At 40.2% G+C, this 144,179-nt stretch overlaps 4 protein-coding genes across 4 annotated transcripts; 3 read left to right on the top strand and 1 right to left on the bottom strand.

Moving 5' to 3' along the window:
- The first annotated feature begins 2,494 nt into the window (after positions 1–2,494).
- PPP3R1 (protein phosphatase 3 regulatory subunit B, alpha) lies at positions 2,495–42,212 on the top strand. The gene is made up of 6 exons (XM_082048510.1): positions 2,495–2,747; positions 25,657–25,696; positions 34,310–34,486; positions 36,657–36,716; positions 37,624–37,808; positions 40,025–42,212. Exons 1-6 carry the CDS (start codon positions 2,745–2,747, stop codon positions 40,070–40,072), a joined length of 513 nt encoding a protein of 170 aa, XP_081904636.1. The 5' UTR covers positions 2,495–2,744; the 3' UTR covers positions 40,073–42,212.
- Positions 42,213–43,711: 1,499 nt separating this feature from the next.
- Positions 43,712–48,971, bottom strand: PNO1 (partner of NOB1 homolog; the record flags this gene model as incomplete). The annotated part of the gene is made up of 7 exons (XM_082049850.1): positions 43,712–43,984; positions 44,241–44,311; positions 44,845–44,962; positions 45,481–45,541; positions 46,209–46,292; positions 48,079–48,228; positions 48,807–48,971. The coding sequence occupies 7 exons, from the start codon at positions 48,969–48,971 to the stop codon at positions 43,917–43,919; spliced, it is 717 nt and encodes a 238-aa protein (XP_081905976.1). The 3' UTR covers positions 43,712–43,916.
- A 169-nt stretch (positions 48,972–49,140) lies between these two features.
- Positions 49,141–58,574, top strand: DNAAF10 (dynein axonemal assembly factor 10). The gene is made up of 8 exons (XM_082049849.1): positions 49,141–49,337; positions 50,353–50,453; positions 51,487–51,617; positions 52,077–52,178; positions 53,733–53,848; positions 54,217–54,351; positions 55,550–55,647; positions 56,351–58,574. Exons 1-8 carry the CDS (start codon positions 49,149–49,151, stop codon positions 56,556–56,558), a joined length of 1,080 nt encoding a protein of 359 aa, XP_081905975.1. The 5' UTR covers positions 49,141–49,148; the 3' UTR covers positions 56,559–58,574.
- Positions 58,575–67,777: 9,203 nt separating this feature from the next.
- C1D (C1D nuclear receptor corepressor) lies at positions 67,778–82,152 on the top strand. The gene is made up of 5 exons (XM_082047926.1): positions 67,778–67,956; positions 76,764–76,910; positions 78,244–78,310; positions 78,774–78,829; positions 81,600–82,152. Exons 2-5 carry the CDS (start codon positions 76,764–76,766, stop codon positions 81,774–81,776), a joined length of 447 nt encoding a protein of 148 aa, XP_081904052.1. The 5' UTR covers positions 67,778–67,956; the 3' UTR covers positions 81,777–82,152.
- The last annotated feature ends 62,027 nt before the right edge of the window (positions 82,153–144,179 follow it).

Here is a 144,179-nt window from a genome sequence, read left to right on the forward strand (position 1 = left end):
TTTTAACTTCTAAAAAAGTCAGATATAAAAGAAAAGTAACGTGGACACATTCACACAACAGAAAAATGAATTAAAAATTAATTAGCATGTCTTTGTACCACATCCAGATCTTCAAAACTTATGGCAGTGACATAATTGCATTACAAGCTAAAAGTTATATTTTTGTAAGTTCTTGGCTGTCCCTTCTTGGAAGCTAAAAGGTAACAATTAAGGCATTGTATTCCTCATTTCTGTTTATTTTATTCCTACTATATTATGCAATAGAAATTCTAGCCACATTCAGCTTCACGTAGCTGATTTTACTCCAGATTTGCATCTGCTAGATGAAGCTCCAGTGACAGAGATGTACCCAGCAAGACTGTTTTATATCAGAGATCTGAAGGGGGTTTTTTGTGTTTGTTTGTTTTATTTTTTGGCTAGAGTCTAGTGAGTTTTAATACTAACTTCCAGTGAAATCTAGGAGTGTTTTATTCCTAAGATATCTTTGCAACTCTAATTTTTCTTCCCCCACCAAAAAAGAGTTGTTCTACTCACCTGTACCTGTTAATAAGAAAAGGTATGAAATTCTTCCCCTGGCCCCTGGATCAGACCATTTTACAATGTATAACCTCTCACTGTGGCCAAGCCCAGGTTCTCACCAGCAGCAAGGCCTTTTTTGCTGATTTACTATTCTCTCAAAGCTTACAGTTATGCATTACTGTTTGTTTTGCTTTCTTCCAGTGCAAATTACCTTTTGTACACCACCACTCAGTTCCACTCATCAATGCATCCTTCGTTTACTTTTTTTTGCTAGATTTTTCCACACAACCTCCCTAATCCACTCCCCCTTTTCCCAGTCAAGCTCACCCCTTTCTGCAGATGTGAAGACAAGCTGAGTAACAGTTTCCAAACAGAACCTTTGTCAGCCATGAACAGTTTCTAAGAGCTGCACATTTATTGCCAGGCTTTGCTTCAGTTTCCTAATCTGCTCTTGAACTTCATGGTCACCCTTTATTATCTCGTTTCCTGAGCAGGCTTCTATACAGAAGATTCCTCATTCCTCTCAGCATTTACACATCAGCATTTGAGTTCAAGACTCCAGATTTCTCCAGAAACTCTTCAGGTAACCTTTGCTTGCCTTAGACCAGCTCAGACACCCCAAAAATGGCAACAGTGACAAGGCAGCTCCTTTTCCAGAAGAAGCTGAAGGGAGAGCAAATTACAATTTTAAACTGGAAAGCTCATGCTCAGCTATGGCCCTAAAAAATTAACCTAATTTTAAAGTAATAATCCAGTCTTCCCTTCCCCCACAAATTAGGTTGCTATTCACCTTGAACTTGGCAGGACACATTTGCATTTCTGTGGCAAAGTGTTCCAGTTATTACAAGCCAAATCACAAATGCCTGAAAAACATCAATGTGGTATGGAATCTTCTCTTTGGCAGTATTAACACAACAACATTTTATATGTAATTATTATTTGCACATCACCACTTAATTTGTCACAGCGCTCTGTCATAGTGCTCCAAAATAAACACATTCAGAAGAGTAAGCACAGAAAGAAGGGCAAAAACAGCAAAAGGAACATCAAATCAACCCATCGCTACTTGCTCTTTTACTTTACCCTTCACGGCTTTTTAAAGGTGTCATCTGTCCTACTTAAAACTTTGTAATGTAGAGAGATCATCCCCAGGGTCAGCCTTACTTATGCAAGCAGTTGCAATGCCCTAAATCTTGCCTCAAAGGGGTTACTAAGACTACATCTTTCATCTTAGTTTGCATTGGACTGTATCAATCACGTTATTTTGTAAACTACCCCGGTTACAAAGCATTAACTACCCACATGAAACTAGAAGCATACACGCAAACACTTCAAAGAATTATCTCATCACAATTTCTTTAGTTTGTATAATTGTTAACACTACTGAAACACAATACCCTGAAATCTGTTAAGTACTGAGAGCCTTCCAGCCTAGGTAGTAACATAAAAAAAAGCTCTAAGGAAAATTACAACCATAAGGAAAGGAGGCATCCCTCAGAGCCATGTTTCCAAAGGCCTACCGGTGCTGAGCCCTCTGCCTGCCTGGAGATTTTTGTTTTGTGAAGAACAGAAGTAACACACAGGGATGAAAGTTAAAGCAGCAAGGACCCCACTAGCATAAGTTATGAGGTGGCTGAGAGGGACAAGCCTAAGAAGAAGGTGTGTGGGACAACACGAACAACCAGCAGCCCTAGAGCACCTGAGGGAACCCTTCCCTGGGCAGAGGCCTCAGGGAGAAGCCACAGGCCTGTCTTGAGGTAACAGTAAACACCCAAGGTCTTCTAAAAGCGACCTCCTAGCGGCATAGAAAACCCTCAGCCGAGATCCCCACGTCCCAACCTTGAGGAAACCTTTCCCTGCCCCAGAGAAGCCCATCGAAAGGCAGCCACCCCTCACCCGCCGCCATTTTGTTCTCTCCCTCCCCCGCCGCGCCGGTGACGTCATAGCCCCGCCCCTCGCGCAGGCGGTGCTCGGCGCGGCGGGTGCCCGGATGTGGGAGGCTCCGTCCCCCCCGCCCGCAGCCGAGCGTTAGCGCCGCTCGCGCCCCCTCGCTCGCTCCGTGCGCGCCGTTGCGGGCCAGCGCGAGGCAGTGCCGCAGTGAGGGGCGCGCAGCGCAGCCGGACGCAGCGGCGGGACCGGGCGCGGCGGCGCCGAGCACGCACAGCGCTAGGCCGGGGCTCGGTGGATTCAGCTGCGGGGGAGACGCCTGACGCCCACCCGCCGCCATGGTGAGGATTCCCCTCCCTCCTTTGCTTCCCCTCCCCACCGAGCCCCCCGCGCTCCCGCCCCGCCGGAATATTCCAGACCGGGCTGGGCCGCGGGGGTGGGGGGCGAGGGAATGGCCCCGCGGCCCGGCCCGACCGCTGCTCCGCTCCGCCTCGCCGCCGCTGCCCTGCCTCTGACCCGGCTCCCCCGCCTCCCACCCCCGAGCCGTCCACGTCCTCCCGCGGGCCAGCGCCTCGCAGGGCTTTTCCAACCCCCCCCGCGCCCGCCTCCCTTGGGGCCGCCGCTGCGGCCGCCCCGCGCCTCTCCCCGGGGGCAGGGCCGGCCCCCCGCTTCCCCTCCGCCGCCCACGGCCGCCGCCTCGCTCCGTGCGCCCCGCTGCCTCCCCGCCTACTCCCTCCGCCGCCTCCCCCCACCCCGGCAGCGCTCCTCGGGCCCGGCCCTCCCTTCTCTGCCCCCCGGCACCCCCTCACCTCACCTCCACACGCTCTCTTCCCCCCGACCCCCTGCCGTTCCCCTCGCTCCAGGGGTTCGCGTCCCCCGGCCCGCGCTTTATCTGTTTACCAGATGTATCCGCAGCGCCCTGAGCAAACCCGGCATTTCGGTAGCGGTGTCTTGCGGGGGTTGTTTTGCAATCTCAGTAGGGTTCTTCCCCCCCCCGCCCCCGCCCTTGGTGCAGCAGCGTTTTTCTGTTCATGTGCAGACCGGAAAGCTCTAATGCACGTAGCCCATGGCAGGGAGACGGGCTAGATAATGTATACTTTAATTGGTCCGGGTTTGGAAAGCTGACACTTCAAATATGATAGGCATGGGGGTTTTGAGACTGCAGGAAGAAGGTATGTCCAGGTGTGTATATTTGAGTTGCTCTGCTTTTTAGATCACGATGATTTAAATTACCTTTTTACTGCCTTAAAATTAACCCAGAGGTACAGTATGGAGTCCTGTAGTATATTACGTCGACACTAGGGGTGTCTCCTGCTTTTCAACACTGCCAAGAAATCAACGCCCTTTTTTAATAAACATTTATTTTAGCCTAAATTATCCAGTACCCTGGCTGCAGAAAGACTCTGGTGATATTTTGGGTTTACAGCTGGAGAAATAAAAGTGGTTTAAACTTTTCATTCTTAACCCTTTAAGAGCAAGGCCAGCTGTTCATCAGGTTTCACATTAGACCTCAGAACCTGGGAGCCAAAAATGAGTTTCCTTTTGGTTTTAGGTGTGGGGTTGCAGTCTTTGTTTTAAAAAATAAAGCTGTAGAAGAAACCAGTGTGCTATGCTCAGGCTGTCTTCTGTGTACACTTAAATGTCTGTTAGATGTGCATTTGGAGAAGTATTTTGAAATGTATGTAGGTTTGGTTTCTGTTGGGGACTAAAACAATGTGTTTACTGAATGCTTTCACACAGTCTTGGAGTACATTAAGACTGTGAGAAAATAAGGCTCATATTTTGAGAACAAGGTATTAATGAAGTCAAGACTTAATAAAGTTATGATGAGAAATTACACCATGGTTGCAACTCTGCTAATAGCTGTGAATATATAGATGAACAGAGATCATCTTCCGCAACACTTGTGCTCATATTGCCATTAGTTGAGTCTTCTGTGAAAATTTTGTTCTTAAAGACTGAGATGTTATCGTGCATAAAAGGAAATAAAATGTTGTTTAACCATGATGCCCATGTGTGTTAGTGACCTGTAATGAACCAAACTTTCACATATGATTAACTTTGATTATTTTTTCCTTCATTCTGTTGCAAGTAAAGCTGTCCTAGCATCTTGTGATGGTATAATCATGTTGATTATGGCTTTTTGACTTCTTGAACAGTATGTGTATATGATCAATTGCAATGTGTAAATGTAGATGCTGGGACAAAAGGTGTGCTGGATATTATCTCTACCAGTAAAGGTGTTTGTTTGCTCATATAAGCAGTAACAGCAGCAGGAGAGTTTTCCCCAGAGCTGTATCAGTACACTGGTTCTGATAAAACCTGATCTTAGATACCTTGTAGTCTGAAAAATGAGCTAAAACTAAACAGCTGATAAACATTAAAAACCCCTCATGTTTCATTTAAGTTGCCATTTTTTTTTTACTGTCGTTACCCTGTGGATGTTTTCACTGAGAGAGTTCACTTTTTATGAAGAAGGAGAGTAGACCTTGTTTCAGTCTTTACTAGAGCAATTATTTTTCACTGTTTGGAGTAACGTTTCTTTCGTGTTCCTACAGGACCAGAGAGCAAACAGTTATAGATAGTGAAGAAAGAGGCTAATGTATTGTTGTGTTCATAGTAGGTAGCTTCAGAGAAAACATAAACATCTAGTGAGTCAAAGAATGTAGTTCTGGATATTTGGTATAGACAGTTCTAAAATAATCTATCAGGCAGAGAGCATAAGATGAGTCCATTGCATAATGCTAGAAGTAATGTTGATATGCTATTTCTGTCAGAGCTGACTTAGAAAATACTACTCATAGGAAAAACTTGGTAGGAAAAGGTAAATAGCACAGATAGATGCTATTAAACAGTCTTGGTTTTGGATGGATAAACTCTGTTTTCCGTATTCTGGTTTATATCCAGCTCTTGAGCTTCATAGTTACAGAAGACGCAGAATTCCACAGGAGTCACCCAAACCACGTTATGTAGTGCACCCATCTTGGCTAGGTTCTATTCAGTTGTTTTGGCTGACTTGAGTAGTGGTGCTTCTGCTGTATTTTCTCCAGCTGAAGCTGATCTAACAGTGCTTCTAAATTACTGAAGCCAAGAACCACTAATTTTTTTATTTTCAATAAAACAAGCCTCAGAAGACCATTTCGAACCATTATTTACTATTTAGCAGGGAGGGTATTAAATAAGTTAGTTCTTAGCTGAAGAAAAAACTAGTTGTTCCATTACCAAATCATAATTTTACTGCTGTCATTACAAACATCTGAATAGTCAGTTCAGTTTTGTAACAGGTGGCAGGAACTGAGAACCACTCACATGGTCCATCTTATACCGTCTTACTGGTGTTTTGCTGCCACAGATGGAATAACTGGTCTAGGATTCAAACTGTGAAGCTTATATGTAGGTCTTACAAAGTATTTGGTAGGCTTATTTAAGCCAGTTTGTTTAATGAAAGAAATTACTTTGGGAGTAATTTTCAGAGGCATAGTTTAGAGGCCGATTTGAATATGTAAGTTTACTTAGCTCTGTGATCTACAAAGACAGATCCTGTTGATGAAGGAGCAAAGAGACTTTTAAAAAAGTAGTTATTTTTTCACTTTCTGTGGCAGAAGTAGCATTCTGGCTTCTTATGGTTAAACTATTAATTTAGTGATAGGGAGAAATGAAGGTTGACTAAGGGAAAATGGTTTGTGGTGAGCATGTGTCAGGAACTTCAGAATATTCACCTTCTAAGACATCTGACTTGACACTAAAAGGGAAGCTTTAAGGGAGTGAGATAAGACATCTATATTGGGGTTTTTATTTGTATCTTAAAGGAGATGGGATTATTTTCTGTTGATCAGTGCAAGAAAAGGAGAGTTCACTAATTCTGGTATTTCCAGGGCAACAAATGAGGCAGAAATACAAATTTTTAAAGCCAAACTATTTCTTGGTTTGCTTCTGCCCCCTCATTTTTGTATGTCAGAAAGACATACAAAAAATTCTGAAGATGTAGCTGGGCTTTTATAAGAAAATTATTTTTCAGTTTTGATTGACATAATACATACTTTGTAGAAGAAATTAATCTAGCGATTAAGACCTTATGGCTTTCCTGTAGCTGGGTGTTGAATCAGTGTTTAGCTGGCAGGGTTGCAGAAGGAATAGCTTTTTTTAATTGTAGGTATGCTTAATAGCGTTCTACTTTAATTAGTAAATTGTACTTGCATAAGCTTTTTCAACATTGCTTTGATTTCCCTGCTAGTAAAAGAATTCTTTTCCTCTCCCTCCTCTTTTTTTAGTGCCTGTATTTATCTGAGTTTTGTTAAAGAAGATTGTATCCTCTCCTAAAAATGTTGTAAGTCAGAATAGTAGTTGAGCATGAAACTGTTAAGACTTTGGTTTAGTTATATGAAATGGTGACCAAAAATTGCGTTCATAGGAAAAACCTTTTTGTAATTTGAGCTAATGTATGATTTCTTGAAAGCAATTTGCTCTTGATTTCTTTGCCCCTCCTCTTTCCTCACAAGCCTGTTCTCTCAGCTCCAGGCAGTATCATTTGTGAACTTCTAATGCAGAGAAAAATTACAATGCACTGTTCTGCGTTGATTGGCAGCCAGTTAATTTAGTGACAGTTTTCCCTGTTTTCCATCCTTTCCTTCTTCTGGCCTGTATGTTTTTTGCTTTTCCTAAGCTTGTTTATTGCTGTGTGTTCCCTACAGAAAGAGCACAGGGGCAAAGGGGCTGGCTGTTCCCATGCTTCCTACCTGCTACCCTGTTTCCCCCAAAATAAGACAGGGTCTTATATTAATTTTTGCTCCAAAAGATGCTTAGTTTTTTTACATGTATAGTTGCTTGGGCACTATTTAAACTGACTTTTTTATGAACTGCAACTAGGGTTTATTTTTGGAGTAGGGCTTACATTTTGAGCATCCTCGACAATCCTGAAAAACCATGCTAGGTCTTATTTTAAAGGTAGGTCTTATTTTGGGGGAAACAGGGTAGTTCTTCACCAGAATCATCAGCAGAAATAGGGAAGGTGCTACTGTACAGTGTCCTTGTCAAGATCAAACTCTTCTGCTTCTGGAGGAGCGAGCGCTGCAAGGATGGGGGAGTAGAGTTTGAAGTGATGGGGAAGGAATTATGAGAGGCATGGATCTATGTGAAAGAGAGATGTAAAAAGGGCCAGTCCTTAAAGTTTACATAGTTGAAACTTTCTGAGCAGGATATTGTAAGAAAATAAGTATCTTGTTTTACTTGAATGTCCCTGTCAATTAAAGCAGGAAAAAAAGTTGGAACTCCAGGAAACGGTAAGAATTTTATTAGCTGACTTGGTCACCTAAATGACTTAAATATGTTCTTTCTTTCCTGAAGACCACAAGAGTTTATCTTGTTGTGCTCTTGTGAACCTGGTAAATATTGTCCTTGTTCTACAAATGAAAAAGGTTGAGGTCATGGTGGGGTAGTAACTTATCCAAGGCCCTTTTTATTGTTTAGAAGTGAACATCAGTATGCAGTGTTGGAAGTGGATAATGTGTTTGTAGCTCTGGAAGTATTTAAATAAGAAGACTAAATCAACTTAACTGCTATGAATTTTAAAGTGTTTGGCTTGATGAATTAGTGGAATTGGACTGCTAGAAAACTTGCTGTACTCTGTTTGGCTTACAGCATGTGATGGTGTGTAGTGGTTGAAAGCTTGGTCATACACTGCTTTCAACATCTTTGTAGTGCTGTGTTAGACACTTGAAGTGACTTCTTTTAGAGAGTAGACTTGGAAAAGGGCCTTATATCCGATAAAAGCTGTGCAGTTTTGTAGATGTCAGTGGTTTAAAGTCACCTTGACACCAGCAGTTTGAGGAAGATCCTGCTACAAAGATTGCCTTGCTGTGCTGAATGAAGGGGGACAGGCTTGGATACGGACCAGCATCTTTTTATCTGGAATAGATAGAGCTTTCAGTATACCAATTCAAGTGTTTTGGGAATTTTTCACTGCTGTTTCCCTGGATCAGTGATTGGGGAGCTTAAATAACTCAAAACTCATGATTTTGTAGTGATTTAAGCACATGACTAGAAGCAACGTATTCTGCTTGATGTATGATGTAGCTAAATTATTTCGGTCACCATTTGAAATACTATATTTCCTTAGTAATATTGAATATCAGGATAAGTTTAACCAGGGTTAAACTTAAACTATGGCTTGTCTTCTTATTCTGGTCTGTTCTATATCATTTGAATGGCAAATGTCTATGGAGAGGTGTTGTGTGGTTATGTTTTTGTTTTGTTTTTTAAGTTGCAGGTGTTTAGTAACAAAGCCCACACCTTGCAAGTGAAGTCATTTTTGAAGTGACAGTTCTTTTAAATAGGAAAATTTAATCTTGACATTTTACATAGCTTTCTAAATGTTTAACTTGAAACTTTTAATTTGATAATTCAACTTTATTAGGCCTTTTCCACATACAGAAAGACCATTAAAATGTTTTATATGTTGCTTTTAGAATGTACCTAGCACAGTCACAAGCACATTGTTACTTTAACTGCTTGGGAAAACTATCTAGATGGGGCAAAACAAGCTGGAGACTAAATCTGACTTGCTTGTAACTTGACAGCGAGTTGGACCTGCTATTGATACTCTCTTCCACAAATAAGGAAGAATCCCTAGCGATATAAATAATTTTAACTGTCTTAAGGAAGTCTCAGAAACTCTTTAAGTGCTTTGGATTAAAGGACAGCATTGCTCCTGAACTGCCAATAAAAATCTTGGCTTCCAAGCTGTAGACTGGTTGTGCCAGTTGATACGCTCAGGTGAATATTTGCGAAGTCTGATGGACATTTTTAGGCAAACTGTTAAGCCAAAGAACCGGAACTCCCCCAGTAAGCTGATACGGTGCCTATTTTAAAAAGCTTATGCAGTAAGCTTGAAGTTCACAAACACCTGATCTCATTGTCTAAGTTAGGTAAGGTAGGAATTAAAAAATGTAGGAAGACAGAATTTGGGAGGGGCAGGAGAAGGAGGGGCCAGAGTAACAGCAAGGAAGCCCAGAAATGAAGGCCAGGGTTAATATGCTTCTGGGAAGAAACCCAGCTACTGGAAAAGTGGATTCAGCTGTGATTCTCACATGAATATAATCTTAGGATCATCTGTACATGCTGTGGAACTTCTTTTCTTCCTCTGGTATATTTGTGACAAGTGTGAAGGCTTTTTAACCTTTATTTTAAGCCACTGGAAACTTTGGGAAGGAAGACCTCTGCTACAGTACTCCTCTCTTTTTCTACCCCTTCTCTGTTGTCACCCTGTGAATAGCTCCTCTGTGTACATTTTTCAGGTGTAGTAGAGACAACAACTGTTGTTTCCCTGCTATTATAACTGTGTAGGTTCTGAATAGCATCACTGAAGTTGAAAGAAGTCACTTGGATTCCCTCTGCTCAATGATGCTATGACCAGCAGAGAGGAATTTAAAAGGAGTTGGGTTTTTTTTTGTAACAAACTCCATGGCTATGAGTTTAGGCCCAAGCTTGTGAAGGAGAACTTCTGTACTTTGTAGGTGTGATGGCTGAACAGCTTCTTCAGTTTTGTGTATGTAACGATGTTCCCTCGGGGAAGCCTAATTTAGTATTGCACCACTGTTTAACAGGCTTAGCACCTTGGTATCTGAGCAGTCATGGGTCAGTTTTGTTGTTTACGGTGAAGGAACACTTAACAGAATTCTCAGAGAAGAGCTTGATTCCAGGTAGATCTGCTAACAAGACTACAAAAAAAAATCCACAATAAATAGAGGAACTCCTAAACGGCAATAACAAAAACTGCTGTATGAATAAATAAACTTGATTTTTATACTTGACTTAAGTAGACTATTTTAGCGCTCTAATTACTGTTCTTTATAGAGGTATCTAGTAAAATATCTATCTACTACTTATTAAACTTTTTTGGGGATTCTTTATTAAAATGGTTTTAGTTTTCCTGAACTATTTTATTCTAAATGTGTTTGTTTTAGTAATAAGACTAAAGCCTTTGCATGGGGTACCACTGGTGCTAGTTTTTTATTTACAACAGTGCTTTGAAAAATCAGATTAGTGATTTATAAATGTGATTTATAAAAGTATGAAAGGTTAGTAAGTTTGAATCTTCTGTAGTCTTGAATGTTAGAATTCAACTCTAATGATGGTGTAGTAGGGTTTACCAGAGCTCAGTTCTGAAAAATTGTCTTTTGAGAGGCCTTAGAAAAAATGAACAGCGAGCTCAAAGGTGGCCAAATTCCTTTTCTTGGTGAGAAAATGAAATATTATGTGAATAAATGGGAGTAAACTTGAGGAGAAGCAGAAGATGGTGGTTTAACACTTAGGTGTGTAATGATACAGTAGTACTGTAATGCCCTATAGTAGCGGGCAGAACAGCTAAAGATTCTAGAATAATTGGCTAGAGGTGGTTTGAGAGTGATTTTTAGCAATGGTTTTATTTGGGATGCTTTCTCAGAGGTCTTGTTTAGCATCTGTGCAGTGTCACTAATGTTTTGTCCCTTGGTTTGCAGTTCATGTTGCAGACCAGTGTACAAAGTTATACATTTTATATGCTGCCTTTAAGGTTTGCAAGCAGTGAATTTTTGGAAGAGCTAAGACGGGAAGTAGCAGCAAGGTGGTAGCCTGTGGTTCTGTGGGCAGATTGTGCATAAATGCAGAGATGTGTCAGTCTGTGGGGGATGGACGCGAGTATTTGTGCAGTGCCTTGCACTGGGATGACTGGATTCTTGGTTGCGAGCCCCAGAGCAACTGGTAATTCTGACTGGAAGTCAATGGGGCTCTGCAGGGGTGCACCTACTGAACTTTTTGGGGGACCTGTGGAACCAATAAATAGCAGTAAATTTCTAGTGCTGCTTTGTGTTTATTTTTATACTTTCATGGATATTTGCAACTTAGGGAAATTTACAGCTCGTCAGGACAGCTGCTTTTAATTGTATTGCTAGTTACAGCAATTAATAAGCTTTGATTTCTGACAGGATCAAGGAATCTTATCTTTGGCAACTGCTAAAAATAACGCTAACATCTATCAGTAAATGGGATTTTTTTATATAATTTTTTAAATATTTGACATATGATTTTTTTTTAAGCTACTGAAACTGGGTTGGGATTCTAATTTAATCTTTGGAGAACACCATTGTTAGCTTGTAGCAAAAATGCTAGATGTTTCCATTCCATACTGAATGGTAACTATTTGCATTCCTGTACATAAATGTAAGAAGTCAGTTCCTGCCATGAAGAACTTACCCTGAAATATTCTATCTTTTTAATTGCATTTGAATGTTACTTCATATAACCAGCTCCTGAATGGGCATCACCTCAGCATTGTGATTTTTAAAAGTCAGTATCTTCTCCATGGCACACATCATATCAAGAAAACTGTTTTGAGATTTCAGAATATTCTGTATCAGTGAAAACCTTAATTGAAAGCAGAGTGGTATTTTTCTGTGTTTTCCTAGGTTTTATTTTGCTTTCATTTGATCAGGAAGTCTACAATAATAATAACTGGAAGACTTTGGAAATTTGCAGTGCATCTTTTCAGAAAATAAATTCCTAATTTGCTGGAAATTCTAGAGTGCTGGAAATCTTAAGTACTCACTTAGAATGGAAACTGGTAATGCCTGGAAGACCTGTTTAGTGTTTTGTAAAATTCTTGATGTTTTAATTACAATGGTTTTGATCCCTCTGTATTGGATCACAGTGTTCACAGGGCCTGTTTTCAAACCTTATGACTCATCTTTATTCTTTGCTGAATTCTTCATGAATCCTTGAGTGGCATAAGCTAAACCAGAGCTTGTTAAAATGTCTCATTTTAATAGCTGACAGCTCCAAGTTCTGATGAAGTTATTTTCCTTTTGGAAAAAAAACCCCTAAGTATTAAGATTAGCGTTAACTATTAGAGCCAGTTAAGGATACTGGAATACAATCTCTTACTTTGCAGATTCTGTATCTATGCAACAATTCTCCTTGAACATAATCTGCTTCCTCCTTTGAATTGCACATCTTGTCCAGTTCTGCATCCTTGCTGCCTTGATTGTTTTCTGGTCCTGTCAGTTTGTGAAATCAAATCCCATTTTTGAACTTTTTTCAGTTGCATGTTCTTTACATAATTCTTTGCAATGTTCTTCAGCCTCTTTTGTGATAGATCAACAATGACATTTTATTATCGACTTTTCTTTTGTGAATTTTTTTGATGTACTGTTTCCATTTTCTCTTGTTGGCCAGCCATAAGACACTTATCTCCCTTTCTTAAGACTCAGATTTCCCTTTTTGGCACAAAGTGATATTAAACTGTTTATAAATTTCTTAAATGGGAAGGAGGGCTGGTGACAGCATCTACTTATGCAACCTGTTTCTGTGCTCTTACACCATTTGCTCAAGTACTTTACATTGACCTGTGTGACACTCCTGAAACTTCAAGGCCTTGTGGCATAGCCTGTGTGAATTGGCAATATTCTCTGAACTGGTAATTTAACTTTCCACCTCAAGGATGTTCAAGTCTTCTAAACTCTTAGCAGACTGTCATATGCAGCATTTTTCTTTTTCCTCCCCATCTTCTTACATCTATTAAAAAATGTGTTGCCAAAGCTTCAACCTTTGCAGTTGGCTCTACTGAATATACTGTTAACATCTAAAGATTTAAGGTGTAATCAGTTGGTAGAGGAGTATGGTCACGTTGCTCTTGAGTATTTACCACCTTTCTGTGAATAGGGAATTACATCTAACTGTAGTATAGTCTTTTATAGTAAGTAGTATATGACTATTATATGATGCAGTGTAATATGTAATCTTAATTTCTAGAATGTATCTTTGCTACTTTCTTTTCCCTCTACAAATACCGTTTGCAGCACTACAATGAATCCACTGTGTCTAAACTCCCTGAAGAAAAGAAGCCTTCTGAACTTTCTAACTGATCCTGATCTCCCATTCTTTGCTTGCACAAGTCAGCGAACAGTTTGTGGCAAGGGATCTTTACCAGATATGTTGGGAACAAATACATTAATCTGTGTGTTTGTTAGCTGCTGTCAGAGGATAACATGCTCTGTTTCATTTCCAGCTATGTTCTCATATTTCATATTTGCTCCAGCCTGATACACATGTGAGATCTATCTGATCAGTAACAAGCAGCCTGTAGCTGTTTGTTGCAGAAGTTATGGAGGAGGTTTGTTTTCTCTAATGGGGTTCCATGACTCCTGTAGCTACTTCTCTGCTTTTGGAAAAAACCTCTGCAAAGAGAAACGTGATAGTATTGCTCCTTTGTTAGAGCTTTCAGTGTTAATATCTGATCTTCTTGGTACAAGCAAGATCAGGAATTTCAGAAACTTCAGAAGACTGGGCCACCCTTAGTTTTACTCCCTTTTTTTGTATCTGAAGTGTCACAAATTATTTTTAAGAGGTAGGAGTGTTTGATCTGCAGATGTTAACACTTACCTTTAGCTTTTTGAAAATTACTCCAAAAATAAGTTTAAATTTGCAAACATAGTAACGAAGTACTATACCTTAAAGTGGCAGTAATTTCCACAACATACTAAAGCATGTTTAAAAAAACAATGCAGAGAAAAGCAAGCCTACCTTTCGCACCCTTCATCAATCCAGTGGCAAGAATCCTTGACTAGAAGTCTTATGGTTAACATAGCTATTTTTACCGTTTCTGTTAATTTTGGAGGAAGGTATTGAACTACCAGTTCACTTGGCAGAGATTTTAGTGGGATTGTTCTAGAGAGCTGTTTGAAGCTCCCTAGTTCTTTTTGGTTTTATAGTACCTGGGAGTGCGGAGAATTAAATTGCCGTAATTGAAAGCAGCCTCATGAGAGCATATCTATATATAGCAAATTATATTTCACTATGGCTTTAGGTCAAGTTAATATCTTCTTGTAAAGTAACTGTCTGTTCCTATTTCTGTGTAGGTCAGCCAGTGATGAGTTCTCAGGCTTGCTGGCCTGCTGTTTTATTGCTTTGTGTTGAAGTTTTGAACATTGTCTGTTTTCTGGGAAGGTACTTTGAACAAAACCTGTTTTATCTCCAAATTGTTGCGGAGAAAGGGAGAAGCTGAAACAGCTTTAATTGCCTACTAAAAAATTTACCTGTAAAATGGGGTTTTTGACTCTTGGGTAGTTTTGTCTTTCTTCATTTGACAAACTCTTAAGATGATAAATAATAGCTTAATCTGGTTTAATTACTGCTGAAAACTGTGTGACTTTGTTTATAGTCCCTCCAAGTTCTCAGGGATGCTTGCATACTTCAGCTTAATGTTTTGAATGAAGTTTTTGTTTCTTTTGTTCTATATGTTACTTCAGTTTTTCCAATCTGAAGTTGTTCTTCCACACAAGCATAACACAATTTACTGTTTGCAATTGCTTGGATTTTTTGATGTTCATACTCACCAGTGAAGGGAAAAGATTCCTTCTTATTAGGGAAGTAATTAAATCAGAGAAGATAATAAATGGCTGTTATCTAATTTATATATGTCAGTGTCCTGAAGAACAAGATATTATATGCTCTGGTTTTTGTTTTGCTTTAGTGTCCCATTAAGTGTAAGTTGATGTCATTTCTTTATCATTTAGATGTTGACCCATAACTCTGATAATCCCATGACACCTGAGTCACTTGTTATGATCTTAAATCACATTTTATGCTTTCTTCTGTGCTGTTTATTACAAGCTTTTGCACTGTATACTTATAAATAAAATTGCCTCCTTTGAAGTGCTCTCTAAAACTCTTCAACTCCACTTTTGTTATGCATAAAGATTTATGTAAATTTTTTTTTTGTCATTGATATATCTGTTGTCTTGTAGTCTTACCTGTAGCTTCTGCTTTGTTTTGTATGTGGATTACAAATTTTCTGGTTGGACAGCCTGGTCTTGTTTTCATTTTCACTAGTGTGATCTTTGCCAGTATAACAGCACAATCATAGGGGAGATCAATTGGGAAACTTTATTGCAATTATCTTTGAAGCTGAGAAAGAAAAAAGCTGCTGTGGTCTCTAACTATGGGAACTGAATAAACTTCACTGAAGAGGCTTGTGCAGGAAACCTGGTGAGAGGATTTGTAGGTGAAACCAAATGGTAATGTGAGTGGAACAAATAAGTTAGTATCTTGCATATTTTTTTTGTGACTCATCCAGAAGCAATGGAGGCCCAACCTGTCTTACCCCTAAGGCTTCCTAATGTGAACCCTTAATTGCATCAGAACTTACTTTGATTTAGTGGTGGCAGAACTGTAGTGTTCCCCTACTAAAGGCTGAGTTGCTTCAGAATCTTTCTGGGAGACTCCTTTCCTTGGCTTTGGAGAGTTCATTATTCATTTATGCACTGAAAATTACAGAGGTCTGAGGATTTTCAAGATCGATGCAAGCTTTAGAAGTGCCATCTCTGTAGCGATTGCATAAGTAGACTGGATTGTTGCCTCTAAAGAGTAGTAGCTGGGAAATGCCAAAAGTAAAATTGTTGAATACCACACAGGGAATTGTACATTAGCTCATGAAGTTCACACTTCTGTTTCTGTGACTGTTTTTCTCTCAAGTTTTATTTACAAATTGCAGTGTTTAAGTTTTTGCAGCGAGAGCTCTTACTATTTTGTGTGAGAGCTTAAGGTTTCTCATACATACGAGGTTTCGCTTTTTTCCTTCAAATAGCAAGATTTGCTAATTTTCTAAATATGGCACAATCTTTTCTCTGCCTCACTTTGTTTTAAAAACTGCACTATGTTTATCTCTACCGCTGTTAATTATCTATCTACCTGACATATTGCAAATTCCATCAGGGAGGTTATAAAATGGAACAGAAAACTTTAATAGTCACACATACTACAGATGCAACAATAGTTAAGTTTAAAGTAATCCAGTTATTCTTTTTATTATATCCACATCAAACTTGTGTGAGATGATTTGTGGGGGATAGACACATTTAGTGAATGGTATTATCAGTGTATGCTGTGACTTGATAGCTCCTTTTCTCCTCCAAATTCAGGAAAAGGACTTTGCAGTAAAACTTTTCCATCTTTGATCGTGTTTTCTTCTAAAGCCGTTTTCTTTGGTGTTTCAACTGGGTCCTTATGTCTTGTTCTATCTTGGGTACCAATTTTTTTTTCTTAGAGACACCTTTCATTTATTTACAGATGAGTAAGTAGTGTTGTGTGTCTGTGTGTACAGATATGTGATTATCCCAAGTATTCTATCATACCTTCAAGGTCATGCAAGTTTAGATTTTTATTGCAAGCTCTGCAATTGTAACTGTGTTCAGACAGGAGAGGCTATGGCACTTATGTATATGAATATAGATCACATCCCTGCTATAACTGGACAGATTTCACTGATTGCTTTTCAGTCCTGAACACTTCAAATTCAAAACATTTAAATTGAAAATGAGTGGTTTAATGCTATTTGAATAGATGCACTTTTTATTTACGTTGCTTTTAATATTAATAAAGGCAAAGGGTGTATAAAAAATAAAGGCTGAAGCCTCTTAAAATTAACACTCTTGATTCCTTTGGTTTTCCTGTCTGGTAGAGAATTTGGCAACAGTAGCTATCTCTAATTTCAGGTTTGCTTCTTGCTTCATTGGTTTAGGGCTTCCCTGTGATATCCTAGAATAACTACTTAACTGTGATGGCCTTAAGCCATTAGTATCTCATTTTGGAGGAGACCCGTGGACAGTGGAGGATTTAAATAAAGCATAGCAGAAGTGACTGGCCAGCTGCCAGCCAGAGGACAAGTGGCTTCCCTTAAAATGACTGACAGAGCCTGAGCAGAGCCAGGGCTGGATTAGATGGTGACTAAGGAGTAAACTGCAGGCTTTTCCGAAGACTTGGACGGTCTGTCTCTTGCATCCCGAGAGGGATGTGGTGGAACTGGATGTACATCTGAATGGGAAGAAGCTTTTAAAGAATGATCACTTCTTTTGTTATGAATAATTGAATAAATGTATCCAAAACAAGGTTTTTGTATTAAGGCTTTTTCTTTCTTAAATGTGGCAAAGGGAATTGTAACACTTCTTTTGTGTATTTGCAAAGAACAACAATGCCAGAATGCTGTAACAGCTTTAACCTGACTTGATCTCTACTGTAATCCCAAATCCGGCAATCCCCTTTGCCTTGTTTCATTATCTCTGATGTCTGCAATTTAAACGCCATGTTCAAGAATTAGGTATTAATCTTTTTTTGAGTTCTTTAGTTCTTTCAGTGCTGAAGGTCACCGGGTGTTTTCTTTAGAGGCAAGTTTAACAAATGTAGGCTACTTTGGGGAAAACACACTTAAAACTTGAAGTCTTCTCCTTACAAAGTTAAAACCAGCTGGTGTTTGGTGCGTCTTTTTTTTTAAAGCACTGTCCTTTTAGACTACAAAGTGCCTGTAGCTTTCCTTGATGTTTGCTGTTGATTAACCATTAAGATGAGATACTGAGTCAGAATATTAATAGCAGCTGTAAGACCTGTCCCATGTACCTTTGTAGTTTCACCTTTGAGTTAAGATCATACATGAAAACTGAGCTCTGATACAAGTTCAGTGGTTTGTTCTGATAAATCTTCCAGGAAGTGTAACTGAAAGTGTTGGGGGAGAACTTACCATGGCTTCAACTACAGAGATGCTGAGGAATTATTGATGTATCATGCTGGGTAGTTGCATCATCTTGAAAATTATGGTTGCTGGAAAATGTCTCTACCTCCTCTAAAGAAACCACAAATTGATGGGACAACAATGTGTTAATATAACTTTGATTTCTTTTTTTAAACTTGTCCATTTTCTTTAGCTCTTTTAATTTATTTTTTTTTTTTATTCAAGAGAACATATTATTAGACCTTGTGAAGCATTTGACACTTCAGTTACATTATCTGCGCCATTCAAAACATGATGCTAATTTTTTTGAACTCTCGCAGAATCAACAGTTGGATAATATTTGTGTATGTGAATAAAAAGTGGTGAACATGTTAGCAATCCCTTTGCAAATTTATAGTGGAAAATGCATACATTTTTTGCATTAAGGTGCAAGAATTCGATGACAGCAGTTTTCAGTTTCTCTCTTTTTTTTGTGGGACACGTTTGGTTCGGTGTCTTTGACATGAGAAGCTTCGAGTATTGGATTGTAGCTGAGTCAGACAAGTTAAAAGTCATTGGAGAAATTCCTAAATTAAATAAACTCTTGTACTAGAATAAATAGCCTCCCTGTAACTTTTTTTCCCTCGTGCTTCATGAGTTTTCCCAATGACCAGCAGTCATAGTTGGGAAAGCAAATATGTCTCAAAAGCGCTTGGAATAACTGAAAAGCAAGTTCAAGAGTGGATTGGGTTTTGTTTTGGTCTTTTGTGTGTGTGTGTGTTTTGTTTTTTTAATATTTAGGGTGCATCTTAGAACCTGGATGTTGAATCTCTGTATACCTAGGGAACTCTTAGGAGCTCATAGGAAGTACTAACTAAAGAAGAAGATTTAAGGTTGATACTTAAATTTCATTGTTTGCATGTGTAGATGTATCATGTTCAAAGGAGAAAATACTATAATACATTGCTGTAATATGAACCTTATTTCTGTTTGACTGAAGAATTAAAGGTACAAATAGTAGATAATCTTCTATAACAATACTGCTGATTCTTTTGGCAACATTGCAAGATTTAAAGAAGACTATGTTCTGTGTTTTTCATGACCCATGTCATTCTGTGAATTCAATATATGCTGGCAGTTCCAGCTGTTAGAGTATTGTTAATAATAAAAATTATCCATTTTAATGGGACGTTTTACTCACAGGAGAGCATAACTCTGAAGTACCAACTGAATGCCTGAGTCCTTTACTGTTGCTTATAGTCTGTGCTATTGACCTGGTACCATTACTGCTGCCTCTGTTTTGTTCCTTGCCTTTGCTTTTCTTGATGCCCTGTAAGAATTCCTTGCTGATTTTGTAACCTGTTTAATTTATTCAGTTGGACATGTGGACAGCTGAATGTTCAAAGGGTAACAAGATTTGACAGTCCAAATACCAGAAGGGAAATGATTTCCAACTTTCAAGTACTTTTGGACAAGATGATGGTTATGAAATACATGGTGGGACTCTTCCAAAGCTTTTGTAATAAAAATGAGTGGCACATAAGCAAAACTGAGGTTGTGAAAATTGTGTAATTGTGAAGGTTCAATAAATTGTCATCTTGGCTAGATCCAGTTGGGAAGTGTTGTGTCTTAAACTGCTGTCATGCAATCTTACCTTCAGGATTAGAGAGGCAAGGAATTAAGCTGCCCCTCAGATGAGTGAATGGGTTTGGAGACAAAACAAAAAAACCACAACCAAAACAAACAAACAACAAAAAGACCTTAAGATCAGGGTGTGTAGTACAGCACACCACTAGAAGATACTTTATTTTGGAATTTACTGAATGTGAGGTGGGTGTCAGGCGATTTTATGCATTTCTTTAATTCCTGCTGTGGGTTATGATCTCAAACTAGGTTGAGAATTTGGGGTCAGCAGTGAAACTGTCACTGCTCTTAAGTTATGTGAACTTCTACAAGCCTCCGAATTTAGTGCCTTCTAATGGCTTGGCTTTGCATAGTTCTTCTGCATCACAGTATATGACTCAACATTAGTACAATCATAAGAACCTCAGAAGTAGATTTATGTTCTTAGTATTTGAGTAGAAAGTTGTGCTGGAGAGCTGCTGATTCCAAGGAGCTGGTATTTGGGCGAGTTACACTCTCTGTGCCTGAAATACTTTTATGCAAAGCAATTACCTAGGAGTTGCTTTGCATAAAACAATTTAAAAGTCACCAAGTTGTTTTAAATGTTAATTTCTAAATTTTGGCAGTTAGTCTGCACTATTACCAGCTCTCAGAATAAGTCCAGTCTTGTTTTCAGGTAACTGTGTTGTGATATCTCAGTTTTAAGTAGATTTGTTTTTAGTGGCTGCACTGAAAAGCCTAAAAGGTGATGTAATTACTTTGAGTCAAACACAAATGCCAGATTTGCTAGGAATCTTAACTATGACATCTCCCTTATTAATTTCCTTTTGTAGTGTACAGATAGATATTCCTGTGAAATATACTGGAAGATAATCAGCAACATGTTTTTCTTGAGAAACAGGATCCTCTTAGGCCAAGACACAATTTCTCTATTTGGAGTGTTTTGTTTTTTCTAATCAGATTTAACAAAAAAAGGCAAAGTATATTCACACTGTTTCTGAGTGGGGTAGATGAAGGTGTTTTGCTTGCTGTTTTTTTCCCCTGATCAAATATTATTCCTGTTTGTCTTGTTTAAAGCCATATTTGTTGTGGTGTCTACAGAAATATTAGGCATGTCTTTCATCTGTGCTCTAATAAAATTCTTTCAGGCTTTAATTTCTCTGGTAAGTCATATGAAATGTACAAATTGCAGTAGGTGAGATCTTGCATATTCTTCTGACCATCAGTTAATTCAGAAATTCAAATATTAAAGTGGCTTAAAGCCTCTGGGCTTTGTCTGAAATTCATTTTAACAAATACTTAAACGACTATGGATGTGTCTGTGTGGCATGTTCTATTAATGCTGAAGTTTTTGAAGCCTCGTTAACCAACGCCATCCGTTTTAGTTTGCCAACTTGCCTGATGGTTGTTAATGAAGAATACAGTACGAGGAATAAAGTACCGACCTATGACAGCCAGAGCTTTAGTAATTGGAACAAGGGCCATAAAAAAAACCTGCCAACCAACCAAAACGGACAACCAACTGCAAAACACAACGAACTAAACCTCTCTTCACCAAGCTGGCAGTTCTTCATTGTTAAAGCTTTGTGAAAATGGCAATGCGTGGAAAATGAGCTCAAAGGAAGATCAAGAAGAATGTGCTGCAACAGGTAATTTTAATTAATCATTAATTTTGGTGGTACGGAGAAGAATGAGAAAAGGTAGAGAAGCATTTTGTGTGTTTGTGGAAGAGAAAGAAGGATCTTTTGTAGGCTCTTTTTTAAATGCTGACTGCTAGCCTCTGCCATCTTTCTTCTTAACACTCCCATTCTTTGTTAGCTGTAGTACTGGATGATGGATAACATCTTTTTGTGTAACCTGAGAATTGATTATCTTGATAATCCCTAGTTCTGACCCCTAGCTGACATGGCTGGTTGACTGCTTCACTTGCACACTGTAGTTTCTTCCTTGTGATAACAAGTAATGTAGAAGGTGCAGGAGCAAATCTTGAAGAATGACTGTACAGACCTCAGGGACCACTCTTGCCACTTGTTGAATTAATTCATTGTCTGGCTATGGAAACAAACCAAAAGCCTTGAAACAATCTAACTTTTAAACCGTTTCCACAGCTCATTTGTGTTTGCAGTCCCTCACACGCTGCCTTTTGAGGACTAAATTTGAGATGAGTCCTAAGCTGAGATTGTGGCTTGCTGCCATTTAAACACATTTTCTGCTTTTACAAAAGCAGAAAACTAATAGAAGGCTGACACTGTAATTTAAGTCTCTGAACTATTTACAAAAAGATGTACATCATGTGGAAAAATAACATCGAGTTAAACAGATCTAGAAAGTGTATTCTCCTAATGCATGCTGAAGAGCTGGTTTGCAGTCTGATGTTTTACTGTGTACCAGCTGTTCTGGATAAATAATTTCAGCTAAGAATTTAGATTCTGTGGTTAATATTGCTAATTGCAAATTTCTCTTTATTTTCTATCCACAGCTCTTCATGTCTTTTGCCAAGAGGAAACTTGTCAAGATAATTGCCCTTAAGTGCCCTACCTTGGAGGAACATATACAAAACTGATCTGAAGAAGAGAGAGCAATTAATATTGGAAGTAACTGCCAAAGAAAGAGAAATCAAGAAATGCATTTTTATGGATAATCTACAGAAGAAATAAAGACTAAAGTCTGTTAATAGATTATCCTTAACCAGTAAAAAGGCACAACTTCTGAAGGGAGAAAAGGGGAATCATTACTAGAGGATAAATTGCAAAGAACATTTTTGTTCTTAAAGGAACAATATAATATAATGATCTTCTGAAATACTTTAGTGACGTGTTTTGTCTTCTCCCCAGTAAACTGATAATTCTGCAGGCTTCAGAATTTGGTGAGCCTTCCGTTAATAGGTTTTGGACTGTTCCTTGATCTGTAATTATTTCTGTCTCTAAGTCATGATTTTGCTGCTGCTTAACCAGGAATTAACTTGTAGGGATCTAACAGAATTCAAAAAAAATTGCCAGACTAGGAATATTATTAGAGCTTTTCAAGTTGGCAATCTTAAGAGTTGTATCAGAACCTTGTTACTCTACACATTTATTTGTATAAATCAACTTCCCAGCATCAGACATGAAATGACATGTTTGGAGACTTTACATTGACTTTTGTCTTTAAATGAGTATCATCTTAAAACTATAAAATAAAAATATTTATGTCAATGCAGTGTTATTTTGCTAAATAAGGTTTATATTTATGATAACCTTTAGCAGAAACTGTCAAATTTTCTGTTAGTGCCTCCAGTCCCAAAGTAATATTTTCCACCGTTCTTTAGAATGCTGCTTAGTCCTGCTGTTAAACTTTGGTAATTCTTTGCATTAAAACCATACAGATGAAAACATGTACCACATTTTTCTTCCTTAAAGGGCTCATTTGTGTGCTCCCCTCCCTGCTTTTTTTCATAACACGTTAATCCTACTCACTACCTACCTGTTCTTAAACACCAAGAAAATATTCAGCCTATTTAGCACTTGTGTTTAAGGGCCTATATTGTATCTTGCACAGTGGCTACACGTACTGATTGTATTTGGGGACAAATAAGTGACCTTTTTGTACTGCTGTTCAGAATATACTGAAGAATGCCTGCCTCCAGGACCAAATAATTAATCTTCATTTCTGAGGATCAAGTCTTTGGTGTAGAGGAGCACCTTTGTGTTTGTCCAGCTCGCAGCTGTGCAAACAGGAATCTTGGCATGTACAGCTCAAATACTTATTTGTACCAAAAAAAAAAAGCATTAAAATTAGTAGACTTCTGGATTCTCCTGTGAAGATGGACATTGAGCACATCAAAAGCAGGTAACTACTTTTAAAAATACATTAGTTAAATACTGTGTAGTAAATATTGAATAATAATGGAATTTATACATGGTCACTTACTAGATTTTTCTCCTTTTTTGTAGATATCCAAGTTCCAGTCCTGGATAGGTAAGTATTCTTAACATTTCTTTGTAGCAGTAACTGTTTCCCAGAAAAAACTGAGCTTAAATTTATTCAATTTTTTCTCTCCAAATATTTTTAGGCTACTTCATGTAGATAACTCGATTATGCTTAGCATGTGCATCTAGATGCATAATGATTCCTTATAAGCACTACACTTGTTCATAAACTGAAAAAAATATTCCATTTTTTCTTAATTTTCCCTGCGCAATTTTCGCTAGCATTTTATGCTGCTTTAGGCAGGTTGATTTCAGTAGCCTGTACTAGACATTAACTTTCTCCCCATTACCTGAACAAGGATGTAAGTGCCCAGAACAGACTTCTGATGTAGTTAGGATTGTATATTTGTATGTGTATGTGCAAAAGTGCACTGGTTTTAATTCAACTTTCTCCTTTAATTTGCAGCCTTCCAGTCTGGTGTTTTTCTTGCCTCTTCATGACCTCGTGTCTTGAGCAGCCTAGCTGGATCCCCTGGTTCCTGTTTCTTCTTGTTTCAAAATTCTGCTTTTCCCCATTTGAAATCCCCTACCCTTTTATATTCATATACATACACTGGGCTTTTTCTGCCTGTTTTGGTCTTCACTGTTTTTTCTAAGACTTAGATTTGGTTTGGTCCAGGATTTTTTATATGACAACTGTTCTGGATTCCCTGCTACAGTGGAATAAGTTTCTTTTGTAGAATATGTCAGTCATGCTTTGGAGGTTTTAGGGACCTGATGGTCCTCATATGCTACTCGTCTTGTTATAAGTAGACATTGGGGAAGAAGTTAAGGTGGTATCTCTTGCCACTCTACTTAGAAAGCATGTGTATTAATTTTTTTGAAGAAGCAAGAGAGCTTGTGGATGGTAAAGTTAATGTGTTTTGAAGGTTAAAAAAAAAAAAAGCAAACACCCCCCCAACACATCTCTTTTTGGACATGTTTAGATTCATGAGATGTTTGTTCTGCCCCTTTCTGTCCTTTTTAGGGAACGCAGTCGCATGCTTTCAGGCTCAGTGTAGTTCTTCCTTTTTTTTTTTCCTTCTATCAAGTAATCTCTGTATTTCTATTCAATTGTGTATAATTTTGAGGAGTCTTTCTGTGCAAGTGCTCAGCTATGGAGTCCCATACACTCCATGCTATAAGAGAATGACTGCTGAATACAATGTGTCTGAGACTCATCTTAAATATGTTTTGTTTTCTTGTATAAAACACTCCCTTAAAAATAACTTTTCAAAAATGTTCGTTTATTGATCTCTTCAGTTACCTGGTCACTCCTTTGCTGACTGATTAAAAAAGAAATACTAAGCTTGTGTTTGTCATCTTCTCTGGCTCCAAGTGAGGCTTATGGGAAAAAATGCTAACTTGTAATTTTAATGTCTTTTGATGTTCATGTTGCAGTAGTTGCAGATTTTGGTATGTGCAAGTTCACAGTGACTCTACCCTTGAAGTTTTAATTGCTATGACTCTGTTGTAATGCAGCAAGGATTGAAAATCTTAGTTTAACTTTCCGTTCAGCTACAAAACAGGAACTTATTAACATAGGACGTGAAAAAAATATTTAAATGTAAAGCTGTTACGTCTGAATTTCTAGTAATGTAAACTATTTGTTTTGCATCATTTTTCCTGTGTGAATTGTTTTTGGGGGTAATGGGCAGGTGGCTCTGGGGAGGAAATATGCTGTGATTTTCTTATGTGAATTGAGTAAGATTTGTCATGGTTATTCATAAGACGTATCTGTTCCTATGTATAAAATAAAATGGTCAAGCAGATTATGTGAAGTCTTGAAATTCAATATTTTAACTTGAAAAACAGTGTTTGTATGATATATAAACTGTGAGTTTGATTGTTGGAGTTTAGAATACGTGATTGAAGTTCTTATCGTGTGGACTGCTGATATTTTCATGGGAATTCTCATCAGAGGAGACCTCTCAATGGTTTTATATTTCTTTGTATATTTTGGTGACATAGACCTATCCAAATAAAACACTGTCCATAGCTGTTTGGTTTAAAAAAAAAAATATATATATATATATGCATATATATATATTTAAGCAGCCACGTAACTTGTATTGGCTGAGAGATTTACAGTGCTGAAACTTAAAATAGTTCCTCTAAGCTAACTTTGGAATAATTGCAACTTTGTTCTTTTTTTTGTGTGTGTTTCAGGGAAATGAGGCAAGCTACCCTTTGGAAATGTGCTCGCACTGTAAGTTTATTTTTAATTGCTATATTATATTGTTAGAGAGGTTAAGCTTATTTGGAGATGGATATGTACAACTTTCATGTCTGAATTTACTGAATTGCCTGCTTGAAAAGTTACGCAGTTTATATACTAACCAAAAAAGTAAAATCAAAAGGTGAAAATTTGAAATAATAAAGCTTGTGCTGTTACATTGTAAAATAAATAAGTTCATCTTTTAAAAAAAATCACTTATAAAAATTACTTCAATTTTTCCATTAGAATATGAAATGAATTTATAGTTCTGACATCTGTATGGTGAAGCTTTATAACTGGTAGTTCAGCTGGTGGGGGTTTTCCACCAGTGCCAGTTCGTCGGAGGTGTGGATGAGCCTGTGGTGCAGCATGTGCTGTGTTAGGAGCAAAGGATATTGCTGAAGTTGTCTTTGCACCCTCAGAGGAAAGAAAGAGAGGTTGAGGCTACAAGAGTGTTTTTTCGGGTGTATGCTTCCAGACAGGCATTTGGGTGAGAAGCCACTTGGTGTTATTTGCTTTTGGTCCCATGAGCATCAAATGCATTGCTCTGTATCAGGGAGTTAGGCTACCCTGTAAAAATAACAGTATTTCTTGCCTAAAGTTGACCAAAGAAGTGTCTCATGAAGTGTCCCTGTGGTGCTCTGCTAAGTGTACTTATTTTTAGCTGTTTTTTCTTGAATGTTTTTCAGCACTAAATAATGTGTGGACCTGTGTATGTATATATGGACTACTTGATGAAATTCCCATTCTTTGGTTAATCAGATCTTGTTCTTAAACAGGAGAATAAATTCTTCCAGATAGGGGACTCTTCTAAGCTGCTTTCACAGTGCTAGTCATAACTGAACTCCGTCTCTCGTGAGTCAAACAGTAATACAAACCAAATAATCACGGAGGAATCTCTTTCTGAAGAAATTATTGAGATAAATGTTCCTTTTGCTAGTAATTTGCAAACCCTCTATGCTTAATATACATGTCCACATGAATTATAACTTGAGTCATCAGTTTGTAAACACTCAAATCTTATCCACAGCGCTGCATTGCTGCGTTATGCTCTCAGTGTGTATTTTGTTAAATATGGATCTGTGGGTGGAAGTTTCATGATTTGATGAAGACTTCAATTGTCTTTTTTGGGATCATATATATCAATCTTAGGTTATTGCTCCATTGGTCAGTTTTTCCTTAAGGAATTTTTTTGTCCCCACCTAGATAAATCTCTGGAATTGTAAGCAGTGTGTTGCCATCTGTAGCTTTTGATTCCAGGACAGGCTATATTGATTGGCAGCTACTGCCAACTGTTTATTACTGAGCTTGTTTGTTGCCTTTTATTGCAGAGAAAGAGAAGATTTCCACATTATGTTCTGTGGTTAAACCGTATTTTGAGGATATGGATGTGTAAATCTGAGGTTTTGCATGATCAAGGATTTTTCTGCTTTGATGGCCCTTCTCACAGCAGAGAGAATGGCAGTGTTGTAGTTATCCCAGATGGCACTTTGCTTGATTGCGCCTAATCGCTGGAATGATTGTGCTGTGCTTAAAGATTGTGTGTGCCCCAATATCCTGAAGGAGCAGGGGGTGTGGGGGCACAGATGAGTACAGTAGCACATCTGTGAATAAGTCCACTAAGTAGGTATTCACTTTGTTCTTCAAATGTTAAATGATCATTCTCCTTCCAAGTAGTTGTCATTGACGGGACAAAAGCTTTTCAGGGCAAGACCAGACAATGTTTTTGAAAATGATCTCATAAGGATTTTGAATGGTTAGACTTTTGAGAGGCCATCGGTTAGCAATGATGCGTTTATGCTGTCGGCACAGTGGCGTTGGGTCGTAACCTCTGCCTGTTGCTGCAGTCACTATTTTGGTGTCTTGTTTTATAAGAATAATTTTGTTTTAAAGTTGGCAGCTGCAGGAAGCAAACTCAGGGTACTATGCAGAGGATGCACACCATTAGTCAAGAATATTCTTCTTACCTTTCATTTTAGAATATTAGTTCTTTTCAGTGGGTGAATTAATGTTGTTGGATTCCTTAAAACAGTATGGTTTTGTTTCCCAGCTGTACCATGTCTGAGAAATTATTGAAAATCTAGTGCTGGTTTACATGGTGAGAAATTGGTATCAGCCAAACTATGTGAAATTCTCCATAAGAAAATATTATCATAGCAAAAAGTTGCGAAGAAAACTTTCATAGTAAACAATATTTTTACAGTATAGTATTTTATAGTTGAAAGTAGTTGCTAGTATAGTATTTTATAGTATAAACAATATTTCATAGTATGTTTTGGTTTTAGGATAAGGAGACGAGGATCTCTTTTCTAACTTAGGAAATTGTAATTGACACATCTGAAGTCATGAAAAGGATTAGGCCAGCTGTGTGTAAGCGTATACAAGACAAGTGGTTGAATGTGTTCTCAAGGGCGTCATCTTTTTGAAATCTGATCTCCAAGACTGAAATGGCTGTCTTAGATGCTGCTCTGAAACATTATATTCATGAATCAGACAAGACTGTAGATAGAGGTGAGAGCTTTTGCTGAAGGTCTGTTTTATTTTGAGATATCTGCAATCTATTCTTACAGGGAAAGACTTTTCTTTTTAACCTGGAAATATTTAAAATACATTTTAGAACATGGCTTATTTACAAAAATATTTTTTTCTAATACCTTAGCAATATTCGTGTTTATAGTGATCTCATATTTGAAAAATACGTGGGGAAATAGGCTCTCTGTGACCACTGTCTGATCTGTTTTTTGTTAGTTAGAACTTTGAGCCAGTATTGTAAGAGTATCTGAAAATACAGGTTTAACCGTTTGGGTAAACCCTTTAGATTTCAGAAATGCCCAGCACCTCTTTGCTGATAGATGCGCAGCTTTTCTAAGGTTTGTACACTGCGTAGATGCCTGTGTAAGTGTTGTGTACTCTGCAGCAAAGGATGTCAAGTGCTTCTGAATACATAAGCCATCCTCTCACAATATCACTGAATGCAGTGGATTTCAGAGAGATCTGTATTTTTAAAGCTTTATTTGATTTTGACTATCAGTAAGATATCCATGTACCTTTACATTGACTAGAAAAAATACTATTATTTTTTTTCCATATGTAGCTCACTGCACTCCAGAAATTTGCTTTTAATGAAGCTTTTTGAGTTGCCATGTGAATGCTTTTTTACAATACTGTCTAGGCATGAATTATGTCAATAACACCTTGAAACAAACAATCGTTTTAAAACAGAATGGATCATCCCTTGCTGTTGTGGGGGGGGCAGAGGAGTGGGGTACTCAGTGGCATATTTCAACATATTACTGTCAAACTGGAAGATAAAGCTCCTGTTCTAAAATGGGAGTTACACAAAGCATTTGTGTGCGGTTTCTTGGAAGTATGGACTCTTTGCTTTTTAACCTGATTCATCACATTTTTAGATGTATGCAAATGAATTCAAGCTATAAAGCAGGTATTGTTGTCTTGAATTTTAATACTTGGATGAAAGAGCAATCTATTGAAAATAGTTTTTTAACAAAAAATCCTTAATACTGGAACTGCTTAAAAAAAGCCCCACCTTGTTGTGTTAGTTACAAGGTGAATGAAATCCAAAATGGATAATGAAATAAACATAAATAATTTTGTGTGCTTTAAAACAGTGGGTAGTTTGATGTTTCTACAGGGCCACCAGAAAAACCTTGTAAAGAAAAACATTAAACAGGTATTATTTCCAGCCGGTTAGTAAGTGTGTAAGCTCAGCCATCAGTGTCAGGCTGAGGGGACACATCCTGATGCTGCTGAAAAGCAGAGAAGCCCAGGGCCTGGTGTCAGCTGGTGAGCACAGAAAAGGCCAGCGGGAGTTGGACGTGAGAGGACGAGAGGAATGCTCCCTGGCTGCGGCCAGAGCTGGAGGAAGCTCAGACCGCTGCCATGAGTCACAGGCAAACCCTGCCTCAAAAGATATAAACAAAGCTCAGTCCTCCTTATTTTGGTGTTATCACCCTGTTTACACTCTTGTGGACTAGATTTCCTAGTGTGTTCATCTCTGTCCTGGTCTCCTGAGCTTGTCTTGTAAAATTCTGTCTGCTGCTGCCACCCTCAGTCCTGCCGGCTCAGAAACCTTCACCCCATCTGTGCCTTGCATTTCCAGTATAATTTTAGGATGTTTACGTGGGCACTAGGTTGTCTGTAAGGAGCTTTCAGAGAAGGAAAGCAGTGTTTTATTCAGGCTCTGATAAATTAATTTTGTGCTGTGTTCTTCAGTGGTAGTGAGGTGATGTTTTAAGCAAGCTAGTCTGCTAAATACAAAGGAAAAAGCAGTCTTGTAAAAAGGGACACATCTGTCGGAGATGAGGACTTGCATATGTGTATTTGGGGAGAAAATCTCAACAAAAAATAAATAGGATATTATTGAAATCTGCTGTTATACATAGACATATGCTGTTTTAACTTAAAAAAATCCAAATTGAACACACCGACCCCAAAACTCAGAAAACCTCAGGTGATTTTTAGATAAGTTCAGACCAGGCAGAGAGAATCAGCAGAAATGATGACTGTGTGTGGAAGGAAGAAAGAATAGATAAAAAACTATTAAAATTTCAGGCAAATACTGTAATACATTCATCCCTTGTTTTATATTATTTTAAAGCTGCTTTATATTATTTTAATGCTATTTTATGATGAGAAAAATGTTACTGAAATATGACTTTTTTTAAAGTGTATACATTTTAAAAATTTCAGCTTGTAGAAAGGATTTTAAAAGTAGGTGAGAAAGTAGGAAGAAATCATGAACTTGTTCAGATATGAAATTCTTACACAGTTATGAAACACTGATCTGCAGATTTTTTTTAATCCATATATGTTCATTAAGAACAGAGGCTTTTATGCTCATTAACTGCTAAAGGAAATGTTCCTATTCCTGTAATTACTGTGATGTTTCATTTTATCTTCCTCCAAATACTCTCATCTGTGGTGTGTCTATTGCCAGCGTTGGATGAGATTGATACTGGGTCAGCTTTTGGCAGCAACACTGATTTCTTCAGTACTGTTCTTTGACTTGTTTTTTTCCCCCTAAAGTAGAACCTCTCTCACATCTCCAGTGCAGGCAAACCCTTTGCCTGAACGTTTCACAGCTTGGCATGAGAAATCTGTAATCGCATTTCTAGTAGAAACTGCTGCTAAACATCTGTGTCTGGACTGGAATTGACTGTGTGAGCTGTGCAATTGTATATGTGTATATGTGGAGAAAGAGTACCTAACATTTTCTAAGTATGAAATCTCTAATTGCATAATTTAGACAGTTGTTGCTTTGCTATAGTACAGAAAAACACAAAAAAACGCCATTCTTGAGGAATATTCTTAAATTTGCCTATAAAACCTCTTCTCCTTTTCACCATCTGATTCTTGGCTTTAAAATGGATAATCTTGTCCTCCCTGACTACGATATTTGGTTGGTTGGTTGGTTGGTTGGTTGGTTGGTTGGTTGGTTGTTGGTGCTGTATTTTTTCTTAAGCATTGCTGGTGTGTATGTTGAAGTATCTGGCTAGTTGCCAATGCAAGGCTTAACTGAACAGCGGAGGATGGCAGAACATGTATTTCCAGTGCAGCATTGCTTGTCAACGTTGTGTCCTGTGGATCGGTCCCTGAATGTCCCAATAAAATGTCATTTTTGAGGTCATATTGGTAGGTCCTGCGAACAGATCAGAGATAAAATACCTTTCTGGCAAAAGTTTGCCTTCTTAGCACATCTTGTGTGGGAGATCTTAGTGCTCTGCTGGAGCAGCCAGTGTGATGGCAGAGTTGATCTTGTCTGTCTTTTGTGTCAGCCGTAATAATTTAAAAACCTGAACCTGTGGCAGTGTTTGAGTGACTTGTAGATGTGATAATTAACTCTGCTTTATAGCAGAACATTGACAGAACTCCCATTCTGACTTTGTCTTTGCTTTTATATATGCGTGAGGAAAAACACTCTGGACCTCAGGCTCCCCAACCAGGAATGGACTGGAGTTGTGAAATAAGACGTTGCTCAATGCTGCTTCAGGGTTCTGAGCAAATGATGCCATCTAATGACTGCTGGTCTTCAGGCCTGGCTTAAGCATCTCTTTGGTTACATCGTCATCTGTAAACATCTCATTGCTGTGTTCTGGTGCTTAAGGTTTTCTTGAGTGTAAATTAGAAATGTTTCAAAGCTTGCAGTTCATTAACTCAAGTGATCCTTCTGAAGTGAGGAGAGACCCAGCTATGTTAATGCTCTTTTCATTTTTCTCCTGCGTCTTTTTGTGAAATCACAGAATTATGAACTATTTCACATTGCTTAGGAGGCTTTAATCTTTCAATTTTACTCAGTGCTAGTGTTTCTATTAATATTGGAAGTGAGATGTCACTGATCTGGTAACAGGATGAAGCTGCATTATGAAAGATGTTGTGACTTCTGAGCTCAGGTAAGGAAGCAGGAGAGTTGTGGTTGGACCGGGACACCAGTTTAAACATGGCTAATGAAAGTAGAGACTGATGTCATGGCTGGACAAGTCCTTATATATGTTATTGTAATATAGGTATAAATTATGACTAGTCCTCATATTACATTGGAAAATGTGTTTACATCTGTAGTGTGACAAGCCACGTTTTAGTGCTTTTTCAAATGCTTATGCTGTGAGGATTTTTTTGGGGTATTAACTCTTTCTTATGCGAGTTGCGAGTCCAGAGCATAGCTTGCAATAAAAATGAGATTCCCATGTTAACAGCTTGTCAAGGCGTTGCCTTTGCATGAAACTCTCGTGGGTCTGATAACTTTAGGGTGGCAGGGCAGGGAGTGAGTATATTGGCGAGATGAAGCATTTTGTGCTGGCAGAACTCATCAGCAACTATTAGGGCTTTGCCGTTGTCTTTTAATACTGTCTATATATTCTACATATAGCTTACCGTGCAGTGATGTGGCTCCAGAGGGGTTTCCGTGTCACTGTGCCCGTGTAGCGTGCTCCTGGCGCTGTGGTGCGTTGTTGTGCTGTGAAGGTCACACCTTCAATTGGGTTCTAGGCTTCTATGTAAACTGGTGGAAAAAGAAATGCAGCTTTATTGCAGTCAAGAGCCTAATTAATTGAAATACCAAATTGCATACTGGAAACTGAGGAAACTAAGCCTCTGTAAGGGCTGTTTACTGTTATTTTTATAGCCCTAGAGACAGACTCAGATCTGTCACTTGCTGGCACAGCAAAGGGAAGATTGTTCTGGGACTATCAACCCTTTTTTGCCCTCTGCGGTTGCAAGCAGTTACCAAGACTGACTAAATGCAGAATGTCACAATCTACTATTAAGGCAAAATTAGTCTTGACAGAACATTATCTTGTGCTTCTGGACTTCTGGCGTGCTCACTCACTTTCATTCTGAAATAACTGCAGTTGTGTGGATCTCTGGATTAGTGTCTGGTTGGTTTTTTAGACAAGGATGTCAAGAAATTTAAATGGAAATTTGTTACTGGTTTGCTAGAGGATCAGGTCGCTGAATGGGCTCTGATTTCCAAACATGAAGTTCTGTATGTTGGCTGACCTTACATATTGGAAAGACTAAGTGCTGTTTGCTTTTATGCTGCATTTTTACAGAAGTCTAAGAAGGTATTAATGTAATAAAAGGTAGATCAGGTGGTAGTAGAAGTTAAAAAAACAATTTGTTTTACTATTGGAGTAAATGCACTAAATGGAGTGAAGAAATGTTGAGGAGACTGTTCATGTTAGGAAACAAGTTATTATGGGGAGCTTGAAAGCTTCAGGTTCTGCAAGAGATGTTTGCTGTGGTTTGCTGCCTGCGGCCGCTTTCTAGGACTTCCTAAGAACCTCAGTTCCTCTTTCATACCCAAACATGGTGAGCAATTTGTGCACTAACTTGGGTATCATAAATCAAGGTGCTGATAAGGAATCTTCAGGTTGTTACAGGGAAACATTTTCAAGCTTTTCAGCAGTAGCGCAGTACAAGATTTTCTTTTTTTAGTGGTGTTTATGGATTCACAGATTTAGTCTATTCCTATCAGAGGTGTAAAGCAGGGCATGTGCTTTGAGATTCTTTTGTTAAGAGGCTCCAGAACCTGAATCTGCTTTATTTCTGGGACCAAAAAGAAAAAAAATAAATATACAGGTCATGGCTACAGGTATGTTTAATTGCTGTCTGAAATGGAGAAGAAAAAAATTACTGTAGGTCTGCCTGGGTATGTTTTGAGTAGCTGAATAAGTGGTCACCAGTATGTTTGGTGTGCTAAAGAAAACTAGTTTTGCTAATATGTTTACTAATTGCTAACTTACTACATTAGTATTTTCGAGAGCTGTCTGACTAAGAACCAGCTAAGCACCCTCAATCCTTAAAAATGTTGTGTCAGCACGTGGTATTCAGTGAGTCACAAGGCTAACTGTATTATGGCTGGTGCAGGGAGAAAAAAAGGTAAGGTTTATTTAAAATAAAACACAAAGGCTTGTGTTCATCTTCAGAATTTGATGTTATCTTTATAATCTTCCATGAGGATGTTTAATAGTTGTAATAAAGGAGAAATTCTGGTAGGAAAGCAATGAACTGTGCATTGTGTTTAACTGGTAAAGGTCTTACTGAAGCATTTCTGAGAATAGGTGTTGTGTGGTTTTTTCTTTCCAGTTGATGCTGATGAAATAAAACGACTAGGAAAGAGATTTAAGAAGCTTGATTTGGACAACTCTGGTTCTTTGAGCGTGGAAGAGTTCATGTCTTTACCTGAATTGCAACAGAACCCATTAGTACAGCGAGTAATAGATATATTTGACACAGATGGAAATGGAGAAGTGGACTTCAAAGGTAAGACACGGTGCTTTCTGACAGGTGCTGTTACTCATTGAAGTTCAAATTTTGCTTCTGCTGAGAAAGGAGGGGTGAGGAAAACTTGTTCATCAAAAGAAGGCGCTAATTCTTAGTGAAATTGAATACCAGTAAAACTCGTTTCTCTGGCACATTAGGGCGACTCCTGAATGAAATGCTTAAAGAGCAGATTGTTCACTAATGCCTTTCCAGGTCATAGTGATGTTGGACTACTCATTAAGTATCTCTTAAAATACATTAATTCAGATGTAGTAGTGCTGCTATCTGAAGGACATTCTTAGGCTGAAGAGACAGTGAAAAAAGGGGGTAAACCATGTAAGTGGTATGTCTGTGCATATGTTGTGTTTATCCAAAAGGTGTTATGAGATCTTTTTCTGAGTATTTTGAAAATAGTTTTCTAAATTGTGAAAGCAGTTCAGATTTTTCTGTTAACTCCTTTACACGATTTTTAGCTAGACAATTCAAGCAAAACCCTGAAAGTTTTGATTTAGTACTTCCTCCATTTTTTTACTTATTTTAAATATTCATGATTAAAAGGGCCAGCAGATTAAAAATATCCATTACTAGTTTATGTTAAAACAGTTACTGCCCCTTAGAAGTGATAATGTCTAACTTCTGTTCAAGATAATACTCATTATCTCTTATTGCTCATGGCTAGAAAAGGCTAATCAGTTTTTCTTGAGGAGAAAGTTCTTAAATCTCATTTGTATTGACAGGATGACATTTTAAATAAAATATTAACATAAAAAAAGCTGCTAAACTTTACAGATGTCCTTCAGTTTCTATATGGGGAACTACAATGTAACTGGAATGTTGAGGTTTTGAGACTTTCTTGGTATCAGTTTCCAAAGCACTAAATGTTGTATGTAACTGTCCAAAATTCTGTTGTGAAAAATAGGCAGCAATGAAAAATACATTGTATGTGACATTGAGCTGTGATTAATGTAATTACCAAGAGCTGTTCCTCTTGGGTGGGAACAGGAAGTTGTCAAAATCCATTTTTGTGTGGTAAGATGATGTTGCTGCAGTAAATGGCAAGGAATTCCATTGTTGTCATCTGGCCAAGATTGATTCATTTAATTTCATTATTTCTGTCTCAGGGGGAAGCTCAAAGGAAAGGTTTTAAATTGAAAAGGGTAGATTTAGATTGGATATAAGGGAGAAATTCTGCCCTGGGAGGGTGCTGAGGCACTGAACAGGCTGCCTGAGAAGCTGTGGATGCCACATCCCTGGGATTGTTCAAGATCAGGTTGGATGGGGCTCTGAGGGACCTGGTCTAGTGGAAGGTGTCCCTGCCCATGGCAAGGGGGTTGGACTAATGAGCTTTAAGGTCCCTTCCAACCCAAACCATTCTGTGATTCTATATGAAAATTACTAGTGTGAGAAAACTTGCTGCCTTTTGTTGAAAGACCTAAATAATTAAGCATAATGGCAAAAAAGTCAAGCATTTTATTGGTAAGTAATCTAGGAATAGTTGACTTAATTTCATAAAACTTGTTGAAACTCTTAGTAGGCCTTTTAACTTAATGCTATATTGCCATACCTCTGTATTCTTTCTATACCATAGTTGAACTTGCAGTTTTGTACCGTTGTCATTTTTACCACCCAGAGCTCTTAAGTCTAGTTCCAGGATCTCATCTAGAAACATCACATCCCAGGGTTTTATTTTTTTGGCCACTTTAATGATGTGCTCCTGGATAATGACTTAATAGCTAAACAGTGTAAATTATCTTTTTACCCTATTTCTTACAGAAAAAATATATTTTCTTAATTTGTTTTAGAGTTTTAATGTAATGACTTAAGCTGACAAACCAGTCCTGAGAAGAGCTGTACAATTAGAATCCTCACTGGAGTAGCTTTAGTAAAGATCTCCATGGGAGTTTCAGAACAGATTCTTGCAACGATCTACTTAAATACTGGTGTAACAAGTCTGTTCAGTGAGTGCAGTATTGGATTTGAAGTACTTCCTACTAAAGAACATAAGTGTCTACATACTTTGATACCTTCAGGTGTCACAAGATAGGCAATATTTTAAAGACTTGAGGGTAATTTAGATGATTTTTACAATTTTAAAAAAATTCTGAATGTTGATTTTCTTGGTTTATTTAAAAATACACTTTTTGGTGAATATTTTTCTTGTACTTTTTAGAATTTATAGAAGGAGTCTCCCAGTTCAGTGTCAAAGGAGATAAGGAACAGAAGTTGAGGTGTAAGTATTTTGATTTTCCTTAACAGAAGTTTTTTGACACCCTGAAATACACTTTGGCTCGTTAACACTGAGAGATCATCAAATCCAGATTCTTTGAAAAAGTGGGAAATCATGACAGTAAACTGTGAGCTTTTTGCACATGTTGTTTGTGTGAACAATTTGCCAACACTCTTTCTGCAGGGAATGTTTGAGGAGGAGGTTGCCTTCTGAATATCTTCAATTGCTTCCCATTTAAAACAAAAAATCAATCATTTAAGGATATTTTGGTCACAAAGCTGCGTAGCAATGTGCTTTGCTTTATGAGGGCATAAGAATAACATGAACTTTTTTGCTACTACAGGTAGAACAGCACTAAATTCTTGTTTGAGAACTGCATCTTGGAAACACAGCATGACCCACAAGCTTTTGGAGTTGGGAAGGGATAGGTTCAGTCATGGATGTAGCTTTCAGTAAATAAGACTGAAATGTTTAAAACTAAACTCAAGTCTTAATGCTGAATTGTTTGCAGCAAAGTAACCAGGTGGGATTTTGATTAATCTTTTCCTTAGGAGGTTGTAATTTTTTCTGCTTGCAAATGAGTTGCTACCTGGGTGCTTCACTTGTGGTGGTAAAGAAGTTCCAGTTCAGTGTCCTGGTGCTGAAACAATCTTGACTGACATTTCTAAAGTGAGGTTTTTCTTTTATATTTGACAGTAGCACCATTCATTGTATTGTCTCTGTTTTATGTTTTTTCAGGATGAAACAGGAAGGCTGTTAGAAATCTCACTTAAAATGCAGTATTTTTCTCAGTTTGTGCAGAATTGTGTCATTACTTACGGTTAATGCAAAGCACATGAATGTATATCACTCTTTGTTGACCACATTTATTACTTGAAAGGTTTATGTATATATGTATTTACTTCTGCAGTTGCTTTTCGCATTTATGATATGGACAAAGATGGTTATATCTCAAATGGAGAGCTCTTCCAAGTGCTGAAGATGATGGTTGGGAACAATCTCAAAGACACTCAGTTACAGCAAATTGTAGATAAAACCATAATTAATGCAGATAAGGATGGTGATGGAAGAATATCCTTTGAAGAATTCTGTGCTGTAAGTAACCTCTAAAGAAAATTTCAATAATTTGGAATTTTTAAAAAAAAAAAAAAGAGGAAAAATGGTTAATAGTATGAAGAGTAATATTGTAAGAGTAGAGTGTTTCTTCTGACTTGGCAACAGTTGCCCCTTGACACAGCTTTATTATAGATGGTGGGTTTGTCTTATGGCTTCCAATAGAGCAATGTGTTCTATCGCATATGAGCAGGTCACGAACCGGTTCCTTCAGGACACAGATGTCCCTGTTGGATTGAGCGTGAAGAAGGTTGCATTGTTCAGAGCACAGCAGCTTTTACAAACTAATTTCTGTGTCATTTTATGACAAAATAAACACAAAACCAGCCCTAATTATTTTTGTATGTAGACAGAAATGCTAGCTTGGCATAGAGATGCATGTTGGATTCCAGTCTCTATGCTGGTAGAAAATAGCAGCTTTAAAGATGAGTTGCGATTGACTGGCTGCTTGTGGGAGGATGGTTTGTTTTCAACAGTTACATTTGGTTAAAAAAGAAACAGCACTTTCAGTTGTTTTCAGTGTCTCTAGCTGCTTTATAGAATACACTGAGTAAAAAAATACCGAAGCATGATGGGCTGGCATGTCCGATCTGCTGATGGGGGAAAAATTGCTTCAAACAACCTGAAAGCTGTAAAACCAGAGTATGTCCCGGCAGATCTCTGTGGATGGAGGGGAGAGGTGTGTTCTGCAGAGGTTACCTTTAGGTTAATCTTCCAATCTCTAAACTGGGTGTCTGCTCCAAATCACCCTTTAGAAAGGTTTCTATTTGCAGCGTGGAGAGAGCCCGAGGAGATTATCACCATCTGCGCAACAGGGGATTTTCCAAAGGCTGGGCAGCGGGATTTGTGTCGGTTACAGGGAGAGGAACCCTTCAGGTGCTACTCTTGAAAAAGGACAAACAGTTGCAAGGCGCATTTTAAACACTTTTTGGGTAGTACTGAGCAGAATGCTTGAATGTACTGCTTGAGATCTGAAATGGCTGATTTCTACCCATGTTGTGTATTTGTTTAATTAGCTGACAGCAAGTTTTAAATTTTCTCTTCCAAAAAAAAAAAAAAGCAAATGGCACATTGAAACTTGAGCATTTGAAAATCACAATAATGAGTGTTTTTACATGAATTTTAAATGGTGTATTAATGAACATACACCTGGGTTGCACAGCTTGAGTCAGTAGGTAGCCAGGCATTGATTTTGTTTCCTAGTCTTTGAATTTAGAACTCCAGTTCAAACGGATCTTGCTCATACTCACGATCAATGCAAGTACTAAAAAAAACCTGCTCTCCCCCAAAGTATTAGAGCAAAATAGTTCTATTGTCTGCATAGTTTTTTTCAGAGTTTAGTTATTTTTGTGGCATGTGAAAACACATGGTCATCTGCAGAAGATCCAGAATGAGTTCCTCCTTGTCCACAGCAGCCTGCAAACACCTAGATTAGTGAAACACCTGATTATTTCTTGCAGGGGGGTGCCTTGGAGCCATCCATCAAATAAAATGTTGCCTTTTGTTTTATCGTTTAGCTTCTGCCCAGACTTCCTGTCTTGTACTCCTATTTTCCTTCTATGTTCTTTTAATTTCTCCAGTTTAGGAATGAAAGTTGTCTTTTAGGAAGTTAAGAGTTTCTTATCACCTTCCCTCTTGCATATTAACTGCTTTTGAATTTTGTGCTATCTAGAAAAATATTTTGTGGCATTTGGCCTTTGAATTTTGTTTCTGTGTTGTAAAAGGTTCCTCTGATGCTGTACCTCCTTCTCTGTGCATGAATCGTACACCTTTGAATGCTGTTAATCCTTTTTTGGGTGCATGCAGTTCTGTCAGAAATCCTGCTACTTTTCCTAAGCCTTGTGGCTTCTCATGCCAAGGTGCACAATTTTACAGGGTGTTTTAGAAGTGGAGTTAGAATTTAATGTAATGTGCAGAAACATAGTGCAAGGTCAGAATATGAGATGGGCAGGAAAGACAAAATGGTGTAAGTCACATTATTTTACTCAGGCCCTGAGTGTGTAAATTGTAATAATTACTGTGGAGAATACGTAATTCATTCATATATTTCACAGCACTTGTGAAATGTAAATTAGTTTGGAGAGGCCAGGGAAGTACTGTAGTTATGATTTACCTGAATGCATCTTCTGAATAAAGTGTGTTCTTTGTATCTTGCTAACTTTTGATTCTCATCTCTTTGCGAACACTTGTTTTCCCAGGTTGTAGGAGGCCTAGATATCCACAAAAAGATGGTTGTAGATGTGTGACTCTGCAGGGCACCACCCAACACTTTTGCTTTCTTCTCCATCTCTGAAGATCTGCTCAAGACGTCCAGCAATGCTCTCTGTGTATTTCAATGGAAGTATTTTTCTCTGTGAAGCCACATTTTCCAACATGAGCCTCATGAAGCCAACTAAGTGTTATTGAACTTTTATTCTCTCAATAACTCAGTGTAGCACTTTAAAGTCTGAAGGACAGCAAAGATGGAAAGAGCATATCAGTGTGGTGGAGAAAGGGAAGGGGTTGGCTTTTTAATTTATTTTTCTTCATCTTTTATAACAAGGAAATATCTATCTATATATATGTGTGTGTGTATTTATATATAGATATATATGTAGCTTTCTATATGTAGTAGCTAGGTGGGCTTTAATTTAATATACTTGATTCAGAAACAAAACTAGAGTACAAAGTGCCAAGCAGAATATTAACAGTTCAATATATGGATATACATCCTTACTTTTATTTCACACAGTTTTATATATATAGTAGAAGAATGTAAAATTTCAACTGGGTGTTAGGTCAACTCTCTTCCTGTGACTGTTCAGATGTTTCTATATATTGACTGGCTGACAAAGCATTGCTTCTTATTAATTCACCTTAATTACATTTTTTTGTAACACAGGAGACTAAGTTTATTTATACCTGTTAATATATTACCAGGGACTGTGTCTCTTTGCTAAATAACTTAGTACAGTTCTACTTAATATGAGAATATAGTTTAATGCTACTGCCAAGAACTAGCCTTCGTGTGCATATATAATAGTAACTGCAGAATGCTTGTATGGCCACTAGATTTTGTCACCTAGGAAGTGGGAGCAGTTACACTGTCCTGAAGTGAAGGCAAATCTGCTGTTTTGGATTCATTTTGGATACAGCTGCTCACGTTGTTAGATGCATTCGTGATTTTCTCTTGTGCTTAGCTTTACGAAACTAGATCAACATAACTGTGCAGGACTCCCATCTACTTATTTTATACAGTAATTAGATTATCAAATGTTCTTGCCATTTAAATTCTGTTGTTTCAACCATGATAGTTTCCCCTCTGCATTTAAAGAATACTACAGGTAGCATAAATAACTGGTAATATTTTATATATATATATGTATATAGGATTCATACGGGGGAAAAATCTTGTTAAGCTATGCCATAGAGGAGGAAAACTTCACACTATCTAAATTTATACCTCTTGTGGTTCTCCAGTCCTTTGCCTGGAGAATTTTTTTCTTTTCTAGATTTGTCCATATCATAATTTGTAACAGATGGTAACTTGATATATTTGTGTGATATAAAAGTAGCGAGCCATGTTTTACAACTTTATATCATCCCTTCCCTTTTCTGCAATGGTACTATTGGCTGGAAGAAAAAAACATTTGCTAGATTATTTTTTTTTTTTTTTTAGGACAGTACATCTTTCCTGTATAGTAGTTTTTCTATTTAAAAAAAAAAAAAGTTTTATAATCAGCAGTGGAAAGTGCAGGTTGTCTGAACCTACTTCAGGTGAGCACCTGTCTGCCATAGCTGTTCCTTCAACTGAGTGCTGCACATCATGGGCTCTGTCTGTGAGAGAGAAATCCAGGTGCTTGGTGTCCTTGCATGACATGAAGTTTTGCATGTAGATCAATTTGAAATGTTCCTCTTGTTTACATAATTTGCATAATTTAAAAGATAATGTTGCCAAACTTTGGTAAATGTTAATGTTCAAAACAAAAATCTCCACTACATGTAACTTTTCTTCCTCTGGATCAGTACGTGGCTTATAATCCCAGCCAGTGGTTGTATCTGTTCCAGTGTCAACTGCCATGTGCTCTGCTTCAAGGGGGAACTAGTCTTTTGTGAATTTTTTGTACATAAGTATTTGTTACAAACATTTTAGCAAATGCTTTCCATTTCTCTTACTTGCTTGTGCATATCTTGGCTGGCATTATAGAAATTAGTGCTAACGTTATTTCCTTGGGGGGATTGGAAGGGGAGGGATGAGGTGTTTGGTTTTTTTTTTTTTTTAGTTTGTGTGGGGAAAAATGATTTATGTTGAATGTTTAGTTTTTCCTCTGCATGCTACATCATATGTTGTGGGAACTATAAGAACCTTCATACTATATGAATACAAAATAAAATATTTGAACCTTGGCTGGGGTGTGTCAGTACTTACCTCAACCCTTCCTGTTCAGTGTGAAGCAGCTCTGGCCCCTGCTCTGAAGAAAACTTGCTGTTCATAGTTCTTTATGTCCTCTTGGATTATAAAGATTGGTTTAAAAACCATACAGGGTGTGTATAGGTCCCTCTTGAACACTTCCAGGCTTCATTTCAGTGTTTCAAGAATATTTATCTATTTTTTTTTTTCTTAAAAGCATATCTGGTTCTCACTGTTACATGTCCAAAATTGATAAAATACCTTGTTTAAATCCTAATTTCAGGATGATTGTGCTAAGTGGAAGGTAGTTTAAAAAACAAAACAAACAACAAACCAACTCTAACCTTAATGTAGCTGGAGAACAAAAAGCAGCTTCTTGCTCAAGGAAAGATGGGAGAGCTGTGCAGGTGGAAGCAATCCTACCTGGAGCAGGTGCACCAGCTGCTGCTGCTCTTTGTGGTGCAGTTTGGGCCCTCTCATGTGCTGCCCTCTCCCTTTCTACTGCTTTTGGTTGGTATTGCTGTGTACCTGCTTTAAGATGAAGAGGAGATTACTGTTGTGTGTCCTTGCCTTGCTCTCCCCTTACCTTTCAAGCTAATTGAGATAAATGGCATAAACAATGAACAGGAAGTAGGCAGGTGCACTGTTGTATCTCCTAGTGCTCTAACTGGACACTCTACATTGCTCAGACTGCTGGGAGCTGTACATCAAGGTCACTTGGCAAGTTGTAAATCTCTTAACAATTCAAGGCTTGCTTGAATTAATTTGGTTACAATTATGATCCCCTACTACAAAGGGCTGCATTGGAAGCTCAGACATTGAGAGAAACGCTTATCCAATTTGCTAGTGTTTTGAGCGTCTCATTTTGGTTTTTGTTTTCAATCGCAAACCTAAACTGAATTACTTTCAAGAGACCTGGTCACAAGAAAAGGGCCACGTTTAAGTCAAACTGGGTCTGTGCCTGGGCTCTGCCATCTCTCTCCCTGCTCTGTTCCAGGCATGTCACATATGTTACATTAAGGAAGAGACACAGTGCCTGAGTTGTGTGTGCTCTGGTACACTGACTGGTATTTAACCTTTAGGCTCTTAGCTTCATTGGGCTGCCCTTACAGATCATTTGCAAGAAAATTAAAATCTATATAGGTGCAGATTCTAGCAAGAAGTTCAAATATACTGTTTACCTCTTTGCCATCTTACCATTTTTGTGTCATCTGTGCCATCAGCAGCAGAGGCATGCTGGGCAGCCTCTGCCATTGAACTTTCCTTCCAGTTGATTCCTCCTTTTCCAGGAAGATACTGGTCCACAAAGTGTGGCTATGAACACTTCACTGTGCTGATTCCTTTAGCCTCAAAACTTTAAACTGAAACGGTTTCTGAAGTCCTGACAGCAGTCTCTCAGTGCCTTGACGTTCTGGAAGTCAGTAATGAAGCATGTTTTTGTTTGATGATAAGTTTAGGTAAAACTCAGTACCTGTTTTTTTTGATATACACACAATTCATTTAAAATAACTTTTAATGACTGTACACAAGTACTAAATGTGTTCAAATGAGCACATCTGAAGAATAATAGACTCCACAGACAGTCCTGGTATTCTGGGTTTCTGAATCAAACAGAAGACAGAGTGCTTGTGTAGCTCCAGGCCCCTCAGATGTACAGAAACCATGACTCCCAGCATGTGGTAGTGCAGGCACATGGCAGCTCAGAATCTTTCAGCAGCTCTGCTGGCCACTGCCCGAATATTGCCATAAACCTTGGATGGAGGGCTTCCTGCGGAATAAAACACAAAGTCAGTCGGCAAACAACATATGTCCCAGAAACAGATGTTTGGCTCTGATGCTTATGTCTGTGTTGGAGTGGAGAATAAGCCTGGAGTGAGGAACATGGTCAAGGTTACTGCTGCCTGCTCCAAAGGTGGGTGTGGACACACCAGGAAAAAGTAAGACACCCCCCTCCCCCGTCCCCCAGCAGTTTCTCAAGACTGCAACATTATATGTCATGGAAAAGATTAGATAACAGGACTTACCTAAAATTAGATTGCAAATGGCTGTTCGTGCCATTTTAATGTTCTGAAAAGATCCCAATATATGAATTTTCCTGTTAAAAAGTTAAAGTAGCATTAGTTAATGGAAAAAACCCTTTCTGATTATATAGGTAGTAGAGCATCTAAGTTGGAGGTGAGAGATGAACATGGAATTTCAGCTGAGTGTTCTAATTCCTCTTCAACAGTTGTCATTCAAAAAACCCCCAAACACTCAGAAAAGCTACAACACAAAACCTGTGCTCCTCTAACTCCTTTATAAAACAGATTTACAATATGTAAGTTTAACAGTGTAGCAGCTTCAGGAAGAAAACATTGTTCCAGGGTTGGTGGATTCAACATTGATTATTTATAGGAAAGAATTCTTATGCTGTGTAGAATTGCTCCATTCTAGGGGTCCTGGTGACTTATAATTCTCAAAAGGTCAAATAAGTACTCAGAGTTAGTGTTCATGAAAAATAACAAATCATTTGTCTTACTACTGCTCTACAGCAATTTCAAAATATTCAAGTTGTCCTTATTCCCAAAACTGGACATGGATTAGTTTGGGGCCTGCACTCTGCCTAGAAGGAAGGAAGTCAATACTCACGTGTCAGCGAGAACGATTCGTGTCCTGGTTACGTTTTCTATAGTGAATTTTGTTTTTCCGCCTTTCCCTGCTATTCTACCTATTGCTCTTGACAGATGATCTCCTTTCAGCGGTTTGACTGTTATAAAAAGAGAAGAACATGCTAAGTTAACAGCAATGGCATGCATTTGCACAGCTTCCGTTGTTCAAGCTACTGGAAACAAACACATTTTAAGTAATATGAAAGCAACTGTACTATAGATGAACTATATATATTTACTTATGTGAGTAGAAGTGAAAATCTAGGGAGGAACAAAGCCCAATTCAGTTTATGAATCTAATGGATGTACTCCCCAAAACACTCCATGTCACCTTTAAGTTTAAAGCAACTTTTACACTGTGACAAGAAAAATAAAATAACTCTAACAAAGTGACATGCTTTTAAGGAGTTTGGGAGGTTTTTTGGGACATCTTAAAAAAAAGACAACCCTTTCAAAACACCTGTGCCTGAACAATAATTCTGTGTAACAGTATTAAAGTTTCCCTGATCACTGAAGATAAGTGACATAAGTGGACCAGGGGAAAACAAAACAAGCCCAAAACGTATGTGCAGATGGTACACAGAGCTACTCAAATAGTGCAGCACAAATGACTTACCATCTGTAACTTCAAATGATTCTAGAAAAAGATCATCTAATCTGATGAGAGCAAGAGCATCCTAAAACATTAAGACATTTGTTATCAGCATGAGTGTTATAGACCACAAGAGTTGAAAGCTGATATGTTTACTTTATACATATAGACAGATGACATCAACAGTATTTCCCCACTTAACATATCAAACAGCAGTCAGCTACTTAGATTGACTATTTTTCAATAGCAATATACGTTTTTACTTCTGTAGAGAGAACCCTACACATGCTTAGACCCCTCCACGTTCACTCCAGACCCACCGATACTCGTGAAGTCAGCCCAGCTTTCCACCAACCATCAGCCTGTACAATGCTGCAAAAAGTGGGTTTGTTTTCTCCAAGTTGGAGTTCTGAACAGACTAATGGTTATTGATTAGGACTAAAGCAAACCAGACAGCCTTTAATGTGCAGAGCATCTCAGAGCCGGATGACAGCTTCATGCTTGCCTCTCACATACAGCTAAATATGTCCTCTTTTTCATAATTTTAATTATGCGCCGCTCAAAGATTACTTTTTTGTCCTGCATTAGCTTAAGAAACTAGACTTATACTCCAGTCACAATTTCAAACAAATTCCTTTCTAGAAACCCACCTAAGGATTTTTATTTCTTTCTTACTGTAATTTGCAGAGAGGCCAAAGACATCATGCAAGCAACTTCAAGCAGTCTCACGATCGAGCTGTTGGGAGACTCACCTCTACTTGAAACCCAAGGATAAATGCTTTCACAAAATCAGCTGCTTTCGTTAGAGCACTGAGATCCTTTGTCTCTTGACAAGTCTGCAAGAGAAGATGTTTGCAAATTAAGACCATGCAAGTAGGATCACAATTTGAAAAATCGAAGAGAAAAAGGCTAACCATAAAAAAAATATAATAGAAAAATCTACATTTAGGTAATGACCCTATATTGTGTTTTACTGAAAGGCCCAAATGATAAACTTTGTGTTTTCTTATAAAGTTAACCCTCAACCACAAGAACACACCAACAGTCTGGGTTTGGAGGGGAGGGAAAAGAGAAACTGCTGACAATCCCCATCACCAGTGACTGAGGAGAACCCTTTGTATGAAACAAACACATACCAGAAACACCAAATCCCTAAACTAAACTGCAACACAACAGTAGAATAAAAGAACAGGATAACAGCAGGAGACAGCTTGAGGAGGGAAAGTTATTCTAATGACAATATCCCAAAGATATTATAGCAGATCATTAGAAACCTGGACAGGTTCAATAAAACACATGGAACAAGAGAAAGATTAACAAGGTATTTTTGAACAGGAACAAATTGACCTGTTGAAGTGTTGAAGATTTATACTTTTTCTTATCCCCTGCCAGCAGAGGCCCAGGATCTGCTGTTGGGATGTTCTTTCACCTCATATTCTAGAACTGGGCCAAATCATTTCCCTGCCACCAGTGGAAAAGCTTGTGCACATCTGCATTTACAGACCTGAACAGGGACAAGTTAGAAAAGAGCAGTCTTGAAAAGAAAAAAGGAAAAAGAAAGCAATAATTAAGGATGATAATTATGTTAAGGACTGGAATACAAATGTATTCTACAATGTCATTTACGGCTTCCATACCATGTCAAAGAAATGACAGAAACTCACTTCAAAGTTTTCCATTGTTTTATGCCAATGATAGATATGGGCAAAATTAAATCAGCTTGATCATTAACAAAACTACCAACTTTTCAATGAGACACCATTCTGTATCAAAAAGTGCTGTTAAAATCCCAAGGGTTTTGCCTGCAGTTATTCAGTAGAACTGCAAGACTTCCTGCTCTTCTCTACCTTTTCCTTCAAGTTATTTCTAGGAAGTGTAAATAAGGGATAGTTCTGTCACCTTTCTGCTGGTTGCTACCATCGGATTTGTGGCAAGATTTTAAGGTTAGAAAAAAATTATGGTATTAACAATGTTGATGTATGAGATCTTGTAATAGTGAAAATACAGACACCAGCAGTAACTTGTATGACAAGCTTTGGATATCCACTTAAAAACAGCTAGTCTGAATATTCCCAAGAAGGAGTAAGAATGAGAAATGAGCATCTTCAAGATTTAAAATTATACAGAGTGTTTCAATCAGATGAACCCAATTTCAAAGCAGTAGTGCTGTATATCCACACCCTGTGCTATTCCAGTGTAATCCATTAAAGAAAAATCACAAGCTATTACATTCCAGACTCTCATCTTCTGCCACAAACAAAATATATCAGTTGGCACAGTGGCCATCTCAAAAGCCACTGTTAGCTCAAAGCTGTCACAGAAGCAGGAGCCTTACACAGCTGGAAAATGCTGCATTCCAAGAGCAGATCTAGCACACAGATTCTTCCTTAATTCACAAGCACATAATTTTCTCCTAAAAAGAAATGAAACACCCCCGCCAGCTCATTCTGGCCTCTTCTAGAAGAAATTAAATTTTACTTGCATTAACTACTTGTTTCTAAGCAATAACTGACAGATTTTATTTTTATTCTCAGTGAGAGTTTTCTGATTAAGTGAAACTATGCACTTTCTGGCACGCAGCGCAGGTACCACTAGGAAAACAAGAAAAAGAGCTCTCTTTACCTTGATTTCAACGTTCCTCGTTTTCAAATTAAACCTGATCTGAAGCTGCAAGTGCTCCACGATAGGCGTGAATATTTTCATCCAGTTCTCCTTCAGCGGGGTGTATCTGTTGGCCGGCACGGGCACCTTCCTCAGCTCGGCTTTCCCAGCCTAGGGGTGAGGAGAGGGCGGTGAGGAGGAGAAGGGGCCGGGGGTGAGGAGGAGATGAAGGGGCCGGGGGTGAGGAGGAGAAGAAGGGGCCGGGGGTGAGGAGGGGAAGAAGGGGCCGGGGGTGAGGAGGGGAAGAAGGGGCCGGGGGTGAGGAGGAGAAGAAGGGGCCGGGGGTGAGGAGGGGAAGAAGGGGCCGGGGGTGAGGAGGGGAAGAAGGGGCCGGGGGTGAGGAGGGGAAGAAGGGGCCGGGGGTGAGGAGGGGATGAAGGGGCCGGGGGTGAGGAGGAGAAGAAGGGGCCGGGGGTGACGAGGGGAAGAAGGGGCCGGGGGTGACGAGGGGAAGAAGGGGCCGGGGGTGACGAGGGGAAGAAGGGGCCGGGGGTGAGGAGGGGAAGAAGGGGCCGGGGGTGACGAGGGGAAGAAGGGGCCGGGGGTGACGAGGGGAAGAAGGGGCCGGGGGTGAGGAGGGGAAGAAGGGGCCGGGGGTGAGGAGGAGATGAAGGGGCCGGGGGTGAGGAGAAGGGGGGTGAGGCCCAGAGTCGCTTCCCCGCCAGCCCCGTGTTCCTCCCCGCCCGTACCACAAGCGCCTCAGCGGCCACGGGCGGGAAGGCCGGCCTCTTGCTGGGCCGCGGCTCCGCCGTGTCCATGGCGGCCGCCCCTCCCTCGCCGCCCGCCCGCCGCTTCCGCCGGCTCCGCTTGGACACGACGCTGGTGAAGCCGCCGCCCTCCGGCTGGGTCTCCATGGCGGCCGTTGCGAGGAGGGGGAACAACCGTTAGAGTGGCTCGCGCTGCGCGGCGGCTGCGGCGCCTACCCACGTGCGTCCCCTCAACGCCCGCCGGAAGGGACCCAACGGCCGCTTCCGCTCCGCCCCGCTTCACGCCGGCCCGTCCCGGTTCCGCCGGTGCCTGTGGGAGCGGGGATGTCGTCGGCGGGGCTGGAGCGGCCGCAGGTGGTGGCGCACGTCCAGCAGCCGCTGCACTACACGCTGTTCGACTGCAAGTGGGTGCCCCGCAGCGCGCGCCTGCTGTGCCTGGGCAGCGCCGCGCGCGGCACCGGCGTCCTGCAGCTGCACGAGCTGCGCGGCGGGAGGCTCGTGCTGCTCAGTGAGGTGAGCGGGGGGGGACCCGGGGGCTTCTCTGCAGCCAGCGCGGGAAAAATAGAACAGAAATGGAAGGAAACGAGGAAATCGTGACTGGTTTGCGTGTTGAATTTGCTGATCTCGTAATATGCGTCGCTCTGTTTACTCACGGTTGTTGGGTTTGTCGCCATGGTTGGTGTTACAGGGGAACCCGGAGGTGCTGGGCTATGCTTGTGTTAGGTTTTGTGTGGATTTTTGTTGTTGTTTTGTTTTGTTTGTTTGTTTTTGTAACTCAAAACTAGCAGAATTGCAGAATGGTTGGGGTTGGAAGGGACCTCTGGAGATGATCCAGTGCAACCCACCTGCTAAAGCAGGTTCACCAGAGCAGATCACACAGGAATGTGTCCAGCTGGGTTTGAATGTCCCCAGAGAAGGAGACTCCACAGCCTCTCTGGGCAGCCTGTTCCAGGGCTCTGGCACCTCAAAGTAAAGAAGTTTCTCCTCATATTCAGATGGAACCTCCTGTGTTTCAGTCTGTGCCCATTGCCCCTCATCCTGTCATTGGGCACCACTGGAAAGAGTCTGGTCCATCCTCTTGACACCCACCCTTGAGATATTTACAAGCAGAGCAGCTCGCACAGGAATGTGTCCCAACGGTGTCTCCTTTGAGGGTTTGCTGGTTTTCAGAGGCATAAAGACCCCCAGGGCCACAAGCAAACAGCTTTCCTCAGTTCAGACAGCTCAGGCTTCCTAGTGCAGCATGTCTGGGGAGAGCGGGGGTTCCTTCTGCCTCAGATCTGCACAGACAGCAGCCTCTGAGCATCATTAATGAGCTGAAGTGCAAGTTTTTGGTGTTTGTTTAAGACCATTAAGCTGGAGTCTCTGCTTTTCTGTGCACAGGGAAATAAACACGAAACACTGTTTGCCTTTGATAACATTTTGATTGTACTTTATGCCAAATATCCTATGCACATCTCATTGAAATCTGCCACAGTGTTGCTCTTTTCCGTGTGCTGACACAGAACGTATCCTGTTTTTTTAAAAGATTGAAAAGGCTAAACCTATAAAATGTGGAACTTTTGGTGCTACATCTCTGCAGCAAAGATACTTGGCTACAGGAGACTTTGGTGGAAACCTCAACATATGGTAAGCACAGATTCTTTCGCAGCTTTTTCATTTGATGTTGTGTGTTGTTTGAATTGACGTATCTGTATGTGGCTGGATTTTGTATAAGTTACTCTCTGTGCTTCATGTGGTTGGGCCCAGTCGTAAACTTTGCTTGGCTACTGGATTGGAACACGCCTGTTTTGTAAAAACAACATGAATTCTGCACAGTGGTTTAATTTAGTGCTGTTCCACTTGTATTTTCTGTGTGCAGCCACAAAAACCTGTTAAAGTTCTCCTACGTCCTCTTCTGAAAAGAGGCTTTTGAATAGATGCATGAATACATATACGAGGTTGTGTTCAACCTAAATTTGATGTCTAGATTAAATATGTATTTTTAATCTTGAGGTTTCAAACGTTTTTTTCAGGTCCCTGAATGATTTGTATAATTAATTTGTGTAGGTAAATTGATTCTCAAATAAAGTTACAGGGCAAAAAAGTTGTTTTTAATTTTTATTAGTGTCATTATTTTTATAATATTTCCCTTGCCAAGGAACTATTGGTTCTGTTTTGTTGGAGTAGCAAGAATAAAATGGATTGAAATTTAAAATGAAATTCTGAAGGATTCTTGAAGGATGTGAATCAGTTGGGAAGAACTGTGAAACCCACAGTTGGATGCAACTTTTCATTTGAAGAGCAGTAGTAGGAGCGAGGTGGGGATCAGTGAATAAGGTCATTTTATATACTTGCTGTAAGTAAAGTTAATAGGAGTATTTTGATCTGTAGTGTGATTCATTTGGAGCCCAACATAAAAACTGGTTCTTAAGGGCTTCTGTGGTGAATCCCACAACTGCCTTTGCAAACAGGGAAGTCCAGAACTAAACAAAACCTCAGTCTAAAGCAGTAGCCAAAGAATTTGAACAAAGACTCATGGTTCTTAATGGTAATATCCATATTTTGTTCCCACTGTTAATCCAAGTTTATATAATTTGTGCTCGAGTTTCCTCTCATTTTTACACAAATCCTGAGGGTCAAGGAAAATGCCATGTTATCTGTTCTTTTCTTTCTTGCCTAGGAATTTAGAAGCTCCTGAAATACCCGTGTATTCTGTGAAAGGTCATAAGGAAATCATAAACAGTATAGATGGTGTAGGTGGCTTAGGAATTGGGGAAGGTGCACCAGAAATTGTGACTGGCAGTCGCGATGGTGAGTTAGTGAACTCTAAAAGTCTTTTCAGTTATTCTGAGAATGTAGTCTGGAAGCTTTGAGGGCAGGGTGCAGTCTGCCACCTGAACTAGCTGCAAATCTGTTGCAACTAGTTCTTCATGTGCTGTCTTTTTAATCTTGCTTGGGACAAATTTTCTCTAGTTCTTTTAGAAGCTGTAGATAACCAAATATACTGTTGTCACTGAGCATGGGACAAAAGGAATATAAAGTGGAATAAATGCAAAATATAAGCTCAAGAAAATATATCCTTAACAAACACTTTCGCTTGGTTTCTGTTTTATTTTTTTCCATCTGCTAAACGCAGTCAGGCTTTCTGGAATTGAAAGAGATGCTCCTGTGTTTTGAATGATGAGACTGAAAAGCAAAGGCTTTCCCTGGGAAGGTGAATGCAATGTGGCAGTGAATCCATAACACTAAATGTTTGTTGTTCTTTCACAGGAACAGTGAAGGTGTGGGACCCCAGACAGAAAGATACTCCTGTTGCTAATATGGAACCTGTACAGGGGGAGAGCAAAAGAGACTGCTGGACAGTAGCATTTGGTAATCTATCCCATTATACCCCTCCCCTCCTCTAATATGACTGTGCTGTGACAATTATAAAAGTATTTCAGGATGTTAGCAAATAGTTTATTTTGTATGGACCAATCAGTAGCAGGTTTTGCTTTTCAACATTATCAAATGGTGTAGCTGGGTTTTGGACTCATTCTCTTATGACCTTTGGTTAGTCATTTCACAGATACGCTGTGTAAGCTTTATTTCTGTGCCTAGGAATGTAAAAACAGTTGTCCTGAAGGAGTGTAAATGCTCATAGAATCACAGAATCAATTTGGTTAGAAGAGACCCTCAAGGTCATCGACTCCAACCATAACCTCACTGTGGCACTAAACCATGTCCCTAAGAACCTCATCTACACATCTTTTAAACGCCTCTGGGGATGGTGACTCCACCAGTTCCCTGGGCAGCCTGTTCCAATGCCTGACAACCCTTCCCATGGAGAAATTTTTCCTGATATCCAATCTGAACCTCTCCTGGCACGACTTGGGGCCATTTCCTCTTGTCCTATCACTTGCTACTTGGCAGAAGAGACCAACACTTGTGTTGCTGTGCACAGGGAACAACTTGCTGTTGTATCGTAGTTCCAGCTATGAAGTATTAAGGAATTAATTTAAGAGAAGATCCTTGAAACTAAGAGCAGATAAAAGACATAAAGATGCTTGATGTGTGCTTTGATTTTTTTCCTTTGGTGAGAACAAGCTGCTTGTGTTTTACACAGGCTGGTATTTCTGAATTAGCTCTATTTTTGCCTTAAGAGTCAGGGAGTGAGTGTTACAAACTGCTAATTAGTGCAGCATTTATCATAACAAAATTAATAGTAAGGAGATGTCATTTCCTAGCAAGAAGGTGCAACTATAATGCTTATTGCTATTGATATCTTTGTCTTTTGCTTTGACAAAGGGATTAAAAAGCAGCCTCATATTATCTTCAATTTTCTTTTGAGTTACTGAAGCTTGAGCCAAGGCCAGGTTCATCTTCAACTACATGCTCTGGGGTAACTTCTTTCCGACACTGATGTGCTTCCCTGATCCTGTCAGCGGAGAGATTTCGGAGGCAGGCTTCTGCGCCTGTCTAGTTATGGTCATGGCAACACGCCGGGCCTCCCTCTGGGTCTCTGTCTGCAGAAGAGTCTTGTCTCACGGATATTTCATGCTGGAGAGCCTGAACTGCTGAACTGGTTTCTGCCGTGGTGCAGTCTGGGGAGTGTGGTTTACAGCAGATGACGATTTAAGAGAAGGAATGTATTTGTATAGATTTACAAGAACAGTGCGCAGTACTCACTCTGTGTGGTTTAGGCTGTTCTTGGCAGGGGGAATAAGAATTTTGTTCATATTTTTAAAAGAAACACACTGCCAATTTTAAAGCTGTATTTTCTATACTTTTCAGGTTTGAAAACCAGACTGTTCCTTAAATCTTAATATCCCAACAGTAATATTTTTCTGGAATAAATGCAAGTTCAAATCACAGGCTTAGGAGGTCTGAAACTTAACGACCTACAGAGGGTTTCTGTATTCTGATTAATTCTTTCTCCCTGTGCAGGCAATGCTTACAATCAAGAGGAACGTGTTGTATGTGCTGGATACGACAATGGGGACATTAAATTGTTTGATTTAAAAACCATGTCACTACGATGGGAGACCAACATTAAGAATGGGGTAAGGGAACCATAAAAGTATTTTTCATTCCAGTTTCTAGGCAGGATGGAAAAATTAAAAGGACTCTGTCTACCTGAAATTTACCCAGAAGACACTTCTGCTGAGATTGTACCAAGGACTCATTTTATTTTAGTTCAGCAAATAGTACCCCTCAAGTTCTGAGTCCTGTATAGCATGGGATACTTTATCATTGAAACCGTTTCAGTGGATTCATGTTTTCAGATAATGTTGTTGTTTCCAAATTGGTAATGTTGCCATTGTAAAAATAACTCATGATTGATATATATTTACAAATCACAAAACCCGATTTTTTTTTTTTTAGCAGTGGCTAAATTTCAAGGCTGAATGTATTTTTTCTATATTTCCAGGTTTGCAGTGTGGAGTTTGACAGAAAAGATGTAAATATGAACAAGCTAGTGGCCACATCGCTTGAGGGAAAATTTCATGTTTTCGATATGAGAACTCAGCATCCAACCAAAGGTTTTGCTTCTGTTTCAGAAAAGGTATGGGGAGATGGAGAGTTTCTTAGAGATGAACTATTTGAATATATGCTGCATAGTTAAAAGCACTTCAGGTCCCAAGCTGTTGTCTTTGGTAGGTAACAGCTGCCCAGGTTACTGGGGCACAAGCTGTGTGGTGTGGCTGGTGTGGCCCCAGGTGCAAGCAGTGAAAGGGCCCCTGTGCATCCCGCTGCCAGCACCCAAACGGGTTTCCTCCCTTTTATAACCTGATATTTGGGCTTCTCTGATATTTGCGTCCTCTTGCACCTCTGTGCACTCAGCTGTGCCCTGAGTCTGGGAGTCGTGTTTATTGGAGCCCATATTAAATTGTGATGAGCATGCAGATTCAAATCTTAAATATATCCCAAACCTAAGTGAGCCCTCTGCAAACACTTTTCATCCTGCAGCCACCAGACCTCATGTGAGTCAGAGAAGTCATTATTTTTCTTCAGAACCAAGCATTTGTGGATTGTGTTACTGGCAATGAAAGGATACATAGGAAAGACTTAGTGGCCTGGAGGCTGTTAAATATGGAGAACTCTTACAACCTTATTTTCTTCCATCTGTGACCACTGCATTGGTTAATATAAGTTCTTTATAAATAAGTTTGGTTTTTTTTAAGTGAACAAAATCTGATAATAATTTAAGAAAAGGAACTTTTGTGAAGTTCTCCAGGACTGCTTAAATCATAAAAAGCTTAGTTACCACTTAATATCTGTAAATTACTATTCTCCCTACCACCATTCAAAGCAGATAAGATGTTGGAAGTACTTGGATTAGATCACACAAAAGTATTACTGAATTAGTGTTTGTAATGATCAACATGTGAACATGGAATTTCCTGTCTTTCAATCACTGCATTTAAGCTTTTCCTTTTGGACATTGGCAGAGAGATACGCGTTCAGTCAGAGTATGCATGTTGGGGTTTTTACCCTAAGTTATTTCTGTTGCTCTGTGATCTTGCTGTTCCCTGGCTGAGATCTAAATCTGAATTTTCGATTGTTTGTTGTGTTTGCACAGTGTTTGCAGGGTATTCCCTTCCAGTAATGATTTTAAGAGATGTCAGACAGTGAAATTAACCTTGTGGTGACTGTGACAAAGAGCCTGAGAATCCTGTAGTTTTAAGATTCTGAGTCCTTTCTTGTGAAGCTCATCCATAACTGAGCCCTATATGATGCTGATTTTTTTTTTTTTTAATTAGGCACAAAAATCTACCATATGGCAGGTTCGGCACCTACCACAAAACAGAGATATATTTATGACAAGTGGAGGAGCTGGAAGCCTTCATCTCTGGAAATAGTAAGTGATCACTTTCCAGCCTGCAACAGGGGCAATGAGAAGCCCACCATTTATTGTTTTAAGAAAGAATCTTACTGAAAATAATATTTAGTTAAAATTAGTGCTTACAAATGCAGTAGAAAGGGTGTCAGTACTTGATCTGGAATCCAGTATTAATCCCTAAGAGAATGGGACAACGGCACAGGTAAATTTTGCCCTTGTCACTTTTCTTAACATAATAAAGATTTAATTATATCCCCAGTTAACAAGGTGATAAATGGAAGAAAATGGATTTTTTTAAAGTTCTCGCATGGTAGCAGTTGTGTCTGAGAAGAATAATGATTCTTAAATGTACATCTTCTTACATTACGTGGCAAAATAACCATCCAAAATGCAGTGAAGTAGGCATTAAGTTTCGGAAGGATAGCTGAGGTGAAATTTTCTTGCATGTGGCAAAAGCCAGACAGTTAAAAAATGAAGGGCTGCAGGAGAGTGGCCTCAGGATTCTAAACTTCCTGCCTCACTTTTTCTTTTGTGAAATATTTACTCAGTATGCTGTATGGATGTAACTGGATATGATTATTCATTATTTTTAAGACATTTACTTGGCTTATCTTGAGAACAGAGGAAACCCTTCTCTATGTTCTTTTAAAAATGAAAACAATAATGTGTTTTTATCAGTAAGTTCTAAGTGCATGTTTTACTTTTCTTCACTTCTTGCCAGTGAGTACCCAGCTCAGCGCTCGAAGAAGGATTCTGAAGGAGCTGAGATGGGGGTGGCAGGTTCTGTCAGCCTCTTGCAGAACGTGACTCTCTCAACGCAGCCGATTTCCAGCCTGGACTGGAGCCCTGACAAAAAGGGACTGTGTGTGTGTGGTGCCTTTGACCAAACCGTGAGGGTGCTGATAGTTACCAAGCTCAACAAAGTTTGAGAGGAAAAGTAGAATTTCTGATGAGAAAGCAGTGTGTAGTTTGCAGTCTGTAAATATGGGAAGGAGAGCCCTCCTGGTTCGAATTTAATTTTGCCCTCATTAAAACTGGATTAAAGAAATTTAAACCAGATCTTTCTATTGAAAGTTCAGATACATGCAGTTAGAGTTGTTTGACTGTGTTGCAATGACTTGAAGTTGTCTGGACATAAAACTTATACCTTCTAGAAATGTGAATTTACATTTGAAATAACTTGTGCCTTTGTGTTAACACAACATTTAATTTCATAAGTCACTTTAAATTGTTTGTGTTCAGTTTAATCATAGTACAAGTCTGCTCACACTCGTTAAATAGTTTGGCTTTTTTATATATAGTATTGCCCATATACATTCATGCAATGGAAACTACTATATGCTCCCTCACAGAAACTTCTTGTGTTATTGTATATATTAATTAGAATGTTTGTTAAAGTGACTTAGGATTCTTCTATACACTCTAGAAACTGAGTGCTGAAATATTCAGGCTTAATGGAGTAAGCCTTTTATCGAAGATCATACTGAAATTCAACTATTGAGCAAAATGCACTGTATTATTTTAGTTTGGTTTCATAACAAGTTTTTATGTTCTGTTGTTTTTATATCTGTTTGCAACTTGATATTCTAAAAATAAAATTATATGGAGCGTTGTCTTAGTACAAGCAAAGTACATTATTCAAACATCCAGACTTAGAGAAGGTATGTACTTGTATAGGTTTACAAGAACAGTATTTAGATAAAACTTAACTCATTTTGTAGCAAAAGTCACTAAAATTTACCTCCATTGTGAAAAACTTTATAAGGTAGCCAAAGTACTGTCTTTTTTTTTTTCAACACATTCAGTATCACTTCAAAGCCTGATGTGACAGGGTAGCTTTGTTACTGTAGTTTCACCTGAACTTCTCTTTGTATTAATAATTTCCTTTGTCTCCAATGTGTTTCTTTGCTGATTTTAGCAGTGTGTGCTGCTGCCAGGTTTTTTAGCAGGCACATCCAGTTACTGTCCTCTCAGTGCATGTATGGTGGGGGGCTTTCTTAATTTCAGTAAGCCCCTGTGTGGACCTTTGTACGGAAGCTCTGTTTTCTCAGACTTCAGAATGAGGATTTGGTACCTGAGAGATTCAGGTGAGTCACCTGTATCACATCAAGCCTGACCTCCCAGGGGCTACTCCTGAAAAGTAGAGGCTGCTCTGGGGAGAGCGGTGCTGGGGCCTTATGTCTGTACTGGTCCTGCCACCAACTGGTGTCCCAGCAAGATGCAGGAGAAAGAGGAAACGGGCAGATGTTGAAGGGTGAGGTAGGGAGAGCGGTAAATGGGGGAAGCAGTGTGGAAGCCAAAGGCTACTGAGGGTAGAAAGGGAAACTGGGCTGAGAGGAGAGGTGAGGAGCTGTAGCAGAAAGGCAACACTGAGGCTGCAGACCTGACACTATGTGATGTCCTCAGGCTCTGTCTTTTTCTCTACGATTCCAGCTAAATACAAGTAAGACAGAATTGTCCTTATTAACTCCTGGGTATCTTAATTGATTAAACCAGCTAAGGAAAAAGAGAACAGGCACCAGTGGGTAGAAAAGGCTCACAGGCTGTTAAACCTTCTGTAATGGAGAAATCATTAATGCTTTTGTAGCAGAGAGGGGCAGCAGGAAAATTGCAATAAATACAAACCAAATGTGTATGTGGAAGTCCATGGTTTTAGTAGGCCACTCATACTCGGCTCTAGGCTGCCTTCAAATTTAGTCTCCTATATCTCAGGTTTAGCAAGGGCCAGCAGGGCCAAAAGCACAGTAACTGATGGTAACAACCTGATGCTGTAACAAAATCTTACTTCCAGAGAAGCAGCCTTGGGTTTGACCAGTGGGAATCCATCCCTTTTAATCCCATCTGCTTGTATGCATAGCACAATGCTGAGAGCATATTCTGAAATTATTTTAAATGTTGACCCTCTTAGGGTGCATCCCAGCAGGAGAGAATAGGGGGAACTATTGCTCTGCAATCTTGGCTGCAGATGCTTTGAAAAGCTGGGGGTGTGGAGTTCAAAGAATCTAAGTGCACTGAGTCTCAAATGCACTGTTCAGAGATGGCCTCTGTTAGCTTTGTGATGTAAATAAATTATACTCTGAAAAGAATGCTAGGCAGTGGAAATGTGTGGAATTATGTTCTGTCTCTTTAATAGTAATTCTGAGTCAAGCACAGAATAAGGGAAGAAAAAGCTCTCGGTAAAGGTACCTGTGAGGGAAAACAAAGAGCTCTGAGTGCAGGACTGGCCTCTTGGTGGTGTTTTTATTATGAACTTGGCCTGCAGCAAAAATGTCCCTTCTTTATACAACCAGCTCCAGGGAGAGCTCGCAGTGAGCCTACATGATGGGGATACAAAATAGAGCAAGAATAAACTTTTGGGCTTCCAAAAGACAAAAATGTTTGTTACCTCTGGGTACTTAATTTTGAGATTCATTGTATTTGTTGTTTTGAAAATGAAGCAATGCATTTCCCTCACAAGTAGCTGGTTTCATGAAAATAACATGATGGTTTGTGTGGCAAGAGTTTGCAAAAAGCTCAGAGAGCTGGAGGGAAGTCTAGATGAACGGTAGTACTGTCCTCGTTCAGAAAAGGTATTATAAATGCCTGTATCTGTGTACCTAGAAAATGAAAGATAGTTCCTTGTTGGAGAGAAGAGCTGTTGCTGCTGCCTGTACTATGCTGTGTCTCCTCAGCAGATTGGATTTCTGCTTCTCCCAGGCTAAACAAGAAACTTAAGGGGACCAAAAGCTGCCTGTGGCAGCCTAGCCTGCTCTATTTATAGTCCTTCCCCCTCTCGCTGAAGACTGGCACCTTGCCTCTGGAGGCTGAAGAACTAAAGTGTGTTCTAAATAAAATCATCACATATCAAAGATGAAATGCACTGGGCCAAATCCTCTGACGCAGCACGGAGGAGCACTCTGGAAAACCCCTGCGTCGCCCACGGCCAGGGAATGGAATGTGCTACTGAGTTTGGCTGTACGGTGAGGGACCACACTTAGCAAGTCTATCTGCTTGGCAGCTCTCTCTTGTTTCCTGTGTAAACCATCCCTGAACGCTCATGGGAGAGAAGCAGCTGTTTATGGGCATGATTGTAGCCAGAATACAGGTTTGGTATTGGTTTTTTGTTTGGTTTTTTACCAGGTGCTGTCCAAATCCCCAACTATTACAAATTGGGTTTTCCTTTCACATCAGGTTTTCCTTTCACATCAATCTCCTTGGAAATTACAGTCTTCCAAGGTTTCTGCGCAGCTAGTCTATATTTGACCTATAGCATGTAGTTTTCTTCCCCCCCAAAATTATTTACAGCTTAGCCATGACTTGGATTAAATTTTAAGCAAAGTAAGGCAAGTTATAACTCTGCATGGGAAGCCACAACACAGTGCATTGTCGTGGTGGGTGAAGCATCACCTCTTGTCTCTGATTTTCCAAAATTCAGCTGTGACATAGAAGGTATTCAAAACCAGAACCACTAACAAAAGAACCATGACAGAAGACAGGACTGAGGAAAAAGTTCAGTAGCATGACAGCAGCAGCGAATTTACTCAATGAAGTTAGAATGGCTCATGTGTGAACTGTATTAGTTTATAATTACTTACTGCTTGTGCCATCCAAGATAGCAACTGTAGCTGTGAAGTTCAGGCAGCACTGATACAGGGAATAAATGGCAGACCTGTGAGGTGCACAGCATACACCAGCAGCTGGAAGTGCATGTGTCCCTGCCTCTTCACAGCCACCAATGCCATCAGGGACATCACAGGACTGGTACACAGAAGGAAGACAGGGAATTGCATTGAGAAAAAAAAGACACCTGTCCTCTAGTGACACCTCAGACACAGCTTGCCAATAGAATTCAGTTCACCTCTTCTAAATTATTGGCGTCAAGTATATTAGATAGCAAATAGGGATTGTTTGGCTAAGCTGACTGATTTATAAGGAAGAAGCTACTAACTTGTGGCCTGGATATTCATCACGGTAATAAAATTGTCTAACTGTAAAGTTGGTATTGACAAACTGCCAGGAAATATGTTGATTTACTATGTTTTTGTGTTTTGTTTTTCCAATTATTAAGCCTGCATTTTCATGCTCATGATGCTGTCACTGCTGTACTTTCAGTATAGGCACTCTGAACAGAACAACTGCCCACTCCTCAAAGAATCTCCATATCACAGTCCATATGTCTGGAGTGTATTTAATGCCTTGGTGCACACAAGATCCTTTGCAGCGTCAAACATGGCAAATGCAAGTCTTGGTAGTTTGGGTAAGGGCGGTTGCTAACTCAGGCAGGAGGCGAGGGCTGAATTAGTTTGCGTGCAGTGTAAGGCTTCAGCACAGGTTCAGCACAGAAGAAAGACCAGCCAGGATTTCTGTGGAGCTAGGCCAGAGCTATTTGGTGATGTGGCCAGTTCTAGCCTTGACCATACAAGGTCTTCGCTCCTTGCTGGCCTTTTTGGGAGGACCTCCTTCTTGCTGCACAGCTCAGCCTTGCACAGTCTTGTCCACAGAGGACACTGGGAGTAGGTCAGTGTTGCTTGGCGGTTGCAGGAGTACCTCAGGTCTCAAGGGCCGTGAGTAGCTGCCCCATGTCCTGGCTTTCCTCAAGGCTGCCAGCCTCTCAAAGTATTTCCTGATCAGAACATTGCACCCTGACCTTCTTAAGCATGGCAGTGAAGCTGTTTTTTCATCACTACAAAAAGCCCATCAGCCACATAAATAAAACAAGCACAGGCAAGCTCTCCTAGGTTGCTTGGGATTTTAAGGTTATGAAATATTTAAGACACTCTTTGAAGCCAGAGGACGTGTGGGTTGCAGAATGGCAGCAAGACCCACAGAGCTGCACAGCAATCAAGATCTGATGGGATCTTTATGTGTGGCAGTGATTCAGAAATAGCAGCTCCGCCTGTTTACCAGGTTGTGTTGTATCTGTTGCCCACTGTTCGACTGACTGTTAACAGTATTGCTGTTGAAACTACTCTTTCTTTCAAGTAAATTACTGGTTAAGTCTCCAAGCCCCAGCTGCTTTCTCTTACAGGCAGAGGCTGCTTACATTAAAACGCACCGATGGCAACATCTGTCTTTCAGAAAATACTGAGGACCTGATTTTTTGCACAAACATTTCCATCAGCACAGAAATGCTACATTATCCTCACTTTGTAGAGATGTGAATAACTACATGTGGCACACGGCTTTAAATTGTTCTTATTTGTGGATTTGCTGGGAAGGCCAAGGGTACAGTGGTACAGTGGAAGGCCTGTGGTACAGTGCAGAATGGAACCGGGCACCTCTTCTGCTGCAGTTGTAGCTGTTCTGGCTCCAATTACATTGGGATGTTGCTCCAGCCTGTCCTGCATCTGTTTGCCAGAAATAATCCAACACTAGCAATGTCCTCTGTGTACTAAAGGCTTTTTCTTCCTGCTCTCTTCATTTTTTGGTCTTTTGCTTATTGTTTAAGATTTCTGAGACAGAGAAAAAGTTTCTTAGGAGTATTTCCAACTTGGAGCACCGTGAAACTCGGGTTTCTGGGCAGCACTGCAGTAATAATGACAAATGACAATAAAAGGTAGGTGCAGCTAATGAAATCTGTTCAGTTTGGTTGCATCCCATGCTAAACCCTTCATTTTCTGAATCATCAATCTTCCTGCAAAGAAGACAGAATCTCTCCTTCATGTTTCTTTCTGGCATAGCTCAACCAGGCAGGGCTTTGCGGCCTGTTCAGCAGATGTGGGGACAGACCTTTTCTGTTGCCTTGCAGAAGTTCACAGTGGCACAGGCCTGTGGCATCTTCATATCCGGCATCTTCATATTCCTGACATTCACATTCCCTTCCTCCCACATCCTGCTGTTGCACAGCATATGAGAAACATAAGAGCAGCCACACTGGGTTAGACCAAAGAGCCTTCCAGCCCTGTATCCTGCCTCTCCAGGGGCCATGTGCAGATAAATAAATACTAAAAACCCCTTTAAAATGGCAACTACACTTTGGGTCCTAAGTTTAATTTACTCCAAAAGTTGTCCTAGGCTTCCTGCTAAAAAGAAGTTGGAGTATGAAATATATGACTGTGTTGAATTTATGCACAGAAGCTACCAAGTGAGAATGGTGGAATGCTAATGCATTTAGAAAGAAACCTCAATTTCTAATACAATTTACTTCCACAAGCTTACTGGGAGAGACAGCTATAAAAAACCTACAACTTTACATACTAATTGGAAGAAATGCAATCTTAGAACAATATCAGAACAAATTCTCTACACATGGTAGATCGCTTTCAATTTATTTATACAGTATCCATATATAAATGCATATAACCTAATAGATATATCTACATTCAGCAAATACAGCTTTGTATGTAAAGTAACCAGATATGGTACCCAGCACTTCACCACATCCTGTCATTTAATCTAGCTGGCATGAACACAAGCTCTTTTGATCTGTACTAACTATCTTTATCTCAGTGTAGATCTCATCTTCCCTATCTGCTATGTCAAAAAAAGCTTTAATCAGAGGGTTTAAGCTAGTTTTATTGAATTATATTATTTTTCCTCCCTAAAATAAAGTTACACCAAGCTCAGTTTCCTTCTTTCCATGTACTTTTACATCTGTATTTTGACTAGAAATGTTATGTTTTAAAAAGGAAAAGGAGTCTGTGTTTAGTAGGTTTAAAGTAATTCTAATTTAATTAGAGTACAGACAAAAAAAAAAAAAAAGACATTTCCAGAGTGTTTTAACTGAAAGGTGAGTCTAAGTTCACCTGGGTTTAATTGCCACATACGCTGTCCCCAGGTCCAGCAAACTGTATCACAACATTGAAAATGTTGTAGGTTGTACTTCTTTTTCGGTGTCCTGCCAACACTACAGTTTTTTTTAGTTCCTGAAGGTGTGAGACAATCCTATGGGTTAACATCAAGGCTGTTCCCCTTCTTACCCTATCTAGTGGCTGGTGCACAAACCTGGATATCTTGGGCTCTCTTCCTGGACACACCATCCGCCTTGTAATAAATCACGGTAAATTCTCTATTCCTGCCCTGCCTCCCCGCTCCCTGCACACGTCTAATCTCTGTTGAATAGGCAGAGATGTCAGTTACCATAAACATGCTATTGAGCCAGGCAGCTGCCTGTAACTGTACTTTTGCAAGTATTTGTCTTCTGATATGCCAGAGAAAACATCAGGTACTCACCCCTCTTCCACTGAGTGGTGAGTGCACGCAGGCAGGTACTAGTGAGCAGACGGATGTTCATGCTTCAGCTTGCTCCTACTACACCCTCTTCTGGTAACTTGCTGGTCTGCCGATAAATCAGATTGCAAATTCATTAGACTAAACTGTGAAAAAACAGGCCCCACAATCACAAAATCCCTGTCCCAGAAATCCCCAATGTGATTAAGGCCCTTCAGACACAAGCATACAACACATACTAGCATCTCCTAATGCTGTCCGCTCACTCCGATCTGGGATTTTAAAAGGTACCGTCTCATACTCGACTTTTTAATGACTTTGGCCACATTTTTACTTTAAACAGGCTAGGCTAGGAACTGAACTGAACTGAAATTAATGAAATGGTTGTGCAATGGTCCACAGTTCAGGTAATACAGGGGCAGACTAACTCACTCTTAAAATAGTTTAAAACATGATGTTGTGCAAGTTTGGACAAACTCATTTTGAACGCATGCTAGAGGCTGACCAGAGGTAACACAACATTTCTCAGTTCACCTTCAATGCAGTGTAGCTGTACTCTCGCTCACTTAATCTCACCTAAGTCTGCATTGGCTTAGCATTTTCAGCATGGCTGCTGAACCTCTAGAGGTTTAAGAGAGTCTGACAGAATAAAAGGGAATGTTCTCTGTTCAGATGTCCTGGTTTTCCAGTAATTGCTAGAAAGGGCTTATGGTGAACACCTGATGGAAGTGTCTACTTAGAAAGGTTGAATTATTTAATGAAGTATCTCTGCTGCTTTCATTAAAGCTCACATTAAAAGGCCAAGAAGAGTGATGAATGTCAGAAGAAGCTGGACTTGCAGACAAAGCAATTCTACTGCTTTATTTTCTCCCTTAGGTTGACTATAAAGCTTATTACAACCACCTTTTGCTTTTAGTCTGATTTTAGCACCTGGGTTTTCATTCTGCCAATGATTCATTAACACTTTTGTTGCAAGTCGCTTTTCACATCCTTCTTTGTATTCACACCAGATTCACAGCAGAAGAATCTAGCCTATTTTTTTTATTTATTTATCTTGTCTTCTATGTGAGCATCTCCAAAATCTTTTGCAGTGGCATTGGTTCTGGGAGTTGGAGGTGTCCCAGCTGGTCTGCACGTCAAGCTGTGGTGCTTCGCATGGCCCAGGCTGTAAGCAGAAGCTTTCCAGTGAGGTCAAGGCTACAGGATTGGGGCTCCATGTCTACTCTGCAAAGAACATTGATTCCACAGGAGTCAATATATACTATATGAAATGAACCAGATACATCATATTAAAGGAGTAATTATATTAAAGATGTCTGTCATCTTGACTACTTCAGAGAAAATATTCAGGATTGTTTTCTGTTGTTTTGGGAATGATAGAGAAAAATCAATAATCATTCATAGGCCTCTCAAATGAAATGGCTTCCATTAAGTACCAGATGGCAGTATAGCTTTTCTTGGATAGATTTTTGTATAGATATCCATATATAAAATCATAATATATTTTCAGAGTGGCACCAACATAAACTAGTTGAATTATATCAGATTTTGGCTGGGATAAATGCCTTAACTCCTCACTCTCTCCCCTTGTAAATCAAACAAGCAACACAGCTATTTTAAGCAGAAAATAAATGCTTATATACCTAGTAATCCTTTGAGTGAACTGCCTCAAGAATTCCAAGACCTGTGGCACTGAGTAGAGGAACTCCAGTTAACTGAAGTGTAAATCTTAGGAGTTTGGAGCCAGTAGCAAATCTATAATAAATATAAACCACTAGAAGGAGACAGAGCCACACTGCATGATCATGAAATACTCTGAGTCCAACCTGTACCACATTAATATGTGGTTACAATCTTCTACAAACAAAGCTGGTTGAATCTGAACATTGATCAGCATGTGTTGCATTTTCCTTTGATCTTGTAATTGAAACAAAATACGGGGTTTAGGAAATAGGACCTTGGCAGAAACTTCCTACCTAAGGTTTGGTAAATCAATTAGTCTACCAATCAGCTTCCCTCTCTGTATTTCCCCACCTGTGGTATGTGAATACTGAAGTAAGAATGAACTATGTCAAGTGTTTTAAGGTCCTGTAGACACGTGGCACACTGGACATACAAAATATTATTTTATGTAGGAGTGCGGGTCTTGCTGTTTCACTGCTACCCTTCAGACTACTGTATTTCTGAATTTTATATATAAAAAAACCCGCTCTCCCAAATTCCCTTTTACTTACAGCGCATAATTCTGTAGCTGTACTAAAAGATGATCAAGATGAAATAATTGTGTTTTTTGAAAATAAGAAACAGTTATGAAAATTCAATGAAACATATTACGCTAAAATACTATGACAGTAAGGATGCCATTCCCTACCCTAGTGGTTCGACTATCCATATGCGTGTCCCACATACAGCCGAAAGGCTGTTGAGAATCGCAGTGTTTGCTGCTTTCATAAATACTCTTATTAAAAAAAAAAAAATTGTATTGCTTTTTCAGCCACTTTTGGTTGAAACTGAAAACCTAAACCTCTCAATGTCCTGGAGGAAAAGGAAATGACAAGATATAAACAAGTAACTCCTCCACATGAAGATCTTTAGATATGCTTCCAACTGTGGTAGCGAGAACGCTCATTTGCAGTTCATACTGATTTAATTAAAGAAGACATATTAGAACACTTCAGTGTAAACCAACTTATTAAAAGGAAGCTCACTTTTGCAATATTTTAAATTCCATTGAAGGCACAGAGAAATGTACTGAAGCTGGATAAGACCCTGAGCTTCTAGTCCTGGTCCCCCTATGAATACATTTTTCTACTTTCCCCAGCCTTGACCTTGTCCTTCTCCAGGCTGGACCTGTTTTCCTTGAGAAACCCTGATGCTGACTAAGCCAGCTCAGCACATTCCCTTTAGGCAACCAGCCACGACTTCATGAGCCACACGCACTCCTGCGTAACCTAGAGTTGAGAACAGGACTTCTCCAACCACGCTGAAGGATTCCAGTGATCCTAATCTGCCCTGGAGGGGACAGGCTGCAGGCTTGAGTTACAATAAGCTTCAGATGAGATTGTGAACAGAAAGGAGGCAGGAGAGGTTGTTGGCTAGTAATGATAATACTTTTGATATGGATACTGACTTCTGTTGTACTATTTATCAGAATGGAAATCTGTAAAAAGCAGACCTTGTCTCTGGGAGCCACAGATGTGCTTGCACAACCTTCTAGGCAGCAAGATCTCACAGTACAGAAATATTTGTAGAATCACAGAATCGTAGACTCATTTTGGTTGGAAGAGACCCTCAAGATCATCGAGTCCAACCATAACCTCACTCTGGCACTAAACCATGTCCCTAACAACCTCATCCACACGCCTTTTAAACACCTCCAGGGATGGTGACTCCACCACCAATGCCTGACAACCCTTTCTGTGAAGAAATGTTTCCTGATATCCAGTCTGAACCTCCCCTAGTGCAACTTGAAGCCATTTCTTCTCATCCTATCACTTGCTACTTGAGAGAAGAGACCAACTCCCTCCATGCTACAACCTCCTTTCAGGCAGTTGCAGACAGTGATAAGGTCTCCCCTCAGCCTCCTTTTCTCCAGGGTGAACAGCCCCATGTCCCTCAGCAGCTCCTCATCACTCTTGTGCTCCAGACCCCTCACCAGCCTCGTTGTCCTTCTCTGAACTCTCTCCAGCACCTCAGTGTCTTTCCTGTAGTGAGGGGCCCAAACCTGAGCAGCTTTCTTGAGGAGAAACACAGTGAAAATCACAACCAACAACGCTACTAGAAACCAACGAGCGTTGGACGGTGAGGCGAAGCTGTGTGACGTCATCAGAGGGGATGTCCCCACCGGGGGATGTCCCCGTGTCAACACGGCGCCTCTGGCGGTGAGGGACCGTCTCTCAAACGAGTTCGTGCGTCTGTGACGGACGGAAGTCGCTGTCACCACCCGGCACGTCACCGGCGCCCCGGCCCCACGCGGTAGACACCCGCAGCACGGGGAGGGCGGGGGAGCGTTCCGCAGGCGGGTGGTTACAAACAGGGACGCGGCACCACGGCAGACACGCGTGGGGTAACCGCCGCCTCTCGTTCCCAAGCGCCGTGGCACTGACGTCACCTTTGCGCGCCGGAGGAGGCTCCACCCACCTCGTCGCTCTCCCCAGCCCCACGCGTGACCGCCCGGAGGTAAGAGCGGCCCTCCTCGCCTCCCCCGTGTCCTCACCCCTATCTCTCCCCTCTCCTCCTACCGAGATGGGCTCGCCCACTTTGCCTCCCCTCCCCGCCGCTGAGTGGTACGGCTCAGGGCGGCGGGGGCCGGGGGTCTGTGGTTGGGTGTTCCCCACGCAGTCAGCTCGCCCGTGGGGCTTCAGGGGCTTCCAGAGGCGTTTGGAAACGGGGAAGTGGACAAGGAATTACTGAAGGGAGTCCAGCGGAGGGCTGCAAAGATGGTGAGGGGTCTGGAGCATCTTATGAGGAGAGACCGAGAGAGCTGGGGCTGTTCAGCCTGGAGAAGCTGAGAGGGGATCTCATCGATGTTGATAAATATCGCAAGGGTGGGTGTCAAGAGGATGGACCAGACTCTTTTCAGTGATGCCCAATGACAGGATGAGGGGCAACAGGCACAGACTGAAACACAGGAGGTTCCATCTGAATATGAGGAGAAACTTCTTTACTGTGAGGTGCCAGAGCCCTGGAACAGGCTGCCCAGAGAGGCTGTGGAGTCTCCTTCTCTGGGGACATTCAAACTCACTTGGACACATTCCTGTGTGATCTGCTCTGGTGAACCTGCTTTAGCAGGTGGGTTGGACTGAATGATCTCCAGAGGTCACTTCCAATCCCAGCCATTCCGTGTGTGGCCTAAGAGCTAAACTTGGCTTCCAGGGGAGCTGTAAGTCAGTGTTAAACAGTCCAAGTTTTTCTGTTGTCACTGTCTAGAATGAGTGGACACTCCGCCATAACTTCCCAGAACTGAGGGTTGTGTGCAATACCAATTTTGTTAGTGAGCATAAATGCAGTTTTCAAATACAAGATTCAATTTTTATGTACAGGTCACAGAATCAGAGAATTGTTTTGGTTGGAAAAAACCTTTAAGGTCATTGAGTCCAACCATTAATGTAACGCTGCCAAGTCCAGCTCTAAACCATGTCCCTAAGAACCTCATCCACAGGGGTTTTTAACACTTCCAGGGGTGGTGACTCGGCCACCTTCTTGGGCAGCCTGGTTAAAACAGTTCAGCAGCACTCTTTTCCCGTGATAGAAGGACAGCTGATACTTAAAATTACTAAGCTCAAGTACTTTGTAATAAAGTAGATCTGGTTATGATTCTTTCATGTTGCTGCAAAAGCAAAGACATTCCCTTCCTTATGCTTTGTCACAGCGTTGTGACTGCAAGCTTAGTTAATGTTAGCAACTTAGGAGGGACTTTGACTTGCAAATTAAACTTTAGATTATGCTAATTAAAAGGTCACATTTTTGAGACAAAAATTGAAAGACTTGATCATAAAATAAATCAAAATTGAAAAGTGTTTGGCATATTTTTTTAGTTTAAAAAATATAAAACGCCACTTCCAGTCTAACCTACTTGGATATTGGTAGTCCTGTGGCAGTATGACCCTTACTAAAGAAACTGAAAAGTACTTAACACAAGGCTGTACCCCAGAACAGGAGAAACTTGAAAGTGATTGTTAGAATTCTTTGGCTTCCTATCAGAAATACAGTGCAGCACTCACAGAAACCTTTCTGATAAGCACATTTCTCTTTGAAGTGGTTTAAGATTTTTAGAATCAATTCTTCATCCGTGCACAGCTGGTCTGCTTCTCGTATGGACTGCCAGCATTTAGTAAAGATTGTTTGTTTTTAATGGTGGCAGTAGAAAACTGCAGGATGTATGTGGAATGGAATGGTGAGCTGAGGAAAAATGTCTATTCCGTTAAAAAAATCAGTGCACTGGAATGGCACTGGTCACCACAGCTCCAGTAGATGTTACAGAACTGGAGCTGGAAGGAGCAGCACAAAAAGAAGAAACAAAGGTGACTGGGTGAGGAGTAACAATGAGAGTGAAGCTTGATATTGTCAGCTTTAGAGATGATGCCAAGGGGATGCGATTGCATACTGTGAAAGCTTTGAGGTTGCAGACTCTTTGTTCACTGTAACTATTTACTTTTCTCCACTCTTCATGCCATCTTGCCATGAGGCATTCTGCTGGGCCTCAGCATATGTACCACATGGAGTTACCTCTTCACACAGGCAGTGTGCCCCACACTTGCTCTTCTGTGTAAACTCAATTGTTCTGTGCTGAGAAATTGCTTGGGTTCCTCTTTCCTGGCTTCTTCTATTCTGGTTATTTGTTCTCCCTTCCATGTCAGGCTGTGGTTACTGCCAGGCCCTTTCTTCCTGTGCCAGGCCAGAGTGCATCTCTGTTCTCCATCCTACAATGTTTTATTTAATCTATTTCAATCCCTGTGAAAACTCCATGTCCCCAAATGCGTTTTCCCTGTTACTCACTTCTGTGATTTTGCGCATCCCTTTTCTTTGCTGATAGTAGTTGGTCTCTTCTTTGTTAGGTTATCAGCTGTTAAATTCTCTTTAGGGGACAGGTAGAAAAGATTTTTGCTCTTTTTCTCCTGCATCAATAAGATTGATGCTTAGAACACATCATCCCATAGTTACTGTGTTATGTTCAACCAAAAGATGGGTAAATATGCTTTTAATAGTTGAATATAGCCTTGTTAGCACAGTCAAATAATGAGCAGCCAAAAATAGATTGGGGTTGCTCTTCTAAACAGTAGAGAAAGGTACTGCATGAAATGTAAATACAGGAAATCGAATTTTGATAAAAGGAAGTACTTTTTCACGCATTGCGGAGCTAGTGGCTAAACGAAACAAAAGAGCTCAGCAGTTTAAAAGGATTAAAAGACTTGTTGGATTTAATTCTGGATATTCATGGTGCTGATACTAGTAAAGGGTGGCAGCAAATTTTATAAGAGGTAGTAAATTCCATGGTTTAGAGCATACATTAGCTAAAGATCAGAGGCAGGTTATTTCCCACTCACTGAAAATTTGATGGGACAGAAGTACTCAGTTGTTGTCACCAACAAAAACCCACCGGAATAGAGGGAAGATCCTGAGTTTCATGCACTTCTACAATGTGTAAACTGTTTTATGCAAGGAGACAGTATTTTGCTAGGTTCAGTGAAACCAAAAGTCTGTGTTTTAAAGACCAGTTTAGACATTCAAATTTAACACCACTTTAAAGCCTCAGTCGTGAACTCAGCTGTGCTAGCATAGTCTGAGTGTGAGAGCTTTTATGGAAACCTCTCACTAAGGATTGTTCTGACATATCTAAAGAAAGTTGGTTTTATCATTGTACTTAAGGATGGGTATATTGATGGGTTGGAGCTGAACAGAGCCAGGGTATATTGGATTTCTTCAGAAGAGGGGATTACTATGTCATCAAATACATGGAACCTAGGACAGCTGATTACACTGCACAGAGAGAAGAAAAATGTTTTACAAACCATGCAGATCAAGTTGAAGGTTTATATCAAAGCTGGTTTGTGTGAATATAGATGGGGCTGCAGTGAATATGAGTTAAGCCAAGCTGAGATACCTGTTTTCTCATGTGACATCCACCATGGGCTGAAGTATAAGTGCGCCTCGAAAATATTATTCCCTCCCCTTAAATTTTAATCTACTTTTAAGACATATCAGAATAAACTTTGCAAATCCTTTGAGGCTCGAGAGACTTTATCTCACAGGTGTGAGACAGCTGGGAAAGGGTTTGGGTTGGGAGGGACCTTCAAAGCTCAGCTACTCCAACACCCTTGCCATGAGCAGGGACATCTTCACCAGATCAGGTTGCTCAGAGCCCCGTCAGCCTGGCCTGGGATGTCTCCAGGGATGGGGCATCCACCACCTCTCTGGGCAACCTGGGCCAGTGTTTCACCCCCTGCAGTGTAAAAAATGTCTTCCTCATGTCCGGCCTGAATCTCCACCCCTTCAGTTTAAAACCATCATTCCTTGTCCTGTCATAACAGGCCCTGGTAAAAAAGTCTGTCCCCATCTTTCTTACAGGCCCCTTTTAAATACTGAAAGGCCACAATAAGGTCTCCGTGGAGCCTTCTCTTCTCCAGGCTGAACAACCCCAGCTCTCTCAGCCTGTCCTCCCAGCAGAGCTGTTCCAGTCTCTGATCATTTCTGTGGCTCCTCTGGCCCCTCTCCAACAGGTCCATGTCTGTCCTGTGCTGAGGAACCAGAGCTGGACACAGGACTCCAGGTGGGTCTCACCAGAGCAGAGCAGAGGGACAGAATCACCTCCCTTGATCTTCTGGCCACGCTCCTTTTGGTGCGGCCCAAGATATAATTGGCCTTCTGGGCTGCAAGTGCACATTGCTGGCTCCTGTCCAATCTTTCATCCACCAGCACCCCCAAGTCCTCCGCAGGGCTGCTCTCCATCCCTTCATCCCCAGCCTGTATTGATACTGGGGTTTGCCCTGACCCAGGTGCAGGGCCTTGCACCTGATCTTGTTGAACCTTAGGAGGTTCACATGGGCCCACTTCTTGAGCTTGTCCAGGTCCCTCAAATGAAAAATAAAATAAAAGGTCTGAGCTCAGTATGAAGAGAAGGCCGCCTAGTGCTTAAGAAATAGATATGAATTAACATGAAGTATGAAATAAATTGCAGTATTAAGCAGAATGTAAGATGCTGAATTATGTTTGTCTTCTGTTTGCATGTTACAAAATGTTTCAAATACACCATTTTTATCCTGAACCTGGCAGTTTTAATTTCAATGGAAAACCACGTGCATGACACTAACACTTAGCATTTTTAATTCTGTCTTTTGGGGATTCCTATTGCCATGTTGATACATGCATGTAGCTTCCATTGCTTTCATCATGCATCTTCAGCAAAATCTCTCATAGAGGTACCCAGGGCCTAATTAGAGTTTATATCTTTCAATATGACAGATGCAGTTTTGCTGTGGGAGCAGGCAGGAAGGGAGGTTTGGTTTTGCTTTTTAAGCCAGCTGGCAATTACTTTCTAAGGCTTGTGTTAAAGCACCAGTTATATTCAAATATTATTCATAAAAGCCACCTGCAAATTGTGTGCAGTTTCCCATTTTCCTTTTCTTACCTTTGTCTGCCAGTCGTGGGTGTGCTTTTCTTGAAAGGAGTCTGCAGAGTTCTCTTCATTCTCCCAAAAGAGAAATGAGAAGATGGACTATTTTGCCAGTGGTGTAATCCACAACCACCTGTGTTTTGTTCGTTTTTATTTAAACTTCCTTAATAAAGAATTTAACTTGGTTGGATCTTAGATCAATAGCCACATGAGCACTATGGCAAACTGCTCCTGATGTCCATTATGTATTATGTATTTTCTCTTGCTTTCGCCTTTTCACATTCGTGTCTTTTCTGTGGTTCACAATGTCCGATATTTTCCTCTTTTCCCTTTTTGCAGGTTGAATGTATTACTTGCTCTGGTTTATACTATGCTGGCTGGAGAGAAAACAAGGTGTTCCTTGTTTTCTAAGCAGAAGTTTATATAAATGTAGTCATGTTTCTGAAGAAATAAGAATTACTAGCTGTGGAAACCAATTTTATAAGACAATTTTTGATCAGACTTAAATGTAGTGAATAAGTTTTCTCATTAAAATGGTTTACTTTTGTGATTTAAAGTCCTTTTCTTTCTCAAATATATTTCTTTTTATGCTGTTTTCCCAAAAACTATAGAGCAGTTTTTGAGCTCAGGGTTAAAAGGGAAAGTTGTTCCTGGTAGATTGATGTTATGAAGTCATACCACATTTTTCATCACCATTTGTTTGCCTCAGTGTTCTTAATCAAAGTAGGCCTTTTCTATTTTATGTTTATGGCTTGTGAACTTTCCTTCGCATTCTCAAAATGATCTTATAAAGTATTATCATCATGCACACAGTCAGATATTACATGTTAACACTTGATAATGAAAATGCTGTCTTATCCTTATTTCCCTTAGACTTCCCCATTACTAATATGCTTACCCAGCAAGTATTTTCATAACTTCTCTTCTCTGAATATTTGTACTGTCCTTGATTTTTCAAGCAGGAACTCTGTGCCAAGTAAATTTCCGAATTAAATTTCTGCTTGTTCAAAATATATAGAGAAACACTTTTAAAACTTTGAGGGAAATCTTGTTTGTGGTTTAATAACTGAAACGTAACCACTGAGGCCTTTGGGTATGTTTGGAGAGTCACTGATGTCGTCTTAGTTCCTCCCATCCTTGTCTTTGTCGAGAAGCGCAGGTGTGACTGTGTAGTCTGTGTGTTGATTTTGGCAGAAACAATTTTGTGGAGTTTCTGGTGTACGTTTTCTAATGTAGTATTTGTTCTTGTTGATTTAATGTTATCAAAACTATTTTAGGCACTTGACTGCTGCCTTATTGTTGGCATGTGCCAGCACTGTAACATATCCTGCTTAGAGACCAGTGAGGCTGAAACAACAGGCTAATGAAAAGAGAGAGGTCACCACGCAGCAGGAGTAGGAACTTGCTAGTTCCCGTTGAAATGAACAGAAAACACAAGTTCAGCAAATTCCTCCCCTTCCCTGGGCAGAAGGAGTGGACTTAGCAGTGAAGGGTAGTGTGCATGGGCTCATGTGCAGCCTTGTTCCATTGAGGGCTGATGCATTTTTTTTTCCCTTTCCTTCCTAATTGAGGGCGTCACGTAAATATTTGTCAGGTATTTACAAGGGCAAACTGAATTCTTTCTGGTTCATGAGACAGCTATCATAAAAAATACAGTCCAAAATATATTTTTCTGTCTTTCCTTCTGTCTTCCTATTCTTCCTCTGCCTCATTCTTTAGGTCTAGCTTGGGGATATTGGAAAGAATATCATATATATACTCTAGTGCCTGTTTATCCTTGCAACTGCTGTAAAATAGCTTGAGTTAAGTTTTCATTGATAATACATTCCTGCCACAGGAGTTTGGTGGTAGTGTTTTGCTTTTCCTGCAGTTTATGGTGCTGGATGATACCCTAATAAAGGGAGAGAGAAAAATTGTAATTTATCACTATGTTCAGGCATGTCCATCAAATTAAGACCATAGTAGATTTTGTAGTGATGGTAAACTCCACAGATGATTGTTGGATTGGATTACACGTCTCTCCCTCTATGTGTAAGTATAGTAAATGTGTATTGACAGACACCTTCTAACCAAGTTTAACTGTATTAACACCTGGAAAAATATAGTTTCTTCTCTAGCTTTGAGTATTTTTTTTATGCTGTATTATATGATTAAAAGTTATCAACAAACATTGTTGCTGGACTCTTTTAAGCAACCTAAGAAGGGTGATTGTAATGCAAATGGCCAGGACAGAACCAAGCATAAACAGTGTGATCATAAATGGCAGAAATAATTGTATTGGTATTTTGTCTTTCTGTGGGGAGCATCTTGTAGGTCCAGCTCAGCTTTCTTGTTTAGGTCTTCTGCAGCTGACTGAAATGGTATTTACACATGTGTTACATGCTGGGGCAGCGAGGAGACCTTCAACATGTCATTGTTAGCATTGTGATTCTGTACTCAATCTGAAAACCAGCCCTGACAAGGCTGAAAAGTCATGCAGCAGAGTAGGATTATAATTATAAACCTTGCAAACAACAGCAGTGAAACTGGGCTTGTTAACTGGCTGATCATATTTCTGGAATCATGCTGGTGCGGTTGAAACTGGAGTTGCAGACAAGCTTGAGTAGCTCCACGCTTGTTTTTCCTCCCAGTCTTCCTCCTTTTTGACCTCTAGGAGACAATATAAATAAAAGAAACCTCTCTCACACATACCACGCTCTTGCCAGGAAAAGGGAAAGATCAAATCTTTATCTAAAACAAACAGCAGTGATGTGACAGCTGTTTGCTGTTTCCTTGCTGTTTGCATGGGCTGTGTGGCTTGGTGTTCTTAGATTTTCAAAGTGTATTTTCTCCAACTTAGGCTCCTGCCCTCCATACTCAGCGTGTGTGGTGGAATTATCATACTGATTCTAAGTAGGAAGGACTGCAGTGGTCCAGGTGCTCCCATTGTTCTTGATGGAGCTCACCAAATGGGCAAAAAAAATTATATATTTGTTCTCTTCTTTAATATTCAGAAGGTTGTTGCTTGATCAATAGAAGTTGTAGAAAATAGCATAGCTTTAAGTAAAGTGAACTCCCTGAGATAATGTGTGATTTAAGGTCTGAGAGTAAATATTCCAATTGTAAGCCAGCAGCCAGAAGGCTCTGTAGTAGCCATGCTGCGTTACCATCAATGCTGGGATCAAAAAATGAGTGCTTTGGGATTTTCCACATCTTTGCTTGTCACACAGTTGCTGTGCATAGATGTCTCTACAAGTTTTCCAGAGTATTCCGAAATCCCCAAATCAGCCTGGCTTTGTTATTGGTAGAGTTATATCGGCAGATTATAATACCCCATAGGGAATTCAGAAAACTGGATACAGGGTTCACAAGAAGAATTTCTTGGAACAACTCCTGAATTTAGCATTGGAAGATGTAACTAATCCTGACATAACTGGTGCTGCATAACTGCTTTAAAGCTGAAGTAACGTCTGTTCCTAAGAGAGGCTGAAGCCATATTCCTTTTTATTTTTTTTTCCTAATGTCCTGCCTGTTGCTTGATGTAGCTCTTTGTATACTGTGATTTATAGAGCACTTCTTTTAAACACGCAAATAATTTCTATCACAGACCATAAAAGCAAAATACTGTTTTGGGACTGTTACAAGAATAGGTACTACAATCATGTCATTTGTAATGCTCCTTCATGCTATTTTACACAGCAGTTAGGAGATATTCCTGAAATGACAGGACCTTTAACTGTGTCACTATTGACATCACCTGCTAGAACTCTTCAGAACTAGGCATTTCTTATAATGTTTAATGAATGAATGCTAACACTTTGTATTGTAAAATACAGCCTTTTGACTCTTTAGGGACTTAATGAAAAGCATTATTAGTTTTGTTTCCTCTTTCCAGATGGAAATGTCAGAAGATGATATTAATATGGAAGAATACCCCACTGAAATTCATGATTACCTTGCAGCATTTGAAAAATCTCTTGGTTCTGTAGATGAGATGCTGAAGACAATGATGTCAGTTTCCAGGAGTGAGCTTCTCCAAAAGGTAAATAATCTTCTTTTTGACAACCTTTTTGGTATTAATACAAGAACACCTGGGAACAGGAGCTGAAATAAAAGGGTCTGTTAGTCTAGCCACTGCACGGAGAAATAACAAATAGGACGCTTCCTACCCTTGGTGCCTAATATTTGAAATTCTTATATTTCTAAGATATCCAGATGGTCTTACAAACTAAACAATGAAATATATGCTCTTCCAAGCTGGAAAGTGACGATCCTACCAGCGAGTCCTTTAGGCAGAGGTTATTACAGGTTATTGCTGACCTTCCTTGCAGTGCATGCTGATGCTCTTTCATAATGGAGAGGTCACTCACATTTTTGTCTGAGACCTTTTCGCAACAAACTTGATGGAACTTGGTATACCCAGAAGGATATAAAGGTGAATTGACAGGAGTGAGAATTGATCTGATTCTGGAAGTCTAGACTTGCAGAACCTGGTGCTTGAAAAACTGAGCTGTCTCCTCTAGCTATGTTATAAGCAAAAGTCTGTAAAATGTGGGATTTTTTTTTCAGGGCATACAGACAGAGCAAGGTACTGCCTGGAGACTTCACCCAAAGCTCTCCATCTTTTAACATTCATAGCCTAACATGTAATTTTTTTTCTTTAGGGCATGAAAAAGCCAGCACACGAGGCAACTCTTTTATCCTCTGAGGATTTCTAACACAAATAAATTATGAAGAAAACAGTCTTGACAACAGCGATCTTTTGACAGTATCCATGTTAGAACTAGTGAGCTGTACAATGATGTTATCAGAGTTTCTGGAAATCCTATAGGGCTAAAATAATAAATTGGCTTTGACAGTCAAGGGAAAAAAAACCCAAAACCTCATTACCTTTATTCTTCCTTTGCTTTGCAGCCCTAAGTGTTCCACCATGCGTTGAACACGCAGTCTACCATGTGTAGTTTTAATGTTCATTGACTGTCTGTAGCATAATGTACTTACATTTGAGCTTCAGCAATCTTAAGGTTTTTTTTTTCCTTCCATCGATAGCAACAACTATTTTGAATTAAGTTTCTGTGGAAAAATAGGGACTTATTTCTGACTATGGGAAAGTAGTCTAAGAGCTACATGTCAAAAGATCTTTGTGCTTTTGGCTGTATGAAACTGGCATTTAACATCAGAGGGGGAAAATGCCATGAATGCTTGCAGAGGAGAGAATTGTTCTGGGATGGCATGGAAACAGGCATAGACATGGTCTCAGTGAACTTGTGGTGCAAAGATGTGCTCGCTCAGTGTGTATTTTTTATGAATACATTCACAATTATAAAATATGCATGTTACTAAAATGTTTGGTTTTGTTTTTTTTTTCATTCTAGTTAGACCCCCTTGAGCAAGCAAAGCTGGATTTGGTTTCGGTATACACATTAAATTCAATGTTCTGGGGTAAGTATGGGGTATTTATGATTGCCATTTGAACACCTTCTAGACAGCTGCAAACATTAAATAATCATATTTCATAGCTAAATAATTAGAAACTTGCAGTTACCCCGGGGACCCAAATTATTGCCATCTGTAGGGTAAATGATGTTGAAACTCCAAATCAAAAATTCATATTTACAAAAGTTGACTTTGTACAGGCACGAGGGTGTTTCTTTCTGTTTTCTTATGGCAACCTTTTCTGTCCTTGTAAGGACAGAAAGTTAAACCATATTAGATTATTTTTTTATTTTCTTTTTTTACTGCAAGATTTGATTATAATAGTTTGTCAGATACTTAACAACACAGTTAACTCCAATTCTTATTAATGGTTTTATGTGGAAACTACAGTTTTCCTATGTGACTGATTGATGAGGTCCTTATTCATGACAGCCTTCAGTTTCAAAAAAACCATGTTTTTTTCTTGTAGTATACTTGGCTACTCAGGGAATCAATCCAAAGGAACATCCAGTGAAACAAGAACTGGTAAGATCCTTACACTGCCTGCACTGCAATATCTGAACTTGCCCAGGACAGTTAACTCATATAGAAGTAAAAAAAAGGTTTCTATCTATATTTAAAATGGATACGTTGCCATAATAACATGCATGTGCTACATGGTGTTCTGTAACTGTTCATATGCCCTGCTGTGCTCTCTAAATTAAGAAGGTAATATTTTTAGTCCCAAACAGTACTCTTTAAAGCAAAGTTGTAGAGTCTCCTGAAGTTAGAAAAGAATACGAAGATGAACGGTATCATCTTTTCTCCACCTTTGTTTAAGAATTGGATTCTGAACAGAGCAGCTTTTCACTTGTATCTGTTTAATGGAAAAATGTTACACGTCTGATAATAATTTATAACTTCCAGTATGGTATTTTTTTCTTATAAATACTTGGATTCATGTTAATCTCTAAGGCCGCCTTTTCTTACTTTTGTATGACTCTGAAAGTAGAGTGTGGTTGATTTACTAGCAAAGACGGGAAAGAGCCCCCCTCCCCCTTTCATGTCCTCCATTAATTCATTTTCTCAGCAGTAAAGAATCCAGTTCAGCAACAAAGCTAAAAGCTTTTTTGGCACCAGTTGTATGTGTATTGTCCAGTAATTCTGCATTAGTGACATATTTACAACCTATAATAAATCTTTTAGGTTTGTCGTTATATTCCATTTAGATGCATGACTAAAGTATAGAAGGCTGGCTATCCTGAAAATTCTGCTGACTTAAAAAATCAAATCATTTAGCCTAAAGAAGAAATAGAAATCAAAACATATAGCCACCCATTTTAATTCCCGTATAAATGAAAATATTAAATCTGGGCAATCATAAAATACTTAGCTTTAATGTAATCCTTACATAACCAGTGGAATGGGAGACAGCACTGAAAAATGTGGAAAGCTAGCCTGAATAACAAGAATACTTCTATTTTTAATTTTGTGAGGTTTTCAGTAGTCTAGACTGTATCATATTAAAAAATGGATCAGTTAATATTTCATGAGGTTTCTGTCAATTTCTTGTTCCTCCTATATTATATAGTGTCTGAATATTGTGTTAATTTAGCAATACTAAAAAATAAATTATATCTCTTCTGCTGTGGATGTTTTATGCTGGTATTTTACTTCACAACTGCCAGTCATTCTAACTCCGAAGAATAAGTGAATTATTATAGGCTAGATTTTAATCCACTTCTCTTTTCCAAGTATCAAGGTGAATGAATGCACATTCCCTCCTTCCAAGAACGTTGTGATGTTCGTATTCACGTGGAAAGGGAATAAAAAACCACTTTGTCATGATTGTTTTGTTTTCAGAACTGCTCTTCTTGTGTACATACAGGGAATACACAGAGATTCAAACTGTATTAATTAAACTCACAATCAAGCTATCGGAGTTCATTTCTTTTGTCACGTTGACATTTGCCAGCTCCTTTTTCCCCTGTTGATACATGTAGGTTTGCCATCTGTTCTCATTAGCCATCTCAGTCACCAAAAAAAATATTACAGTCTATCATGATTTCAGACCTTGTAAAGCTCTCCTCATTAAAGCCATGTTTTTGAAAGGGAAAGAGTGGCCAACTTTTTGACAAATCAGTTGCTTATAATGGCCACTGAAGAACTGAAAAATCACTTCTCTAGCGTAAGTCTGGTAACTTGTTCCAGATCCAAAGAGCCGTCAATGGCTGTGTGAGAAATGCGTGGGGTACATAATATCAACATGTACCTAGTTAGCAGTATCCATAAATGTTCTGTTAATCCACATTTATTGTTTGGGTATCAGTATTTATATGTGTGTGTGTACATATATATATAATGTTGTTTGTTCATGTTACAGTAGCAGCTAAAGGCCCTAGAGTTGAAGGACGTATTAGGCCAAATATGTAGACATGAAATCAAGCGATATTTTCTGTATTTTACAGGATTACTGTAAGTATCCTCTCTAGTCAGCGAAGAGAAGCAGGCACTTAACAGAGCATGATTCCCATCTCAGAGGGGTTTAGTTACCTTCTTAAAGTGATTTTGTTTATTGATTGCAGAAGTAGATGAGTAGGCACATAAATGAAAAGGTATATTTAGCTGGAGTGGAATCCAAGCCAGGGGCTGAGATGTCAAGAAAGTATCCCTTTGCTTTATGGAATGCCAGTAGAAAGAGACTTTTTTCTTATCCATGGTCCTAAAAGGAACTTCTGGTACAGCTGGAAATTCATCAAGCTGCCTTAAATATGTTCATTGATAAGCCCCCTTGACCATTTTGTGGTCTTAACCACAAGACTTCTGTGTGGTTGCATATCTAATTGTTGTAACATCTTTGATTTTGTGTAAGATGCTTTTTGGATTTGCTTGGACATGCTGTGGAGAGTAGTCAGACAGAAGAATTCATCCATAAATATGTAAAGTATCTAAATATTATTTTGCCACCTTTATGTAGGCTAAATTCAAATTGAGTTCAGTAATTTGTTTTCTAACATTGCCTGCAAGAACAATTCTCATGTCACTACAAATTAGGTGCAGTCTTCAACTCTGTAGGACTTCATGTTCCCATGACTGTCATGCAAACATTAGTATGGTAGGTACCTTTGATGGAAAATCTGCTAAAGGGAAAACCGCAAGTTTGCAAAGAGCCTGGTATATATATTTAAAAGAAGCTATTATTGTAGGTTTTATACTGATAGAAATGTACAGCATGGAGAGCTCATTGATTTTATTTTAGCAGCAATCTTGGGAGAATGGTGTGAAATATACTTCTTTTTTTTTTTTTTTTTTCTAGGAGAGAATAAGAACATACATGAACAAAGTCAAAGAAATAGCAGACAAGAAAAAGGCATCCAAACTCAATAAAGGAGCTGCTTCTAGATTTGTAAGAAATGCACTCTGGGAACCAAACACTGAAAATGAACATTCCTCCAAAACTCCTGCTAAAGGGAAAAAGAGAAAGATGGACTAAACTTCTGTTTCCATTTGTATAAATTACAGAAACCTAGAACTTATTTTGAAATGTGTTTTGCATACTTTATTCATCTTACAGAGGTGCTGTATAGCAGTATCTTGATTAAGTTATACTCAAGAATTTTACAGGATTGTATTTTGTCCAGAACACTTATCACTGAGGTGCTCGCATTAGATGTTTATCTAAAGGTGCCATTTGATTCGAAAGAAGTAACATTTCATTGTTCAAATGACAGTGACCTGACATACGCTTGTTAGTGATACTAGTGACGTTTTGCTTATAATGCCTAAGAGTTCAATTTTTTTACTGTGGAATGCTTGCACTTTTTTTTAATATGTCCTTAGTCTCCTGAATATTAAAAAGTCTCAAACAAGGCTGTCCAGTTTGTGGTGTTTATGTAAGACCCGTGTTTACTTTCTCATTACATCGTGTGAAATGCTACATTTGTTGTGTTTGTAAGGCTTATTCACTGTATTAAGCTGTTTCCTTTTCAGCTTCTGAACTTGAATGTCTGCCATATTCCCTTATTTCTGTTGCCTCTGAGAAAACTGAGCTTCAAGGGCCACAAGCAAACAGCCTGGATGCCATTCTAAAGCCACCATGTCTAGTGAATGGAAAAAACAGATATCCCCAAAGGGCAAATTTCTGTATGGCCCCAAAATGGGAGCAGGCTGGGGAAAGAGCACATGCAGGAACTTAACGGGCATTTTGGCTGCAGTACTCAGCCCTTACTGCTGACACTGTGAGAGAGAAACGTGCTCTGAGGTGGCAGGAGTGTGGTCATCTGTTGCTATTTCTCAGATCTTCATCAGGGAAAGCACTCTCTGGTGCGGTAAAAACTACTGCTCTGTTTTACAAATATTCTATTTGTTTTCCTAAAAATGTGAAGCTTAGTTATTTAGGAGAGGTGGTGTGTTAGTTTCTTCAGATAAACCTCACTAGTTTGTTTTTCAATACACTCAATTATCAGCCCAAAAGCTGTTTAACAATTAGCAGTCACCTGACTACTTATGAAGGAAAAATAAACAATTTAGTTCACCAAAATGCAGTTTGGGTAGCAGTCTACAAAACTGCTTGGGAAACACTGTTAGTGTGAAAGAGTAAATGATAATAACATATCCAGTAGATCTATAGTACTGCAAGCTGTATGATGTACAGTTACTGTCTGTACAGAGCTGTACTGCATCATGCAATGCAGAATACGGACTAAATTGAATTAAGTGCTAAAATGAACGTTCTAGTCATTGACTATCTAAAAAATACATATTTGAAAGTAAAAGTTCAATACATTTACAAGTTTATTAAACTCAAATAATTGTTGCATATGTCTAGGAACTTTTTCAGTGACTGGTATGAATTTATACATTTTGTTTTATGATAAACTCTCTGAATCAATAGAAAATCCTCCAATCCAGCTAGCAAGAGAACTTGTATATACGTTCATGTAGGTACTTCGCTGTGCTGCCTCAAATCTACAGGACTGCTCACGTGAGTATGCATGTCAAAGGCCCATAAACATTTGCCAGCTGAAAGCTAATATGAGAATGCCTTATTTCTACAGGTTAATGTCATTGTTATGCCAAACAAAAGATCTTTTGGACTCCAGAGTATTTTTTTGTGCTATGAAGCTTAAAAATGCAAAAGATCCGAAGTGTGTTCATGACTAAAGGCAGCTCTTGGTGTGCTCAGTAGGTTTGGATAGAGTTGATTTGGAAGCCCATGTGTCCTGTCTTGTGCCTCTTCCAACCTGATCCTGCAAGTGATGAGCTGTAGACTACTATGAACTGACTTCTGGACTTTGTGTGGATGTAGAGGTCTGCTTGTCCAAAGGATGATGCTCAAAATGTTAATCTCAAAAACATCAATTTAAGAAAAAAGGCCAGGTGTCCCATGAACTAACTGGGAAGACAACAGGATAGAAGTGGCCTGAAGTGGCACTTTAATGTAGAGATTTTCTGGGAGATAATGTCTTATACTTTGAGAGGCATTGTCTGGAGGAAGTGAGCAGCTCAACTTGTATTTACGCACAGTGCTGTTAATTAAAAGGGAATTGAAGGACATTTCCATTACATGATTTTCCTCTTAAGGTTCAATTATAGCTTTTGTTTTAAAAGGGTAATTTCTGAAAAGGATCATAATTCACTGTTGAGTAAAGTACACAGGTTTCACTGGTAAATGTTTAAACAAGAATAATGCGAGGCTATTAGCTAAGACTTACTGAGGTAGATGTCCATTTGGGATAATTAATTATATACAGGTATTTGTAATAGGGCAGTTTAAATAGCTGAAACAAGTGCAACTTTGTAAACTTTTTTTCTTCTTGTTTAAGGCTTGTATCATTGAATATTTCAGTATGGATTTGTGGCTTTGCTTTTCTGACACAAAACAACCCAAGCAAATGCCCCACAAACTAAGATGTGTTAACCATGTGCTTGTTATTCACTAACAGTGCTATTAGAAAGGGGCTTGAAATACAAAAACCACTTAGCATTCATGATCTTGTATCACTGCAGTGTTCTTGGAACATCTAGACTTCTGGGTAGGTATTTAACTTCAATGAGGTATGAAACGACTTGAACTGACTGAACATTGTTTGTGAAAGTTCCTTTCTGGAAAAGCTACATGAATATTGGAATAAACAACAAAACAACTTTCCTGCCTGAAAATACAAGGCTGGCAAGAAGAACATTCATTGCAGCGGCTGTGTGCATAAACTGCTATGAGCTGTAGTTTGTAGAATGGTTCTACTGGGCCTGAAAGGGAAGGAAAACATCTGTGAAACTTGTAGTCCCATTGCTGTATGTGCTGAAAATGGTGCAGAAATACCTCTTCTGCATTCGTTAATACCACTGTAATGCAAAGAGTAGCTATTATAATAGCAAAAGTCATTAGTATCAGTGAATTAAAGTATTGATGAACTTAAGATATTTAAAGAAAACATTAAGGTCTGTGTAATGCCTTCCTGCTTTCTCTTGGTTATCAGTTAATTAATATTAGACATACCAGCTAAGAGAAGCACTAACAAAACTGCTGTTTCTGAGAATGTTTCTAACTAATGCAATGACAAAGTTACGTAAAACTCTAAGCTATGGCAGAAACATATGTAGTTGGACTGACTAGAGGCTAATCGATATCAAAATAAGTGTGTTTTGTGTTCAGGTTTTTAAGTTAAAAGTGAAAATATTATTGTTAAAGATTATGTTTTGATACATGCATTTAATGTGTTACCTGTTCTTGGAACTTTTCTTCCTTTCTGGTCTTTGTACCAAGAAAGTCATGAGGTTGGTAAGAGCATGTTAAGTTAGCAGCTGTGACTGGAATTTGATGTGAGGTTCCATAGGGAATTTTCTAAGCTTACAAAAACAAAACCAACCAAACAGAAAACTTCAGAAGAGAAATTGAAACGCAACTGAAGATTTTAAGCCCCACTAGTGTAAGTGTTAAATAGCTACATTAAAATAGCAAACAGCACTTGGGAGCATCTGGGAAGCTCTGTGCTTGGCAAAATTTGGAGGTCATTGGATGGTAGGAACTTGACTTGACTCTTTGGGAGACTTTCCACTTGGTCCTCAAGGACTTCAGTCCTTGAATTAGTGTAGTTTCATTGAACTGCTACAGTTGGACAGGAAAAGTAAATTACTCAGTTATGAAATCAATGGCTCAGGACTTTGCAGTAGTAGCGTCTGGCCCACTACTCAGTGTTTTTTCAGTCAGTGAGTTATCTTTTTCTGATGCATCTTTAAATGTCTAACGAAAGATTTCCTCCACACCCACCTATGCTTGTCAAAAGAACAGTACAGGGAGAAAAAGTCATGTCATTAACTGTCCCAGGCATGTAAAGAGATTTTTACCATAACAAAATGGGCATCTTTGACTTGAGAAAGTAAGTCTCCCAGCTGTCTAAAGTTTGTACAGAGCTTCTCCTAGAAAACCTCTCTCTCTGACAACATCTACTGTGGCTGCAAAGGAGGACTCTTACCAGAACTTAAATTCTCTCCCTTATAAATGCTAGCCATGAGTTAGGAAGTCAACACACCACTTACACTCATTTCTACTCCTTCAGTATTTTTATTATTGGAGAACTGCATCCTCAAGAGTAGATGCTTTATTAAGTCATCCTATTTTCTCCTGGCCTTGAAAATCAATACTAGTGTGAAGCCTTGTCAAGAAGTATTAATATTGCGGTTTTATTGGAAATCTCCAAACATAGTTACCTGGAATAATAAAGAAACTTAATTCTCTCAGAATTAAGAATTTTCTTGGATTTAAAATGGTAGACTGAAATTCACTTTGTAACTGTGGGGCTGGGACCATTACAAATGTAAAGGGAAACCCTGGTTTCCATAGTAAATGACATCCTTCACCCAGGGACTGATGAAGACCTGGTTCTGCAGCCTCAGAAGAAGAAACATTTGTTACCTGGGTTAAGGCTTCTATCAGCTGTTTGCCCCAGGAAGGCTTAGGGAGTCATGAACAGCAAACTCCAGTTTGGAACTGGAAACACAGGTGGAGGTATATTGGTGTAAGTGGCATTGGGTTCCTCCTGGCAAGATCTCATTTAATTTTGACTCAATTCTCTGGTACCGAAAGCAACAGCAAAAAACCCTTATACCTAGAAAAAACCTTCCTTGGTTTAACATTGCCACAGGCTGGGGTATGTGCCAAGTTATCCATAAAAAAAAAAATTAAACAACTTGATTGGAATGTAGTTTCTTTCTTGCATTGGACACAGCTGGCTAGGAAGGTATAGCTGCCTGAGAGAACTGAAGTGTAAGGAAACAATAGCAAACTATTTTTGATGCAAATCAGAAGTTGGAAAACAAACAACAAACTTCAGTTAAACAGTGACACGCAAATCAGAATATAATTGGAGAAATGATCATGAGGCTTTGTGAAGATCTTCTTCTTCTCCAAAAGAGTAAGCCTGACAAACTTCAAGCCAAAGAAACTTTCTAACTCAGAGGGCCAAAATAATTCAAACTGGGTTGCAGCCCAAATGTGGGCAGGTTATTCCCTTGTCATAAACTGAGATGTAAAGATGCCAAAACAGGGCATTAGTTACAAAGACTATATATGTTTCTTGGTTAGAAGTTTACTTGCCAGTGATTAAAAAAAGTGTTAGGCTACAGCAATTTAGAGGAAATAATACACAAAGTTAATAATGCAATTTGTCATTTTAGAATCATGTGTGACACACATTAGGAAAAAATGCATTAAAGTTCTGCAGCGTGACAGTGTAATTTTTCTTTTTACTAATTTGCTTTGAGTGATATTCCTTGCAGAGAGTTCCAGAAAGTCCACATGAATGCTTCTGTTTTGCAGATCACTCTTCGCATCCCTAGCATTAGTGGTAGTTTGGGGTTTTTTTCCTTCAATTTCTTCTTTCCAATGTGTCACACTTGTAATATTTTACTGATAGAACTAACAGTTTGTCTTTTTGATGACTTTTAACCTTCCCTGTAGGAGAAGATTACAAATCTATAGAATACTTAGTGCTGGTGATCTAAGAAGCAGACTTTGAACGCTCAATTTTCATCAGCTGTACCAAAGGGAAAAGAGCAAAAGCTTGTTTTTACTACTAAGCTGAGTGAATACAGCGTGGAAATCTTGTAACGGCAAGGTATCAATTTTGTAAAGTGATATATTTCAGAGGGGATACTAAATTTGACTGTGAATAAAAAGCTTTATAAATGGAACATTTAAGAGGCTATCTTTTACTTTTCAGTGTAGGGTTGCCTTGACGTGCATCATTTCAATTTGGCAGCCTCAGCAAATGGATGGAAGCAATTCAGTATGATAATTCAGTATTGCCAAGAGGCGGCTTCTCAGGCTAGTGTGGACACATTCCGTGGATCAATTTAAAGCCTATATTAAATGACAGAAAACAGGTCTAATTCAGCACTATCTTGTTTCAGCTTTACATCAAGACAATCTTGATATCAAAGGTACCTAGATGGGATATCCAAAGAGTTCATGAACAACAAAATAATTTTCAAGCTAAAAATCACCTCAAATTCATGGTGATAGATCTTGCATAGCAATGATCCAGAATAGGCAGAAAAGAAACAAAACCCAGCTGTGCTTGCAATAAACACTTTTAAAGTAGTAATTCTAGCGGCAAATGTGTAGCTGCTGTTGACCAGCAGAGTTTTAAAGTAAACGAGCAGCTGTGAAGTTCTGCAAGTGGAAAAAGTTGTCTGAAAAAGCAGTAGTCTCTGATATTCTCTTATTCAAGATGAATGTTCATTATCATTAATATGTTGTAGCCTTTGTTTCCTAGAATGTTTATTTTCTCTTTGTCACTTGAGTGTTTTTCGGCCTCGTGGGAACAAATTAGTCATTGTTTAAAGCCACAAAGTTACTGTCCTCATTATTAAAAGGGGACAAGGAGAAATGCCTAGTAACAAACACTGTCAAGCTGGATAACATAAACAATCTTTTTAATTTGTTGCCCCAGGGCTGACAAACCTACTCCCCAACTCACACACAAAACATATTTTCTCCTGCAAGGTTTCCATGGAGAGAGTGTTTCCTCAAGGCAGTTAATTTCACGAGGAGCTGTACATGTACATACACATTACACATCCACCTGCATCTTACGTGTCTCCTGAATGGCAGTAAGTTCTTCTCTTGATGTGTAACAAAGTACAAAGTGTTTATTAGTGAAATGCTATTGTTGGAGACTGTGTATGACATTACAAGCTTCACTCTGTATTGCTTTAAGTCAGTTTAATTCTTGATTTTTTAGGGCCTCAGTAGCAAAAATGCAGCACAAAAGAGAATCTGACTTTATGTGGGTACAAATGTCTTTATGTAACAAAACCAGCACTGAAAATCTAGCTGATTCTAAGTCACTGAAATGTACTTGTCTGTTAAGGTCCACTTCCTCCATCCTTTGGTAGTGTTTGTTATGTTTACCTTTCATTATGTACCAGGCTTACAACTGATACTTCCAGACAGGGCCTTAGCTTCTTGTAGTAATATTCTGTTGCCAGATGTTTATAGCTTTGCCAGCTTTTAACTACTTGTATTAGACTTCTTCATGTTTGGTCTCTGCCATGCCTGATTTTTTTTTTTTATTCCCTGGAAAGGTCAAGCACTATTCTTACAGTTGGTCAAGAATGTGGTTTGTAAAGCGTAAGCCACATTGGCAATGTTAGCTAAAACTTCCAGCCATGTTTTCCTAAAAGTAGTAACTCTCCTTCATTGAGGTAAACATTTGAAATGCACTATCAAGATGCTAAAAAGAAAAGTTATCCCACTCAAAATCTATCCAGATTAGGGCTCTAGAGAAGCCGCAGAGAACTGCATGATAGATATTGGCCGTTAATTCGCTTGTGTTCCAGTTTTCCCATGCATGGTCATCAGCATTACTGAGCTCCTAGCACAGTTTTGAAGCCACAAATAGCTTAGGGAGCAATATGGGCTCTGCAATTAAAGTCCAATTTATCTCTGATGATGACAGGGCTCTGTAACATACTATATTTGCAGAACTGCAGATCTAGGACAACTTTGCAACTTCTGACAGCATTGTTTCCACGTAGCTTTTTTTGGATTTCACATTTTAAAAAAGTTAATGTAGACAAAGGATGCTGTCATATGTATCTGATTAATTTACGTTATTATCACACTGGAGTTCAACTTCACACCAGTTGAACTAAAACAGAATTAATTTATATGTGTCACCTTCCTAACAGGTAACTCCAGTGAGAGTGTACCTCTTTTTACTGTTTAAATATGCTGAATGTATTAGAAATCTGAAACTTAAATTCTTGTCTCAGAGCATAATGAAAATGGTTACAGTTGTTATACTGGGTGGTTTATTTATTTAGAAAAGCTGTGAAGCTGTTCCAGGTTTGAGCTAGTAAAATGAAGTACGGTTCATTTAATGTATTCTTTTTAATAGGTGTTCTTGGGCTACACAGAATGAAGTATCCATTTTCTGGAAGACACTCAGATCATTAAAGACTAAGAATTCAATCTCATCCCTTATATATAGAATTACACAGAAGAATTTTGGTAGATATATGAGTAATTTCTGGGCATAGGCTAATATTTCTAGATGTACCTGTACCTTCTTATAGTGCCTTTTTTTCTTCTCCTTCCTGAAACCAGGGCAAACTGCCCAGATTGAGACTTGTCCCACTTAAAAAATTTAAGAAAAGGAAAATAGCTTGGAAAAACTGTTTTTTTTCTTCCTTTTTTTTTTTTTTTTTTTTTTTTGTCTTTTGCCACCTAGGTGAGGTTGTACTATCAGAAAAAAAAAAAAATAACAGCTGGATTTTGCTCTCAGATTTGCTTGCAGAGTTTATCAGAAGGCAAAGAGGCCAGATTGTGACACTGGCTACAGTGATTTCTGAATTGCAGAGGGTGTCCTGACCCCACGGCCCTTCCATTCCCATAGCAAGAAGCCAAGATATAATTGAGCCAAGCTTCCAATTAATGCACAGTGGTAAGCTCATCTATGTCCAAAAAGAATTTGAGGTTCAAAATCATTTAAGACAAAGCCTGTATTGGGTAACCTGCTGGAACCTCAGTGTCCTCAGCTGACAAAGATTAGTAACAATTTACTCTGTTCAAAAATCTGAGCCAAAATCTCACCAACCGCAGGAAAAAAATCCTCACAAGCAAAGGCTGATTCTCAGCTGGTGTTAACCGGAATTACTTTTCCTGGCACTGTGTGTCTTAACGCATCTGTGGCCCTCATGTTGTTAAGACACCTGAACATTTCTATGTGACAAAGCTGAAGAGCCCATCTTAACACACAGGTTTTGAAAAGCATCTGGAAGACGAACTAGACAACTACATGCTTAGAAGTTTGCCATTTTTCCCTATTTAATATATCTGATACTTTCTTATTTTAGCAGGTTAGATTACTTTTATAAATTTAAGTGAGGCAAGCATTTTTCAGTTTGATTACAGCACGACAGAGAAGGTGTGTAAATCCTCATGTTTAATTACCTTTGTGTTTAAAGGCCATTATAGCTCTTTCTTGATCTTTCATCTGCTTTTACCTATATCCCCCTTCAACATAACTCAACGGGGTGGCTCTCCTCCTGCCTCTGAAATTAGATTGAACTAAAGAAATATTGCCAGAAATTCTTCTCACAAGCTTGTGCTCCTTGGACACATCTGTGTGATATTACCTAAATGACAGCAATTGCTACAAAACCAAGATCTATTAAAACAGGGAAGAAGATCTCGTTGTAGTAGGTTAAATTAGTTTAAATTAAAAGGGAAGGTGAAGCTGATATGCTCTGTTGGATTCCTCTGCAGTGTCTGCACAGAAGTGTCTCCAGAGTGGGCAGTACTCCTGCCCCCAAAACATCCATAACACAATAAAACAGATGTTTGTTTCTTTAACTACTACTTCTCAGCAAGAACCTATAGCTAGATTTTTCTCTTTGTGGAATATAATTGCTGATGGTGATGCATTACCTTGTTTAAACACAAGGTACATCATGCATGCTTTAAGCAAACATGGCAGCCAGGTTAAATGGTCCACCAAAACACTTATTTAGCTTTTAATTTCCTTTTTCTAAAAAAAAAGTTGAGTGTAACAAAACTCATCTCCTGATGGAACTATTACTTGCTTCAATCATCACTGTGCTTCCTGGCTGAGGAGATAAAGAGAGACCATTTTCTTTTCCTGTGCCTCACAGAAAGCCACCCAGAGGCCATAGCCACCACTTCACCTCAGCCCTTTCCTCCCCCAGCAGAACCCTTCAGAGACACACATCCTTAGCCTACACCTAGTGAGGTTTTTGTGGGTATATTTCTCCCTCCCCCCCTTTCTGTACTCACTCGGAGAACAAAGGCTGTGGCTCACATCTTGAGGTACCTGTAGCCCCCGGTGGGCCATTTTGTGGCCGGTCACCGCCCAGCCCCAGGGCTAAAATGGCGGCGCTGCCTGGCGGGTGTTACCTCATGTGAGCAGGGCTGTGAGGTGCTGTGTTTGCCCCCACAGTGTGTTGACCTATCCTTCTGCCCCTCTACAGGGAAAAGGTAGGATTTATGTTTCTTTGCACTTCTTATACCTATAAAGTGCACCTGTGTCAGTGGAGGACGAGTTTTGCAAGGAGGCAAAGTGGGGGTATGTTACTGAGAAAATGTATTGAATACTTGAGGAGCGACTTCCTTAAAATCGCTGTTAGTTGTGCTGTGTGCTGATACTGTGTACTTGTTATTCCCCCACTTTTTTTTTTTTTTTTTTTTTCTCTCTCCTCTCTTGTTTCCCTAGTGTGTGCCATGGGTGGCAGTGCTGTGGTAGCTGCTCAGGGCTGCTTTGCTGGGGACGACTCTGTGGTGAAAATGGCGGCAGCGTCACCCGCCTGTTCCTCCGGGCAGCCCGGGAGAGGCAGCGCCTGAGGGGGAAAACTGGGAGAGAGGAAAAGCGGGAAAGCAAATTCAGATGAGGCGTTTGACACATGGTGTCAGCTGAAGGCTCTTTTGGCAGATTTTAGCGTTGCTGTTTCTTTTCCACTTGGTGGCAGCAAAGGAGCATCAAACAGGCCGGAGGCAGCGGCGAGAAGTGCTTTTTTTTTTCTAAAAGTCTTAAAAATCTCCTGAGGTTCAAGGACCAAAAAAAAAAAAAGGAAAAAGAACCCAAGATTAAAAAAAAAATACAGATATACAGCATTTCTAAGATAAGTGAAACTGCTGCACCACCCATCAGGTACTAATAGTTAAAATTGCTGCCTTTCTTACCTTAGTTATTTTTAACAAGCATGTATAGACTGCACCATGCCCCTTTATTTTTGGTAGATTTTAGCAGCCTTTTATGAGCAACCAGTTAAATTTCCATATGCTTAGTTTTTGTCTGATTTCTTGGAGAGATTTAAAAAATTGTCTATGTGTATATGTACGTGTGTCTATACATAATGTAATCTCTGCACAACTGGAAAATAATACAATGACTAAATTCTGAGTCTATAGATGTTTCTTCTTTCACACCTCTTTTATACTCATGAAACACTGCTAATGCTGATGGGTTTGTTTCTAACTTAGAGTGGTGTAAGCAAGAAGCAGAGCAGGTCCTTTATTTTTCCACTCCAGATCCTGATAGCTTGCAACTATTGAACAGAAAAGAGCAGCATTTCTCAACTGCAGGCTGGAGGACAGGACCCCAGCTGGTGCAGGGAGCCCTGCTCTGTGGACTCAAAAGGCTCTGCGCTTCTTTGGGTATGAAGTGATGTGGATTTACCAGAAGGACTAAGCAGGTGTTGACTTGTCTTCCCTGCTTCGCGCCAATCAGTCCTTGCTGGTGGGATGTGTCACGCCGGGCGTGTTGTTTGAGGTGAGCACATCTGTGCGGTGCCCTGTTTGGATCAGGCTTGTGTCCTTACTAGGGGGAGGGAAAAGTTGGTCAAGAGCTGCAGCCTTGGCCAGAAAAAGTGGTGTTCTTCTGTTAATGGAATGATGCTGGTTTACACCAGCACAGGATGGTAGCCCCAAATACCTACTTTTTTTTTTTTTTTTTTTTTTTTTTAAATAACTTTATCTGAGAAGCTTTTGAGACAAGGTCTGATTTTTCACAGAGTTTATTCTCTGCTTAGCATCTGGTCACTGATGATTTTCATGCATGTGCTTAAACTAGCAGATAAGTACATCGCAGGTCCAAGAAACTTGTATGTTAAGTCTTGAATCTTAAACCACTGTAAATCTTGGGTAGCTTGACTGATTCCTGTGGATTTACACCATTAAAATAATAAAGCATTAGTAAAGACTTATTTTAAGGGCTTCCTTAGACCTGAGGTTGGATTCTGCTTTGGAATAAATCAGAGCTGTCTCTGATGAAATTGCCAGTATTATGTAGCTGTGAAATCCTGATGGGGGCAATAGACCTTGTGTTCTGTTTTATATTCCTTGAGTGAAACTTCTGGTGATTCACCCCTCCTGCCCTAGTTTCCCCACTGAATTTAGAAGGAATGCAAAGTCAAGTCCTTTATCTTCAGTCACAGCCCATTGACACATGTAGTTACTTGCATATTGGTCATTCCTTTTTTCTCTCCAGAATTTCAGCAGTGTGAGTCTCTTTGAAGACTTTGCTCCTGAATCAACACATTGGTATAACATTACACTGGCTGAGTCCCAAGATGAATTCCCTGCTTGTATCTCAGAATGCGAATGCAAAATTACTCCACTCCCAGAAGAAACCCAGTAGAGGGTGAATACTAGCTGCCAAAGCCTTTAGCTCTTTATGTATTTATTTTATTTTTTTTAGAGGGAAAACAGATTATTATGGATATTCATTGCGAAAAAGGGATTTTTACTCTTTCTTTCATCCCCTTTTCTTTACAAACAATGCATCTATACCCATGCTGACTTCTGTAGCACTACTGAGTAACACAGGGAGGGCGTCAGTGTAACAAGATATAGGACAGGGACATAAAGTTCTCCACTAGACAACAACATTGCCTAGTTCTGTTACAAAATCCTGCCAACATCCTTAACTAGTTAGGTTTGTCGGCCCCAAGAAAGTTGATCCAGAATTGTATTCCTCTGTTTAAGCTGTTGGTTTAATATCTTTCTTATTTCAAGTCCAAATGTGCCCATGAGCAACTTTAAAAAGCCATTTGTTCATGTGTCAAAGTACTGCTTTAGTTTAAATAGAAACCCCACTTTTCCTCCAGCTGAAGTGAATTTTCTCTGTTTTTGATTTATCACAATTGCTGATAATCTTCAGTTTGCTTTGTGATGGAGGGACTAGGACTAAAACTGATAGAAACTGGTCTGCAGGTGCTGAAAATACCGTACTAACGCTCCTTTGATTGCAAGACCCAAGCAAAATTCCTGGTGACTTTGGCTGAGGTTTTGCCATTGCAGGTTTCAGAATCCCTGGATCTGGAGGTGAGACCCTGCCTTGAATGCAGAGCTTCATCTGCTTTGCAGTGGGTGTTGTTTTCATCTGGTGAAAGAAGTCATTGGACTTTTCAGGCTCAGCAGAAAGACCCAAAGCTTAAGTAAACACTGGATTTGGCCAGTTGTCATGAGTGATTGGAAGAAAAGGAAAATTAAAGAGCAAAACTTTTGAACGAGGCAATTAGCCGAAGGGGAATAGCAGTTTGCCATCTCATGAGTGAGACTTTGCAATGTTATCTACAGGTGCAGAGGCCTAACCCTCCCAAACTCTCCTGAAATGACAGCAAACAGCCCTCCTGGGCTTGGATTCCAGCCAGTGGCAGAGAAAATAGAACTGGAAAAATAAAATATTAACTCTTTCCACTCCATTTCTCTGAAAGGGTGGCAAAGCTCAATTCTGCCCTGTGAGGATAAGTCCCTCCAGCTCTGCGGTGCCCCAGGAACATGCGGTAGGCAGAGCACTTTGCCACTGTTGGGGTTATTTTCCACAATCCCTATGAGGCCGTTGTTACTATTGTTGTCTGTTATGGACATACATGGAAACTTTAAAAATTTTATTAAATTAAATCCATTAAGGAAAGATTGGCAGCAACAGTTGAAGTGATATCATTTTGATAATAAGTTTATTATGCCTTGTTGATGGATGAGTCAAGAAAACAGACATTTTTCATGACAGCATCAGGTTAGCTTTCTGGTTGTAGCTAAATATAATTTTCCATCTGTCTTCAGTGTTTATGGCAGTAAGGCCTTTAAGTTTGAAGCTGTAAGCTCTGTTCATATCACTGCTGGCTGAAGCAGCATTATATTGAATTATGCCAGTTGCAGATGGGACCTTCATGTGTTGGGCCATGTTGCGGGTAGAACAATCTTGAATATCAAAGTTACGCTTTTCAGCATTTTCAACTTAAAAACAGTGCCTTAAGAAGCCTGAACCTTCTGGCCCAGAGTATAGGACATGTTCCTACATATATGTGTGTCACATATGTAATGGGACCTGCACAGTTTTCTGAGGGGAGGGTGAGAAGGGATGGGTTTAGACGATCCCCCACATGAGGGGAAATGATGGTTCCTGTCAGATGTGGTGTTTTTGCTGTGGCAGCTTCACTGATGCTGTGATTTAAGGGGAACTCTTTTGAATTTGGTTTTAATGATAAGATGTCAAGCAAGGTAAGTCAGGCTTTAGCATTGTACTTGTTAGTGTAGGCAAGGCTTTTACTTGTGATATGTCTCATTCACATTGTGTTTCTTAATGTCTTTGTAGCCAGTGTACATCATAGGCTTCTCCCGTTCCCTGTGAACAAGTTTGAAGCCCTTTCTTTTTTAAGGAATGAGAGGTGTTTGGCCTTGCTTCAACTTTGTTCAAGGACTGTCAAAACATCTGTCAGGAAAAGGTGAGAGATGGTAATGCTTACTTGTTGCTAGACCACCTAGAGTTGTCTCCTGGGTGCTATTCCTTCTCCTTGTGCTGTGCTGTGTGCCTAGCCTGGCCTCTTTTACTGCCTATGGAGATTGTTTCACTGTCTGAGGGTAGATCCTCTCACCAGCAGTCACCAGACCATCCACATTGCTTCTCTGTAAGACCGAAAGCTGTGAAGAAGTCCTTTGTGGCCCTCTTGGCTCTGGCATTTTGTTTCCACTCTTCAGATGCATCTTACTGTGTTGTAATCTTATTTCTGATTTAAAAAAATGTCAGTAACCCATTTCCTGTTGGCTTTGGTTGGTATAAGTGTGAGCACAGAAAACATTTTGCTTCCATGAGTATCATTGTAAGGCTCTTGAGGTTTTTTTTTTCTGTGCATTTTTGAGTGTGAAACCTTGTGGCTTACTTGGTTATCTAAGTAGCTCCTCCTTCTTTTACTTTGAGCATGTTTGGTTTCTGCACTGGTGCAGGTGGGGATAGATGGTCACCAGAGCAGTATCTCAAAACACGGTATTGTGTTGCACTAGATTTAAAGGAGGGTAGTTCTTATTTTCTATACTAGTAACAGAATAGCTATTTTAAGTTTTAATTTAATTGGCTACCGTAAGTGAGCCACACACCTTCTTACAGTCGCTCACAGAAGGGATGGGTTTGCTGGGTCAAGTCATTCCAATTGATGTCATAGGAGGAAAAGACTACATTTGTGGTTAGACTGGATGATGTATCTTTTTAAAAAATCTGTATTGTTTCTTTTTCCTTTTGTTTCCCTTTATTCTTATTAACAAACACAAACCCATGACCCTAACAAGAAAAGGTAAATTCAGTTTGTTTTTTGGGGATGGGGATGAAGAACAATAATCCTGTTCCTAAGTAGACACTAGAGATGAGGTAAGAGGTTTATCCACAGCTCCTCAATTACTGCTTGTCAAGGCAGGATCCTACTGCAGAGCAAGTAGTCACAGTTTCACTGAGACTGTATTTCAGACAAAAAGTCACTGGACTTCTCCACATGCTTCTCTAGATTCAACCAATTTCTCTTACTCTGTAAAGACTGACCATATTATGAGGTCTCCCTTTCAGAGATTATTGCCTAAAGATCACAAAAGATGCCATAATAATAATAAGAACATTAAAAAGATGAAAGTAAAGAATTAGGCAAGAAATACAAAGGAATGGAATGCATAACCACTCCTTTTCCTCAGTATTTACCCTGGAGTGTTCCCCTTTGAGATCATCCTATAATGTCAGCTCTGTTTACTCCTTGAGTAAATGTCTGGTGTCACTTTAATAAATCAGATGAACTCTGCTCAGAGAGAGATGAAGCCTGTCATTTGATCATTAAGATTATTTACTATAGGGTATGTAGTTGAAATACAATAGTAATACAGACACACACAAACTCCTAAACAGGAAAAATTAATGGATGCAGCCTGCCATAATATATCTTAAGGTAAAAGGGTGTTGACATAAATCAATCAATACCTAGTTTAGATCGTTGCAGTGGTGTTTGATTTGAAACCTTCTGAATCAATCCAAAATAGTATAGCCTGTTCTAAGTAGATGAACACAACAGATAGAGCTAAGTGTTATGGGCCATCTGTACCTGACAGGCTTCTTTCAGATACTTTTTCCTATACTGAATGCTATGAGATGTAACTTTGAGCTCACAGAGCAGTGTAGGCAGCATGAGCCTTGGGTGTAGGCGTGTTGACAATAGCAAAGCTGTGCTTGTACCCATGGAGCTCACTTTCCTTAGGGAATAGCAGTATGGGATTGCCACATTATCACCTGAATTTCTTCATTTCTCTTCATAGGTGCTTTACATTTTGTTGAGTTGCTTTGCATCTTCACAATTAAATTGCTTCTAGTAGAGATATGTCTCCAGTTGGCTCCAGAAGTTGTAGTTGGGGAAAAAGAACAGGGGCAAAAGGAAGATGAATAGCACCTGTTTCATAGATTTTAGTTTGTGTGCTTCTTGCTTTCAAGCTGCAAATAATTTTTGAGTACACTTAGAAATGTTGCCAGCATGATTCCTTGAGAAGCAAAAAAACACTGACAGAGATCTGGCAGCGCTAGGACTTTGCAGTTCACGCTGCTTAATTCTGATTTAATTCTTCTGTGGCTGAGCAAGGCCATTTAAACATCTGACATCTAAACGTGTAATGAGATAGCATGGATGGCCAGCCCTTGTTCTGAGGGAGAGTCTTCAGGGGTTTTCTGACAGTGATCTGTATAAGCTGTGATCTGGTGTGCACCCTGAAATGTTCAGAGTGGACAGTTTACCTGTGCAGGATTGTGATGTTCCTGATGGCTCCTTCAGGATAAGCTTGAGTGGACCAGCACGTGCACTCTTGGCGCTTGTTTTAGGGCAGCCTCTGGCCAGGCAGAAGGGGGACCTTCCTGTTTATTACAAGTGGTTCTCTCCTCACACCAGGAATACCACAGGACTTTCACCCTGTGATCCTCAGGTCCTCTGAAACAGCTTGGAGAAGTAACCATAAAGCTGCAGTGAATGCTGTCTTGCTCCCTCAATTTTTGTGAGGCTGCTGGGGTGCAGTTAATGCCCTTGGAAACTGAATTAGGCCATGGATCTGTTGCCTGCAGAAACTTGCACGCTTGTGGGATCTGTTTGCAGACCTCAGTCTAAGCTGTATTAAGTTTCACATGGAAGTCTTGTTGTTAAAAGTCTTGAGCCCTGGTGTACCCAAGCTGTTAAAAATGTGCTTAGCTTTATACATATGAGTAATCCCCACCTCTCCTTCCATAAGAGCAGAGAGAAGTGCTATTACTCAGGGCAACAGAAGTCAAAGTGAGCAAAACACTGTTTTGCACAAAGAGCTGTTTTGTAAGCCCTTCTCTATCAGCAGCACAGACTAGTGTCCTAATACATCTGTAATATGTGTGATTTAAACAGGGTTTAGTTGTTGTAACTAAGCTAAGATAGATTGGGGAGAAAACAATCCTTCTATTTGGAAAGAAAGCAGCTGACATGTTATATCCTATGTTCTTCTGTTGACATTTTCACGTTAGTAAAACCTCGTGGTTTGATTTGTTGATCCCAGGGAATCATCAAGGGAATGAAATAAAATACCTGGAAAGATTGTTTGACATGAAAGCAGATTGTGTGAAATGTACTGGACCACTCTGCTAGTCACTTGAAAGAGTAAAAAAATAAATAAGAGAGAGAGAAAGGGTGGTATGGAAGTGACACAACGAGCAATGGGAAATACCATTCTAAATTTGTGTGGCCTAGGATCTCTAATGATAGGCTTTTATCCCATTATATCTAATTGACATAGAACTTTATCATTAACAAATTGAGAAGTATTTACTCCCTGAAATATTTGGGACATTATAGTGACTTTCTTTTCATGACAGGCTGTTGAAAGGACTATTATGGCCTGGCTCACATGTAACCTGGGAAAATGATCCAGCAGTCTTCAAAGTTAATGAAATGTCATTTGTCATAGGCTCTGCAGGTATGACTTTGTTTCTACATTATAATACATGATGGAAGTAAGTGGCTGGATTGCAGGCCTGTTGCCAACTTTAATGCACATTCTGTGAGTGTCACTGGTGCAGCATTGCGTAAATCTTGCTAATAGCATGAAGTCTTGGAATGCATGATCTTTCTCTTCTAAGGTCACGCAAGACTACTCCACAACTTAATTTTAGCCTTGCTGTCTCGGCAGTCAAGATGGTAACATTCAATATTTGCTTTCAGTGTCCTCTTTTGAAGGGTTAATTTTGAAGGGCTTGATTTTTGTTGTTGCGGTTTTTGTTTTTAGCCCCCTCCAAGAATGGAATGAACTGGCTCTGCAAAAGGGTTTCTTGAACAAGAATTTTTTTTGGTTCACTCCCAGGCAAAGCACCATGTCAGAGCAGAAGAGGTGACCTTTATTATAGTTGCATGATGGGGGAAGAAAAAAATTTCCAGATGGCCAACAGTAGCTGTACCAGGACTTTTGCTGGGATACTGCAAAGGCTAAGATATGAAAGCTGCTGGAGTAACTTGCATAGAGCAATGTGCTATTTGCCAGAGCTCTAATTACAACAAATAGTGGTATGTTCCTTTCAGGGGCCAAAGGTTTAGTTGGTGTAAATCACTGATTTTAAATATCAGAGCTGCAAAAGGGGGAAAAAAATATTCAGCCCCCTTCAGTTTGTTTTGTGAAAGATCTGCTACTTCTTGAAAAAAAAAAAAAGTTTTCACATGGTTACTGTTTGTATTTGTTATCTGTACTTGGTCTCTCTGATGGAGCAAGAAAGTAAAACAATGGAGAAGGGCAGGCTTGATTCTTTGCTGATATGCAGTGTTGACACCCTTGTGTGCTGTTTTTTGAATTGTTTAGTCGATTATACCCAAGCCTTAAAATCTTCCAAGCTTGAAGTGCTTAACATGCTTGTTTAAACATCCAATCTGAAGTACCTGGCACAAGCCAGTTCATAGAGAAACCTGGAAAAGCTCCCGACTCTTTTGCTTGTTTCTGCAACTGCACATTTATGTCCCTCTGTATGGTGTCGAATCTCACAAATATGACAGGAACAGTTCACCATCTTGCTTTAACAACATCTGTTGAAGGAACAGGTGAAGTACAGGTTTTCCCTGCACTTCCTTTTTCTGCTGTTATTTCTTGCAGTATAGCACAGGGGATGAAGCCAGTCTACACTTCTGTATGCTCTCATACGACTGCAAATGGATGGAGGTTTAATTTTGCAGAAGGCCTAAGCACTAATCTTTCCTCCAGTGGGAGTACAGCAGTGCCCTGTTGCACTCACTTTACTTTCCAAGTAATATTCTAAGACAAAATGGCTTCCATAGCACCCTTGGTGCTAAGTGCTGAAGGACAGGGATTGATTTTGGAGGTATGTTTAGCCGGATCAGGTCTTGTGTTGAAATCTAGTTCTTACAATCAGTTATGTTGTTGTTTCGGTCACAATAAAAATCGTAAAAGGGCCAGCAGTGCCCTGGGGTACATGAAGCTCGCTGGTTGAGGGAGGTGATTGTCCCATTCTGCACTGCACTGGTGCAGCCCCACCTTGAGTACTGTGTGCAGTTTTGGTTGCTTTGATAGAAGAAGGCCATCAAACTGTTAGTGTGTCCGGAGGAAGGTGACCAAGATGGTGAAAGGCCACAAGGCCAAGACTTAGGAGGTGTGGCTGAGGTCACTTGGCTTGTTCATCTTGAGAAGGCTGAGGGGTGACCTCATCACAGTCTACAACTTCCTCATATTTTCCTTGATATTTTTTTAAAGTTTAATGTTACAATCAGCTCTTAAGTAATATAGTGTGTACCTTGCAGGGAGACAAGTGAACAAAAATACTTCTTTCTTTTTTTTTTTTTTTTTTTCTTTCTTTCTAGTCCTGTTTGCCTCATCTTTAAGAATCTTGGGCTGGAAAGAAAATTAAAAAGTTAGAAAATGTGTCCCCTGTGGCCCCTCACCTTCCTCCCTCATTGGTGCTTAGATCAAATTTCAAAAGAATTCTAGAAGGATATTGAATTTCAGGTTTTGTTTTCCCATAGCAGTGATTCTGGCCAAAAAGCTTTTTAATCAAAAGGACCAACTGTAACCTTGTTAATAACTAAGAAAACAATGGCCAAAGGGAAAAGACCTGCCAAAAGCTACAAGTCATTTCTGTTGGCAGAATAATTGGTAGATCGTTATTTTGGTTGAAAACAATGTGATTTGTATTTCTAATTTTGTAAAATTACTTAATTAATAACACATGGTGAGCAATGTTGATTGCAGAGTGGCTTTTGACAGAGGACACTTTTATAGCAATGTTATGGGGGCAAAGGTAGGATTATGCAGTACTTCAGTAAATAATGCCATGACTGCTGCTCAACAGATGATTCTGCTTGTCTTGGGAAGGTGTAAATCATTATGGTATACTTGACATTGAAACACAAGTCCTTGTTAAGAGGACAGTGGGATATATCCATGACCATGAGATCACCACCGGATGCAAACTGGGTTCATTCCTCTTGTGATGACAAGTAGATTGTTGGAGAAGAAAGGTACTGCATGGTTGTGCATGGGAACTTTTGTGTGTTGAGAAACTACTTGGAGGGGAGCTGTATAGCCGAAGAAAAGAAGTCTTAAGAATGATGCTGGTTCTGCACAAGCTGTGGTGTTGTTCACATATTTAGGCTGGCGTAGGCTTTAGTATTTGTGTGTGTGCATGTTTGTGGGTAGAGAATGTGGGAACATGGGGGAGAAGGAAAGTGGTGAATTACAACACTTGCTTGTAAAGGAACACATGGTTCACAAGGAAAAAGATCCAGATCCTTTGTTACAGTCCAAAAAATGTCAATCCTTAAAACTGTTCTTGCCGCTTCTCAATGGATGCCTTTCTTGCAGTGGTTACTGGCTGCTGGGGCACTGAACTTAGAGCACAAGTTTCCTCTTGCCTGTTGTTTCTTTTGCGCAATCTGCCTCTGTTCCTTCCCCTAAGGAAACCAGCTCACAGTGAGTGGTGGGGGGAAAGGGTGGGAGAGAAGGAAGCAGATACTGGGGTTTTAATTCTGCTGAAACCATATAACCACCAAGAAACTCGCCGCAATTATCCAGAACATTGTGGCTCTTGGGATGCCTGCAAGTGCTTGTCTGCTGTGTTATATGCAGTACTTGATTAACTATTGTTTCACACAGATGAAGGAGGTTGTTCTCTCCGTGATTCAGATCCTCTTCACAACCTCTTTTCTGTAAACCTCTTCTTTTTTCATTATACCATTATAATTATTTCCTTTTTGTAGAGTGCGTAGCCTAACACCTATGTACGTTGAGTGCCAGGGCTTGAAACTGTAATAAGCTGAATGCTCACCTTAGAAGCCATTATTCCAGTCATTACAACACAGTTTATTCCTCTAGAGGACATTAACATTTGAAAATGTGTCAACTACAGTATGAAATTTATCATGATCATGAACCACCTGCCAACTAATTAGAATACAACATTCTGATTTCTTGTACTCGGTATTAATCCAATACTTTACAGCCAATTATATTTTTAAGTTGTTTTAATTTCTAGCAAACTGATTTTGAGGGCCAAAGCAGTATATTCTGATGTGGGAGAAATCAAGTAAGAAGGTGAAGAGCCAAATGTGTTGTCAAAGTGCTGCTTAGAAAGGCTCAATTAGCAATGCAAGCAATTGAAAAACCACTGTGACTGGGGCAAAAGAGGATATCCTAAATACTTCTTTATATAGTTAAGAAGTAGCTTTAAAGTGTTTTCTCTTTAGTTAAAGTTGTATCAGATAATGAACTCTTCTGTAAGAATGGAAGTGGGTTAAAGCTGGAAAGAGTTTGAGTATCACCTTGCTAAAAGTCTGAAAATTCCCTGTAACTTCTCCTGTAAGAGAAGGCTCACACCTTGAGCTGAAGTGTAATATAGCAGTTTGTGGTTCTGCCTATTTTTTCAGTAAAATGTTTCTTGTAATATTTATGGTATCGGAGCAAAAAGCTTTTTCAGAATTTGAATAAATGCTGTATGTGAAAATGATGAAAGCATGCAATGACTTTTACTGGCAAAGTCAGACTCTCTGAAGATAGAATGTTTTTGTTAGTACCTGAAGATGCACTCAAGAGATGATGTTGCAAGATTGTCTTTTAAGGTGTTTCAGTTGATCTTAAAAAGTGCTATGCAATGTTACAAGGCTGAAAGGGCTCCTCAGTATAAAGCTAGAATTTAGATCTCAACTGAGTTCTCTTTCCTTCACCTTGAAATGATCAAGTGCATCTGCTCTATGGTTTACCATGCTTCTCAAATTGCCAAAGGCCTTAATATGAGAGAAGCATTTGCAGAGAGGTATATTAAATCTGAACAGTTAATTACTTGTTGTGATTGTGATCCTAGCTGTATGCTTTGCTTTCTCATCACAGTATTTCTAGTAAAAAAATAAATTAATAAATATGTGCAGCACTGGCATGTAAATGAATGTTTGGGCTAGCCATCAGTAGGTCTGCTCTAAGGAGTTAAAATAAGTCTTAAGTAAACATCTTCAAACTGATGCTTAAAGAGCTTAGTGTTCCTAGAGTACTGCTTTTCCGTTAACTTCTCCTGCAACCCATGGTTTTCTCTAAAACACTTTTTTAATTCTTCAGAAAGAGAGATGGAGGGAATAATTCATGCAAACAGACAGAGTTATGTAGAGGAGTTAATGGAAAGACAGTGGCAGGAAGGAGGAGGAGAGGGAAAATAATTCCTTTCTTCAAGACTTTAAAATCTCTTCCTAGAGAAAAGGATCATGCTTCAGAACAGCTTTGTAAACAGGACTTAGTTATAAAAGCTTAATTTATAAAGGTTGACTAGATGTTGTATGTGTGTTACAGATGTGAGCACATCGTTACAGGCCCCCTGGTTGGAGGGGTAGCCCTGCCTTGCCTCGGAGCTATCGGAGACGCCAGCATCCTGCCGCAACTGCTGGAAGTGTTGCGTGTGGTCCAACTGGTGGCCTGCAGGCCAGCTCCAGGCTTCTGCACTGATCCATCCAGCCCACTGGCTTCTTCCCTGGAGAGGATGGGGAACAGCTGTTTTGAGCTATGACTGCACCCTCCAGCAGCTGAGCTTGTCCTCCAATGTAAAGCCAAAACGCTGCTGCTGTTGACAGGAGGTATGTGTATTTTGGGGGCAACTGGGGAATCAGTTGTAACTGAGTGGTCAGTCACAGGGGTTTGTACCCAGCATGGTGGGCTCCATCAGGTTGCAGCCTGTGGCAGTTCCTTGGTGCTGGTGTTGTGCGGATGGTCTCAAGGCTGTGCTTGGTAGTAACTGCTGTGGTGGGGGAGGGAGAGGACTGGCCACTGCTGGAGAGAAAGAGACAGGATGCAACCCATGGTGAGGAAGGCGGGAGGTGGAATTGTAAACCTAAATCCATCCCCCACAGCTCTTGAGGTTAGACCACCCTGTACTATCTACAATAGCGGAGTCTGGTCAGGAGTATGTGTGTGCCTAGCAGGCATCCATTGGAGATGCTGTGGTATTGCATTCTATGAGAAAGAGAGTGTGTCTGGCTGAGAGGAGCACAATGTTGTCCTTGTCTTCACAGTAACTGTCCTGACTGCCTCTTCCAAGAGAGGGGCATGTGTTACTCCCACTGGTTCAGCAGCCCTGAGCCCTCCCTTCAGAAAGCTTGTGCCCCATTGAATTCCAGCAAAAAGGCATTTGGAGAGTCTGGGGTGGAAAACCTGCAGACATGGGTGGGCCCAGCAGGGGGGTAAGACATGGAGAGGAAACTCCTGCCCAGCCTTCCTGCCAAGATATGTGAACCAGCAATAATCTGTCCTTGTGAAGGGTGTGTGAGGAAGGGCAATGATAACAGAGACCTGTTGCCATGAGGGTAAACAGCAGCCAGAACTCACGACCAGCTCTGAAGTAAAAAGTCAAAGGTGGAATTTTTTTCTTTCTTGCTTTGTATGTCCATATCTGGACATACAGAAAACAGAAAAAAAACATTTTTCCCAGAGCCCCACTCAGGAATATGGACCTATCAGTGCAGGCAATTTGTGCTTTGTCCAGGGATGTTACGAGCTTTTGGTTTCTTCCTCTCGCTGGAACATCGCAAGGCCCGTGGAGTGATGAAGCCATGGGTGTAAACAGAATGTGACTCTTACATCTGCTTCAGGATATGTTTATATTATTACCAATATTTTTGCTTAATTATTATATATATGTTTATATTACAAACAACTTTTTTGTTATTATATATGGGCTCATTCTTTCGTCATCACCAAAGCTACCAAAGTTTGCTGTGTGCCATCTATTAGTTTTATAGCAGATAAGCCAGCCTCCTTGCAAGCACGTTGAAGGCTCCATCTAGCCCAGCAGGAATGAAAGAGTTGGCAATGCTTGATCCTACTCCCAACTGTCTTACTGTGAGCTAGGGCTAATTCCTTAGTGAAGTTACACCTGCAATGTAAGCTGTGCATGGGCTGTGAGGATCAGATCTCCTGTATCCTATAGGGAAACAGTTTGTGAAAGGGTTTCTGGTTTCCCTGCTTTGGAAGGGGAGGAGGAATCCTGCTGTTAATGACTGCCGTCTGAGCCCTACTAAATTAGAGCTACTTATCTAAGTACAGCAGGAAGGCTTTGCTCTTGGCTAGAGCAATAATTGGAAATGAATGATCGAAGTTGCATATGCTTATTTGTGGGACCACTTAGCCACATACAAAAAGCCTTCTGCAGGATTCCTCCCATTTTTGCTGTAGAATAGAGGTTCTGGTTTTCTCCTTGTCTGGTGCCATGTGTGGGCTGCTAGCAAGGGGGAGTGAAGCACAGCGCTATGTGTACTTTTCACAGATGCACACCAATGCAGTGGAGGGGCTGAAGTCATGGAGGAAACAGCTTGGTCTATTTTTGAGGCATTTTTTTCCATGACTTGCCCAATTCTGTGAAAGCTTGGGGTATGTAATCGTAGTGGGTGATGCCTGAAGGTCACAGCGTGTCAGGTAAAATCAGTGCTGGTATTTCTTGTCTGAGTTAATGAGGAGTCCGTTGGTCTGTAGCTACCAGATCCTGTTCTCGGGGGCTTTATATACCCCATAAAAATCCCATAAACAGGTTTACAAACAAGCCCTGTAAACGAGGACTTGGCAGAGATCTGTGGTGTTATCACTCACAACTCTGCAGCTCCACCGATGAGCTCTCCTGGCTTCATCCCAGTTGAGCAAACTCAGTCAAACAGAAGAATCCCACCAAAATATCTGGAAGGGACTTCTGACATTATTCTTTCACTGCTGCTAAGCCTGTTTGGGGGGTGTGGAAAATTTCTTCAGCTCAGAAGAATGGCTTAGTGTAATGTGATAACAAGCCTTGTGAAGGTTATCAGTGATAAAATCAAATCTATCTGTGGGACAAAGACCCTCACTGTACAGCTAATTAAAACTTGTTTCTTCTCTGCCTGTTCCTGTTTGGTGGCCATTATTTAGAACTGAGCTGCAAGGCACTGGAGCGGAAAGTCAGCTCTCAATATTTTAAGACTAGCTCTGTCCAAAACCTTGCATTGAAAGGAACTGCACGCTCTTTTTCTTGTAGGCTGCAAGAATGACAGATCATGAAGCCATTTGCAGGTAATTTCTCTCTGCCCATAAGGTCAGTTATAAGACAGACATTTAGAAAAAAACTGATCAAAAAACCCCCAAACAAAAACCACAACCAACCAAACAAAAAAAAAATACCACCAAACCCCAAAAGTTGTTCTTTTTAACTTTTTATGGAGCTGGTTGGATTATTGCAATGGAAATATTTAAACTTTGTCTTGTCCCATAATAGAATGTGCAGCTGAGGTCAGATGTATCTACAGCATTGTTTTCTTGCTTATTACAATATGTTTTTTTTCCTCCTCTTCTTAGTGTCCATACAACTACTTCAAAAAAGGGCCATGTACAGGGTAGGGAACTGGTCAGTTTTGAGGCCAAACACTGTGAATGCAATGCTTATGATCATGTTGGCATTGTGGAACAGCATATGTGTTGTAGTGTTGTTCCATGTTAGGTACAAAGAAGAGATCAACACCTGTCACCAGCATGTGAGCAATCCTTATGACTTTTATTCCTAAAAGCAGGACTCGTGTAGCCTGGTGAGGTGACAGCCAGGCACACAGCGATTGCTGTAGGATCGGTCTGTGAATGGTATTAGCGATAGCATTTGTACTGGGGACATGCCAAGGACCTTGTGCACTGCTATGCTAGGCACTGCACTTACGTAGAGCAGGAGTCACACGATGTTCTCCAAGGCGTGCAAAGGCTAACAGAGAGTCCTGGGGAAGTAAAGGGCTGTTTAAGGTCATACAGCGCGTTAGTGGTTCAGCTGGGAGTGGAATTTGAAGGGGAAACTCTGCTATGGCAGCTCTCCTGTTGAATTTCTTGAAGTCAGGATTTTTTCTCTGGACCTAGAGGTTATTTTATTTATTAATTTGCCTGAGCAAGACAACTTTGGGGATGTGCTGAGGGCTTCTCCACTCCGTGTGTAAATCAGGTGTAAATCATTCTCCACATGTGTGGATCTGCTCATCTGCTAATTCCTGGTTTGTAACTCAGTGATGAATTTCCACAACCTGTGCTGTGCTGCTTTTCAAAGGTGATGGCATTATTGACCCTCTCCTTCTTCACTCTGTAAATTCAGGGAATGGTATAGGAAATTCTTCCTTCCCCAGCTGATAGAAAGGGAATGTGGGATACATGTTGTCTTTTGTCAGCTGCTGTCAATATTCAAAACATGTTTTGTTGGCGTGATATTTTTGACAGGTAGATCCTTGTGCTCTTTGCCATTCTCCTTCCTCTTCCACTGTGCAGTTTCACACCAGGAGCTGTTGATGGCACCTTTCTGTTGTCTAGCTTCTGGTGTTTTTTCAGTGGTTACGTGATCTCTGAGAGGAAGTAGCTGAGATAAGAGGTTGGAATTTGACTCAGTGCTCTTGACTCAGTGAAAGCCAGAAGAGTTTGTGGCTGGGTATGACGACAGACTGCAATATGAGTAGTGATTCCTGCATGAGGCCTGTGACTTCTGGGATGCAGCATCTCTGCCTTTTTAGGCAGATGTTCAGCTCTATTTCAGTGCCTCCAGGAGCTGGAGAAATCACTGTTGTCCCAGTGTCGCAACTCAAATGGCCTACTTTCCCTTTTTAGAGATGGTCACCCTTCATGTGTCTGAATTTGCCTGGCTTTGGCTCCTGGCCATTGGATCTTCTCCTGCCTTCTCAACTAGATTAATGAGACCTTTAGTACCAGAAATATTCCATTTGTAAGCAGTGATCATACCTTGTACTTTTAATAGAGTCCAGCTCTACTTTCTTGCCATACTTCAGACCCTTTGGCTTAACTCAGGGTGACTTCTAGCAGTCTACATCTCCATCCCTGCTTTTCAAGGTGAGGATAATGATACTCAGGATCTTGATGCCCCTTTTTCTATTGTGTTTATTTTGCAAGCTGTTTTATGCCAGGGACCTTTTCCTTATAATGTTTTTAAAGAATTCCTGCCCCATGAGATATTGACCTGGGCTGGGGCTTTGACACTGTTACTGGGATACAAGTAACAAAGTCAAAATAAATATATTTTAAATCAGAGCTTGCTATATTCCCCTCAAGTTTTCATTCTCATTCAGTTAAGAAAATAGCACATTCCCACAGTGCTACTAAACTCAAATTAAAAAATCATAATGTAAATCATATTTGTATGAATAATTTAATTTCTAGGAAATGCATTAGGGAAACCCTTTCAGATAAGGTTCCAAATTTGCAATAATAATGATCTGAGAGGAAGAGATTGTTTGCCACAAAGTAAATTATGCATTAGAGGAGCCTTTTAATATTCTTATTTAACACCCAATATTGATATATCCATTGATCTACAGAAGCTGCAGTACTATAATATGCAAATCAATTAAAACTATAATTGAAATGAATACTATGTACGAGCCCCAGGATTTGTGACAACATGTATGTATAGATATATAGAGAGATATATATATATATATATAGTATTCAATTTCCTTGTGTCTCCAGTCTGTGACTGATGCTATTTTAAGAACAAAAGAAACTTCTCTGGGCATAGAGGTTACCGTAAACAGAGTCATTTGGCTGTTAGCCTGTGTGAGCTGCAGTTGATGCATGGCTTCCATTAGCCTGTTTTAAATAAGTCTGCTTGTGGTTTAGCCAAGCATATATGGAAAGGCCTGGAAGGAAGGGCATCCTTTACACCTTTCACATTCTCTGGCTGAATGAGGACTGTTTGGTCATGTTTGAAAAGGGAGCTGGCAGTTCTTTATGGGATACAGGCAGCTGGATTTTCATCAGTGTTTGATAGGTGGCAGTTCTCATGGAATTGTTGGCTCTGTATGTTTGCCATGTGTCATTTGCAGCAATATTTTTCAAGCAGGCAAATGCCAAGGGCTTTCTTACTGAAAAAGGCATTATCAGCTAGAATACTTGGATGCTGAAAGTTGTAGAGGTTTTGTTCTTCTGCTGAGCTACCTAAACAGAAGCTGTTCTCCAGAAATGCTTCCTTTGCTGTTGAAGGTATAGCTACGGTCCTTATACTTGCTCTGTACAGGTGGCAGGTCAAAAAAGGTAAAAACCTTCCCAGTGCTTCAAACATTTGCAAAGTGACTCTCTCAGCTTCAGGTTCCCCAGAATCACAGCAGTGATGTCTAAAACAGAGGCACAACATGGTGCTGTAGCCCAGAGACTCTCTGTGCTGGCTGTAATCCTGGAAACACCCAGAAGCGTAAAACTCTTGCAGTATGCGCTGCAGGCCCTTGGATGGAAAGTCCAGGTACATCCACACTCCCTGTGGGTGGCTTTGTGCGATTTTGATGTTTGTTGCCGAAACTCCACACAGCCTTCCTTGTCATTCCTTGCCCCAGCATTAAGGAGAACTTATGTAGTTGTCCATCCCCAGCATCACATAACTCTTGATGAACCCTCAACCATGTTGGCTGCCACTTCCGATTTTGTTTTTCCTCTTTTCCATTGCCCTGTTGCAGATGGATGGGGAAAACAGACAAGGTGCAGGTGATCTCAAGTTTGCGGGCAGGATGAATTTGCTCTGGGTCAACTCTGTTTTAATGTAGTTTCAGGGAGAGGATAGGAAGGCAAGCTTTTCCTGTCTTGTGTTTTGGTCAGGAGAATCAGAGCACTAATCCATGGCCCTCTGAACCTCCCTCCTCTCATGACTCCCCCAGCACATCCCAGGAATGTGTGGCAGATTGTGCCTGCATTCTGCTCTGTCCTGATTCATGGCAGAGGTTCAAGAGATCTCTGCTTTTGGTTTTTGGGTCAAGTACAGTATGTACGTCTGGGTTTGCTTGTAGAAAAAGCTATGCCTTTAGGGGTTATCTTGGGGGCTTTTTTGTTTTAAGCTGAATTATTACAAGGGTATCTTGGAGAGTTTCAGGGCTCTTTCGAACTGGGTTGTTTGTAAAGCAAACAATGAATGAGTTTGAATCCAAGTGATACTTCCCAGTTTCTATCTGAATTGCAACCAATGAGCTACCTCAGTGAAATCAAATACAGATCCCTTTCTTGACCCAACTTCTGTTATAAAGTAAACTAATTAAAAACAAGTAAAGTAAAATCAGAAAGAAAAGGATGTCTGTCACAACATTTGCCTGGAGCTCAGGTCCACTTGGAATATTACTTAACCCCCAGGCTGGAATGTTTGGCCACAAGTAGATAGTATAGGTGGAATTTCCTTTCATTTGTCATTTTGTGTTAGTCATTCATGCTGTTTAGAGGTTGCACAGAGTATTGTATCATCCCCAGGGCCCTGTTTTATGAGTTCACTAAGATTAAGCTTGGGAAGTTTTCTGGCCAAGAACTAGAGCTGAAAGCCAGGATTCCTTGAAAGAACATGATAACAAATATGGAAGGATAACCTTTCATCTGCAGCTTACATTTCTAGTCCATGTGATTTTTATTCTTTTTTCCTTCCTTCTTTCCCCTTCCTACACCCTCATGAGCCTTGGTTTGAAGTCATTTGTGTGAACTGCAGACCACAGTTGCCCTTCCAGATGCACCATGGCTGCAGTTCAGATTTTGGGCTGGGAGGGAGAAGAGGGAAGACAGAGGAAAACAAACCAAAAATCAACAGCATTGGAATACAGTTGTCTTACTTAGTTCCTTTGCAATTGTCTAACATGGCCTCAAAAAATAAGGCAAGGGAACACGTACACAAAGAACGGCCTTATGTTGGGAGTTCCATGCTAAGTGATGAAGGCAAATATTGGAGAAGAGTGTTCTTGGAGACAGAAATTAGTTCAGCTTGACTGACTTAGCTGTACTGGTGCATGGAAGAGAGAACGTGAAAGTTGCACTGTTAGCAAGGTTAGCAAATACTTTTGTTTCTGACAAAAGTATTTAAGCCAGAGACATGGAGAGCATGAAGAGCTGCTGCTTACAGTAAATGGTTCTCAGTGGGAGTAGCGACAACTCTCGTTTGCTCTTGTTTTGAACTCTACCAAGTGGATGTATGCTGAGAAGCAGAGTAGGTGATCATCCCAAGAATGAGCTTAGTAACTAGTCCTTGTATTGTTCTGAGTGAATTTGTTTACCTTTTTTTTTTTTTAATTTTTTTTTTTATCAGTTAGTGAATCTGAGAGAAAGGTGGTTCATGTAGTGACTGAGATATGAAGTAGCAGAAATGGGTGAGGTCCTTAGACTTCTTCAGGAAGGAGAAGACAGCCAGGTCATGGGGTGGGTTGGCTGTATGAGGCATAATGTGAAATTTAGAGGCATAAGAACATCTTTTAAGTCTTCACTGTGCTGGGAAGTTCTAGTTTTGAGACTTCATATTTTGAAGTTCACTTGTAGAGTGAGGATCCAAGAGGGATCAAGGCTGAGAGGTCAGCAGTGGAGTGGCTGGAGTATATAAAGCCACTGTGACTGTTAGCTAGTTGGCTTTTGTTTTCTGATTCACTGGGATTGCAGCTTGGCGGGTTGTGCTTATTTGCTTTTGGCCACATGCTTCCCTTTTTTGACAAAAATGAAAACACTTTTGTGCAGAGAATATTATTACGAAAAAGACTTTTTAATGGGAAACTTACTAGCTTTCAGTGGGAGGCTTGATTAACAAATTTTAAAATGAAGATGGAGGGGTTTTTTAATAGGTGGTGAGATGAATCATTGTATGGGAGAGAGATTAAAAGGTGCTAAGGCATTTTGGAGCACAATTTCCAATGAAAACTGCTGTACTACTTTCTTATTATGAGAATTTCTAACCTGTAATTTGACTCTTCTGCCCCCAGAGGACTCCAGGCTGTGGAGAGACCTTTTTTTCCAGAAGCAGAAGATGCTGGTAGTAGAGATGTTTCACCAGTCTGTGATTCATGTGAGCTTTTGCCTTGAACATGATAACATGCCCTTGCAGAAATGCTTTTTGGTGGCTACTCACTCTGTTTACTGAACAGGGGATGGCAGAGGAAGCATGGGGGGGAAAAATGAGGGTCTGGAGACAGAGGTTCCTTCCTTGGCACAGCTGGGTAAGAAACAGATGTTTGTCTGTGGCTGCAGAGCACAGCAGGGCAATGCTGGCAGGTGTAGCTGTAATATCTTCTGCCGTACAGTACTGCAACCTGATATATGATGAGAGGGAAGGATCAAATAATGTAAAAGGGAATAGGAAAAAACACTAGTACAGGAAGGAAAACCCATCAGACTAGTATTAGTACAATAAATGGGATAGATTTTATTTTGCAGTAATTTTTTTGGTTTGTCTTTTAAGAACAAAATTGAATATTCTCACAGAGGTCTTACGTGCTTATGGTACATTGGCAGTTTTGTTTGGGGTTTTGGCTGTGGTGGGGTTTTTTAAGGCGCTGTTGTTGGTATCTTCCTTTCCTCGTTTAGCCTTTTATTATCACTGTTCTTTATCCTGGATTTGGTATGAGCAGACTCTCTGCCTATCCTGGCTGATTTTTTCACAATGACTTTGCAAGGCTGAACAAGCATAATTATAGGCTTTAAAAACTCCTCATCAGGTAGGACTGGAACACCGTCAGCCCTTATGCTCACACTGTGAGAAGGAGGTCTGGGTTGGAAACGGTCCCAGGAACGCCTGTGCCTCAGGCTGATGGAAGTCAGACCTGTTATTCTGGTGCCAATATTGTTCACCTGGGGCACTCTCTGCTCTAGCTTAAAATAATAAATGACTTTCCTAGTGCTATGCTGCAGTGACCATCTTAAAATAATGAGAAAACTTAGTGGATCACAAAGTGATAATTCAGTCTATTAGAACAATATAGCCTAAAAGAAAATAATGAAGCTTGGTGGTGGATCTGAATTCTTCTCATGAAATAACTTATGACCACAGCTAAAATACCCAGCTTAATATCCCATTAAATTCTGTTCACTGTGAAAGTCCCATATGCTGAAATTTTAGGACTAGTAGTATTTCCTGTAAGTAAGTTACACTGCTGTCCAGGATTCTCGGTCAGTATGGACTGTCTTTGCTACAGGATTTTATTTTTTTCCTGGACCTATCAACTTTTGAACAGCTTAGAACTTGTAGCTGTGTTTTCCTAAGGAATTTGTCTTTGTCCATGGGAGTAAAGTGCAATTATGCATTCTAAGCAAAGCTTTATATTCTTCCCAGCTATGAAAATAACTTGTTTGTTAACAACCTGAAGTATGGAAGGAAGAAGGTGGTGAAATGAGATTCTTGGTCTGGCCTTCAGGGTCTTTTTTTATAACTTTACAGGGTGTTATGATTTTAATTGTTAGCAATGTGGATGCTATTTCATATAAATAAGTATGTATTTTGATTTATAGTGCGCTATGGGTTGATGACCAGAATAAGCTGTGCTAGGACTGGAAAATAAGTTGTACTGGAGGAAGGTACCTTGATCTTCACATAGCAGTGTGCATGTTAGAGCTCTTAGTAGCACACTATGATTAACCAGTTGAATAAAATCCATGTTGGCAAGGGAAGAAAATATGTTTGTCTTCGTAAATAGGACTGCACCTATTTAATGCTTGTTGCCAAACTTTAGTATTCATCTTGTGCCTACATCCAGTGTGTATAGGTGTACCAGCAGTAGCTAAATTTTGCCAGCTGTTAAGCTGTTCTGTTTATCTGTGTAAGTGAAGCTAGAATTCTGGGTTTTTTAGTCCATAGCTTAAAAAAAATACTGCTGTTCTTTGCCCTCAGTGGTGTCTGACCTGCCCAGGTTTGTGCCAGCACAGATGTAGCTGATCAGCACACCTGTGGTTGCAGCATGGCCACTAAATGCACGAACATGGGTAATCCTGTTAAAGTCAGTAAGACTTATTTACCACCTTGTGGTTGGCACTGCAGGAAGCAAAGGAAAATTCTTGTTGTTTCTGTAGACAGAGGTTCTTTTTCAAGAACAAAGTGAAGAATGTCTGTAATTTTTTTCAGATCAGACCTTATGTTGTACTTTGCAAGGAATATTTTTCTGTTATTGCTGCAGGAAAACGTAGATTATTGGACTGCAGCTGTCTGAATTGCTTCAAAAGCACAAATCTGTTGCCTTGTGTTTAAGTTTGTTACAACTTTTTTTTAAACTTAAAAAAAAATTCAAATGCAATGGGGTAAATATCAGGGAGAACATTGAGATATTAATGAACTGTATTGCCTGGAGAGCTTTCATTTATTACTTCATAAAAAAGTTAAAATCTTTCAAATGCTAAAAAGGGTAGGAAAGTAGCTCGGCAGTGATTTCAGCATGTTATTTTTATTTTTTACCATTTTCTAATATTGTTCTTTGAACACTCCTATGCATTATACAGGTAGGTAGAATATCTTTTTATATGTGAGTAAACAGTATTTCGTGCAAAGAGGAAAAAGGGGGAAAATGTTCTGGAGAGTGACAGTTTGTCCATAAAGGATAAACAAATAAATGTGTTTTATAAGTCTTTTGGGGAGAGAATTGACATTCTTCTTTAACTTAAATACAATGACAACAAGAAAATCCAGTCCAAATAGACTCTACATCCAAGCTTCGAACTCAGGAGAATTAAGACAGGACAAATGTCCGAGTAACAGAACATTCCTTCATTGCATGTGGATGCACATGTGCGTATTTTATGTATGTATTAACTCAAGACAATGAAAGCAGAAAGACTAGTAGTTAGAAGGATTTTTTTTCTTTTTAATCCAACATCATGGCATGCAGTAAATGCAGCTGAATATTTTCATGCTTTAACACCTTAGCCACTGGGAAGGTCTGTTACACCAAGCCTGCACTCACAAGGAGGTGATGGAATTTCAGGACTGGGTGTGAGAGGGGAGGTGAGAGAACCTGCTTTCTGTTCCTCACTATGTCACTGAACTGTTTGGTGAGCTTGGGGCAGTTTGATTTCCTTGTGCTTCTTGGAATTTTAGGGGGAATTCTTGTATTAGATACTTGTAATCCCTCTTTAATATTTGTGTGTGTGCAGGTTTATCCAGAACTGCTGTCTGTTTGCTTCTGCAGTATCTAAATAGTTTTCACCAGGTAACTGAGATCCAGGTATGTTTAATGCTATTGCTGAAACTCTGTGTAAGCAAAGTCTTTGCAAGGAACTCTGGCTTCAACTGCTCTTATGAAATGAGTTCTGTCACAGCTATTTAATAGTATGAAAGTAACAGTTTAGGGAAAATGGTTTAAAATGCAGTAATTTGAAATAAGTGGGATTTAGACTTGTAGCTTGGAAACTTGCGTTCTAGATTTGGCTTTGACACCAGCAATCAGGCAACTCTCTTGAAAGTGCAAGTGGATCACAAGGATCCCTGTGAGGCAGGAATTTCATTTGACATCTTTTGTCAAAGTGGCTGTGTATCCACTACCATTCTTTTGATGTGGTTGATCAGAAGAGAGCACTGTATACAGAACAAATGACCTGTTTTTTTTCCTCATGCCTGTTTTCTCAGCTGATACTTGACCAGACTTGAACCTATGTAGCTTGTGAACTTTGAAGGGATAAAAGGACAAGTAACGCTGTAGGGAGAGGAACCAGGTCAGATTATTTTTTTTTGACACTCTGACATTGCTGTTAGTTGTTTTGCAATCTTAACCTAATGGAAGAAGAGTAAATTATTTTAGAACCGAGACAAAAGAGGGGGTTTAGAACCCAACGTGAATCCATTGCAAACCACAAGGAAGTTCAGTGCAGTCTGCCAAACAGATCTACCGTCTGTTTCCGAGGTGTGACGTTTGTTTTTATTTCTTTATTATGCAGTTTTTATGCCCATTTGGCCTGACTGGAAATCAAAAGAAAATCACACACAGTAGTAACAGAATAAGTGGTAGATCATTGAGTAAGAAAAAACTGGAGAAAATGAATGCTTTCACAAGATTGATACTTCTCCATCTTCTGCCTCCCAAATATGCACACACATTAATCTGCTTAAAGGATCAAAAACAAGAGAAGAAAGACAATTGCAGCTCTTGCCAAACCCAGGGAAAAGAGTTGGGGGAAAAATGGCAAAAAATATCCCAAGGCAGAGTGAATGACAACCCAAGCAAAAAGCCAACACTTTTGCCTCTGGCAGTCAGGCAGGTTTTGTGAGTTTTTTCCCTTCCCTTGCCCTTAAATAAGTTAGTACATCAACCAGCCTTATTAACAAGGAATAGGAAACTGGTGGTTGGAATAATATCTCCCCTTTACCTAGAGCAGAGCTTCTATTTATTTCCTTTCACGTATATGGCGAAGGTCAGCTATTGAGAGTGACTTGTCATTGCCTCTGTGAGCGTCTGTTTCTCTGTTACTGCTACTACTGTTTCAGTCCTAAGTGTGTGGGGGGTGGGTTTTCCTTTTTTTTTTTTTTTCCCCAGCTTCAACATCCCAGGCTTATTGGGAGAGGAAATATATCAAAAAAGCAACCCACAAACAAGGTTAAAAGCACAAATAAAGACGGAGAAAGAAATAGAAAGAGGAGGGGGGGATCAGTCCAATTTTCTTTGGAGGCGTATCTCATTGTTGGGGCTGTCTGGCGGTGTTCCAGTGCTTCAATTGAAAGCGAATTTCTTTTATTGAATTCCATCCAGAGATATCATAACCTCAAAAGGCTACTATTACCCAGAGGGTTTCAGATGAAACCATCTGAGCGTGACTTTTGAAATGCAAGAAGTCACAATTGTCATTTGACAACACGGGACCTGTCAAGGCCCCTCTTCCCAGACAGACAAGTTGTTTACATAATCCTTCCACCCACCGTATTGAGGTGAAAACCCTTCCATTGCTGGTCTTTTTTTTTTCCTCAGCAGGTGGGGAGTCAATACAATAATAATAATTTTAAAAAATCCCTGGTGCACAAAACAAAATCATCTCATGCCTTGACAAGGAAAATTCAAACATCTTTTTGAATGTGTGTTGGAGGGCAATGGAATGGGCAACTGAAAGACCTCTAGGTTTCAGTGAACAGGTTACTCTTCCTGTAGCACTAATAAACATAATAACCCTGAAACTGAATAGCAAGTCAAAGATCAAGGTGTTGGAAAAAGACATCAAAGAAAATGCGGCCACAAACCTTAGCAAAACCAGAGGGTAAAACATGATGAGGTGTGGCCCTCCAAGCTGGTGAGATGTTGGACACCCTCGGCTTCCCCTGGCCATGACCAGAGTGGACACAGGTGGCCACAGTTGGCAAGAATCGCTGTCACGTACCCTTGCCCTTGGCGAGTGAGGTGACCTGGCTGTGAAACCTTGAGCATGGGTGACATCTGTCCTTCAGCTCCTGGGGGGCAGCATGTTGTTGGGAGTCTTACTGGAGACATCTGAAGTTAATTGCTAGTTTGGCATTTTTGAGTGGTCTCCACAGATGTTAAGGTAGTGTGTGTGTATGTGTGCACATTTTCAATAGTGTTGGGTTTTTTTGGGCTGTGGACAGGCTCTCTATCTGTAGAGCCCAAGGTGGAGTTGTAATGATATTCCCAGACTTACTACCTTGTTTCCCCAAAAATAAGCCCTACCCTGAAAATAAGCCCCAGCATGATTTTTCAGGATTTTTGAGTTTGCTCAAAATATAAGCCCTACTCCAAAAATAAGCCCTAGTTACAGTTCATTACAGAAGTCAATTTAATTAGTGCCCAGGCAGCTATACGTGTAACAAAGTAAAATTAATTGGCAATAGAATGCAGCAGGACAGATAGGGTTTGGAGAGTTATGATGATGATGACGTGACTGTAGTTGAATAAATGCTGATTTTTGTTCATGAATATTGGTAAATGTAGATTTTTGTATATGGAAAAAGGAAATAGAGTCACAAGAAATTCATGATGAAATTCAGGGTTTGGAGAGTTATGATGATGTTCCAGAATGTGATGACATGACTATATTTGAATATTTTTTTTTTCTTGCTCAAGAATAAATGTAGACTGTTGTTCATGGAAAAATAAGACATCACCTGAAAATAAGCCCTAATGCATCTTTTGGAGCAAAAATGGATGGAAGACTCTGTCTTATTTTCAGGGAAACAGGATAGGAGGTTTTGATGTGAGAGGAATGGGATGGGATGTATAGTGCTTGTCTTTGAGGGCAAAAGTAACTAGCAAAAAAACAGTGGCAATATTTTGATACAAAGTCTGCTCACACAGGGTGTCTGTGGAAGAGCAAAGAATTGTGCAGTGAAAAGGGAGGCTGCATGAAACAGTTGGGGGAGGCAACTGGAAATAAATTTGAGTAAGATCTGCTAAGAAGAAAAATCCATAAAAGTGGCATGCGAGAGAAACTGATTGCAAACCCATACAGATTTCAGCATTCTCCGTGTGTGTGTGGTCACAACGTGGCATCCCTGGAGGGGTGAGGGGAGCTCGGGATGACAGTGGCACAGCAGTGGACAAGCTGGTTCAGAAATCCTTTGGCAGCAGTTTGAAATTGGTGACCAAGATGACAAGCTGCGGTTTGGTTGTGCTATGTGGGTGAGAAGGTAAATGTCCCTTATGATTCACTGCTCAGAAAAATATCTGGTGGAGATGAAAATCCCCTTGAAAAATGCCTTCAGTTATGTGCCTTTTTAGGGGGGGAAAAAAAAAATCAAGAAAGGAAAAGGAGGGTAAATGAAACATTTGTCTTCAAGCAAGAGAGACAAGATGTAGGTGTGATAGTGTTCAGTTTGAATTCCTCAATACACCCACAAGTACTTGTAATTTTTGTGCAGCAGAGTATGAGATCAAGACAAGAAGTTTAGTTGACAAACACTTTATAGAGTGAAGTGTTTCAGATCACATGTTGGACAGACTGGTGGGTGACAGAGGAGTGTAGGTATGTGGTGGAATAATGAATGTTGTGTGGAAAACAACATGAAGTCTAAGAGGATGATAACATCCTGAAGTCCCAAAAAGCCTGAACACTTTTGTTTTCTGCCTTGTGTATAACAAACTGAGGAGCAACTTTACTGGGCAGGGGATATCTCAAGGAGAAGATGATACAAATAAGAACATGAGTATATTTACCTGTCCACAGAGGAGCTTATATTGTAGAGCTACTACATCTTGGAAGGTGGTTTTGATATAAAACTTTCCAGTGTACTTCTTCAGACTTCTCATGTGCAAGAAATTATGCTGGCAAACCAGAAAGGCTGAAGAAAGTGGAAGTTAAAAAGCAAGTAATACTCTGTTCATTTGGCAAATTAAAAGGATATACTTGGAAAAGAACACCTGAAGTTAGGGAAATCTAATGAGACTTTCCTGTAAGGTCAGAACAAATGTAAAGGACAATGTTAAAATGATGTGCTTAGAGATTCTGTTGGCAAACCTCTCCCCAGTGTTGTGTTATCTATCTAGACACTGATAATTTATCAGAGGCTACTTAGAATTGGCTTTATTTCTACTCCAGGTCATTCAGAGGGATCGGAAAGAAAACATAGAAGAAGGCTATGCAGGAAAAACATGCCCTTAAGTGGTAACAGATTATTAGTAAAATAGTATAATAGTAAAATAGATAGTATAATAGATAGGAAAATGCCTCTGTCTTAAGGTGATAGGGATGCAAAGGCAGACAGGAACAACAGTACACAGAACTGAGATAGTGAGAAGCTTGTGGGGATAAAAAGGTTTATATTTCATAATGGTGAGTAGGTTTTTGAATTCTAAGTGGAGGAACATTGAGCCCTCTAGTAGCACTGATGAGCCCTCTAGTAGCACTGTGGTAAACCCTGCAAAATCCAATGCTTTTGGAAGTTAGTCAGTATAGCAAAGCATATGGAACAGATACTGGAGTACTGCTGCAAGAAGAATACTAATTCTGGACATGTGCTTGATCCAGATGTCCTTTCAAAAATAAAAAGTTGCAGCTATCACCTTAGAAGCCATCGTAAGTCCATAAGTAATAAATATAATAACACACAACAACAGAAGAAAATATATTAGTAGCAAATTTGCAAGGCGTGGTTGCTCTTTTACTCTACCTTTATGTGAGCATAATTTGATTGATCACACTTTTTCTACTGTTCGGAGAGGAGACCAGAACTTCATCATTGCTAATCTTTTCTAATTAATGAAAACAATCAAATCCTAATTGCAGTGCATTGTATGAGCTGGGTAATGAAAGCATTCTTACATATCTGAGAGGATGAGTTTGTGCAAAAGAGAGCTGGTGACTAACTCGACCTGTTACTTCTGTCTCTCAGTAGGGAAAAACATGATTTTTGAATCTATGTGATTTAGAATATGAACATCTGTGGTTTTATTTTTGTGAAGTGTCTCCTCATCAACAATAGCAAAAAAAAAAAAAAGATAAGTGATTTTTGTGGCTGGTGCAAGTTTGCTACTCTGGGTATTATACATGAAAATCCCACTGAGGCGCTCTTGCATCTTCGTACAGTAAGAATTGTTGGAGTTTAAAAATACATTATTTATTTGTGGTGTGCTTGTATCCCCTGTAAATTATAGAAAGCTGTTGCAATTAAACATGATCTGTGAAAATATTTTTGAACAAAGTGGTATTTTTGTATCATTAGTATACTAATTAATATGTTTTCCAGAGTAACATGTTACCATTGTATGTGTGATCTGTCAGTGGTGCAGTAGTTGAAGACTGAAATGTCATGAGGCACTGTAGTAGGTCAGGTAAACTCAAAGTATATGTGCATTGAAACGAGATACTTTTGTTCTGATTATCCTAAAAAAATAAATGAAAATTTCTTGAATGAAAAGTTTATTTGTACAAAAACTACTTGTTTCACTTGAAGATCTTGTTAGAAAATTCTCAACCACTTGAGTACAATGTGATGAAATCTTGGACCCACTGTTATTGAAGGTAATAGCATTTGCTGTGATTTTTATTTTGTCTGATGAACCAGCATATCATATAGTGTTTCACCAGGAGCTTGCTGTAGGTCGAGTTCAGCTGCACTCCAGTTTGGGTGCTCTCTGCATGAAGTGCTTGAAAATAGGAAACAAAAAGTAAGTACAAGGCAGGTCACAGAGTCATGGAATGGTTGTGGTTGGAAGGAACCTCTGGAGATCATCCAGTCCAACCCACCTGCTAAAGCAGGTTCACCAGAGCAGATCACACAGGAATGTGTCCAGCTGGGTTTGAATGTCTCCAGAGAAGGAGACTCCACAGCCTCTCTGGGCAGCCTGTTCCAGGGCTCTGGCACCTCACAGTAAAGAAGTTTCTCCTCATTCAGATGGAACCTCCTGTGCTTCAGTCTGTGCCTGTTGCTCCTCATCCTGTTGTTGGGCACCACTGAAAAGAGTCTGGTCCCATCCTCTTGCCACCCACCCTTGAGATATTTATGAACATTGATGAAATCCCCTCTCAGCTTCTCTTTTCCAGGTCACTAATTCTGTCAGTGCACTTCCAGGGGTTTGTTGCAAGAGTGTGTGTAAAAGAAACCACCTGGTAGATACCAAATGTTGTTTGTTGGTCAAGTACTTCTGGATGTAGGGGAAATGCTCTCATTTCTCCCACATTCCTAAAGTGCTGCAGAGCTTATTCAATACAAGAAGGAGGAGACAGAAAATCAAGAGGGAGGACCCTTAGTGCTGGAGCTGTGCAGAGCATCCCTTCTATGTGTGTTTGTGAGCGAGGGAGCGCAGCTCTGCATTAGCAGAACAAACACACTTTTCCAAGCCCTTTATTTCACCATCCAAAGCAGCCATGCTGTGCACTGTGTGCTGGAAATGGGCATGTTGTAGCTCAGTCATAAAGCAATGCACTCCGTGCATAGGTCCCAGGGTGTACGGGAGGTCACGGAATCATAAAATAGTTTGGGTTGGAAGGGACCTTCACCTCTTTCATCCCTGTCTTTGGATGGGGTTGCGTGCACGTGTGAAGCCTGGTTATCTCTCTGCTGATCTCAGGAATGAACCTGCTTATTTCTTGTCTGACAGTGCTGGCGTGGCAATGTCTGCGGAGCTTCTTGATTGATCAGTCATGGTTAAATGAGTGTAACAGTTCTTGGTGGCAGTGGTGGGGTTTGTGTGATGCATTTTTCCCCTTCACATTTTAGAAACCATTTATTACGAGAGGTGAGAATGAAACTGTTAATTTTGAGACTCGTAAAGCTAATAAAGAACAGAACACAGTGATATATGGTTATCCTTACAAATCTTTCATCATTACACCTGTGTATTTCTTGATACCTTTCCATGCAATAATTTTGGGATAAATTGTGCACAGAAGCATGGTTCTGTATTGCAGGAAAAGTGTTTCATAGTCTCTGGTTTGAAACAGGAGGTGGTTGTGTTTTGTTTGTTTGTGTTTTTGGTGTGTTGTGTGTGTGTGTTTATGTTTTGTGTTTTCTTCCTGTGTTGATTCTGTTTAGCAAAGTATCTCGCAGGACAAAACGAAATACATATGAAGTTCACACATTTGTGAGTTATACTAGCTGGACCTTTACTTTCTGAGCAAAGAGCTTTGAGACTTGGTAGAGAAAATATATTTGGAACTGATGAATTGGTTATACAAGAATCTCTCATTTGCTGGAACACAAGGATTTGCTCACCCTTGGGACTTGGCACAGCAAGTGTCAGCCCTCAAAAGTGAGAGTGGGCTGGAGGACGCATACTTTGAAATACTGGCATTTAGTTTTTGCCCTTGGAATAAGGTTGAGCAAATGTATCTTGATCTGTGGCACAGCTGAAGCCTTTTGCTATAAAGGGGTGGGTTGTGAGGGTGGCAGAAAAAAAGTAAAGGAGGGAGGTAAATCTTGTGGCTGGTATTGTGCAGAATACTCTTTTTGGTCTAAGAGAGATAGCCTGGTCCTGACTTAGCAAAGTGACAAACTGGTCTTGTTGATTCCTTTCCATCACCATTGAGCTTTCAAATGATGGTTAAATATGTTTGTCTGGTGGAAATACATACTGGGCAATCTTTGGGTAAAACAATTCAGTGGGAAAGGTTGTCCTAAGGATGGGAAGGGGACTCTAAGGCCAGGCTTGGACGAGCCTTCAGAGAGAGCCAGGAGACATGGCTTCGCACTGCGTAACACATGTTGAGATCTGATAAAACAGGACTCACGTGGAGCTTCATGGCAGCAGGTTACTCAGCTCATTTGATCATAATTCAAGCCATTTGTGTAACTAATGATGCTCTCAGATGTTTGGCAGAATAAACTAATCAGCCATTTAACAGCAGCACAGCTTCTTTGTGGCTCAACACGCATCCAAGGAGTTCTGCTGCAGTCAAAGATGCAGCCCTTGTCTCTCTCTGTGCATTTTCATGAGCTGTGTGGTTCGGTAACCTTTCAACAGACATATCTGTGTAACAAATTGTTCAGCAGGAAGAAAAAAACATGCTTGGGAAAAGGCGTTCTTGGTCAGTTGCTGCACATCTGGTTTAATGCCTTGATGGTAAGGCAGTGTACCAAGTCAGCAAGTGCTCTGCTAATTCTGAAATAGTGTGAATCATACCGGCTCAGAGGTGAATGACCCATTATGTGCTTTGCAGGTTTTCTAAGTCTCTCATGCTAATCCAAGGTCACTTCAGGTTAAACAATCACACATAAGTTGCCTGAAAGATGAACCTGATGATATAGTCATAGTAGCTGTTTTTCAGCTTTTATATTTTGATCTCTTTTTTTTGTTGTTGTTGTTCCCTAAGGAAGGACTGATGAGATCTACTGGTCCTTAGTAGCATGGTGTTATAGTCCAGATCCTTTGCTGTTATTGACATCTGCAGAGCTGCACCTATCAGTGCAGCTGCACCAGCTCATATTATTAAGGAGTATAGTTGCCTGATGCATTTACAAGCCAGATTTCTTCATGTATTTAGAGAATAGCTAAGCTTGAGAAACTCTTTCTCTCAAGGTGAAAAACCACCCATTGCTCTAAAGGGGACAATCCTATCAATAAACAACTAAGCACGTTGAGGGGGGCTCAGGAAACCAACTGTTATGGAGATGTTGTGGGGTTTTATTTATTTGTTTATTTTTTAATTGGTGGTGGTTTTGTTTTGGTTTTGTGTTTGGTTTGTGTTTGCTTGTTTGGATTTTTTTGTTTGGTTGGTTGTGTTGTGTGTTGTTTTCTTTTTTTTTTTCTTGAAACCCACACATGGTGAGTCTCTGAGAATCATATTTACAGTAAAGGTGTTGGGTACATACCTAGTTCCACAACAGCAAAACTATCATATTAATGCTGTGCAAGCACACATATTGTAACAATGTGCTATCTTGTACCTGGAACAAAAAACACAGCTACAGTTAATGACAACTTTTGACGAGAGCAAGATTGCTTTAAAGAGAAGGAATTAAGTAGATTAGCTGGATGACTAATTCACCAAGGAAGCAAATCTATCCTTTTATGAGATAAAGATTTTTCTTGGTTTCGAGTTTTAAAAGCTTCATCTAAGTTTTAGCTCAGTGTATTTGATAGAAAAAGACAAATATTTTTAAGAAAACTAAAATTCTTAAAGGTTTCTTTTTGGCTGCTCTTTCTGCTCTAAACAGATTAGGAGGATTTATTTATCCTTTTGTTTTGTCTCTGATACACTTATTGAGGAATAGCTGCCTGCAGAACCCAGGTATAGTTTGCATACTAATAATTTTTGTAATTGATCTTTCCAGCTTTCTTCACGCGCTGTGGAAGGTTGTCAGCCACTTCTTTGAAGTTACGTAATGATCATGCAAGCCAAGAATCTGCAGTGGGAGCCAGGATCTCCCTGGTGTTGTAGCAACACAGCTTCCACACACAAGTGCTCTCCTGTTATCTTGTGCAGTGTTACTCAGGTGAGCTCGGAGGTACAAAGCTTTTGTTGCCATCAATATCTTGAGGGCAGGCCAGCGCAAAGATATTTTCTAAAACAGAGGAAAAAGCAAAAAGGCTGGTGCAGTGCTCTTTTCTCCTTCGTGTCAAAAACTGGCATATTTGCCACACAGAAGGCAGCTAGCTGGGATTCTACATAATTTGCAGTGTGAAGCTTATAAAGTTCAAAATTGGGCATGGCCTTATCTTACTTTAATATTCACAGCAAATGAAACTGAAAACTGCATACAGGAGAGGCTGGACTGGCATCTTTGGGAGTCTTTCTGCTGACCTGGCTTGAGTTTTGGGTTGGCTCTTTGAATCAGTCTGTAGTCAGATACTCAGTGTATGGGTTGAGTCATCTTTCTGTGTTTCCTTTCCTCTCACTCTCCCAGTTTATGTCCCTAATAAAAGCGTCATGTGCCAGCTTTTGAATAGATCAGCCTGTCTTACTTTATTTCTTCTTTATTTTTCCTTTTTATCTTTATTTCTTTGCTCTTGTCTGTAAGTACTACAGCAGAGCTCTTTTCTCTGCTCTTGTCACCCTTAACCCATAAAAGAAACTACTTTTAAAAGGGCGGGGGAGAAACAATAATAGATGGTCTAATAAAAGATTCTCTCTCTCCCTACAAGCCTTCTTTCACTTCAAAACAATACAGCAGTGTGATAAAATAAACTGCTGTTGCCATATGTTTTGCTGAAGAATCCCTCCCCCTTTCCAAAGAGGTGACATAGTCATAGTATTGTTGCATTTGATATAACTGAAGGCTGACCTTTAGAGCTCTTGGTTTAGAAAATGACCGTTCTGGGATGTTCCTGTAAGTATTCTTTACTGACAGCCAAGATAATTTCAGTGAGAAAGGAGTGAATATATATATATATATATGGTTATTTACTCACGTTATCAACAGAACACTGTTGTGATTTTGCTTGCTTTTCCCAGGTCCCTTATTCATCTGGAATAGATCTTGCTGAGGCAGAAACAGGCCATGGGAGGATGTTTCAGAGGAGCGGGGGTTGTGTGGTTTCCCCATCACTCTTGCTATTAACCTGAGGCTGTGTATGCATCTGGTTCAAAATGTGCCACTACCGCTGTGTCAGAATAGCACCTTTATGGCAGTGATTTGGGTTCTACAGCCAGCTTGGCATAGTACTTTTTCTTAGAATGTACTTCAGGCCAGGAAAACAAAGGAGTTTTTTTATTTTTAGTTGTGTATTCATAGCAGAGAAGAAATCTGTTTATCAATCACAGCATGAACAAGGCTTGCAATCTTAATATCTGTTAGCAGCCAAGGTAAACTCTCTGCATTTGTCAGTCAGTGTTTATCTAGACTCCCTAACACGTATTGAATTCCTGTTTTCTAGGATTTTACTGTGTCTCAGTTTTCATGTATTAAGTAACACTTGATGAAAAGAACTTTTACAGAGGGAATAGTTTCTAAATCAATAAGCTACCTGGAAATATTGGTTCATCCTTATATGTATTTGGTTACCCTGGAGTTTAACAGAGTGTTGCTCTACTTGATGTGACTTCATGGGTCTTTATGTGGACAGTGGTCTGGCACTAGCACACAAGCTCTGTGCTGCCTGCTAATACTGTACTTTTATTAGCTGTCACCATGCTGAAACAAAACCCAGACATTTGTGGTACTGAGTGCCACTGCCTATGGCACTTGAGGCCAGATTTTCCAGGGATCTCTGAACTCACTGTCACTGCTGAGCTACTGGGAAATTTGAACCTGCCAGCTGGGGCTTCCTGGGTTCTCTCTTCTCAGACTGGGACGGGAAATGTGCTGGCAGGGAGTATGGGAAACAAAAACCTTGTATACTGAAGGATACTGGTAGACAAAGGGTTACATTTCATAGTACTATGAAGCCCAGAGTCTTAAAAAAGTTCTTGTAATGCCAGGGGAAGGATTTAAATTGTTAAAGAAAGTGGTACTCTTATTTTTAACAGTCATTTGCATGTTGCTGTTTGCTTTTTGCAGATTCTTACTTTTGTTAATGGCATTGGAGGGCTGGGGAGCGTCATCTATGATGACAGAGCTGCCCAGTAGTGTCTTGTGAAAACTCTTCTTACGTGTCTAAACTTAAAATACTTGTTTCCTTTTCTTCCTTCTGCAGATCTGAAAGAAGGATTTTTTTCTTAAGAGACGGGCTTTTTCAGGGCATTGTTTTATCTATTCTTCAGCTACTGCAGGAAGCCTACTAATTGCCTGCCTTGCGTAGCTGTACTGTCTTAACTCTGATGATAGATTTGAAGCTGTCATTTCCTAAAAAGTCATACTGTATGACAAAAAAAAATTGCACGCATCTTTGCTGAATTGACTGCATCCACCTTTGAAGTTGTTAAGTATTTGCTAAACAGTCTATGGTGGCCAATCTGAAGTATTTTCATAGTGCATCCATCAAACCTTACTGTCAAATGTAGGATAAGATATGAGGTGGGTGAGAAAAAAAATAACCTGGATTTGGAACAGGCATCGGTTGCCAAGAATACAACAATTTGAGGCTCTCTTCCTTTTCCCTTTCATAGGCCAGTTTGTTTCTTCTGCTTCCTTTTTCTCTCTTTGTACAGTACATGTTTTCTTGCCTGCATTGGGATTTTCTTCCTCTCTGCTGCGTGATGCTGCTGACACTGGCCTGTGGTGATTCTGGGCTTTTCTGGCACTGCTCACTGAGATAAAAAGCAACAGCCTGGGAGCCCCCTCCTGTGCTCCAGAGCTTTCAGCCTGTAGCACAGAGCAGTATATCAAACACCAGCAGGCCAGCGCCTTTTTGTTGCATTAGCCAGTCAAGCATTTTGTGCTGCTGAATGTCATCTTATTTAACATTTTGTTAAACAACTTCTAAAGGTCTTAACAATATGACAGATGGGCCATTGAATGGATGCTTTAATGGCTGAGCATTAGTTTGCTTTGGTTTGATAGTGTTTATTGTTAGTTAAGTACTGTTTAAATAAATCAATCTTCCCCCTCTCTCTTTTACAATACAGACATATTCAAGAGAGGGCTTTCTTCTTCTTGTGGTGGGTGTGTGTTTCAGTCTGTCATGCAGACATTATATATATTGGTCTCAGTTCCAGTCAATCTCTGCCTCGTAGATTATGACTCCAAGGTCTGGATCGTGTCTGTGAAGGTTAAAGCATGTCTTAAGGATTCTGCCTAGTGGATACTAGAGCTACTAAGAAGATAACCTATGGCAAAGTATAATTTGGAATTACATTTTTTTGCAACCTTCTTTCAAGTTACAACCTTCATGGCATTCTGTCCTGTGTCTGAATTTATTTTCCTTAACCCCTTAAGCCTGTCTAACTGTTACAGTTGAGTCCATGTGAAGGTGACAGACTGGGGGAACCACATTCCTTGCAAAGGTGTGAAAACCAAATAAAGTGTATGCGTGCAGGCTGTCCCTTTGGTCCCCACAGAGAAGTTTCCTTCCTGCAAGAAGCAGGCAGCTGCCCAAATCTGTGTGTGCCATGCTGGGTACACCTGCTGGCTCAGTCCAGAGTGTGCTGGATCTGTAGCTAGTCTAGAGTCTTCATTCTGGTCACTGATTTCTGTTACCAGGGTATTAAAGGTGCCTTTTGCTTTTAGTAAGCACTGAAATGATGGAAATAGAAGTTATTATGTATATTAGATTTCAGGAATTTGTTGCAGGTGTTCTATTACATGCTGTGGGCAAGGCAGACACAGGATTTCTTGGCAGTGTGAGGTTTTTGCTGTATCAAGACTGAAGGAGCAGTGCTAGATTGGGGTGAATCTGGGAATAAACTCTTTGGAAAGTTGAAGAGAAGCCACCTCCTCCCTGCTGCAGGTGGGAGGTTGGGAAGTGGAGAAATGTTTCTTCCTAGAAATAGCTGCCATCCCCACAAGGTTCTCTCCTATCAGTGAAGTCCAGCACGGGCCCCTGAGTTCTGACGTGGTCACGCTTGGCTGCTATAGCTATTTTGCAGCTTGCAGAGGTTTGATGTTGCTGATTTTGCCTTTGCAAAGAGCTTACACTAGCAGTAGATGTTTCCAAGTGATTGAGAGGAGTCACCAAGGTAGGAAATAGAAGCAGTGTGCCTCCTTGTCTTTTTCTGACATCCACATCTTGATGTCAAGTACTCGTCAGGATTAATCTTTGGCTTGAGTGCAGATATTGATAGTCAGCTTCCAGAATCTGGAAAAAAAATCTGAATCTAAGAGTCATAGATTTAGTGTGGCTATTGATATTGAGCTTGTTTTGGACTTCTAGGAATAGTAAGCTGACTGTAGAGGAGCTGAGATGGAGGTAGAGAGGTGGTTTCAGAACCGTGCTCCTGTAGTAGACACCACTGAAAAATGTAGTGGACACCACTGAGAATGAGGCACCTTGGACCCTGGTGACCTGCAAAAGCAGGACTCCACCTTAGTCTCCACCCTCCAGCATCACAACCGAGAACAATTATGAGGCTTTAACAGCTGTAGACACCAACAAGCAAGGTCTGGAAGGAGAAACTGTACCAGCAGCATGTGGTGAATACCATAAAAAGAAAGATTGCTTGCCATGGGTGACTCTCTGTTAAAGGGCACTGAAGCACCTGTCTGCAGTCCTGACAGAGTGTCACAAGAGGTGTGCTGCATTCCAGGAGCTAAGATCCGAGATGTTGCTGACAGGGTTCCATAACTTGTCAAGAGTACAGACTACTGTCCACTGCTGCTCTTGCCTGTGGGCATGAATGATACTGCAAGCCAGAATCTGGGCAGAATCAAAGTAGACTATAAAGCCCTTGGTGGCCAAGTGAAAAATAGGGTGCCCAAATAAGGGATCTGGAGCATCTTTCTTATGAGGAAAGGCTAAGAGAGCTGGGTCTGTTCAGCCTGGAGAACAGAAGGCTGAGAGGGGGTCTCATCAATGTTTATAAATATCTCAAGGGTGGGTGTCAAGAGGATGGACCAGACTCTTTTCAGTGGTGCCCAGTGACAGGATGAGGGGCAACAGGCACAGACTGAAGCACAGGAGGTTCCATCTGAATATGAGGAGAAACTACTTTGAGGGTGCCGGAGCCCTGGAACAGGCTGCCCAGAGAGGCTGTGGAGTCTCCTCCTCTGGAGACATTCAAACTCACTTGGACACATTCCTGTGTGATCTGCTCTGGTGAAGCTGGTTTGGCAGGTGGGTTGGACTAGATGATCTCCAGAGGTACCTTCCAACCCCAACCGTTCTGTGATTCTATGTAACATTCCAAAATATCGAAAAGCTTAATTTTTTCCTGAGACAACTGTGAATTTGTCCTTCATCAAATTTTTGGTCTGTGGTGGTTGTTACAGGTCCACTTTCAACAGTAGCCAGTAACACTTCTGTGTTTACCAAAACTAGAATTAGGTCAAGATACCAGATCAGTTATTCTTCATTTCCCTTCCAAGTGAAGCCTTCTCATGGATTATAATTTGTGCTCAGGTAGTCAGATATGTTTAAGGCAGATGATGTATTTGCTTCAGAATAAAACGTCAAGATGTGACTAAACACTGTTCAGACTATGTGATCCTTAGGGACTGCAGCTGCTCTTGTTTAATTCCTAGAAGCCTCAGTTTGGGACACTGAAGGCATGGCTGCAAGTTGCAGTAGTTGCAGTGTGTAGTATTTCTCTCTGAAGGCACAGAAATTTTTAAAATAAAATTCTGTCTTTTGATGCTCAGTGATGTTAACTGCTGGTTGCAGCTTCCGTCTGTGTTTAAGGTGGCTTCCTTAATTTTGTATTTTTTATTTCCATAATTCATTAATTTCCTTAATTAACTTCCTGAATTTTGTATTTCCTTTTTTTGTAGAAGATGCTGTAGCCACTGCTCTGAATCAAAGATACAAGAAAAAAAAAGTGGTGGAAGCTGGACCTTAGTAGAAAGTATGGGAAATTAGTATTTGAGTTCCATGGTGGATACCTGCACTAGTGATATCAGTATTTTGTGATACGTATACAACTGGGGAAGGAAATACAGTTTTGTTTCTGAGATGTGCCCTTAGATGATGCCATTTTCCCAAAGTTTTTGAGCATTGACTCCTTATTGGGCAAGTGGGAGCCAGTTGGCTTCTGTAGTCTGTGAGGCAGGGTGTCTACCTTATTAAGCTTCTATACCATTTGTGACTTAATGATGTCCTGGTCTCACTTTAACTATCCAAGCATTTCTGAGAGACAAATAGCAGTAATACATTTGTTCTGATTAATTTGCAGACTGGCTTTTTTTTTTTTTTTTCTTAATAACTCCATCCCCCAAATTTTCAAAACACTAATCCGAAATAACAAAGTGTTACAGATGAGGTCTTCTGATTATTGCCCTTTAAAGCTTTTGTTCACATGGCCAGGCTTCACAAAAACCTATTTTACTCAAAGAAATTAGGTTTCTGGTTAGCAGGAGCCCTAAATAGACGTGAATTACAGGAACGTCCTTTGAAACCCCACACAGTACTTGTTTCATTAAATCCCATGAAGCGACCTTAATTTAGTGGAACACTGGATAGGTTGTTCTTTTAACGTATTAGCACTTTGGCCAGTCCCATAAACCATATTCATGGATGATTCCATCAAGAAGGACAACAGTGGGATTAATATTATTTCAGGATACAGTAAATGCCACAGTGATGAAGCTGTTTAAGATCTTGTGCTCACTGTGTCACACTGAATGCATTGACATTTACTCTGCTATCACTTCATTTCCAATATTCCTTCCAAATCAGCCGATGCTAATGTTTCAGCGTGTGTGCAGAATACAATTCCATCAAGGCCAGGGACGAGGAGAAATGAGCTTAAAGGAAGGACCTACTCCTTTCTTCTCTCAGCCCCCTCCTTCCCCACTCTCACCCCAGCACGGCAACTGGTTTATCTGTTTTAACTTTGTACATATCTAGGAAAGAACAAACACTCAGGTGGAATTGTGACAAAATCCGGGCTTTGTGTTGTGTGAGGAGTCTCCGCATTTGTCAGCCCACTCGTGGTGCGATCAGGTGTGGGCGCTGGTTTAATTACAAATTTCTTGTCCTGAGAGTACAGGGGGAGGGCCCGTTTGCTCATGATGTGGCAAAGAACCAGCTGTTTTCACAGAGCAAGGGTGCTGCTGCTACCTCACTTTGCCTGACACACATGGTGCTGCCTTCTGCAAGGGCAACAGATGCTACCCATATACAGACCCCTTTACCCTTGTACTTCAACACCAGAAGGCTTTATTGTCTTTACCCCCAGCAGATCTGGAGAGGCAGTGCCGTGTGTTATCCCCTTTTACAAGTTTGAGGGCTCAAAGGGGATTTCAGCTGTAATTCCGTGGAGGAAACATGCTGTTCTAGAGAGATTCAAGTGGGAGCCAAAGTGCTCTGACTCAGCCTGTGTAGGAGCCTCTTTCTTTACGTTGTCAAAAAAAGGATCCCAAACTGATTTGCTGATGTTTGCCCAGGAAAACAGCTACAGAGCAGGGATTGGAATGCAAGTTTCCCCTGTCTCAGTCTGTGCAAGTGGCATTTTTTCACGTGGCTGAGATGTGCCCTGTTTCCCCGAAAATTACACCTCCTCCGAAAATAAGCCCTAGCTTGATTTTTCAAGATTTCTGAGGATGCTCGAAATATAAGCCCTACTCCAAAAATAAGCCCTAGTTACAGTTAATTAAAAAAGTCAATTTAAATAGTGTCCAGGCAGCTACATGTGTAAAAAAGTAAAATTAATTGGCAATAGAATGCAGCAGAACAGACAGACCCTTCACCAAGAAAAGCAGACACCTGACAGACAAATGACAGTTGCATTGCCAATGTGCTACGAGCAGGCTACATGGACAAGTGATGCTCACTTGAGGAAAGTGCTATTGCTAGACGTGAGAAATTGGGGCCAATGGTTCTAAAGGAAGTAGAATCACAAGAAATTCACAGTGGAATTCAGGGTTTGGAGAGTTATGATGGTGTTCCAGAAAGTGATGACATGACCATATTTGAATAAATGTTGTTGTTGTTGTTTTTTTTGTTCAAGAATAACTGTAGATTGTTGTTCATGATAAAATAGGACATCCCCTGAAAATAAGCCATAACACATCTTTTGGAGCAAAAATTAATATAAGACCCTGTCTGATTTTCAGGGAGACAGAGTAGTAAGAGGAGCTGGGAGAACTGGGCCTGGGGCATGACGGATATTGTTGTGCTGCTGTCAGCCATGCTGTATGGCATCAGTTTTCTTGGATTCATCTGTTATGTTCAGTTGCAGTGCAGGGGAGAAGCTTACCCAGCTGGCTGCATTAGTCACTACCATTCCAGAAAACTCTGGGAAGCAGGAAAGATCTGGGACCTCTGTCAGCCAAAATTTCTGGAGGCTGGGAGAATGCAGTAGGGAGCTGTTAATGCACTGGCCTCGTTTTTATGTTTTTCGGTAGGGTTTCTCTGTTGGCCACTACTGGAGACGTTGGGAGGTGGTTATTTGCTCTGATTTGATGTGATCATTCTTATGCTGACAAATGGCCAAATAATCTGCTCCTCCAGTGAGGAAAATGAGCATAATGGGCACAAAATGAGGAGTTGAGGAGAATTAGGCAGCTATTTGAGAGTTTGGACTTGGTGGAAGTGTAGAAGGGCTTGTGGTTAAGCAAGTCTCCCTAGATTTGGGTATGGATGATTGTAAACTGAGTAGCAATGAGAAACAAAGATTGCTTTTGGGCTTTTTCCCCTGCCCTAGCCCTCTTCCTCTTTGCTTTTCAGAGACTGTGTTTTTCTGGGTCACTAGCCAGGTGATGAGTACCCCTTTGTTTGTGTGATATACATATTCACTAATGCACATCAACACTATGCACAAAAGAAGAGGAAGCACCAGCTCTGGAATTTTAAACACATCAGGGGCATCTCACAGGTACCAGAGTTTGTCAGCCACTAGCACCAGGTATCTTTCTGAGCAGCTCTTCTGTTGAGCCAAGTCTCAGTGCAAAAGGAGATAGAGAAAACAAATGCAGAGGTTTTTCATGAAATCAAATCACTTTGGGCTATTTTGAGGAATCCAGCTAGAAGTGAGGACTTTTTTTTTTTTTTTTAAGGGATCCAGTTGGTTTTTCCCCATTTGAAAATCATATACAGAATATACAAAATACAAGGAAAGAGCTATTATGGTCTGTTTTGTTTAGATTAGGCAAACAATTATGGTAGAGTTGAGGAAATGCAATGCTTGTACTTGCATAAATAGGAAATGTGTTGGATTGTGCTCTGCATGGTGCAAATGAATGTGCCTATCTGGGTAATATTTCTCTTGACTAATTATTTTTTGTGATTCAGTAAAGATAACTGGATACCTGACTGCAGTACTTGCAGTTATAGCAAGTATAAACCCCCTGTGTGTCCGTTTGGGATTCTAGAATAACTAGTCTTCAACAGTGACTCAGTTGAGTCAGTGACTTCCCTTGACTATTTTTCTAGGCATTTAGAGACAGATGTGTCTTAATCATGTTGCATTACTCCTCTGGTTTTGCTGGAACAGTGTTGGATCAGGTTAGGTATGTATCAGACCTGCTAAGAGAACTTCTTCCTGAACCCACATGTCATTTCTGTGCCCTGACAAACATGTTTACTCTTGAAAGCTCGCTGGTGGGAAGGGAAGGTCTGCTAGATCAGCCACCAATTCCTAAGCAGCTCTATTCTGGTCTTAATTTTGGTGCCTAGAGAATAGAGGTGATACATACAAACCTGTCTGGGATTGGACCTGGTGGGGAGGGACCATGGGCGGCACTGGAATGTGTCTGGGTGGAAATCTTCACAGGGCAAATGATGGCACACGATGTGTTGAAAACTTCAACCCTGTTTTCGTAGGGCGTCAACAGGAATCCTCTGTTGGAGTTTGTGTCATTTTATTGTATCGCCAAAAACCGTGATAGCTAATACCCTGTGACTGATGCTGTTGACACCTTTGCTCTCCACTTGGAAGAAGATGGCATGTTGCATTTTGAAGGCTTTCATCACATCCTGAGAACTAAAAAAAAAATCAGATGCTATTAGCAGGAAATGCTAAAATTATAAATTACAAACCTAGACAATCAGATTCATTCTTCATAGAACAGAAATCTACCATTGAAATAAATTTAAATTGAAATACACTGGCCCTCAGTACTTCGATATGGGGTTTTAGCCCCTTTTTGTAAAGAGAGACCATTCAGCTAACCACAACATCCATAGATTTCAGAGTCTGTGTAAACAGAAACCAGTATGAATTTGGACTCTGTTTTACCTCGAGCTTTTGGATCCCTTTAAACTCCTTTTTCCATCTGTTACAGTTGAGCCATACTCCTTGCAGTACAGGTCCTCAAGGATTGCATTACAGCTACTTTGGAAGGGAAGCTGGTATTTAATTTGCTGCTTGTGGCAGGAGTCTGGAAGAGCATTTCAGTGCCAGAGTGGTGAAAAAGGGCATTTCAGGCCTATATCCTGGAAAGAAGCCAGAAGATAGATAAGGTGACCTCTGTTTACCCTCTTGTCTGTGATCCTGTGCTTGCACTAGGTTTTGAGCTCCATTGCAAGGTACCAGCACTTCTAAGCTATTGTTAAGCTGGAAATTGAAATACGATTCTTCTGCCAAAATCTGTCCCATTCTGCAGGGGTCTGGGTGCTGAAAGATGGGACACATGCATAATTTAAGCTATCTGATTTCAAAGTTGAGAAATTATGTTGGGCTGCATGAAAAAACCTTTCCCTATGATGACTTTATAGCCTTTTTGTGGTGCAAGTGTGTGAATGCTTCAAAACAAAAATATACTTTAAAAAAATGGTTTGCATCATCAGTATTTCTTGTTAGGAATTCCTAGGAATATCCCAGCTGTAAGTGCTGACAGATTTAATCCTCCTCGTTTTACAGCAGGAGATGAAATTGTTGTAACGCACGACAGAGACCTCATGGTATGGCTGGAAGTCAGGTGTACGCAGGGAGCTTTTAATAAACTTTGTCCTGGCAGTGAAGTTTGCCTGTGGCTTTGAGCCCTTTACTTAGTCCCTCTGACTCAGTTTCCTCGTCTACAAGGCAAACCTCAAAATACCCTCAGTGAATGCCATTAGCAAACAACAGTTACCCACAGTTATTTCCTTGTTTAAGTACAAGAAGATGTTCAGATTTTTGAACCACCATCACCATGTGGTTCTTTCCTGCAAGGTTTTTGACTTTCAGCTGAAGAATGGATACATCTCACACATTGATTTGAATTGATACTTTGAGTCTTTCTGATTTTTAAACTGCATTCAGCTGATAATGAGTCTTCTTTCTGATAAAAGCATTTGGACCATCTCAAACACATCCACCTTTCTTTCACACTTAATGTACTGTGTTACATCTCTGCTCACAAGCTGTGTTTTCTTGTTCCATTACAGAGACTGCCTGCCTAGCTGAGATCTTCAAAAAGGCATAAAAGGGGGTGATAAAGAACCAAATTCCTGAGGGACTTGGCAGTGCTCTTCAGACCCCCCTGAAAATCTTAGCCTAAAGGCCTAGCTCAGGAAACAAAACCAAAAAAGCCCCATTTCCACTCTGTGGCTGTTCAGTGCAGGGTTATTCTCACTGCTGGGTGTCTCAGGTCTGGTTCCCTGCTCACAGGGGTCTGTTTGCACACGATGCTCCCACACTACAGTCCTGGCCAGGTAATCTGCACTCTCTGCAGAGTATAAAGTCTGTGCTGCGAGTTCACTGTGCACCGGTCCTTTAAATCTGCCTTTCCCAACAAAGTTAGCACTAAAAGCTCTGCTGTGTCCTTTGCCGTATAAGGTTTTCACCTTTACCAGCACTGTTTTAGAGTGGTTTTTATTTACCGCCACATCAAAAGATCCCGCTTACTTCAATTGCCTCCCATATTTTCTGTGTTATCATCTCAACTTTGAGTTATTTAATCCAAACAGTTTTGCTGGATGCTCAGTGATAACATGTTGTAGAAACATTGTGGAATTTGATGGGAACAGGATCGTGCTCTTAAAGGTGCCTGACATTTGCTGGTAAAACAAAAGGAGTAGATTTTCTGGATACCAGACAGTCTGTCCTTACACTTACTGTCAGCAGCCAGCAGTATGGAGCATTGGTTGCATATGCTTAGTATGTTAACTGCAGATTTTCAATACCTGGTTTCAATAGAACTTCTAAAATAGGAAGATCATGGGAGGAAAGGATTTGTTTCATGTTGGAAGGATGGGCCTTGGAGAATAACTTGCACTTTAAAAAAAAAAAAGTTACGTTACTGGTTTAACAGAATCTTGCAAGTTTGACCACTCTATGAACAGATATTATAAATAATTTATTGGCTTCTTTTAGTTCCATATTGTGGAAAGATATTTGCATTGCGTTACCATAGTATTAGATTCCTTGGTGACCTATTAATTCAAAATTGAGGTTAAGACAGCCTTTTTAGAAAATAAACAATAACTTAGTAAGTTGGAAGTGTCAAGAAAATTCAGGGGGATAAAGAGAAGTAGTTTTTTTAAAATCCAGAAGTACCTACGTGGGTGTCAGCATCTGACATTAGTTCCTTCCTTTTAAGTGTCTGAGTCACACAGCCCTGTCAAATAACTTAGTGGGCACTTTTATAAGGGCACTCCAATGTGGAGGTGTTGAAAAATAGTTTAAAATCAAAACAAAAGCCTTTGGTGTCTTTTCAAGAGCTTGAAAGGCAGCCAGGGACTTTTCAGCAAAGCAGCATGTTACTGTATTAACACCAGGCAAATAATCCTGTTGATTGCAACAGGGAAGTCTGTACAGGGCACGCTCCAGTGGTCGGCTCCTTCCAACGTGGTTGTTAGACACCTTGCAAAGTCAATATGCTTCCTTCTCTGGGAATATAATTACTTCTGGTAGTTTTTGCTGATTTCTACTGGATCCAATGACCTTTCTTTCTTCTCTGTTGCTAACTTAAGCTTTACTTCGCATGAGATCATTGACTTTTGACAGCTGCTCACAAAACTACACTGAGCATTTGTTGATAGCTGCCTTCACAGATTGAGGGACGATACTGGAAAGCAGTTCAGCGGAAGGGGATTGGAGAAGGCAGGTGATCCAATTGCAACTCGGCACTGCTGTGAAGTGCAGCACGTTGCTTGTGCCCCTTGCAAAGGACGAGGTGCATCTGCACTGTCTCTGTCTTGGGGGAAAAGAGGGAAGAAATGTTGGATCTGGCAGAAATTTGCTTTAGGGCACAGGAACTCCAAGTGCCAGTTCTTACCCTGGGATCAGTTCTCGTGCTTGTTGGGAGCACTTGAGAGCTTCCTGCTCATTCTGAGGAGCTTGTGCTCAAAACAGTTATAATGCAGTTGTCCACAATGAGAAACAGTTGAGCCTTCTGCATGTACCCAACCTATGTTTTGTTATTATTTTGTTACCAGTGTGTAGAAACTGCCATTTTGGCTTAGCTCTTGGTGTTTTTGGGCATCTTAAACTTGACTCTGTTTGTCATGTGCAGAACCACTGATGCCAGTGTGATTCTTAACACAAATAGGAATGACCTTAAAAGCTGTGTAGATGTGGTGTTCAGGGACATGGTTTAGTGGTGGACTCCACAGTGTTAGGTTTGCATTTGGACTTGATGATCTTAAAGGTCTTTTCCAACCTAAATGATTCTATGATTTTGTGACTTCAAAGATCTCCTGGGTTTGATTCTTTTTACATTGTCAAACCAAGTTTCTTATTTTCAAGGAGTCAGCTGACCGTAACATCTCACTCCTGCTAAGCAGTAGCCTAGCCGATTGTCCTAGATCTATTTCTTGTTTCTAACTGCCCTGTGTCAAAGTCAGTCCATGCAGCTGTTTTGCTAATTAGATCATATTTAGCTGCAGAGATACACCACGATACTCTTTCCCATAGAATGGGAATGCTCTATCTTACAAAGAAGAAACAGGATGGTTTCCTGTTTGAGACACCCGGAGGATTAATGGGTCTGTCAAGATCCATAATTGGCGGCTCAGCAGAGCTGACACATGAAAGGGCCGCAGTAGTATGTGAACCACCTTTGGGCTTGAAACTATTTCTGTAGTTCAGTCCCAGAGAGCTGAATGAATGTGAACTCAGAATTCAATTACTTCCTCATCAGCCCCAATAGAGATCCATCTGCATGCCAGGGGAGACCATTGCTGAGCAAGAACATCATGCTGCCCTCTCAGGGACCCCATAGCAGGACACACTTCTGTCCTTCAAAGCCTGCACATTTGTCTGGAAAATTTCAAAGATTTCTGTCTACCTCATGTTGAACCTGAAGTTTTCAGTCGTATGTCACGCAAGATTTCTGATTGAAATTAGAGTAGAATATTTTCAGTTGGAAGGGACCTACGATGGTCATCTAGGCCAACTGCCTGACCACTTCAGGGTTGACCAAAAACTAAAGTATGTTATTAAGGGCATTGTTGGAACGCCTGTTAAACACTGACAGTGAGGGTGCATCCGTCACCTCTCTAGGAAGCCTGTTCCAGTGTTTGACCACCTTCTCTGCAAAGAAATGCTTCCTGATGTCCAGTCTAAACCTCCCCTGGTGCAACTTTGAACCATTCGAACGTGTCCTGTCAAGGAATACCAGGGAAAAGAGCTCAACACCTCCCTCTCCACTTCCCAGTGAGGCCGCCTCTCAGCCTCCTCTTTTGCAAAGTAGAGAAACCTGAAGTCCTTATCCTCTCCTCATAGGATGTTCTTCCAGCCCTTTCACTGGCTCTGTTGTCTTCTGAAAACTCTTCTCATGCTTTTTGGAGACTTGGGGGCAGATCCTGGTTCCACACAAACCGATGGAAGAAGCGTCTCCTCTTCAGTAAGGTGCCTTGGGGAATTTTCAGGGTGAAAGGACAAAGGCTAAAGCAGGATGAATATTTTTGAGTTCTTTATTTTTCAGAATGCAGTTTTAGCCTGTTGGGAGTCAAATCTTTACTCAGGAAAGATTTCATATTCACTTGTCCTTGGATGAAGGAGGAAGAGAAGCAAAGAAAAATGATCCACAGATAGCTAATAGTCTTTCCTGCAATGACCATGTGTCTTTCAGTTTACCAGTTGGAGGAAAAACTGTAGACTGCCTTTATGGCACTGGAGGAGATTAATAGTGTTTATGTCATGCTCTTGGCCACAGCATGTAGTGAACAAAGATAATGGTGGTTTATTTTGTGGCTATAACTCATCCATAGGCTGCAGAGAGGGGAGAGATGTCCTGCTTCTGGATTTCACAAGATGCAAGCCTAAAACTGCTGCATCTCTGACTTTTTCAGTGCAGTAAAGTGAAGCAAAAACCTTTCAGTGAAAAGGACTCTTCTGCGTATTTTGAATGTTTAATGGTATTTCGTTTGAACAGTCTCCTTCCTCTGTTTCCTTTTGTTTGATGTGTTCCCTCTTGTGGACCCTTTCTTGGTTCCTGTGTCTGAACAGGCTGTGCCCAGCCTGTTTGACTTTGGTGGGAGACTTGCCAGGGGAAGCCAGTAAGCCAGTGATTTGTACCATGAAACTCCAGTCTGGGTGAGCTTTTCCTGGTGGCACTGAGAAGTTAAGGGCACTAGCACAGTGAAACCTTCCCATGCTGGTCCTTCAAGTCTAGGATGTGATTTGCCCTGTCAGCCGCAAAGCTTCACCTCCCATCCTTTGGCTGCAGGTAACTCCTCTGGCTTTCAGTAGGAATCACTGGGAACATACAACAGGACCTCAAGAAATTATTGTTAATCATTTACCCACAAACATTTCAAATGAAACCGCGGTCCAGCTGTAAAGGTTTCCGATTTCCTAAGATGGGCTAGTGAATCTGAAAGGTGCTGCCTTGGATCTGTTTTACTTTTGGCTCTGCTTTCACCCTGAATTTTATTTGTATTTCCCCCCGTGGTGCTGACAGTATAATAATATTGTAACGTTGTCACATCTGGTTAGGGAGAGGGGCAGGAGGAGGAGGAAATGAGGAACTCTCTTCTGAACTAACCTCAATTCTGCTCTATAAACAAATGAACACAGGAAACTCTGCAGTGAGTGACCCACAGGCTCCCTCCCTTCTGCAGGGGGGGTGTCCTTGCATTTTTTGTGCACCCAGTGCTCTCATTAACTTCAGTGAACTCCAGAGACCCTGGCATATGAAGATCCAGAAAATCTGTGCTAATGCAACCTTTCATCTGCTGTCTTTTTTATCCCTGAAGTCAGTGGGAGACTTGAACACTCAAGAATGTCTGTTTGTATCTGAATGTTGGGATATTTCCCTTTTCCAGTCTCTCAGGTCACTCACTTGTACCCTGGCAAGGTCCAACTCCCAGGAGGTCACTAGGTGACCTGTGTGACTGAGGTTCTCAGCATAAAATAAGCAAGATGAGACTCTTTTTTTCTTTTAAATGAGGGAAAAAAAAATATCTTTGTGAGCAATGGTAAAATTTGCGAGAATGCTCCTGTGGTTGAGATGAGATCAGTAATTATTATTCACCCATGTGCTTCAGTCAACTTTGAAATTAAGAAAGAAGTCTCCAAACTGCCAAAATGAAGCCTCAGGTTTTGCTATAAGTGCACATTGTAAATGAGATCTCCTTTCTGCTTTCAAAGCTGCAAAAAGTCAGAGTGAAAAAGTTTTTTCTTCCTGACAGCAAAAGAGATTTAAAAAAAAAATTCTAAATCAGAATGCTCTTTTCCTATTCTTTCCCATTCTTGGGACTTAATAAAATCCACTAGTGCCTGCTTGTGTGATCCTTCTTGCTCAACAGTTGGGTAAAACCCTTCCATGTAGTGCAACATGATTCCAGGGTTATTTTTAGCCCTGCTAATCTTGAAAATGTAGCTTCATGACACAGATCATGAGCCGGCTCGCCAGACCTGTGCTTCTGCTGGCAGCTCGAGCTTAGTCCCTCGGAGCTTCATTGCCAGGCTCCTGTTTAGTCAGGTAGAAGTTCAGGCTGTGTGATGTTAGCGAGCAAGTTTCCCTATCCGAGAAGCTCTTCGTCTTTTTGATGGATACCTTTTGTGTGTGTGTTCATATTAAGCATGAGTGCAGCAGATCTGGTCTTTTTTTTTTCTTCTTCTCCACCCCTCACCTCTCCTTCTGCTGTGGTTGGGAACCCCTTTATGGCAGCTTCTTTGTCTTTGCAGATGTAGCGTGGTTCTGCAGCAAGATGAAATGCCTCTGCTGTCAGGGAGCCAGCCCATCTGGGTGGGATCAGGTTACTGATGGCATGAAAATGCTCTGCTTTTATCATCCTCGGGCTGAAGAATTGCGTTCAGGTGTTGCGCACCGGTTTGGAATAAATATGGGGGCATGTTGGGAAAGATCTGTAAAGCAGCTGGTATTCACCATTCTCCTGTGGTTTCCTCTTGTTTTTCTAGGTTTGTTTTTGTTTCGTTAAGAGGTTAAACCCTACGCTCTTAAGTTTGAGCAGAGGATTAGGATTCTGCAAGGAGGTGAGAGGTTTTCTCATCTTCAAGACTTCATTATACTCTCTTTCTCCTAAGGAGGATTCTCTCTGTAGCTCCAGCAGAGAGAGGACTGTCGTGATAAGGCACAAAGCTACTTACATGTCTCTTTGGAGTCTCCTCTGGGCAGACCAAACACTTGGCCCGACTCTTGAGTCCTGAGCAGTGCAGCCATTCTGGGCCGTGTCGGTGGGGACTGACAGGAGAGTGTGAGGAGAAACAGTTGGGAGGCACTGGGTTTCTGCATGTGCTTGCTGAACATTATTGCAAATCTAGGGAACCTGAATAGTCATGGACCCGAGACTTCCCTTTTTCAGAAGGAAGGAAGGGAACTTTATTTCTCTATACAGAAACTTGCAGATGTTCACAGGTGAAACCCTAGAGGCTTGCTCCTGCATTTCATTCTTTTATTTTTTTCCATGTTCAGAAAATATTTTTTTTCCCCTCAGATTCTTTCTGCTGGGATATGTACTACAAATTGCATTGTTTAAACCAACAACCAAACCATTTGTCCCGGTTTTGTTAAAACAAGCTTCTCTTTTAATGAATTTGTCTGTTGGCTAAAGCCTTCATATTAGCTGCATTTTCCTGGAGAACCAGATGCATGTTTTGGTAAACATAGCAATGGAATGCGAGGTTATTGATTAGAATGGATGCACATCTTGTGAGAGGGGCAATGAGAAACAGGTGACCAAAAAACTGACCAACTGAAGTATTCCATCCCATTCACATCATACTTCACATAAAAGTGGGAGATCACGGGGATCTCTTCCCTCTTCCTTATGGCCGACATTAGGAGAGGACCTTGCAAGTCATCCCTGTGAACTGAGGCCTAGGGACAGACTGAATCCAGTTCCAGTTGGCTGCAGAGTTCAGTCCAGGACTTCGGGTGCCGGCCCTTCATCTGGTGGAGCAGTTGCTGGGACTTTAGAGATTGGTTTTGTATATTTTGTATTATTTTCTCTATTTTTATTAGTATTAGTAAAACATTTTTAATTTTTCCAACTCTCTTCTCTCTGTTCTCCTTTCCCTCCCAATTGTCTGTCCTTAGTGGGAAGGGTGGGAGTCCCAGGGAGCAGCTGAAGGGGGGAGAAGGGGTTAACATTACATCTGCCACGGTTTTATTGTCACCCAGCAATCAAACCTCGACACCAAGAT

The sequence above is a fragment of the Streptopelia decaocto genome, assembly GCF_964273445.1.
Source record: "Streptopelia decaocto genome assembly, chromosome: 3".
Classification (NCBI taxonomy): domain Eukaryota; kingdom Metazoa; phylum Chordata; class Aves; order Columbiformes; family Columbidae; genus Streptopelia; species Streptopelia decaocto.

Coding starts and splice junctions, on each gene's coding strand:
- DNAAF10 (XM_082049849.1), top strand. CDS start 49,149: ATGTCGTCGGCGGGGCTGGAGCGGCCGCAGGTGGTGGCGCACGTCCAG. Junction 53,849..54,216: donor AGACCAACATTAAGAATGGG/GTAAGGGAACCA, acceptor CTATATTTCCAG/GTTTGCAGTGTGGAGTTTGA. Junction 55,648..56,350: donor AGCCTTCATCTCTGGAAATA/GTAAGTGATCAC, acceptor ACTTCTTGCCAG/TGAGTACCCAGCTCAGCGCT.
- C1D (XM_082047926.1), top strand. CDS start 76,764: ATGGAAATGTCAGAAGATGATATTAATATGGAAGAATACCCCACTGAA. Junction 76,911..78,243: donor GGAGTGAGCTTCTCCAAAAG/GTAAATAATCTT, acceptor TTTTCATTCTAG/TTAGACCCCCTTGAGCAAGC. Junction 78,311..78,773: donor ATTAAATTCAATGTTCTGGG/GTAAGTATGGGG, acceptor TTTTTCTTGTAG/TATACTTGGCTACTCAGGGA.
- PPP3R1 (XM_082048510.1), top strand. Junction 36,717..37,623: donor TAAGGAACAGAAGTTGAGGT/GTAAGTATTTTG, acceptor TTACTTCTGCAG/TTGCTTTTCGCATTTATGAT. Junction 37,809..40,024: donor CCTTTGAAGAATTCTGTGCT/GTAAGTAACCTC, acceptor TTGTTTTCCCAG/GTTGTAGGAGGCCTAGATAT.